General features: G+C 40.0%; 3 protein-coding genes across 11 annotated transcripts in view; 1 reads left to right on the top strand and 2 right to left on the bottom strand.

The window, feature by feature from the left end:
- The window catches only part of KANK1 (KN motif and ankyrin repeat domains 1), a 130,939-nt gene extending 114,319 nt beyond the window's left edge, over window positions 1-16,620 (bottom strand). The window contains exon 1 of one of the 3 annotated variants that reach the window (XM_064642193.1): window positions 16,470-16,620. The gene's annotated coding sequence lies outside the window, so the exon portion shown is untranslated. Of the gene's footprint in view, window positions 1-16,285; window positions 16,305-16,469 lie in introns of those variants that run through there. The other 2 variants (XM_064642190.1, XM_064642192.1) reach the window with 2 other exon arrangements.
- Window positions 16,621-27,416: 10,796 nt separating this feature from the next.
- Window positions 27,417-115,774, bottom strand: DOCK8 (dedicator of cytokinesis 8). 3 transcript variants are annotated; one of them, XM_064641078.1, is made up of 48 exons: window positions 115,440-115,774; window positions 96,774-96,876; window positions 93,106-93,281; window positions 90,663-90,734; window positions 87,327-87,450; window positions 86,906-87,118; window positions 86,277-86,362; window positions 85,016-85,082; window positions 84,618-84,767; window positions 83,922-84,002; window positions 82,965-83,124; window positions 82,224-82,363; window positions 81,903-81,996; window positions 80,579-80,741; window positions 75,729-75,846; window positions 74,137-74,207; window positions 73,435-73,573; window positions 71,835-71,936; window positions 71,018-71,113; window positions 68,797-69,031; window positions 67,689-67,853; window positions 65,749-65,924; window positions 63,803-63,898; window positions 62,839-62,934; window positions 61,904-62,053; window positions 59,350-59,463; window positions 58,191-58,346; window positions 54,368-54,507; window positions 53,617-53,786; window positions 52,154-52,299; window positions 51,269-51,451; window positions 50,503-50,638; window positions 49,886-49,973; window positions 48,105-48,201; window positions 46,675-46,809; window positions 44,570-44,722; window positions 43,304-43,462; window positions 42,426-42,526; window positions 41,781-41,973; window positions 37,009-37,152; window positions 36,021-36,152; window positions 34,842-34,976; window positions 34,572-34,661; window positions 33,890-34,126; window positions 33,116-33,259; window positions 31,983-32,089; window positions 30,338-30,505; window positions 27,417-29,726 (listed from the first exon to the last, which is right to left on the bottom strand). In XM_064641078.1, exons 1-48 carry the CDS (start codon window positions 115,490-115,492, stop codon window positions 29,663-29,665), a joined length of 6,318 nt encoding a protein of 2,105 aa, XP_064497148.1. In that variant the 5' UTR covers window positions 115,493-115,774; the 3' UTR covers window positions 27,417-29,662. The 3 variants fall into 3 exon arrangements, with proteins under 3 accessions (XP_064497148.1, XP_064497149.1, XP_064497150.1); XM_064641079.1 differs by lacking the exon at window positions 115,440-115,774 and adding an exon at window positions 102,166-102,255; XM_064641080.1 differs by lacking the exons at window positions 96,774-96,876; window positions 115,440-115,774 and adding an exon at window positions 95,198-96,724.
- Window positions 115,775-123,543: 7,769 nt separating this feature from the next.
- LOC135407574 (zinc-regulated GTPase metalloprotein activator 1A-like) lies at window positions 123,544-143,813 on the top strand. Of its 5 annotated transcripts, none has more exons than XR_010426933.1 (15): window positions 123,544-123,718; window positions 124,700-124,786; window positions 125,675-125,771; window positions 126,975-127,066; window positions 128,736-128,795; window positions 129,822-129,859; window positions 132,727-132,773; window positions 133,543-133,629; window positions 134,415-134,459; window positions 136,973-137,029; window positions 138,970-139,021; window positions 140,464-140,532; window positions 140,623-140,688; window positions 142,479-142,589; window positions 143,281-143,813. XR_010426933.1 is itself a non-coding variant. In XM_064642716.1 (15 exons), exons 1-15 carry the CDS (start codon window positions 123,613-123,615, stop codon window positions 143,352-143,354), a joined length of 1,107 nt encoding a protein of 368 aa, XP_064498786.1. In that variant the 5' UTR covers window positions 123,546-123,612; the 3' UTR covers window positions 143,355-143,813. The 5 variants fall into 5 exon arrangements, 4 of the variants coding, with proteins under 4 accessions (XP_064498790.1, XP_064498786.1, XP_064498787.1 ...); XM_064642716.1 differs by having other exon boundaries at window positions 123,546-123,718; window positions 142,460-142,589; XM_064642719.1 differs by having other exon boundaries at window positions 123,617-123,718; window positions 124,680-124,786; window positions 142,460-142,589.
- The last annotated feature ends 366 nt before the right edge of the window (window positions 143,814-144,179 follow it).

Genomic DNA, 144,179 nt, shown 5'->3' with positions numbered 1-144,179 from the left:
TCACCCAAATTCAATTTCTATAGAAAAAAAAAATCAACCTGTTCCTAAATATTGAAGAGAAGGTGTCTATCTTTCATAATGGGACTGCTCTCTTGAACAGTCATCCAAAGCTATGTGCTGGTACAGACAAAAGGCATCACCCCCCCAAGAAGTTTTCCAGTAACAGCTGCTGAAAAGTCTGAAAAGTGGTGTTACCCAGGCAGTACCTCACTGCCTTTCAACCTGACCTCCCCACTCCCACCTTTTCCCCAGGCACCAACACAACCTTATTCAGCTTCATTTCCTCTCAGCACACAGCCTTGAGCTGAAGACCACCTCCATCTGTGCTTGCAGCTCATGCTTCTCCCACCAGCACTGACACCTCCACTGGCATGCACACAACCTGTCCCAAGAGAAGCACCCTACCTGTGTCCTGGGGAACAAGGGAATCCCAGGCACAGGATCTCACCCCTTCTCTCATTCTAGTTCCACAGTGTGGCATTTCCAATAAAATACTGCTGTGTTCACAGATTCTGTGTTTGCAAAGTCCTGCTCAAGGGGTCTTCTTTTACTGCATTTTTGCACAAGAAACACTCATAAACCCTGCAATTCGCAGAGGAGCAGGAGTGATGTCACACCTCCATAGCTTCACAAAGTCTCCAAAGCCCAGAGCAGTGCCAAGTGACATGTGACTGTCTTTCAGAAACAGAAGCAGAAGAGAAGGCAAAGAGACGAGTCACAGTTGACAATGGAAGCTCCTTTGCTGCTTTCAGAGTTGTATCATGAGACAAGCTAGGAGACCTTCACCTGTCTATCTGCATGCAACTTACTGGCACACCTGATCTTATTTCCAGATGTGATCTCTAACAGTCCATGCAGGCTACTCTGTGAAATTAGCAGTGTAAACCCCAGTATTATTTGGGTGATAGCCAAAAATCACTCCTGTGCCAGGAGTACTGGTACTTCCTATAAATATTAGACAATATTTACATGTGTCAAACAACAGTTTGGCAAAGAAAAAGTTAATTCACCCAAGAGCATTTTGATCCTCTGATAAAACATTTCCTAGTTAAAGATGGAACAATACAAAGGACTTTGGACACCAACCAGCTGTCACACTTGTGTTGTGAGCTGGCACTAAATCCCATAGAGCCAAGAGGAAAGATTTAGATGGTAGGAGGAGACCAAATGGTCCCTTTGCATTCACAGCATGTGAGAAATTCCTTCTGGAGAGGTGATTCCTGCTCTTGCTACCTATCTGAAGCAAGCTGAAAGAACGGGGATCCATCAAAACTCACCAACAGAAAGCAAGTAGCTGCACTACTTTGACAGTACTGAAGTATTGCAAAACTTGCTGGATGTACTACAGCTGGGGATGTCGTGAGCTAGAGATGGGGGTTTTTTTGCTTTGATCTCTAAAGGATACTTAGAAATTTAATAGAAAGATTTCAAAACGCAATAACCCATTTGCAACCTCTGAGCCTGAGCTGAGTGAGGAAAACAAGAAGTGAGCTTAACAGAGATCTCAGACAGTAGTTGGGAAAAGTGAAAGCAGACCTCCTTTCCTCCTGCTTAAAATGAAGCATTCACACACTCATACCTTAAAAAAAATCCTGATGCTAGCAGACTTCAACATTATTCTTCAAATATTCTCAGTACAGGTATATTAATATTTCCCTGTACTTCTACTGGCAAACAGAGCACTTGGCAATTAAAAAGAAATGCAGCTTGGGGGGAAGCAGATTAGAAACATATTTTGCTACATAGTTCTAGTATGATGAACTCTTAATTAAAGAAAATATTAATTCAAAGTGTTGAAAGAAACAGTCCACAGAACTATGAGGTTCCTTCCAAGCTTCAATCTCACTCTCTTTTTAACTGATGTGTTTTATCACCAGCCTTTGAGAAATTGATTCTACAATCCCATTAAATCGATAGGCCATAATACACAAAATGAAAAAGAGGGGACTGACTAACCCTTGAGATGCTCTTGATCTCTTGATGTTTATTAGCTTATTTTTACTAGAGATGTCGTAAAATAGAACTCCTGAAAGTTCTCCTTATGACAAACCTATTACTTTTCAGGCAACTCTCAGATGTGCTGCTTGACCTGCCACCTGCCTACTTCCAACGAGATCAGTGCCTTTACACTTAGCAGCACAAAGGGACCAACTTGACAAAACTCATGCTCGGCACTTTGAACTGCCTAACACCAGATCCAGAGCTGACATTACTCCAAGCCTTTCATGGGGCTCTGTTGTGATGCAAATAATGTACAATCCCCAGACACAAAAAAGTCATTAAACTGGAATTAGGAGTTATAAGTAACTGGCAAGCTGAAGGAAAAATCCGGGTTAAAAAGAACATCAAAGAAAGATCTACAAAGAAAATAGGAAACAGCTGTTTACAATTACACTTCAGCAAACGTAAGGAAACACAGGTATGACGACCGCAGGCTCAGCCGGCTTTGCTTCCCCAGTATGAGGTGTGCACTCACGTCACCCTTTCCCCCTGTCACCCAGCCCTGCGCCTGGGCTGAGAGCATTGACAGCATTTTAACTTTGCAGCCTTCTGCTCAGCCCGCCAGTCACACCGGCCGGCAGACAGGCTAATACCAGCAACAAGCAACAAGCCAGCTCTGTGTGTGACCTGGAGCCAAGACCAGCCCATCTCCAGCCAAGCTCCCAGCAGCTCCCCAGCTGCTGACCAAACAGGGAATTGAGCAAACTGGGCAAGAGCAGAGAAAACACTCACATGGTATTAGGTCAGGAGTTAAAATATCTCAATGACCTGCAACTTCTTTCAGGAACAGAACTGATGAATGCCAGAGCCACAAGGAAACAAACTCATCTACAAAAAAACCCCATCCAGGCTCTGATGCAATTTCTGTCACTTCCGATAGACAGCAAGACAAAAGTAAGCAAGGTTTTCTCCCTTATGGAAAACAATCAAACAAACAAAAAACCACAAACAGCCATGATTTAAAATTAAACTTTCAAGAAACTATTGAGGAAATGGATGAGCTTTCTAGATCAGAGAGAAGCTCAGCATCTCAGTCTAGCAAATGAAGACTATCCCTTTTTTCATGTTAAGAAAGATAACTTGGAGCCTCTTTGCCTGTAACTCCATCTTCAACATAGCACCAGCCACCATTCACTTCATCCAACTTCAGTCCTGATTGGGCCATCCAAGAGGAATTATAAACCAGTCATGCAGCACAACAGCCTTCTTTCCACAGTAACAAAACATAATACAGGAATGTACAACACAATTTGGGGCTATTTTTCACCCAAAACATATGCCCTGTAACAACAAGCTCTCAATTAGCACGTTAATAGTGAAAGGAAATCAAAAGGTCAGTTCAAAAAATCATGCATAACTCAGGCTGGAGGAGTGTTCACAGCTAAGAAAACACCAGATTCCTGCAGAAAGTAGGAAGAGCTTAGGAGAGCAGCTGGCAGAGCAAGCACATGTTTTGTGCCACAGGCACAGCTGGTCATAGCCCATGGCCAGAGGAGAGGGCAGCAAGGGGGTAGTCCACAGCCCCCACTACCCAGCTGCAAACAATTGAGGCTAGGGAGTACTCACTAAAGCAACTGTGGTACCTCTGAGTATTTGTGTTATGATCCCTGGCCCTTATGTGGTTTATCCCACCTTGGATTCTGTTCTCTTGCTGAGAAGATGACAAAAATGCAAGTTCTCAAGACACCCACGGACAAGACAAGGTCAGGCCAACATTATTTGCCAGGAAAAATTTCCTCTCTGCGCACTGCCACGAAGTAGTATGTGTATCTTTTATTAGCCACGCATAAATTTTCTTTGCAATGCTGAGCCTTGAACTTTGTACCAAGAATAGTCCAGTATGTATTCTTTTTCCATTTCCAAACTAGAACATCTTGTAAGACTGCAGCAGTCTGAAAAGTCATGGTAGTCACACACTACTGCTGTTACAGTGAGAGGCAGCTGTGTGTTTACACACACACACACTTGCAGTGAGGAGAAAAGGAATTGCACTACTGGCTCATTACTTCTGCTCCTGCAGTTTAAAACTGGCAGAAATTTGATGACAGGCTGAAAATGTAAAGCAAAGGACAGTTTCTCAAGAAAAAGTTTTACTTGTCAGATTAGACAGAGGAGCCTGAATTCTGCCAGAGACAGCTCTTTCACTTCTCCCTTTTATTTCTTCCATTTTCTTCTTGTTGCCCTCCCTTTTCTGTATTGTCTTAGAGACTTTGAATAAACAGAGCAAGCATTCAGGGGCAGGGTGAAAGAAGAGGAACAGGCACAACTTGATGGACAGTGAACAAAGTGTGCACTAGATAGAAAAGTTACAGGAAATAAAAGGAGTCCAGAGAACCGAGACGGAGGAATAGCAAAAGCATGAGAACAGCCAAGATGCTTCACAGACTTGTCTGGGCAAATGTTCAAGGCCGCGAGGTAAAACTACCAGAAGCCTGGAGTTACATTGTGCTTCTTCATACTGCAGTAAAACCTACCCTGAATATCTCCCAGGAGGGATCCACGGACAACCCTGCAACTTCCAATCCAGCAGCTTATTCAGAGATGGAGAAACCAGCTGTGTTAGACATCCAGGCCTCCTCTAATCCCTCTTAATCAATAGGCAGCTGGTCATCACCCTGGCTTAAGTAGTCAAGATGAGGCTATGGGCACAGATGGGACAATGAACTCATAAGCCTAGTCATGAGGGTGGCTGGCCAGCATGGACCAGTTAGAGCTGTGTGCACTGAGCATGTTTAACCTCCAGTATCAAAACCAGTCTTTCTAGAAGCGATATTTTAAGCCTCCTCCTATCTCTCCAGTGCAGTCAGAAACTTCCTGGTAACTCTCAAAATTATTCAACTAACTCTCCAAAACCAGCAGGAAGTTGATTTCAATTTTTCTCAGACTATGCTGAAACCCACATCTCCATGAGCTGCTCAACCATCCTTCTGTGGGCAGATGATGCTCTACATGGGGCAGGCTAAGCAGGTGGGAAGAAGTACCATTTCAGGTATGTGACTTCAATTTACCTCTGCATGCAAGTCAAACCCACCTCAGCTAAGGTCAATCTCCTTCTAGCAAAAGCCAGGATAACATACTGCAGTTAAATCCGCACCTGAAAGCCACCATTGCTTTAATTAGATTCAGTCAAATCCAGGTCTTTGCAGTCTAGACATGGTTTAGCAAGTGCTTTTATGTGAGTAATTCACTGAGAGAGAACACAGTTCTTAAAGGAATTAGATAACTCATTACATGTGAAGTTTTATCTGGAGCTTACCTAATTTTTGGCAAAGAAAAACAGTTGGATTTTGAGAGGGCAAAGACAGCCGAACGTAGGCATTCAAGCATCAGTACAGGAGAACATTTTACCTGGGGAAGGAAGGAAAATGTTCCTCCTTGAACCTACTGCTTTTCCAAAGTTTAGCCAGCCACAAGAGGCTTTCCGTTCAGAGTAAGAGCATTAAACATGACAATTTTGCAACACAGCACAGAAACATGAATCTTGAGGCAATGCAGAACACAGACTCCATCCCTTAGCTCTGGTCCCTTTTGTAGTCTCTGTACTATTCTGGGTTTTAGGTAAAGGTCCAGAGATTTATACAAAGGAGAGAGAAAAGGCACATAACAGAGTAACTACTGCCTCTGACCTACGGTATATATACACTGGTCACACACCTATTTACAGAAACTCCAGGCAGGAATATCAGAACAGCTTTGTGGCTTGACAACTTCTGCACTGAAATCAAAGTGATGAGATGCTCCAGCTCCACCAAAGTCACTTTGACTAAGCTTTAATATAGATACAAAATGGCTGTTAGATGACAGAAAATTGTTAGTAGCAGCAGTACTGTACTCCTAGCTGTGTATAAATACATTACTGCTATTTTTTATTTGCTCAAAGAATCTCTGGCAGAGCTTTAGTAAGAAATGGAGAGTATCAGCCCACTGTTTCTAAAGACTGGATGTGCCTTACATACCCAGCTGGTTCTTCTACACAGCAACAACAGTATCACAGGCCAGCCAGGTCTCCTCCTTGCAATGAGACTCTCTCAGCACTGATGCAAGAATGGCCAGAACTGGACATTATGGTAAAACAATATTTATAGTTGCACTTGAATGCAGCAGTATGCATAAAGCAACCCATAAATTGTCTCATTGTCCCCCAAAGAGCTGAAGAGATGATATTTTCTGCTACATAGTAAGGAGACAACCCCAGCTCACTTTTGTGATGCAAATTAGCAAGTTGCTTGGAGGAAGAGGTGAGGGGGGAAAAGTCTTTTAAGCAAAATTACAATGAAACTTCCTCCCTACACAACAGTCACAGACACCAGCTCCTATGGAGCCTCCTCCAGGACTCCACTGCTTTCCTTCAGTCCGTGCACAGTCAAACCTCTGGCCCCTGACTGCACTCTCCTCACTGCTGCATGCATCTGCCATCTCGCTCACCTGCAGTCACTGAACAGACCTTGAACCACCCAGAACGGGCACCAAATGTGTTAAACCAGGCCATATAAATCACTGCCCTTCCATGAAGATGTAGCTACAAGGAAATCTCTTTACCAACCAGTAACAGCCTCCAAAGCAAAACACCACCCCAAATAAAACACGGCTCAGGAATGTGAGGTATGTGGGCAGCGGGGGCTCTGATGGGTATGAAGGGAGGACAGGAGCAGGCAGGCTGCTTCACAACAGCGGTTTCCTAGCCAGAGCAGAGGACCAGCTTAGCTGCCCCATGGGTGTGCATGAAGAGCTTGGGAATGTGAGCAATGTGGACTGAGGGCCAGGGGGCTTTGCTGTCTGGGAGAGAGGGATGGGAGTGGGTACTAGGGAAACAACACAAAAAGACCAAGAGGCAGCTGGGGTTGCTGCAGAATTATAGGACTCCCTGTGGAGGGGTCACAAGGCTCAACTACAAGCTGCAAACCAGCAAGGGTCCCTTTTTGTCCCACTCACCCTATGCTTGTGGAAACAAAATTTCACATGTAGCTTTGCAATAAATCTGTGTGTCATTAATTTCTATCAGCTGAAAAAAACTGCATAAATCTCTCCAGTTTTTGGCTAGTTGCTGACATGAAAAACATACCAGCATTAAGAGTAATAAATACATACACTTAACACTTTCTGAGCCAGAGATTTAATATTCAGCTGCACAAGAACAAACCTTTTCCTCCCCCAGGCTAACAAAAAATGGAGTTGCTACAAATAAGAGACCTAAAACCCTCTCGACTCTGCTTTAGCCAAAACCAGCAATCCCTTACAACATGCAAAACATTCAGTCACCTGCTTATTTTTAAGGTTCTTGAAGAACTCCATTTTATTTCTACCACATTTTCTTGATCCCTCGGTCCTTGTCCAACCACTGAGCACTGCCTATCTGGCTGGAGAAGCAGCTACCCAGAAGGGGCTCATGCCAGCAGCCGGTGGGCACCTCCCACCGTTGGATCTGGCCGGAGTGAGCACGGACTGCATCTCCTTAGCACGCCTACCGCATAACTCGTGACAGTCATGATGTGTGCACCGACACAAAGAAGGGATTGTTTTCCTTAAATTTCCCCAGTGAGAAGGCTCCCGGCAGCCACTAGTATTTTTGTTGATGTGATCTCGCAACATTTCCTAAAAACATGACAGCGGGCACAAGCACCAACAGTGATAGGGTGAGAAACTGCAAGAAAAACACAAAGGAGACAAAGACAGTGATAAATCACAGATGAGATCAGGATCAAGACTTAGGCAACTCTCACTCCACTCACGAGCACGCAAGCAGAGCCCTTGTCTACTGGTAAAAAAAATCATGAGTAAAGCAGCACCACAAGAAAAAAGTGTTAAGTATGCATCAAGTTTCTCAGCCCGGTTAAACGATGCTGACGATACATAAACTGCAGCTAATCATGCCTACATCGTTTCCAGCATCTCCAGGTTTCAGAGAGATTCGATCTTGGCTTTCCCGAAGGTGATTTTATATCATCTGTGAATGTTACCGACTTGCCATGCACAGAAAGCAGTCTGAGCAAACTGCTGGTAGAACACACATTGAGAAAATGGCCAGGATGCCAGAGTAAGACTGACATTCATCCGAGGAAAGAAAACCCTTCAGGAGTTTATCATGAGGGGAAAATAAAAAACCAACCAGAAAGTTAAAAGTTTAAGAACAAGTTCAGCCCCACATGTCAGGAAGGAATGCACCTTTATGGAATCTTAAGACCTGGAAAAAGCAATACAAGAAGAGATTTTTAGCTTAAATCTTAAGATTAGTCTGAGATAAAGGCTATTGTTTTAAAAGTGAAGTTATTTATTGAAAAATGTTAAGTGTGGTTTTAAAAAAAATACCATAAAGCAGCTTAATTCTAATCACACTCATGTAACTCCAGACTCCCAAATCTTCATTCGCGAAGCCTAGCCATGAAATCCAGACTGAACACCTGAAAAGAGCCATATGACTCTCAATGCCCTTAAAAAAAAAAAAAAAAGGAAACAAAAAAACTTGACTCCCCTGCCCAAGACGCTAACAATTTACAGTTTGGGCTGGATTTTTCCCCCCCCTTTGGTCATGGAAAACTAGAGATTATGAAAACTAGAGATTATGAACAGAGTTTAAGAACAACTTCAAAACTTACAGTTCTTTAACTTTCACAGTTAAGCAGTTTCAGTGACAACTGCTTTTCATTCAGCAAATTCATTTTTGCTTGCTAGACTCTACAAAACACGGTGCTACTGCCAGACAGCAAGCTGAAAAACAGAGCAGCAAGAGAAGCATGGGAGCTACAGAAATTGTGCTTTAATATAGCTGTAAAATCCCACCTTGGTATAGCTGCATGATATTCCACAATATCCACATGAAGTTTACACAACTGTCTTCCACTTTGTTAGGGTTTCTCCAGCCATTCTGCACCCATCTTTTACTTCTGCTCTCTTGTGCACCTACACCACCCAGAAAAAAAGGCTAAGCCTTGCCTGCCAAATTACTTCTGCTTCCTGTCCCTGTTTGCCCCAGAAACCCAATTACAAAGTTAACTCATGCTAATGGAGCCTGAAGGGATGTGCACTCACACTCAGCTACATGACATGTCCCAATGAATGAACAGCCTGATTTTCACCCTGGTTTGGTATCTGAATGTAAACAATGCACACTGAAGGTATCTATTGCAGAACGGCAGATGCATCTTGGTGTATCTGTGGCTAATTGGAGTGAAAAGTCAAATTCCAATATATGAGTCATCATCCATTGAAGCACTCTGCTAAAACAAACAAACAAACCAACCAAGCAAAAAAACCCACCACAGTAGGGTTGACCCCAGCATCAGTTTCTACTCTGAAGAAAGATTCAGCTAAATTAAGCATCTTCTCTCAGCAGGTATTTTGCTGTGTCTATTGAGGTAAATACACGCTGAAAAAAAAAAAAAGGAAAAAAACAAGAAAAAAGCAAGGCTGTGCTCTAATGCAGCCCTGCAAAAGCTGGATTGAAGTGGAGAAGATTATGTCTTAATGTATCAATCTATTAACATTGCAAGGATCCTGAAGAGGAGGAGTTTAAACAATACCTGTCTACTAGCAGTAGGGTTAATAACAAAGCACTGGTGAGAAAACACCCAAAGGCTTAAATTGCATTTGGCAAGCTGCAAAGCAGACTCTTTCATTCCAATTTCTCTTCTGTTGGAAGTCAGGAAATTGGGAGAAAAATTCTGCAATATTGTTTCATTTAATAACTATGCATGGGTCAAGTGCCCTTACTTTTGTCTCACAATCAACATCTTGACTGTCCTTTGCTGCTTTTTATCATCATCATGGCTAGGCTTTGTGAACAAAGATTTGGGAAGGACTCTACCCACATTTGCTACAAGTGCGCTGGTGGCTAAAGAAGCCAACACGAGACAGACAAGTCTGGTTGCAAAAGGCACAGCAGAAAGACTCCTTGGATGGTATCAGCAATTTTAAAACACTCAAAAGCCACAAACAGAAAGGCTCTCTAGTCTGAATCCAAATAGTATGTTCCCCAATCAGTGCACTACTTGGCAAATTCTCTCTGGAGAAGAAGAGCCACATAAAACACTCATGTATCTTTCTGTCACTGTCCAAAATAGGTTAGTTTGGCATAACTCTTAGAGATCCTCTGCATCACCATCCGCTGAGACAGGAATGAAAAGAGCATCATTTGCAGAGAGTTCACTATTGTCTGAGGTCCTTGGAGCTTTTTGACACAGCTGTTCCAAAACAGCTCAGGAATGAGCACCATCCTTTTCTCATTTAACAGCTCACAAAGTGAATGAAAACACTGATGGAAGCCCCACCATGCACAGCCATGTTTATGCACCTAAACAAACACATTCAACCTCTGACATTCTCAAGTCAGGGAAGACTTCCAGCTGTTAACTGAGAAAAGATTTGCAGTTAAAAAAAAAAAGAATCGGAATAACTCGGGGGAAATAATTGTTTAAAACTAAACTCTTCTACCTTTGAGAATAACAAGTTGCAGGCTGGTGGCACGCTGAGTAGGAAATGCAAAGCAAGGAGCTTTCCCAGTCCCACCCATGGAGCAGGGTGCTTCTGATCAGGGTCTGCCAAGAAGATTCCAATGGACTAAACTTTAGAACACATCACATGGGTTTCCAACAGCTTGCAGGCTCGGGAGGCAATCATAGCACCATGATTTCATGCCTATTAATTTCTGACACAACCCTGTACTACTGCTGAGGCTTCTCACCCTCTCATGCTATGCTGGCACAGCACATGGGACAGCTAAGAGCCGGGGTGGGGGGTGCATATTTTAGCATGTTTGTTTCCAGCCAGATCAGTGCTCCAATCTGTTTTGTCAGGGAGCCACATAAATATTAGCAACAACACAAAGAAGCTGGCAGCAGAAGTGCAAGAGGAGAGCTCGCTGCTTTCAGCCAGGCACAGGTTTGCTGCCTACCTGTAGTCCCTGTATGGCCCCTGTGGCATAGGTAGCTGCAGTCAATGGGAAAGAGCTAGGAGATGTGGAGATCTGTATGGATACCAAATAAAACAAACAGTTCTGGCGCCACTTAGGAATTCGTGCTGCAAAATTATCTGAGTCAATCTGGGCAACATCCTCCCCCTTAATGACATTGCAGAATTGGGAAGGGATCAGAAATACATATAAATCATGAAAGAGGCTTCAAAAAACACTTCAGTTTTTCACAGAACAAACAGACAATTTGGAAGTGGGTGGTGGATTATGCAAAATAACGAATGGTGCATAAAAGCTAAATCAGTGTTTGTCCTTATGTCAAGAAGGGATGATCAAGCTATGCAATTGGGAGGTTGAAATGTGTGCATGCACACATTACAGAAGTCATTATCAGTGCATAGCAGCCATGAAGGCTACCAGCTCAGTGAGACCATGAGAAGGACTGGTCACTTGTGTGGGTAACAGCCCTGTCTGGAGCTAAACTTAGGAACACTACCTGAAGTATTCAGGGAAAAAAAAAAAAAAAAGAAGAGTCCAGGGACTTAGGGTTTAAAAGTCAATGTTTACTAATCACAAACACGTACAAGACATAAGGAATAGATTATGCCTCATTAGTCTTACATGTATGGCTACCTCAAATTTGTTAAAGGCCTCTGGTAAAAAACCTCTCAACACAAAGCAACTTTACTAGAGGTAGCACCTTGTCCAGTAACCAACATTTTGACTGCTTGCATCTCCTTGGAAAACTCAGCAGCACAGCACAGTCCACTCCTGCCAGGGCAATACTACTTCATGTTAATATATCAGACCCTTTGGGCATAGAAGATGGTAGACCAGTAAGAAAACCTCAGGTCCTTGGGATGAGGAGTGGGTACATTTGTGCAGTGAAGAACTCAACAGTAAATCCTTTTGGGTTTCCGCAACCAACAGCAGGGCATCTACAGCCAGGAAGGACATCCTCTACTTCAGAGCACTAGCACAGGATAAAGCAGGTTCAAGGTAGCACTAACCCAGAGCAGACTAGCGATCCATCCCAGAAAGTGTAGTGCTATAAACATTTGCCCAAGAAACCCAACAAGGTGTCCCCACTGCCCTCCTGTACACCAACCACCTCCAAACACCACCAAAGATGCCTGTAGCTCATGGCATGCACAGCTGTAGAGGAGATGGAGAAACAGTCCATGTTTTGCATGTAGGAGACTTCTCTCACTGACATTTCTTCCTCCTGAGCTCTGTGTGTCATGCAGCAACACCTCAGTGCTCCAGGATAGCACAGGCATCTCCATATGTGTATGGAATGGAACAGAGGCACCATCCCTGAGTCCTAAAATACAGGCTGGGACACTCCCACTGGCCAATATCCTCCCTCCTACCATCACCCTCACCAGAACATTTTGTGGAGATGCCTTTTTCAGGGGAAGACCAACCAAACCCGTCAGGGCAGATATCCAGGTCTAGTTTTGGCTCCTGGGTGCAATAGGGAGCCCATACACCAGAAAAGTATGTGAACAGCAGTTTGTCTTATAAAAAAAAAGAATTAAAGGGACATTGAAAACATGCTTTCATGACTCATGTTTAATTATCAGCTATCCTTCCTTAGTACAGCTCTAATTAGAAATCAGAAACAAATTTTTGAGCTCAGAAAGACACCAAAAAAATGGCATTTACTGACAAGGGAAGCCTGTGGGTGCATTTTAAGTCTAACAGGATGCCGCCTTCTAAGCTGTGCTTTAGCCAAAATAGTTATTGGGCTTAATACAAGGTTAAGAGCCCAGAGCCTGTGGCAGCCTGGAAGAAAGATCAGATGCCTTTGCCACCCCTTCTGAAATGACAAAATTTTTTCACTACTGGCAAAGCTCAGAAAACATTTCCAGTGCTCCCCACAGCACCTTGTATGTAATTTCCCCTTTTCCTTATTACAGATAAGTACATCTTTAATGGTGAAAAAGTGACTATCACCACATACATCTTTCTGCTATGCAGAATTTGACAGGGAACCTTTGGCAAAGTAAAAATGTAAAAATGGCCTAAATCAGTATTCAGATTTGACCATAAGCCTCAACACTATTGTCATGATTACAGACACAGTTTCCCAAGGTAAAATACACAGGTAGCATTCAGAGTTAGATAGACATTAGAGTATAATTCATAATATAACACTGCTGTATATGTAAGTAGTCTGCATAAAATATATAAGCTGGGGAAAAAAAAAATCAATTAGCTGACTGTTCATTCCTAACACATATTTATTTCTCTTCAGGTACTAGTCTTTTGACAGCTGGGAACAGTCACATAATTTGCATGTTATTTCCTCTCCATGTATAGCTTCCATAATGGGAGCAAGACACAGTTGTGACACATCAGAGTTGACAAGCCTAAGTTGTTTCCCCTATTTCTCCATGAGATGCCTAAATGCCTTTTACAGCACTGCCAATTATTCAATAGTATCATGCAAGCTGATACTATTAAGATACTTAAAAGATACTTAAAATTAATCATTTTCCACTAGATTCAAGCACATTATAAATCTCATCATAGACCTCAATCTGTAGTCAAGATAAACTTATTTCATAATGCTCATTAATTTTTTTATTTCATAAAGACTTATGAAATAAGATTATATGCATATGGTTCATAAAAAGATACTATGATTTTTAGACATATTTTTATATAGCTCAAACAGAAAACTTTTCAAGTAAATCCTGTAAAAAAATTACAGCTGTCATTTCAAGTCATTGGTAAACTACATGTATTGCAACTTTAGGAAGTTAGGTGGAATCAAAACTTTGCAAGTTGTTCACTGCTATTTTGTGTTCCAATTCCACCTGAACTTCTCCACATCATTATATGGACATGAAAATCTAGTTATTAGCTTAGTACTTGTCATCTTGCCACAACCCACAAAAATTTTAGATAAAATTCATACCCCTGCACCTACAGTCACACAGGCTTTCAAGCCACTTCCTTTTCTAAAGCATACAGGCTTTAGAATTGGACAGCATGAGCAGTGACGCCTCAAACACCTCCTCTGGCCCATTAGTCAATTCCATTAGCTAAATGACTAGGAAAAAAGCCCTCTTTCTCCCTGACCTATGGCTACAACAGGTGCTGACACCACAAGAAAATCTGCAACTGTCCTCAATTAACAACTAATGTTTTAGCAACTAAAAGCATGATCAGATGCCCATTCCTGACAGCTCTTCACAGTGGCTCTGCATCATTTGCAAAACAGACTCTTCATTTAGACGTTTTCATTTCACTTTCAGCATCTATTATTTAGACATGCAGGGCACTGCAGAAATTGAGACCACAAGCTGTACCAGAAGCTTACAAACCTAAGAAAACTTCCAGAGTGGAAAAAGGCAAACAGATACTGAAAGGGAGCAAATGAACCAACTCATCTCACACAGAAGTCATTTGTTGTACAAGAAATACCTTCACTGCTGCTTCTCCAAAGGAGGTGGGATTTTTAGAGACACATTAAACTGCCACATAAAACCAGTCCATATTCAGTTTTCAATCTAAGGACCCAGTTTTATTCACAGTTTAACCAATGCATTTCAAAGTAAAGCCTAATCTTAAATGAAAGCAGATGCATACAAATTTAAAAACTAAGACACTAGGGACTCCCATATGGGCTGGAATGCTACAGAAGTTGTCACTAAATTACACAGAGTGGTCACCAATAATCTATTTAATGGCAGTATCCTGTTTGACACTAGAAGGAACATCCACCTTAGTATGAAATTCCATCTAGTTAGATATCTAGCAATAAAAAGGGATGATAAATTGTGCTGTGATGTCAGATAAATGAAACAGAGTTCAACATAGTATCAAATCCCACCAAGCAAACTGTCATCGAAGTCACAGATTTTGAGGTGCACAAGAGCCTATATCCACCCACACTTCAGCCCAAGCTGCACTCCAGCAGCTGGGGTTGTGCTGCTGCTCCGGGCTGCTGCCCCCAGCGCTGGTATGACCTACACCCAGCACTCTGTGGAATGCTCACACAACAAGTTTCCACACCTAATCTCCCCCACACCTTCATGCACCATAACTGCAACCTCTCTCACGCAAAACCAGTGGAGGAAGGACCCAGGCTTCCCTGCCATACACCACCACCCCATCTCCTGCTGAGGATGCAGTTTTTGGGTAGGATCCCATTTCACTTAATCACTAATGTCTAGCAGATGTTCCCAGCCAGGAGAGAGACAAGACTTCAAAGATGCTGCTTGCAGCATGGATTGGGTGCAGCCTGACTCCAACCAAACAGCCCACTGTGCCCTGCTGGCACCCACTCGCTTTGAAAAACTAACTCCAGACCTGAAGACCCAAGCAGTATTTCTAAGGGCTTGAAACCCCACCCCAACAAAAATGTCACGTCCTTCTTTGCACACCTTGATTTAAATTAGTTTGACACACATTTATTAAATTAGTTTGACCTTTCTAAAACTCACATTAACCCAATCAGCCTCCTCTCACTTTTCTCATATTCTCCTTTCTTCACAACCCACACCTGCACAACCTTTAGTTAGACCCCGTCATCTTGCCAGAAACAGTGAAATAAAAGGGTAAGATACACCCGATATTTTTAATCAGCAACTTGTCATGGTACCTTTTATGGCTTGCCAAGATGCAATGTTGTCAATTATGCTACAGAACTGCCAGATGGACTCTGCCGTTATTTAAATGTTTGAGAGTTTCGATTTAACAAAAAGCACACTACACCTGACTTTAACAGCAGTACAAGAAAAATTGGTCTTATGTGTAACTCAGGGACAAAGCAGTCACAAGAAAGCCACTGTCATTACTGAAGCTTGTAATTGCCTGAATTAGATTTTACACATAAGTGTGTATCAAGCTATAGGGTCTCACAATGTTGTTTCAAAAAGAATAAAGCAGTTTTCAAACACTTCAGGATGTCTGTAACAGTTTGTGGGGGGGTTGGCGTTTTTTTGAGATCTGTGAAGAGAAGCCAAAGTTAAGCCTTGCCCTTGTCCCATCCCCCTCCCCCCCCAAAAAAAAAACCACAAAAAAGTCTACTCTTTCTGAAGTGCCAGCTCACAAGTTAGCGACGGTCCATTTGAACAAAGCACCGGTGAACACAGCTCCCACACGTGATCCATTCCGCCCACCGCGGTACCCGGTCTCCCTCCTCTCCCCCGCCCAGGTGCTTCCATGGCAGCACTTCCATGGGCAGCCAGCGCTAGGGGCCGGCGGGGGCCCGCGCGGGGCCGGGACGCGCCTCCGCTGCTCCGAGCGCCGCCAGGATGCAGCGATGCACCGAACACGCGCGGCCGTGCCCCGCTCGGCAAAATCAAGCGTTTTTACTCAAAACAGGGATGGATATCAACAGTTCTCCGCGACACGCTCACATACCGGTCCGCCGGGACCGCCGCCTCCCTGGCAGCGGGGCAGCGCCGCAGCAGACCGTCCGCTCCCCGCGACGATGCTGCTCCGTCCGACGAGAGGGGCGGCAGCAGCGCCCTTGCCGCTGCCCCCCCGCCTCGACCGAGTGCCTCTCTCCCCCCGCATCCCACCCCAAACCCCGCCCGCCGCTCACCTCCGGGCTCCTCGCCCCAGAGAGGAGGTGGTAGCGGGATGGTAGTGGTGGGGGCGCTCGGGACCTCCGCAAAACTTCAGCCCCTACCTCCCGGCAGCCCGCACCGCTGGGACTCCGCAAACTCCTCCGGCCGCCGCTTTGTACCCGCCGGCGGCCGCACTGCGACTGCGCGCTGCCCAAAATCAACACGGCGCCTCCAGGGACCCGCGACCCGCCCGCCCCGGCAGGGACGTGTGTTCGCCTGGGGCCACCCCCGACCGCGCAAACCCTCCCACATCCTAGCAGTGCAACCCCCAGTGCTCGGATAGTGCGGTCTCTCCACGCCTTCGTCCATTCCCCCATCCCTTCTGCCCCGCCGCGGGTGTGGGGAGGGTTTTGGATAGGTTAGGTGGGCGCACGGCACGGCGTGGGTGGCCGCGGCGTGTACCCCCCTGAAGCCCCGGAGATGTGGTGGAGTGCGGGGGCCGCCGGCGGCGTCAGAGAGAAGCGTTCTTCCCTCCTGTCTGAGAGCCTGGGCCAGCGGCTCGCCGGGATGCAGGAGCTCCCTGCCAGGGAAAGCAGGGTTGCCGTCGGGGCTGCGCCTGGAAACGCAGCATCCTTGGGAAAACCTGCCTGGAGCTAACGCAGCTGAAGTCTGCTCTGTTGGAGGGAGTCGTTCGAAGCCCACGAAGGGAGCGTTGGCCTCAGCAGGATTGGGGTCGAATTCACTACCTGGCCAAGGCTGGTATGGCCCAGTGCCAAGGGACTGGGATTCCCCATTTCAGGCTGTCATGTGAAGTGCTTTTATCGGTGTCAGAGCCTCGGCAGAATGTGCCCTCCGGGTGCCAGCTATTCTGTGCAGGGCTGGACGGGGTCCTCACCAAGGCTTTCAAAAAGAGCACCACTTACCATCAGCTCCCTCTGCACTGCTTTGTGAACCTCAGCTTAGAAGCAAAGTTTTTAAACTTGTACCTTGATCTTTACTGGCCAAAAGAGACCATTTCTAAAGCCTTTTTGGCTGCGAAATGATAGAAGTCCCTGGTTTTGTGTGCCTTGAATTTTTTTGCTTAAGGGCTTGAATATTCAGAATGGTTTGTTTCACCCCTCCCTCTCTTATCTCAGGTGCTATCTTCATTGCTCCAGGGCTCCAAGGTCTCCAGGAGCAAATGACTCAGAAGCTTTGTGGTGATGCCAGGAAGGGTTTCATAGCACAGAGTAGGACAGTCTGTCCCAAACACAGGTCAGAAAGTGAATCCACAGGTTAGGAGTAAGCAAGATGCAGGAGACTCATCAAAGTCAGGAATGTGACAACATCTGGTCTTGTTTTCCAGCTCTGGATATGAGACCCTGCAAGGTGATTATTGTTACTTTGCAGTGCAAAAGGACAGAGCTGTCGTGTCTCTTTCCTCACTTCTGATTTTCCCTGTAGTGTGCTCTGAAATGCTGGCACCTCCTGATCCTCCCTTCTCATCTCCTTTCTGTTATTCCTCTGCTTTTCTTCTTCCTTTCCCTGGTTAATTTTCCAGAAGCTATGCATATTTCCAGATTTATTTTTTTTCAGACGTGATACCTGAAGCTCATGAATGGAGACCAGCAAAGTTTCTCTTAAAGAATATTGATTCTAGAATAGAGTAAGGAGTATATTAAGGAAATTTGAAAATCTTTCTGTTTTTTCCAGTGGACCTCATGTGACTAATGGTTCTATAAAAAGCTAATAGGCTCAGTGACATTTCCATCTAAATAGTTTCCAGTATTTCTTCTGAAATCTCTGAAGCCGCTAGAACATTTTAGAGATTAAATCACATCAAGTATTTTTGTAAGTAAAGCTCCTGTGACATTGATATAAACCATATCTCAAACCTGAGAGATGAGCTTTTATTAAAAACTGAGCTTTTATTAAAAACATAAGCTTTTATACATTTTAATTCAAACCCATATATTTTTAGAAATATTTGCAGTCTAAATCTGCAAACAGACCCTGCCCTGCAGCTCCTTAAGATGCTAATAATTATTAATCCCGACTGCTAACTTTCCATCCAGAGACTATTTTTTATGGCTGAGTTACCAGCTCTAGAAAAAATGTGATACTGATGAAAGAAGTAGTTGAAACAACAGTGAGCACCACTTACCATTATTTATATTAACAACTCGGACCAGCAAACAACTCCTTACCATCAGCTTATTGATCCAAACAGTCGGGTCAGGACCATGTCATACCAGAAACTGTACAAACACAGAATGAAAGCACTCCAAACTATGGCAATGATCAGAGCAAGCTGATAGAACTCTTTCCACTTCTCCCACTTAATCCTTTCTTTCAGGAGCTGCCAGCTCTTGACAGTTAAAACAACTGAAATTAAATGAAGAAGTCAATTGTTGCGTTACCTATGTAACAGTGACAGGGAAAGACTTTCAGTGTGGTCATGCAGTGGATGGGACTTTTTCCTTTGATGGTGCAATTAAAACCAGCAGGTCTTTGTTCACCCTTCAGCTACTTGGGGCTCATCTGGCATTGCAGAGATCTTGCAGAGTGCAGAACTGGGAGCCTGGGGATCTGCCACATGGGGCAGAGCACAAGGTGAGGAGGGCCAGTAAGCACCTGCCAATCTGCTCCATCTGCCGTGGTCTCCCAAGCACATGCACATAGGGAAAGTTGGGAGAGGAGACATAGACCCCACCCTGTAGAGCACCAAAAAAGAAACTGGCTTCAGTCTAAATTAACCCAGGCAAAGCCTCAAGAAGAGCGGAGGAGGATGATGTCAGTGTGTTGCTACTCTTTCACAGGTGTGAGCCGTGAGGAGCAGGGTGCTCCTTCGCAGCTGGGCTTGCCCTGGCTGGGACACTGGCACTGGCCTTGTGACCCTCAGAGATGCCCCCACCATCTACCTGGGGCTGTGGGAGTGAGTGAGTTTGCTTTGCTCAGCCTAGGCACCAGCAAGAGACACTGAGCAGGAATGGGTGCTTTTGCAGGGTTTTTCTAGCTCCCTGGAGTGTTTTTTATTTGGGACCTTCTCTGGCAGGTAGGAAGTCTGGACTATTAACCATTCAGAAAAACCAGCTCTTACCACCCCCAAAAAACCCAAACCCATGTATTTCCTTCAAAAAGCCAGATGCCCTGTCTCTGTGAGTAGGAAATGATAAGTGGCATGTCTAGAAGTAAGTAAAGGTAATACTTTGAAGAGAGAGAACATGTTGCATTTTTCTATGATCTGGATCTGGTCCAGATAAATATCGTGTATGCTTTGGCAGAGTTTTCAGTGAGATTTCAGGTTGCCACAATACAGATAAACCCTCTGCACATATAGCACATATATTAAATACAAGACTTAAGAGAAGTCATCCCACCCTTCTGCTGTGCATTGAGCAGAGGCTTAGGCAGAATGGAGTTCCCATGGACTCTCAGGCCCCATCCCTCTGGGTTTTAACACTTACCATGCCTGAAACCTGTTTTGTGCTGGACATCCCACACAGCTTACTCAGGAGCCACTGGGCTGCTGGAACATGAAGGTCAATCACATCAGCATTCTGGAAGTGCACCTGAGTGCATGTGACCTGGGGGATAAATTTAGAGGCAGGTTGCACCAACCCTGCTCCCAGCTGTGGCCCATGGCCTTTTTGGAAGAGTGGGAAGGAGAGGGACTAGATATTCCCTCTGCTGCTGTATTTGACAGCAATTTTTTGCATTGCTGCCACCATACAGGAGCATGAGTGGCCACAGTTATCTTAGATGAGTTGCCTTAGGTCTTCCATGAACTGGGATGTATGTCTATGGCTCCACACCAAGCAGCTACTCAGCAGGCTAACTCACATGTTGTATAATGTTCCCTTCTCCCACCCGTCCACAACATTCAGAAAATCTGAGATGCTGTCAGTCCTACAAGGCCCACAGTTCCAGGGAAGCCCTTGAAGCTGCAGCAAACTTCACTTGATTTGTTGAGGTAGTGGAAACAGCCCTGCCTGTAACCAAATCAATCCTATTAAAATTTTATAAAAAGAACCATTCTGGTTTTGCCAAACAAAACAAAATTTGAAATGTTCATTCCATAGGAAATGATAATGCTTTCCTGTGCCTTATTTTGTCCATTCTAGAAAAAAAACCACATACCTGAAAAAAATCAGTATTTTTTTACACAGAAAGAAGCTTTGGCATGTAGGAAGTGGTGTTCACAGCACCTGCCTAAGCCTGACAAGACTTTAATAAAGTCCTTGTGACCCTTGTCCTTGCCCCCACAAATCCTCCCTGCCTTGTCAGCCCCTCTCTGTGTGAGCAGGGCAAGGCTGTGCTGCTGGGAGTGTTCCCTATCAGGGGCTTTGCACCTCAGCCTCTGAAGGACATTTTGAAGTGCTGTTCTTTGCCAAGCAGCTGCCAATGCCAAAGCTGAGTAGGAACCTTAGGAATTAAGTAAAACTCAATTTTAAAAGTACTGGACCTGAATATTCTGCACGCCATAGTGAAAAGCAGGAGTAATACATTGCACTGGTGTGAATGACCCCACACAGTGGGCATGGCAGCTGTGAAAGCACAGTAATCTTCTCCTCTGGCAAGTCCGTAAAAGCCCAGCTTTTTCTTTCTCCCTACACCTGCTGTTCTGACTTGCTTTTAGGGATGGAGCAGTTTCAGTAGGTGTACACTCTGACTCTCCTGTCTCAGCACAGCACACTAGTGGCAATTCACACTGCATGGCTGGTTTCTGAGCCCCATCTGCAAAGGAGGGATGTTACACAAACACAAAAGAAGGCAAGGCATTTTTTCTGCCCTGGTTCAGGGCTCACATCGGTGGCAGCAGGGAAACAGTACCATATGCTTGCCTGACAGTCCACAGTGAAATGAAAGAATACAGCAGTGCTCCTGAATTTCCATCATTGGAGTTTTCAGTGCTAGAGGGTATGCGTTGCTGTTTGCCACACATTGTCTTGGATTTCCCCATTAGGCCTATGGATATTTGAGGCACAACAGTGTTCTTGATTTGTGCATGAATGCACAGGAATGTAACTCCAGAAATTATTTACTAGGTGCAATGTAGCACTTGCCTTTCCCCTTATCTTCAAAGGAGCAGTGTCAAAATACATTCCTCAAGGTATGACCACCTCTAATAAGATAGAGGAAAAGTTGCCACAACTTTGCTTTCTAGATTTTATCAACCTTTTATCCCTGAAATATTTTAAAGTATGGTTGATTCTCCAGAGCTTCCAGACCTTTATTTTTGAGCAGGGTGAAGAGGCCACTGCAGTTTAATGTAGTTGTATCAGCCTGTGATGAAGTTGTATTACCAAGCTTAGTCTCTGCAAAAAGCTTTACTGGGACTTAATGTCTATCATGAGTTGTCTGAGAGATTAATTTCCTTAATGGGTATGTGCATACAGCAACTGGGGTCTTGAAGTACATTGGGAAATCATGCTGAAGTTCTCATTAAAAGTCTATTTGGATGCCTGTGCTAGGAGAGTTGAGCAGGTCCACATGCCAGCTCATGAGAGGCAGAGTTGGCTTGACTGAATTCACAGGACACCTGTCTTACATGCCAGGGCAAGCAGAAAATACTTCACAGCACCCTGACAGCAAACTTGAGACCCATAGTAAAAGGCAAAAGCAACAACTACAGGAAGAAAGTAGGAAAGAAAAAGCCTTGGCAATTTCTTGTTGGAGCAAGGAATTTGTATAATTAACTCCCAAAGTTAGAATGAATTAGCATGATCATAAATTTGTGCATGTTCACACCAAGGAATGGCAGAATTGGGAAACTAATGACCCCAGCATTTTCTTCTCTGATGCATGGGTCGTTTGAGGAGTTCCTCCCTCATGCTGGCTCCACATCAGGAGATAGGCAGGCCCTGAAGGACATTTTGGAGGACCCTTGCATTTTACATATGAGATATTTGGAGTTTTCTATCTTCGTACACTGCAAATTCTCAAATTAAAATGTGCTCTGTGCCAGAACTGGGTGAGCAAGGACTGCTCTTATGCACAGACAGATTTATTTACTTTGTACAAATGATGACTTGATTCCTGTAATGGTATTTTGATTTCATCAAATTCATTAGCCAATTCTGGTCTTCGAATGGGGTTTCTCAACCTTCATTCTAGTTCCAAATTCACTAGAGGATTTAAACTTAAAGGCATGGTATCAGTTTTAAAAAAATGTGATTGGGATATCGAGGGCCTGTAAAAGTGAAAAAACCTTGATGTATTTGGGCATTTTTTTAGAAGGGTGGTGGAGATATCTTCTGTTTTTCTTACCTGATGACTGACTTAACAACTAAGGGTCCATCTGGTGGTCCTTTGGGGACAACTCTGAACACTAAAGGTCTTGCCTTGACTAGAGATCAAGCTGAAGAAGAGAACAGGTCCTTTGTTCGTGTTTTGCAGACATCAGTGCGAAGCTGCTTTGCAGAGACTGGTGACAGTTTGAGATGTTCTTAAAATATATGCCATACTCATTAATCTGTGATTTATAGCGCTGGATGTGAATTTAGATCTGCTCTCATAACTCACAGAGATTCTTCATCCTGAAGCATCCAATACTGGCTCTGCACCAGTAGGGGTACAACATGCCTGGTCTAGTAACAATACATTTGTGTTTCAGCAAACTCATGACTATCAGTGTAAGCCTTCAGTCTTCAAATGTACCTTCTGACAATGTGCAGATTCCTCCATTAAGCTAACTCATCACTTTATTTTTGGTAGCCAGATGGCTTATCTGGGACCTGGCAGTTGTATGGATACAGGTTTTCTCACTGTTTCAGGCATTCCCTCACTGTTTCAGACCACCCTGGAACACATGAAGAGTCCCCGTTTCAAACACAGTGGTGTGCAATTCTCCTCTCTGGATGCAGGAAGCGCACTTTGGTACTTTACTAATGCAGAGCGCTGCTGAGGATTCAAAAAAATGAGTTAATCCCCAAAGCGTTTTTTGAGTTTGGGAAGTTCTCCACCCTCCTTCCAGCAGTGGCATGGAGCAGCCCCCTCAGTAGCATGTAGTGGCATGTCCTGGCTCTTCTGCGCAGTCCCCACAGTGCTCTCCTGCAGACTTGTGAGCCACAGACTTGTGAGCCACACCACCATTCCCATGGATGCTCCCTCCTACACTGGACTGTCCTACCCAACCACACGTATGCTCACAGAAGTTCAGTAAAGGGATCTTGGGCAGGGGGTGAGTTACAGCAGTGTCATGGGGAGCAGGGATGGGAACTGTTTGAAAGTGAACTGCTGAAGTTAAACAGAGGATTAAACAAGCTCCAGTTTTGCAGCCATGAGTACCTGATGTTAAATGCTTTTCCTTATGTTAAATGCTTTTCCTTACCAGGCTGCGGGAATGATCAGCATTGTAGGAAGGCTCAGATGGCCTTTCTAGGAAGATGAATCTGGATCTATCAGTGAAACACAGCTGGTGCTGCAGGGCCAGTGCCCCAGTGATTGTACCTGGCTTGTGAGCAGGATCTCAGTAACTGCAAAACCACTGGTGGGTACATTTGGGTGCATCCACCACTAATTAGTAATACATAAAATTATCAGTGAACCAAAACTAGTGGGAATAACAGGACATGCTGCCTTTGCCCTCTGTTTCCTCAAACTATGCTTGTCTATGACTGTATTTCCATCCATAGCATCCCTTTTGCACATAGGACATGGAACAAGTAGTCACTCTTGGCATCTGTTACTGCAGGAGACTTGCAGGGCCATGCCACTGCTCCTAGACAGCCTGGATCTTGCACTGGAAGCAACAATCCCAATGCTTAGTCTGCTTCCTTCAAAGGAGCAAAGGGAAGGCACAGTGTGCCTTTTGTTTGTTGCTTTTGCACTTTGCCAGTTCTTGGTAGAAACTCGCAAAATCCAGGCAGTCAGCATTAAAAACATAAGACCAGAAAAACCCCCAAACCCACCAAATCCACAAAAGCTAAAAATATTTTTATTAGGAAAACATAGAGTTTTCTCTATTGTATTTATTTCTTTATTTAGCTCTTTTGTGATTACTTTTTGCCTGATAGCTTTCATTAAAGCACAACAGTCCTTGGCTTGGTGCTAAGTGCCCCACATGGTCTAGAAAGTAAGATGCATTCAGCACTTATCCTGCCTTTAATTCCATTTCCATAGAATTAAAGTACTACTTCTTTTGTTCCCATCAGTGCGTTGGGTTTTTGATATTTTGCTCTCTAATTGCTTATTAATTTCTTTATGGATGGATTTCTTTCACTCAGCTGCAGCCTTTGCCCTAGGCTGCAGCAGGCCTTGGAGACAACTGGGTTTCCCTACAACCTGAGCTGAGCAATCCTTTCTACATGGTCATGGAGGACTGACTTTATTAGTGTTTAACCTGCCACAGATTACAAGAGTTTTGTTCTTCCTAATTTAAGTTGTTGAAGCCTCTTACCTAAACCAACCTCTTTGAAATCTTTTAGACACTATTGATTTAATGTTATTCCCACAACGTTAAAAGCTGGCAGGATGAAGTACAGTGAAAATGCTATCTTTCTAGGCTGCCAAGAAATCTCCAGCCTCTGAGTTAAGCACTGTGGACTTAATTTTTGTAAAGCTGTTCTTGCTGGCAGCCTCTTCCCTTTCCCTTTCCCTTCCCCTTCCCCTTCCTCCACTGGGAAAAATGCCATCCCAAGGATTTAGGTTTAAGTCCAGGATTTTATGCCTTAACTCAAGAAGGAACACACTCCTTTGGGAGCATTTCCAACCTTACTTTGATACCTGAGAAGGGGTTCTTCTCCCTAAAAGTTGAGCTGCAAACAAAGGAAAGGATATGGTTTTGTGCCTACTTCCTTTCATCATTAAGTCCAGAAGAACTTGTTTGCTTGAGGTTTTAAGATAGCTTTGTGTCACTTTCAAATTCTAGATTTATCAGCAATGCTAAGCTTGCTTTTTCTTTTTTTTTTCCTTTTTTTTTTTTTCCCCACTGAGCTCTCATAGGCAAACAGAAATTTCCACAGATGTTCACATTTGGGAAAGCTGGAAATGTGTGATAGAAAATCTTCCAGTTGTTTTGCAAGTGTCTGTTAAATACACAAGACATAGTCCTCCTTTCATCCAGCTGAAATGCCTTGTCCCTCTGATTATTAGGGCTTAACTTTCTTTGTAATTTCCATTTCATGAGTAGTAGGTATCCAGTGCATGTTTAGAAATATTCCATTAATAGAAGTTGATATGGAAAAACCTTATTCCTGTAAAAAGACATAGTTCTAAAAGAAGTATTAGATCCAGAGATAGACAGAAATATTAAATCAATTTTATAGCATAAAAAAATGCTGTATAATGATTTAGGTATCTTCTAAGTTCATAAAGGGAAACTTAAAAATAAAGGTAGAATTCAACTTTCCATTTTTTTTTTCTAAAGGGATGATTTTGTTTTGAAGGGTGCAAAGCAGCAGATTGCTTAGAACAGAGAAGCAGAACAAAATGTTACAACTTTCAAAGCTTTCCTAGAAAAATTACTATTGGGGATCTTTGGAGGTTTAGTTTGCTTGTTTTGATCAGCTAAACACTTAGTTTGAGGTTTTCAGGATTTTTTACTGAGCATTACTGAGTGATGACTTTGTAAAAAACTTCTTCAAGGTTACTTTTTTGATTCTTGAACACTTGGAAAACAGTCTGGTTTTGAATGAAAAATGAGTCATTTAAACCTCACTAAGAACATGAAGAGTCACAGAAACATATTCAATTCACTATGTCAAGTGCTCAATAAATGCCAGAATTCACTGTAACCTTCCCAAACACTAACTGGGTTCTACTGTGAGAGTGTATTACCTTTATTCATGTAATCAAATGTAATCATAAACAACTTTTTTCACAGTGGCCCTTCTCCTTTCAGTGCACTGATTAGACTGGAGCATTACCCAACCTGAGATGACTTATTCAAGACCTGTTGATTATTTTTTAATCACTCTGTTTAACCAGTTTAAAAGACAGTTAAAACATAGTCAGCCAAGCTACTCCCTGAGTTGCCCCACTCCCAAATTCAGTCCTAGGGGCAACACCCCTATGAACACTCTTTGTATGTGTATCTCTCTACCAGAAGGCATCAGCACTGTAGTGCAGTAAACTCCAGTAAAACACTATTATTGTGTGCTTCCTTTTCATAACAAGCATTGCTTTGAGAGATTGTAGCACCTAAAAAATCCCTAGCTGGCTCTGTGGCAGGCTCTCTGCTAAGCTTTAATTCCCTTACATGAAATATTTGAGACGATACTTCAAACAGACAAAAAGGAAAACAAAAAATAGTTTAAATGTCTGCTTTCACTTTTCCAAACCTTCACAGCTGGTGAGAAACCAAATAAGAAAGCATTCAGCTTCCAGGAAGCGGACATGTAACCCAGACCTACCAGTTTTGAGTGATAATAACACTGGTTTTCACTGCTGGTCACTGCTTGCCCCTGTGCACTGCAGGAGGATGAGGCATGGCTGGCGTGGTCAACAGAGAGGCACCCATGGTAAGCCAGAGGATTCCTGCCCCATAACCAGCACCATGCTCCCTAAAACTGGTGCTTGCTGATGCTAAATGCAAGGAGTAAGAGCTGTGGCGAGCTCTGGGCATGTCTAGGCCAGGATGGTGTAATTCTGTGCCTCACCTGCTGGTTCCCTAAGACAGCCTCAGCAGTTTAGCCCTGGACCTAGTGTGGACAAAACTCTACCTAGTCTTGAATCACCCAGACACTGAATTCAGGAATCAGGAATGTTTCTGCTCTACAGCTACAGACCAGAAGAAGAAAGGAGGGCTCTCCTATCACTGAGTGTCCCACTGACATTTTTCATGAACACTGAATGAAAAAACAGTTAGGAAGCAACTTGTTACCTGTCATTGCTGCAATAGACACAATTTATCCTAAAGACTGACCAACACGTTCTCTGCCCAGATTTTTGTATTTTTTGCAAAATGGTGCTTCTACAAGAAAAGATTGTTCCTACTGAAATTTTCTTTCTAGCTGTGTTCTGTTGAGGTATAAGGTGCAACAAAAAGGAACTTCTGAATATCCTGTGTAACAGTCACTTTATTGCAAAATGAGTATCATAAGGTAGAAAATTTATATTTGGCATAATTCAGCTTTTGAAAGAAATGTACAAGCCATATTCCATTTGTAGAAGGGACAACACGAAATACAAACTGAGAGCGAGACTGGCCAACTGACTGAGGGGTGCTCAGCTTGTAAAATGTGAGTGAAGAGTGCTTCAGTATTCATACTATCTTGAGTGTTATTTCACTTTGTGGAAACACTTCATTACTTTTACCTAGTATATTGTACACCAGCAAGGGATTTTGTTTACTTGAGGTTTCTGTTTATTAGGCTGTAAAGTATAAGCATCTTGTAAACAATGAGGTTGCACTATGGGGTTGATAGATTACAGTATTCTGACCTTTCTCCTCAACTGGCTGTTAAAAGTGATAGATAAAGGGCTAGGTTCTGATAGGCAGACATCTCATAGCTTCAAAACTTTGGGAAATTAGTAAACTTTTTTAATTTAAGGCTGTTTCAAACCAACTTGAATATAGAGAAGCCACTCTGCTATGGAGGCATCTTTTGCTCTGAGCTTTTTATACCATTTGCTTATGTACTTTGGATGTGTTCACTTCAAAATCAGAAAGTACTTATTCCTGATAAGTGCATTTAACAATACTATTGTTAATAAGGAGGGAAATTCTTTTCTTACACTCCAAGTGCCATGTAAGTATGGTTTATTTTGCCTATTTCCATGTCTCATCTTTTTTGATCATCCTTGTGAATCTTCTACATAGCACATTCAAAATCTGACACAAATGTCAATGAAGTGCTTGGAATATTCCTATTACCAAATGCCAAGGCTGCAGGTGACTGTAAAAAGTCAAAATGTTTCCCCTAAAATCAACAGCCTCAATCTCCCTTACAGAGCAATATTTGCTTTCAGAGCAAATAGGCCTTGCCTTTAGAAACACATGACATCAGCTCACAGAAAATTCACTGTCATTTTCTAAAATGAAATATAAAGGAAAAAATTCCACCATTAAATTTAACATTAAATTCTGTGTTTGGGCAAATGGAATTGGTTTCTCTAATCAGCATTAAATTATAATTTCCAAAACACTGAAAACATGGATGGGAGGAACTAATATTGAGGGATGCTTTTATGGAACTTGGTTTCAAAATACAAATATTATGTGGTAAGCATAGTCACAATACAAATTGTGGCTCTGTCATGGCCTCACTAAATGAGTTCTAATCTCTCTCAGCATCCTCATCTGCAAAATTGTAACAACATTTTCATACTTCAGAGAAGCGCTCTAAAGGTTATTTAGCAAAATGTTTGCTTATGGCTCAGAAAATACTAACTAGTAGGTATTATAAATTATGTGCTAATTTCTCTTAGGCTGCAGTAAAGCCTGAGCTAAGCGCTTTGCAGGAAATCCCCATTGTGAGCTCCTGTAGTTAATTTTGGATAAGGCTATCTACATAAAAGCACTGTATAATAAAACAATCACTCATAGCTTAGCATCTTCTTTTTAAACTATTATATGTTAGCTTCTCTGCTAAATCTGCAGCTTCTCTGCACAGATTATTAGGAAACCCAACTGTATAGTCTGTATACTTAGAAAAAAATTTAGAAGATCTATAAGAATTATTTATTACTATTTCTTGCTTTTTAAGCTTTGGTTGAGAAAACTTGTGCAGAACTCCCTGCAGTTAAGGATCATGATAGAAACTGGTGACAGAAACTGACTGAGGAAATTATTCTTTTCTGAAGTGTCAACTCAGCAAACACAGAGCAGGGGACCATGTTTATCCTCATTAAGACAACATTTAGGCATGTGATTAACTTGCAGCATGTGCAGCATTGCCAAAAGCACATAGATAAATGCTGCCTTGGAAAAGGACCACAAACACATACAACTTGTCATTCTTTAGACATGTTATTTGGATTCACCTGAACCAAACCATGCCAAGTTCTACATCTGTTAGTTAGTGATGACTTGTCCACCCCTTCTGCAGTAAGTGATTATTTTACAATATATACAAAAGTATCTAAAAAGCATCCCCTTCGTTGCAAGCCCTCATGCTTTGTGCTTGATTAGGAATTATCCCCTAGTTTTCATTCAGTGATCTTGTGTAAATGCTTTTCTGCATGTTGCCCAGAAAGTGCACATGCTGTCCTGTGAGAGTTTTCTGATTTCATAGATGTGGAATAAAATACTCCATCACTTCTGGCTTGCAGCATGAAGCTCTTCCTTGGCCAAAGCAGCTGGTTCTTAGGTGCTTTGTGAAGAATTCTGGGCATCGTATTTCCTAAAACTGTGGTTACGAAAAGATTCCCTGCAATGAAATAAAGTTAGCAGATGAAAAACAGTCCAAGAAATACCTGCCTTGTGAAAAGGAGCAGCTGACAAATCTTCAGCTGAAACATGTTATGTGCTGGCAGGTCAGAGTTGTCATTCCTTCTTCTCCTCTCACCCCACACTGGGCACAATGGCTTTGTGAAGAAGCATATATGCATAAGAACATAAGACTATTCTGTCTCAGTCATGTGACTAAAAAGATCTATGTTTTCTTGGAATGAAAGGATCATTCTTAGTTCACGCTAACTAATACCACATGGTGCCATACCTGTTCTATCTACTTCTAGCTTCAAATGTAGAAGAAATCACAAAATGTTTCCAATATCTTTTCGTTAGGGTAAGGAGGAAGTCTTATCTAATGATGCATTAAAATTACATAAATCCTCTACACCAGGAATAAGCAGCTTGAGAAACACAGTTAACACTACAATCAGCTCCAATGGAAGTCAGCAGATTTCTTTAATCAGGAATGGAGTTGGCAGTGTATATTATGGCCTGGTTTCAGCAGATAGTGAAACTCCCTTTCTTTCTTGCAAAAAATAGCATATTTTTGTATACCCACAACAGATAACCCTGCCCTAATTGTACCTTGTGCTATGGACTTTCACTACAGGTTTGTACAGCTCTGGAATCTTCCTCTCAATCATGGGCCTAAGATTCTCCTTCAGCTTCATGTAGTTCCTTTTGAGCTCTTGATGATATTCCCGCTGGTCAGCAGTAATAAGTTGCTTATTTTTCTCCACTGCTTCACCACATCTAGGCAAAAGAAAAATCAAAAAGGAATGTCATGTATCATCTCTACTTCTGTTAAACTCATTCACTTTGTATTAGGTATTTTGAACGGACGAGGATACAGGTCTTTTCATAGAATCATAGAATCGATTGGGTTGGAAAAGACCTCCGAGATCATCGAGTCCAACCCTTGGTCCAAATCCAGTCCATTTACTAGATCATGGCACTCAGTGCCACGTCCAATCTGCGTTTAAAAATCTCCAGGGATGGTGAATCCACCACCTCTCTGGGCAGCCCATTCCAATGCCTGATCACTCTCTCTGTAAAGAATTTTCTCCTGATATCCAACTTAAATTTCCCCTGGTGCAGCTTAAGCCCGTGCCCCCTTGTCCTATTGCTGAGTGCCTGAGAGAAGAGACCAACCTCCACCTGGCTAGAACTTCCCTTCAGGTAGTTATAGACGGTGATGAGGTCACCTCTGAGCCTCCTCTTCTCCAGGCTAAACAACCCCAGCTCCCTCAGCCTCTCCCCATAGGACTTATGCTCCAGTCCCTTCACCAGCCTTGTTGCTCTTCTCTGGACCCGCTCCAGCACCTCAATATCCTTTCTGAACTGAGGGGCCCAGAACTGAACACAATACTCAAGGTGTGGCCTCACCAACGCAGAGTACAGGGGAAGGATCACTTCCCTGGTCCTGCTGGCCACACTATTTTTGATACAGGACAAGATCCCATTGGCCTTCTAGGCACTCCTCTGGTAACTTGTCAAGACCAAAGTGATAATGAATTAATAAGAAACCTGTGTCTTTTCCAAGTACACAAATTGAGATTATATTTTTTAAACATCAGAAAAGCATGACAGACCTAGTAAAAACAAATATAATGACTGCAGAATACTGAGCTAGCTGCCTACTTAGCATAAACAGATGCAGTGACAACAGCAGAAAGCAGAAGCTGTATCTGTTGCATAAGACTCATTATTTAACTCAAGCTTATGCTTCAGCAATTATGCTTTGTTTGGACTAAGGAGAGGAGTACTTTGGTATAAGAGTATGCTTGTTAAGATTTACCAGCATATCTGAAGTAAAGGACATATATGTCTGCCACTACCACTGTGTAGGTTTGACAGATAGGGTCAAATGTTTTCTTATGAACACCTTTCTTTATATCTTCTAAATGTCACTTCATTGAAAGTAAAATCAAGGGTGTAGTCTGAAATGCTTGATTTCTGTAAAAATGTCAAAAGATAAAACAAATGGAACATCTTAATTTATACATTGTTTGTTCGGAGTGTTAAAATTTTCTCCCATTTGGGATGCAATGCCTACCTAAGCATTTGACACGAAGCAGAGATAACAAGTCTGGCCCAAGTGTCTAAAGTGTGAGATGCCAGGATTCATGATGCTAACTTGTATAATTAATAACTAGTTATATTATCGTTGAATTATTGCTATTATTGACTTTATTGATGCAATTCAGCATTTCAATTTTGTTTTACTGACCTCATTATAAACTCTTTGAAACACAACCTCAGCTTGTTGTGATGTCGATAAAGTTTGGGGTCTGCTGGAATTTCGGCCAGGAACACTTGTGCTACCTCTAGCGGTCCCTTATAGGAATAACACAGGAAAATGTTAAAAACGCTTAGACTGAAAACAGACCACACGTTGTTCAAGCTGTTTGCTATTTCATGAGTGGGATTATGAAAGAAAAAAAAAACATCCATAGTTACCATAACAGGTTTTTGCTCCCTTACCCCCGATATTTCCTTTTGCAAGCAGAGTTTTTGCCCATCACATCTTATCCTCTCCTGTTTTTATTTCTCCTCCAGCCCCACAACAAAGGGAACAGACAAATCCTACTCAACAGAGAAGAGCTGGGATACTGACAAACCCGGTTAGGTTAGAGAAACACAGCTCCTATGTGTGGTATTACAAGATCTCAAGGGAGTTAAATAAGCCCAGCACAGAAAAGGACCACTCTTTCCAAAGCTTATAGGAACGTGTTATTTCAGATTAGACACTTTGGTTGATGAAGAATCTGGAGAAATTGAGAGTATTTAGGATTTTAGCAAAGAAACCAAGCTTTGTGAAATTGTGCATAATACCAAGTTTTTGTTCAGTTATGTCTCCATGCTTTCATTAAACAAATTTTAATTGCCTGGGGTTTTTTGTTAGCATGTATATTTATGTTATAGTTATTGCATCTCAGCTTTCTTTTTGGGCATTCAGGTCTTGACTTCATTTATTGACTTAACTTCTGTAAAACTGAGTTTGCAGTGGTCCCACAGCAGAATTGTTACTATTATTCCCATTGCCCAAGGATATATCTGGAGTGAACAAAATGGCTGAGATGGCTAGCGTGTTAGAAATGGAAAATACTTGGTTGCATTCACAAGGCTTCTGTGAGCGTCTGCACCTACAATCAAGGCGGCGTTTCCACGAGCACTTTCACCAAAAGCATACCTAATGAACAATATACAACAACTAAATATCAAGGGCTGAAGTTTAAATGCACATTGTGACTAAACGTATCTGACTAGATGTACTTCTTCCAGTGCAAGAGATAACAGCAAAAAAGAAACAATGAGAGAAGTACGCAGAAGCTCTTCATCTGGCTGATTTGGATCCCTTACCTGGTTTACAGTGGCTCCAACTGAGCCCTGCAAAACCATCTGGAGCATTTTGGCATCTGGTGGTTCTTGGTTGGTGGCTGCAGTTAGTTCCTGTGTTTTTTTACGCATATCTTCAATGGCAACTTCAATTGGGGTTAAAACAAACTAATGGAAATGGAAGAAAAGATGCTTCATTACCTTAATCATGCATGCAGTTGACTTGTTCTAAATCTGACAATATCACTATCATTCTTCCATGTCAAAAGCAATAGTTGCAAAACCCAGGAAGACTGTTCGATCTAAATGTCTTCTTGGAAGATATCTGCATCTGATCCAAAGCTCTTTCCCATCTTATCATTTGCAATAATAGGGTGTGAATCAGACTCCCTGTTTGCATAAATTCATTATTATTCTGCTGACTTCATGTCTGAAATTGCCCTTTCTACATCATAAAGCTTCCCATCTCTAAACCAGCTCTGATCCCAATCTAGTTCTCTGACTCTACTTCTAGCTAATTCTACTTTATCAGCTATAAACAGAACTCCACTTGTCCTCCTACGTAGCATTACAACTAGGAGGCCAGAAGAAGAACGTACAATTACTATCCTTTCTTCTCCATAGTAAGTATCTATTTTGCATTTTTCTACCTTTCTGTAACACTCCTGTTTATGAGAGCAACATCTGAGAAATTCAGCATTCTTTTTTTTTCTGCCAAGCATAGAATTTGGAAGTCTTCCTACCCAGAGACTCATTCAGCCCCTGAGAAATTAGATCTTGTCTTCAAAACCCAATTACCTCTTCTCTTTCAAGGACATTGATTCTAGTTTTGATGTAGGGGAAAGCATGCATTGTGGTTAGGATGGTGTTCCTCTTGTATTGCTCACTAAGCTCTCCTCGGGGACGCCCATCCTTGGTGAAAGGCGTAGTGTACATGAACCGACAGATGTTGAAGTTCTTCTCAAAATAGGTAACTCTGTCCTTCATCTCGTACTCATCAAAATATGGCTCCACAAAAGTAATTTGTATGTATGCCTATGAAAAGAGGGAAGAACCATTACACTACTTTACAGCTCAAGGAGTGTAAAAGGAATGGCACGTGAAATATCCTGTAGTTCACATTGGCTAAGGATGGTCTGGAAGACCACAGAGCTGCAAATCCTTCAGGGATCCTTCTCTTATTCAGAGTTGATGAAACTTGCATCTAGGAGGGTACAGCTTAACCTGGATCAGGACCAGAGCAGAGACCAGAGATCAGATCTTCTAATTTTCATACTCGGGGATAAGCTACCAAACAAAGCCTGTCACAGAGGCTTTAACACTCCTGGGCACAGAGATATAGTCAGGTGTTTTTTTTGTTTTATTTTGTTTTGGTTTTTGGTGCCTTAATGTTTAAGCGTAAAAGTTGCAAGGGGGGCCCCCTCTCTTCCTTTCTCTTCTGTGACAAAGCACTCAACACTCCTGGTAGTACTTTCCCTACCTTATTGGGATCCAGCTTTCTTCTGTCAACAGGAGCAGAGTCCTTAATCACTTCCACAGCATCCTCCCCAAAACACTGGCCATAAAATCCCTGGAAAGGGAACAGAATTATCCCAAAATGTTTTTATTTAGAATGTTTTTATTGTATCTTATGATACAAATCAGTTAGTTACTGATTTTTTATATAGCAATAATACTAGGAGTATGTGGGTTCATTGGAAAGTATAACATAACATTTGAGACCATCTTAACATAATGTTTTTATCTTTACCTCTAATCTGTGAGAAATCTCAGGAAGCTTGGTAATTGCAGGCTCCTTATAAACAAATTCCTGTTCATCCAAGTCCCCAAATTTGGATCCATAGAAACCAACACGGAAGTAAGTTCCAAACATTCGTTTTTGACCCTAATTATTAAAAAGAAAGAGGAAATTTACAACTGATTTTTTTTTATGCGAACGTCGTAGTATTTGGATGCCATTTTTTTCCCAATTGATGTATAAAAAAACCCACTTGTCCTACATTTTCCCCATTTCAAAGCCACTTCTATATATCAACAGTGCAGATGGATTAGAAGCACAGAGATCACAAACCATTACATCACAGCACTGTGCTGTCTCTCCCATGGGAGACAGTTCTCCACAAACTTCCCCAGCGCTAGTCCTTCCAATGGGCTACATGACTTCCCATGGTTCTCTACATGACTGCTCCAACATGGGTCCCTTTCCAGGGGGTGCAGTCCTTCAGGCACAGCCAGCTCCTGAGTGAGTCCTCGACCTTGTAGGTCACAAGTCCTACAAGGAAACTTGCTCCAGCATGGGCTCCTCTCTCCATGGGCCTGCAGGTCCCTGCCAGGAGCCTGCTCCAGTGTGGGTTTCCCACAGCATCACATCCTCTTTCAGGCATCCACCTGCTCCCACGTGGGGTCCTGCATGGGCAGCAGGTGGATCTCTGCTCTCCCACTGACCTTCATGGACTGAAGGGGGACAGCTGCCTCACCATGGTCTTCACCATGGGCTGCAGCAGAATCTCAGCTCCAGTGCCTGGAGCATCTCCTCCCTTTTCCATCTCTTCTGACCTTGGTGTCTGCACAGTTGCTCCTCTCACATATTTTCACTGCTTTCTCCTCTGAATGCAATTACATCTCTTCAATAACTTGTTTTCCCTTCTTAATTATATTGTCACAGAGGTGCTACTACCTTCTCTGATGGGCTCGGCCTTGGCCAGCAGCAGGTTCATCATGGAGCCGGCTGGCATTGGCTTTGCTGGACACGGGGAAAGCTTCTAGCAGCTTCTAATAAAAGCCATCCCTGTAACCCTCCCCCTCCACTACCAAAGGCTGGCCACACAAACCCAATACACATGGGTTCACAGTTTTATTAAAACCAGTCTGAAACAAACAGCGTGACCCAGCAATGTGTCTTGCTAGCAGTGCTTTGCCTCACAGGTACCTTATTAATTATGCTGTCAAAGGCCTTCTGTAGCTTGCTGTGAGTCAAGGTAAGCTTCCTGAAGTCTCGATGTGCCTCCAGTATGGGAATGACGATTTTGTACACCTCATTCACAGTTTCATACAATCCTCCCTTGGGAGAAAATAAAAAAGGAAAAAAAGAAAAGAAGAAAAGAAATTAGTCCCCATGCACTCTGAAAAGAAATTACATCTCCATTAATGCCTTGTCTGAAAAGAGAATTTATGGGACTCATCTGTTAATCTGCTACGTTGCTTGTTTTAGCTTTCTAAAAACTAGTAATAGTAAATGGGTAGTTTTGAATAGCAAACAACAATATGGATGTATTTGGGATTTCTGATCTGTTGGGCTCTCAAGCCTAAACTCCTGTGTAAGGCACATGGTTTCTACTTCAGGATTAGAAGAGTTAGAAACGCAGGACAACCAGAGCTGTGTCTGGACAAAAGGAGCCCAACTGATATCGTTAGAGGGTGCTAAATCACACATCTTCTTTAGCACAATGTTAAAATGATGAGCTACTTCAGTATTAATATCATGACTCTTTACATGGTAAGTGGAAACTATGAGACTGGTGGTTGTATGCTGTGCAAAAACATAGGAGTAACTCTCACATGCTTTGTAAAAATTATAGTTTAAGCAAGATTTTTTTCTTAAATATACTATCCCATGAAAATATTAACCAAAAAGCTTCGTTCATGCCTGAGACAATCACTTTCTCTTGATGCTGCCTGTAGTATGCACAGCAGAGGTAGATATATGGCTAAACTAGGCTACCTGAAAAGCCTAGCTTCACTGATCTGACTGAAGCAGGACTGGGATGGCTATAAGATGTGGCCTCTTGTTATTTGGAGTGCAGCAGATCTGTAGCACTTGGTTTAGCAGTAAGACTTTGTTTCCTCATGCACAAGAAAATATGGATGTGGCCCAAGTAGTCCACTATCCCCTCCTGGTGATTTTGGCCCTCACTCACCGTGCTGAAGAGCTCTGCAGCTTGTTCCAGCAGCCCTACCAGTCCGCTTTCTGAGAAATACCTTCCAGAACATATGCCATCTTCATCTGGAGACAAAACATCATCTGAAACAGCAGATTCCTCCAGCACATTGGTTGAAATGTTCTAAAATACAACAAGCACAGAAATCAGAAACCTAGATCAACAGTATATTATAAAGATCGAGGCAGAAACAGTTTCAACATATTTACATGATAGGAAGAAGAACGAGGTTATACAAGTGCAGTCAGGGAACACACAGTTAAATTCCTTTTAGAAGCGAATATAACATCATAAATCTCCATAAATGGCAGATCATGAGTTTTGCTACAAGAATCATGAATTTTCTTTCTTGTCTAAGGTTTAAAAGGCAGGCTCCTGTGGGTCTCAATCTGGCTCTCCTCTGGTGGCTGGATTTCCATGGAGCTACAGTGAGCTCAATCTCCAATGCCTCTGCGGTCCCAACCAATGTGCCCTTCCTGCTGCTGGCACCTGGGGGTGGGAAATTCCAAGCTGCACTCTGGACCTCCTGCCACCTGCTTGAACTTAACTTTACTGCTTGACTTGAGCTTTCAAGTTTTGATTAGACTTTTGCAAGCAGAGGAGAAGTAGGACACAGACAATATTGCTCTAAAATCTCCGATAACTGAATGCTGCTTCTTTTTTTCATCCTCTGCCATATTACACTTTGATCCTGCAGAATTTACTTGGTTTCTTGTTAAAGTTATCATGCATTTAAATAGAACTAAATGAAGTACACAGTGTCAGTCACTGTTTCAGGATTCTAAACCATGAAATAACACGTCTATTGTTCTTCAGGATTCCTTTGAATAAATGACACTGGGTAGCATCCACATTAAAAATTTTATAATACATAGAAGTACATGTACATTAACACCAAAATATGTGTGCATAAAGTATGGGACTGGCATATGTAACTTTCAACAGCAGCAGAAATGCTAAGCTTCGATTTGCTATTAATTAAAAGGAGTTATATTAGTGTCATAGTGTCTCACTTCAGCAGAAACTGGCAATGACGATCTGTCTGAGTGCAAGATGGATGCCAGCTGGCTAGCTAGCTAAGTCCTTAAAGACATCTTTATAAAATGGCAGAGACACTGAGGGCTGTTACTATTGATCAGATTCAGATAAAGAATTGGCACCACACATCACTAGCAACATTGGACTTCCCCCTTGGGTTTTGTGGATGTATTTATTTCTCCATGGGTGAAATTTACTCCAACCATGCTGCCATCACAGTGCCTAATCTGCACATCCTGTCAGTTCCACTGGAAGGGTGAGCATAAACCTCAGGACAATATTCATGGGAGTTAAGAATATGTCTGAATTTTGGCCAGAGGGAAAACTGCAGCACATGTAGCACACCCATGCCACTTTTTAGCTACCAATCTTATTGAAGATAGTGGCTTCAACCAGACTTAGCCTCACATACCTATGGCAACTCGCAACCCATGTTGCAGATCAATTTCTGGTTTTCCTTTCTTTAACAGTGGCCATTAAGGACTATTTTCATGTGATCTCTGGTGGCCTTTCCCTGCCCCCCCCCCCCCCCCCCCCCTTTTGCAGCAAATGGAAAAGAGTCCAGAGAAATGATTTATTCATGAAAGTAACAAGAAAGTCACAGACACCAATTATCCCTTATTCACTTTAACTAATGTCAGGCATTTTACAGTCCGGGCACTCTAGCAGGAGAGAGCCTTCATGATGTACTCCTAGTGCTTGTGTGATCTTTTGCAAAGTGGGCATGCCTCACCAACTTTAGCCTTGATCTACCTTTCATATTGAAGAATTTTATATGTCCCTTATATAATAAAGGCAATATATAAATTGCCGTGTACTTCATCAGCAATTATTTTGGACTTCACAAGGCCTAGTTTTCTTTAAGAAAAAGAACCACTTATGTAAACTCAAAAAAACCCCGTGATCCCCAGCCCATATCACCATGTTAAATGTGGCCATGGTAACCTGCAACCTAGACCCCAAAACAGCAAAGTCCAATTAAGCTACTGCTGAGCCATGACTAATTAGCTCTGCCTCAGTAGGTAGACACACACACACTAAGTACTTATCTGTGGTAATATAAAATGACTTTAAAATCATTCCATACGCAATTCATATTCTCACTAATTTTGCTTTATCACTTGCAAAGGGGATTTAGTGTAAACGTGAATTAAGCTCAAAGGGAATTTCACTGAAAGTGACTCCATTCTGATTTTGAGGGATAGTTTTGTCTGGCACAAAAGGAAAAGTGTTAGTCTAGTGATAATCAGTTTTCTGAATGCTAACAGACTCACTGCAGAAGACCTAGGTCAACTGATTTGATCCTTTGCTGCCTTATTTTACTCATCTGTAAAAAGGAGATAACACTTCTGCTTATCCAGAATAATATTTTTGTACACATTATTATCATCCTCAATTCCACAACTAAATATATGTCACTGATATTAATTAATTTCATATCTGAGCCAAATGAAGAAATGATCACAGAAAGAGTCTAGGGCAGAGATCTGTAACTCTGGGTAAAGCCAAGGCAATCTGCGTAGTCTTTCTCTCTTTTAACAAGGTCAACTGAGTAAGAACTTCACAGGTGCTACAAAACACAAACCTGTTTGTAAAGAATGGGAGCTCTTTTATTGAAAGCCTATGTAGAAATGCAAAGTGTTATTATAGTTAATTATTGTTATTGAGCAAACTGAAATTCAAAATTATGCTGTCAGATGAAGACTTGTGCAATCAGGTTCTGGTCATTAAGGCATTTTACTACCTCTCTCCTATGAGGCAACTGTTCCATTGGCAAACACATATTTACACAAGGATTTTGATGAGAGAGATTGATTTACTGCTTTTAAACTCCTACATTTTTGCTTTCCTAGTGCCTTGTAGAATAGACTTCAGATTGATAAAATAAATGAAAACATATCCATTCATGGCAATCTGCATAGTTTAGGAGCAATGGAGGGAGGAATTGCATTCTGGTCAAATGTGTTGAGTTTACAAGTACTCAAGGCAGCCTGGGAGCAGAATGACATTGGGAAGGGAATGCAGAGTTTACTTATATCTACATAATGATAGTATGTAACAAGCAGAGAGAAAAGAAGTAAATAGAAGTAATGAATGGAAGTTAGAAGATATACAAAACTGATAAGGGATGCAAAACGGCAGAAGTATAAATCTATGGCCGGAAGTTTAGCCAATAAAAAGAGTACAAACAGATATTCTGATATTGAAGAAAATCAAGAATAACACTAGTCCATCACCCGATTGCTAAGGAGAAATTGCAAATACTAATGCCCAACAAACTAAATTAAATGCAAAATGCAAAGTGGTTCAATCATGTTCACATTTACTATTTTGAAGGGAAAAAACCCCAGGTGGTATAGTTATATCAAGGGATAATGAATGCACCAACCTTAGAATTAGCCATTTCAAAATCACCTTGACAATAAAATGTGCTCTTTAACTGTTTAAAAGAGCTCAGCAAAAGGGTAATCAAGCAATGAATACAGACTTGCCATGTTTTAGAAAATTGGAGAAGTTCCAGAAGAGGAAATACCCTTTGGGGTCACATTTTGTTAAAAGTGTACAAGATGCAGCAGATAGTGGTAGGTTTACCAGACTACACCAGGACAAAATGGTGGAAATACTGATACAAAATTACTAAAGAAAACATCAAAGGGATTGTAGTTAGTCTGAATCAACGCTAGACTACAGAAACCTGATACTTTCTAAAAAAAGAGATTACAATCTTATAAAGGTAATAATAGATATCCATACAACATCTAAGCTGATTCTGCAATATATTTCCAATAATTAGTTGAAATGATTTATAATCATTGCAGCCAACACTCTGTAAATTAACAATGGTCTCCACTGGTCTTAGTAAATAATGATAAAGGAGGAATTATTAACACATGGGAATGTATTAAGGGTTTGACTATTTCTATTTTTAATAGTATGTGAAAAAAAAAGTAGTAAAATCATTGAATTTGCATATGAAGACAGTTCAGTTAAGAGTAACAAAAAATGCATAACTTGATAAAAAAGTATATATATCTGCATTTCAGAATGTCTAACTTTAACAATCAAGAGTTATGCTTTCATCTATGTGATGTAGAAGAGTAAGGTGAAAAACAAAACACAAGAAAACTGTCTGGAAAAGATCAATGTATTACTTAATAAAGAGCTCAACAACCCCGAAAGAACCAGTGGAGTCTTTGGAGAGATAATCTGAGAGCTACTTCTCGCACTGAAAGAATTCATGGGACATTTTTATTGGACTTGGATGTACTGTGTATAGACTACAGTGATTGTGTTATTCATCAATCAAAAAGGGCTGGTTAGTAATTCAAGGACCATCAAAGGATTGGAGAATATGCCTAAAAGAACTGAGTAGCTCCAATTACCCAGAATATAAGAAAGGAGTTTGAAAGATGCATCTGTCACAGTTGACAAGTAACAGCCCTAAGAAAAGGCATGTGAAAACAGAGGGGCTCTACTTAGCAAGTCAGAGATTACAGTACTGAAATGCTGGAAATAGAAGTTAGAAGCAGCTGGATACTAAAGGACTAGGCTTTATCAGCATAAGTCATTGGAATAACCTACCAAGAGTAGTGTTGCTACACTGCCATTGTAACTTTTCCCCCTCATACATGCATTTCCACTTTACTTAACACAAGAAAGAATACACACATCAGAACACATCATCCCAGCCTTATGTGGTCAAAGCTTTTTACCTGAAAGCTGACACTGCCCACTGGGAGATAGTTTCGATCCTCAAGCATGCCCAGGTACTCTGCCACCAGTGCTGCAGCATGGACCAAACACATGGCTGCTTCTGTGTAGCACTTCCTCTTGGTGTGCTTCTCTGCCATGTTCTGCAGCCAAGTCAGCCTCAAGTCTGGTGATGTCTGGTATCCTTTTGCAATTCTAACAACAGAGGGCAGAAAGGAGCTGTGAACAATCACTCCTCAAATAACAGAAATACCTTCATAATTCTTCACCTGGGTGAAATGGAGGAAGCCATCTCTGTCTTTATTCTTATAATTCACTAAACACAATGCAAAAGAAATGGTTAGGCAGTGGTAGGCAGGATACCCAGGGCCCATGAGGATAGTAAAACTGCTGCACCTAATACTCTTCAGTGTTTACCAGTCCCTGACTCCATCCTTGCTCAAATATATGCTGACCTCCCAGTGGTTCCACTGCAGTGTTCTCACTGCTGCAGCCTGGGCTCCCTGTGACAGATCAGCTGTGCCCAAGAGGGAATGTACAAATCCAGAACAGCTAGAGGGTTTGTCCACAGCATGTCCCTAAAATGCACAGGTCTTGTGCTCACCTCACTGCAGAATTCCCTCAGTTGCAATTCTAAACAGATTCACCTGTACATGAGGTCCATCAGCATCTCTGGGTCTTCCTGAAATTCCCTCATTTTCACCGTATCTGATAGGATGCTGTTCAGATTACACAGTAGCTCCTCTACCTGCAGTAATAAAGATCAATGTGCATTTCTCAGGGGTTCATTTTTTCCTTCTGGAAAAATAACAGCATATGCACCAGCTGATGTTACTCTCTTTAAGTCTCTTTTACCCAAGGGAATGTCAGGATGCTGAATTGCTGCAAGATATGTTTTATTTTCAGCTATATTCAATGCAGCAAAGACTGCTGACATAGCAAATCTTACACACATATTTTTATTAATCAAAATGAGTTGAAATCCTTTGATCTATTTATTTCTGAATGAAAAAAAATCAAACCTATGTGCTAATGGAGTTCAGCTTTAGTTGATCTTTGATCAGATAATAAACCAGATGTTTTTGTAAGTCTTCAGCACAAGCTGAGTTACTGTAAGAATTTTAGCAAATCATCTGACAATTGCTTGAAATGTTTTTCATTACTGCTGCTGACACCTTGTGAGTTGGCAAAGAGAGAGAAGTTTCCATGGTACTTCTCTGAAAACATAATGAATCAAATTCCACCTTGGGATATTCTTACAGTTCCTACTGGGGTCCAGAAGAAAGCTGTACTCAAAACTAAGAGATGATTCTCCTGTAATGTGATTTCAGAGGACATTCTCAAGAGTTTATACTAAGGAATTAAGTCATCCACTTCTTCCCTGCTTATTGTTGTGTAAACTCATGCAATAACCAGTGCATCCTTATTTTTGTTGCTTTGAAAGACCAAAATCTAGAACTCGCTTCAAGCACACTCCTATGTGAAAGCTCCTGATAGAATACATACGTGTTAAAGAAGATTTTACCTGGATGGGAAATGGAGTTGCCTGCATATCCATATCTTCCTCTGCATAGGCTAAGATGGTTCGTAAGGACCGTCGAAGGAATTCCTCATTAAACTCAGGTGATTTTCCAACCAGAGAAGCTAGTGACATGGTCACCTGCATCTTCACTCTTGCAAAATTCTTTCAGAAGACAAAACAACAACATGAAAGAATGATGGCTGCACTGCATCATGCATATCTCTGTCTCCTCTTTAAAACAAACCCACTTTCTCCTGCCCACATTGAGTGCATTAAACTTGCCACTCATACAAGTGGCCTGTGGTACTTCAAATCCAGTCCTGCTTTACCCATTTAAGCCAAAGTTCCCTAATTCTGACATGTCTGTACTTTGGGACTAGAGTGTTCTTTCGAATACACATGCTTGCTTGAGACAAAGGGAAGTCAGAAGCACCCCTTCCCCTCTCTGCACAGGCCAGTGGGTGTGACGATCAGATCACCCACAGAGGAGAAGAAGAGGAAGCATGACTGGGAAAACATTCTGGAAACAGGTCTGGGAAGCAAAAGGCCTCTGAGGGCTTCAATCGGTGATGCATTACACCTTGCTAATCACAGTGTCTCCACAGTACATTTTTCTTCTGCAAAGAAGAAATATCCAAGGCCTACATATCCAAGGCCTTTAAAGTAACAACTAGTAGAGTTGTTACTTAAACAATTGTTAAAGATTGTTAACAGTTTAGATTGTGTGAGATCAGATGCTGTCCAAAATGCTAATGCATGTACTTTCATGCTAGAACACTATGAACCTACATGCATAATGTACACATTTTTATTTCATGTGTGTGGCAAAAATCAGAGTCCCGTCCAAAGACCAAGGACTTGGCGAAGAATTCCCATTAATACAAGTATGCAGTACTACTGAGATTGTAATTGCATTAGAATAGAACTAGACTGAGTAGTTGTGACACAGAAGTGAAAAAAAAGTGAAAGAATGAAGAGTATTGCTTAGGCATTGTATAGGCTTTGCTGTCAGAGGCCTAATTCCATTCCGTTTGAAGTTGCATTTACAGATGTTGCAGGAACACGTCACATTTTCCTAAACAAGGCAATGAAAAATAATTAAAATTACTTTTCCCCTACACTTCCAGCACTTCTCCTGGCTCAAATGTATGAAACAGCAGACCATGTGATTGTCTGCAGATGCATTCTATTTGCTATGGCAACTGCAGTCTCTGTTTCAATTGATCACAAAAAGGTGTCACAAAACGTACTGCTTTCTAAAAATCTTACACTGGTAGAGCTGAAACTGTATCTCATGAGGAGATAGAGAGTGGCACAGGCTTGAGTGCGCGTAATATCTATGCTGCTGCTGCAGTGATGGAGAACTCTTTGACACAGGTCAGCACACTGTTCAACCTCCTCTTCAAACAGCAAATCTCCAAACTAAGGGAGACAGAGAAGAAAACATTCGTTACTCTCATTTCAGCATTAAAACATCATTAGCTTAGTGCACAAAAATCACAGGATTCAGTAAAAGACTAAATTTTTCAAAATCAACATTTTATATTTTTTTTTTAAATTTGGACTTCTGATTCCTGTGATGCTATAGGTTTGATTTTTAAGCTTTTCTACAGAAAAGAAGGGTTTGTAAATAGCCTTTGTGTTTTGAAAAAGAGAGAAACAGACAGAATGACAACATTTCTCAGAGTGGGATGGCCCCAGGCACTTTCAAAACCATCAAATATTGTAAAATTCTTAGAAGCGTGTAGAGTTGCTATTCTCAGAATACATAGTGGTTGATGAAACATGCAAATACTTCCTTAAGCATATGGAGCAATTACTAGCTTTTTACACCAACGCCCTACCCTTCCCCAGGCCTCCAGCATGTTCTTCCACCTACAGTGTGCCACAAAACTTCCACTGCCCAGCTTTCACACAAGACCCTCCTTTACAGCGTCTTCACAATGCACACAGCAGACAATAAGCTCAGGGGGCAAGATGTCTGTCCTAAGAAACTCTCACCATAGAAGCACAGATGCACCAGTACCATAACACACACACATAGGACTGATAAAGGTGGGTGAGTGAACACAAGATATTATTATATGGGTCTAATTTGCAGACCCATTTTCCAGTTCTCAACTTTTTTCAGTCCATTATCTCACTGTTTTATGTCTAATTTATATTACAAGCCCGGTGGCACAGGGTTTTACCATTTTTATTTGTAAAATAACATCTACATGCCTACAGTGTAATAGAAGTAATAGAAATAATTACAATGATTGCTTCAGAAAATACAGAACTGAGTCAGCTTAACTGGAAGATCTATTTCAATGAGAATAATGATTGCTTCACAAAATTCATTATTGTAATTGGAAGTTAGCTTTTAAAGATAAAGTACAATGAAAACATAATTATTAGTTTCATAACTACTCAGATATCTACCCAATCTACCAATTAGACTTTGTCACCCAATCTGCACTTGAGAGCAGACAGGCATTAATTGGACAGGAGTATCCTGTTTCTTATTTGCATTTCAGAATAGTTTAGAGGAAAATCAACGTTTCATGGATTCTTCCTTTGTGGAATTGCTTTTCTTTGTTGGAGAAAGAATCTTAAAAAGATTTTAGAATCTTCATGAAGCACCCAACCCATTTTGACCTACATTATGAAACATTGGGTCAATTTCTATCCCCATATACATTTTGAAGTTCATGTGGGTTTTTTGTTTTGTTTTGTTTTGTTTTTGTTTTGTTCTTTTTTTCTCTTTTGATCTTTTGGTTTTGGTGGTTGTTGTGTTTTGGAGGTTTTGTAAATTGGTGATAGAGAAATAAAAGGGAGACTAGGATTTGGCCTAGTTTTCAGGTAGAACAAAGATGAAATCTGTCAACATCTTAGAATCTGCTTAGAATTTTGGAACATATCTTAGAAGTAGAAACCTAGCATGATGCCCCAGATCTCTCATGATCTTTGATTTCTCTGCTGCTCAACTGGTTGGAAACAAGTCCTGATGATATAATAACTTAAATTTGACTTTATGGAAATTGTGCAAACCCTGGCATTAAGATTCCTAATTAAAATCAGAATGCATTTGAAATAAAATGTGTGGAGTCTTTTATCTTTCTATTAGTAAATCTTCTATATTTGAGAGCAGACTGCTAAACTCACAAGATTATTCCGACTCAGTTATTCCATCATGTGTGCTCAGTGAAATAACCTTACAATAGCTGTAGAAATCCTGTAACAACCCTATAGACAGTAATTTGTATTTACATATGAAAAATATATGTAATGAATGCCAAAAAAAAGTAGTAAGTGCACACAGCTCTGCTCTAGAAATGCTGCTTTAATAATTTGATTGGAAGCAAGAAAACAAAAATATGTCAGGAGCATACCTTGGCAATGAGTGCTCTGAGTGTAGCAAAGCAATGAGTCAGGTAAGTGGTGCTCTGATCGAAGCCAAGAGAATTTACCAGGACCTTCAAAACTCCTCCCAAAAGATTATCTCTGCACTCTACCGCAAAGCTTGCCTACATATGGAGGAGAAAAACAATAACTGTATGAGACAGTTCAGCAAGGAACTAGAACATAGGAGCTGAAGTTCTGCTTTCCAGTCCATGAGACATCCAGGAGTTTAGAATTTGCAGTTTTTTCACTTGTTAACATCTGCTTCAGAGGAATTTCAAAACAATTCTGTAGTGATCAGGAAGACAGAGCAGAAAATGTCCCAAACATTTCCCAATTTCTGCACCCCCTCCAATGTATTTTTAAGCTCAGCCAGTTTCTGCAGTGATTCTTGAAGCTCTGTTCACATTTTGTCCAATCCTTCATGTACCTTGTATTAGGAACTGATCCTGTGATAGGCAAGCATCATCCTTTCCCTTGCCTCCTCATGCTCTGATTTCCTGGGCATCTAGGCTAATAGGCATACTATGTTCTGATCCAACCCACAACCCAAATACTGGGTAGACTAGGTGCTGTGAGTGGTGTCATGTGAAAACAATGCCCAGTACAACAACAGTCTAGTAGCTAAATGCTCCTCTACTAATATGTTTTCAAGCACCGAGTTTTCTCCTCACTATCTATGTGTAGTCCCAGAGTAGTATTCCCATATCCATGAATTTGGATTGTCTCTCCTAAACTGGGAGGTTATGCCTAAGCAGAGTCAACTATCACTTTTCACGGTGGTCAAAGGACCTGTGAAATTTTACTGCATCTGACTCCTAGCTGTTAAATACGTTCTGCACATTACATTGCTTTAGGAGGGCACATCTCTTTTCAGGACTCCAGGCAGGTGGGAGATACTTTCCTGCACAGAGCATTCAAGGTTAAATCTTTTTGTCTCTTAAATCCTTATGTCTAGGATCATACATGTGAGTATGATGTATGATGTATGATGCATGATGTGTGATGGCCCAAAGGCCATCCAGCACTGCAGTTCTAGATTTCTAATATCTTCAGCTACATTCCTGGCATAAATGAAGGTTTTTCTTCTCTCATCCTCTCCAAACTCCAGGATCATCGTAAGACAGTGGAAAAGGCTTTCAAAAACATCTACTGAAGACAAGGTGGTAGATTTCCCTTTTATTCACAGTAGTGCAATACCTATAGCAGAAAGGCCTTGTAGCGACAGCATAAGACGGGCAGCAATTTAATCTTTGGATTCATCTTCTTTTTTTTTCTCTTCAAGACTATACAAGTTTACAGAAGATCTTGAATTAAAATATTTTGCATTATCTAAGAAACAAAAGAAGAAATGAATCTTGCTTCCACTGCCTTCTGAGGGAGCAGGGACTGGTACCAAGCCAGCTCTGCCGTTTCTCACCTGGATGATGTTCTCTTGCATATCGAGAATGATCAGGTTAGCTTCAGTTGCCAAGTTTCCACTGATCAAGGCTTCTTGATCTAGCTCAGCTTTGGTCCTGCAAAAAGATGTCCTAATTTAAGCATGCAGACAGTACCCTGCAGACAGACAGCTGTTTAAACAAAGCCAAAATAGAAATGATACCATTCTGAATGATCCTGTAAGAGCAAACAATGACAATAGTGTTCAACAGTGTTTCTTCAAAACTATAGAGTCAGTTGAGGAAAGCTGATATTGTAGAAGGGAAGTCTCAAAGGGGACATCCAAAACTAGGCCTCTAGATAGCTCAAATAGATCCTTTTGCTTCCTTAATTGTCCTCTGGGTAATGGCTACTCAATATCATGTTCAATTGTTCAATACACTGCGCTGTAATTTCTGAATACATTGCCTGTAGCAGGACACAAAAACCTGAAATGGAATAAGGGTAACTGTTCTGACAATTTCAGAAGAAAAAAAGTAAAAACGGCAGACTAGGACAAAGTGGAAATTGCTTCAGTGCCACAGAAGCAGTGTTTAATGTAGGCAATTTAAAATGTTGATTCTTGAGACAGCAGGTCCACTGGGGTCAATACAGCAGTACCTCAGGCCATTTAAAAGAGAACTGAAATATGTATAAAAGATATAGAAAATGGTGGTTAAGGCAATGCATAATACCTTCTTCATTGAGACTTAAGGACAATGTCTGCAACATAGCCCCTCTGCAGCTGAATATTCTAAGCATAGGTGAAGCTCCTAACAAAAGTGCATTTTCAGACATCTCTTTTATGCCAGAAACACAAAGAGGAGGCTTTGTACTTTTCCCTAAACTGCTCAAAAAATGTTGCCTAGCCAGAGGATGCCTAGAGCTTGAGAATAGAGAATAGACTTGGGACAAATTTCCTAAGGTGCATTTCTGTGGTTGGAGCAACACTCTTACAATCACACTTCTGAGTGACTTCAAAATCTGTAGCAGCTCTGCTACATTCATTTACCCAAAAATAAAACCAGAAAAGTAGAGCCATCCTTTAGGGCACAAACAGATAATTCTGCTGACGGCTAGGAAAGGAAATCAGGGTAGTAATATGGTTACTATTTACAATGACTGACTCAAAGCAACAAAGAACAGAAGGATCTGCCAAAAGGATGGTGCTCTAATCAAGCCAGAGATCACTAAACATGAGCAAGAACTGAACAAATTGAGTGAACAGTATAGCTGTTTGAACCACTTCCAGCAACCACGGAGCCTTGCATATTGACCATCCTGACTAGATCTGACATGACACATAGTTTACAGCCGCTACTACAATCCCAAAACATTATCCTCCCTGACTCCTGCTAACAGTGCTTCTTGATATTAACACAGCATGTCAAACCCAGCTTAGCTGATTTCATGTGGCAAAGCATATACTACAGTACTGTATATAATGAAGAACCCACAGCAACACCAAAATAAATGTCATACCAAGCCTCTGTGGAGTACTTGATACAACCTGTATCACTAACTAGTGTTTTCCACACTGTTAAGAAGAAGAAAAAAAATGCATAGATAGCTATTTAAACTTCTCATTCACGTATTTGTGATCTCTGTTGTGTCATAGCAACAGCTACATTAACATTTTCTATTTTGTTCTCTTTGACAGAAGAGGGAAAGGATTGAAACTGCTGATTTTGTAATAAAATATCCTAAGAGAAAGAATAAAACATAAAATCCCCAAACAGTTTGGCTCTAATAAAAGCAATATGTCTTTATTAAATTACTTACTTATCTTGCCTCTCATTTGCCTGCCGCCACTGAGTCTGCTCCTTTCTCCAGCGCAGGTTTTCATTTAGCCCCGCTGATCTGTCATTCCCTAAGAGTGCAACATATGTCAGTGAGATTAAAGCAAAAAGCAACACCTAAAGTCTGATAACTCAGCAAGAGAAGGAGATATATTTCTGTAGCACTCTGTCAGAATTAAAACCATTCAACTTTACAGCTTCAAGGCTCTAGTAAAAAGACAGGACCCCATCACTTACTTCATTGAGGATTTTTAGAACAACCTTTTTTGCTATGAACAATTTGTTCTTACTGATAATTTTGACACCATTTCTTGGCTCTTGATTAGACACCACCACAATTTTTCAGAACATCTTAAAACTTCTTTCTTGGATCATATTCTTCACGTGAAAAGAGTTCAGTCCTAGCTACACCTTGGATAGTTGAAAGTTAAAGATATTTTTATCCACACAAAACCAACAAAGGTTTGCAAGAGAAAGGACTGTGGGTAAAAAATATAAGGATGAAAATGGGTAGTGTGCATAAAAACCAACAAACTCATTTATGTCTACAACCATTTGGGTTCCTCTCAAAAGACATGGGGAAAGAGAGGTATGAAGTACCAGCTGGTATTCTGCAGCGCTTCATCATTTCTCCTCTGGCTCCTTCACCTCTCAGTAAAGCCTCTTCTAGTCGGGCTTTAACATCTCGGGACTTCTGGAGTGCTTGGGTGCTAACTTTATCTGAGGTTTGCTTGCCCTGAAAGTAAAGTCAAACCAGTTGCTACCAATGCCTCCATCTTTGGACCTGAGTCCAAACTACATCTCCAGAATGAGACACAAGAGGAGAGATCTGTAGAAAGGGCAGAAAGCAATGAATATGACTGACTAACATACAAAGGCTAATAAATGTTGCAAATAAGGAAAGAGGTAGCATATGTACTGCTAAGAGACACAAAGATGTAGCTCAGTACTACAGAGAGAGAAATCAGAGTGAAGGTTATTTGCTCAGTTTCAGACAGACCCTCTCAGAGAGTCCTGAAATCAAGTCCCAGCTCTTAATTAAAGAGTCATCCTTAGTGTCCTGTCCACTACTTACAGGAGCTGTCAATATACTTCCCACCAAAAATAGCCCTCAAATACCCAGGTAAAGGAAAATAATAAAACAGCTTAAGCCAAAGTCATAGGACTTCCTTGAAGGTTTTGGCTGTATTTTGCTTGAAGGCTAGTGTCAGTTATTTTATCTCAATTAATTTGTCCATTTGCAGTATAGATTAGAAAAGTGCTAATCTAACCACTGCTGATAACAAATTTACCCCAGACAGCTGGAATTTATGGAAAAAAACCTGAACCAAAGCAGGACGACAAAACCACGCCATGTTTCACTTACCTTGTACTCAAAGCATGAGACACAAATGAAGAGAAGGTCTAAAATTCTGTTCAACTGCATGGGTGGAAGGTCTGCAATCCATTTCTGTATTAGATTCTGATCAGCATTCTTCATGATCCAGAGGAAACAGATCAAAAGATTACGAGTAGTTTCAGGACCTAATGTGGCACTCTGTCTGTAGGGCTAGAAGCAGATAAATGTCAGTTGAAAGAAGAAAAAGGAGAAGAAGGTCATTCAGGTGAAATAATGTTATTTAAATGATAGTCAAATCAAATCTCAGAACTGGACTTCAGTAAGTTTGACCTCTTCCAGGTTATAATTATTGTATTTTTTGAATGTATGTATCATTAGTGAAAGGTGCAGTTGAATGCATTTGAAAGACTGAGAGAGGCACAAGAGCATTGTTTGCTAGACATTTGTATTTTAATTTCCCTGGAATAATGTAGAAGAAGATTCTTTAACTGTTTGGTTTCCTCCTGCCATCTAGTTGTGTCAAACGGCACAGTAGATTAAAAAAAAAATGAGGAAAGAGATAGAGAGAGAAAAAGAAGGATCTGAGTCCTAGATCCATGTATTCAGCTGAGGCTGGAACTGGGAAGCAGTGTGGCACTCATTTGCTGATCTGGAAGTGAGTCTAGGCTGGGTGTGAAAATCGAAACAAATGTGGGAGAAAAAGAGAACTTTGTGTGGTAAAGCAGCAATTAAATGACTAGAAGAGAAGAGGAGAAGATGACAGGCGGAATATGAGGGATTCTTTGGGGCTGGAGGAAACAAAAATGCAGTTTCTCATGACTGTAGTTATTAGTGACAAGAAAGGATAAAAGGAGGAAAAAAGAAAGAGGAAAACAGATACAAGAAAGGAGACTGGTAGAGAAGTGGACATACCAGGGACACCAGAGGTATTCCAGAGTTCCTGATGTTGAACTGATTCCCTGCAATGGCAAGGGCCACATTTTGGTTGATTGCACCTGCAGACTCTTGTTCCTCTTCTGGGCTTCCTGTGCGTCCCTTTCCACTGCGGATATCTGAAACTAGATTTCAAATATCCCATTGGAACTTCAGGAGCAATCCAGTTGTTGCTGCTCACAGTTTTCCATTGGTCTGTAACCTAACAAAACAATTAGTACCTCCATCCCTGAGAGTGTTTGGCTGATGTACCAAGCCGTAAAAGAGGCACAGCATTAGCAAGACAGATTGCAGCTATCTGCAAAGACTGCCAAATTATTCAAATAAATAAAAGGTGGTAGCAAATGTGAGGTTGTCTCCGAAATTCAAAGCTAAACCAGTGCTTCATAAGACTTGGAACCACCCAGTTCCAAGAAAAGAATAAACATAGAAGCCATACATGGATTTGGTGATACTCAACAAAGTACGTAAGTCAGTACTAACAGGTGACAGGTGACATTGCCTGATGACTAAAGAAAAAGTTTAATTTCAAGTGTCTAGCTGCTTCTATTCCCTACTAGTCTTGACATCACTATCAGCAAATAAAGTTACTTATACCTAAGTTTTGTAAAAATATCCTCTGATTCTAAGCATCCATTTTGTGTTTTGCAAGTCCTGTGTTTCAGTGAAACTGAGTGACCAGCTGGACCCTGCGTGTTCAGAATGAGATCAGCAGCCTCTTGTAACAGATACTTAAAAAGAAGGACACTCTAAAACTTAGCCATATGGGTACACCTGGGCTTCCTCATAATATCTCTTTTCGTCTATGGTATGAGGATAATATTTAGATTAGATGAACGATGTGAGATCTGATTAGATAGTGTAGACTAAATACTTCGACCTTGTCAAACTGAAAGAGCTAAATAATACTTTCACATTACTAAGTTTTTTGTTCAGAAGTCTAAACACAAAATATTTTCAGGACAGTGACAAAAATATATTCTTCAGAGTTTATACCTTTAATTAATTAATTTTTGTATCATGTTAATAGCACTAAGGAACAATAGAAAAAGACGGAAAGAATACAATCCAATTTCTTTAATTGTGATATAACAGGATGTCAGTATCACTCTTGTTTTCTTCCCTACTGTCTGCTAAGCCTACCTAGATCTCAATATTTTATGCAGACCCTGTAGGCTTTATTTGCAAGATCATAAAATTTACACTAAGAGATATGTAGGAGTACTTACAGATTCATCTCTGGTCTATCATTTACTCATGAAGTGAGGACACCAAAGCTTTTCCTGTCTGTAAAAATCCAGTTTACTTCTAAGTAAATAAATATTCAGCTTTACTAGACCATAGGGAATCTCTGCACTTAGCGTGATCTCTTTTGTGTTTGATAAACTGCTTAAACAAGTCGCACTAAAAAGCTAAAAAATCCAAAGGGAAAAAGGTCTTACTTGTAAAATCATGGAGTTGTGGTAGTGAATCCAAAATTATACCAACCAAAGGGAGGTAAAGAGCTGCAATTTTAATCTTCACCTCTTTTTTGGAGCAACGTGGATCTAGGTCATGGGAACTCAGCAGGCTAAGGATAGCACTGACAGCTTTTCTTTGCACCTTGTTAATCCTGTTAACATAGAAACCATCCATGAGCTCCATTTATGGATTATGCACAAATCACTTATAAATCAAAGATGTAATAAACAGAGTGGAGATTAAAGAAACAAATTAATACACCAATATTAATTGGATAATCCCTTCCATTCTGATCAGAGATTCATGTTTCCTTCAAAAGACAGGTATCTTAAATCTCCAAGCTCCTTTACCACAATCAAGGAGTACCTAAGTCTTTCAAACTTCCCATAAAAATTCAGTATGGTGAAGAGAGGTGCTCAAAGAAAACCATCAAACTCTGGTGAAGGTTTGGTTAAACTCTTAAGCTCAGACAAAGGCATAAGTGTCTCAGAGAGAAGAGCAATCGAAATTTTGTGTTCTCAATTCACGTACTTAGCCAATACTATCACAATAAATAGCATATTTTTATTCACTGCGAGCAGATAAAACAATGACTGGGTCATTGCTGCGTTACAGAGTGACTCATTGAAAAGAGTGGGGGAAACAGGACTGCACTGGAATCAAAGTATGACCTTGCCAAGAGTAACAATGTGACTCAATTCCATTCTAAAATCTGCAAATTGAGATACACACCCCTCGCTGTCTGCGTCCAGCGCTGCTGCCAATTCAGTGAAAAGTAAGCCAGTCAGAAAGTGTTGCTGGCGATATTCGGCTGAGAGGTCAAACATACCAGTGATTTTCTGGTCCTGGAAACTAGAGCAGGAGCTGGAGTTCTGCAGAAGTATATTAGAAGTGTTAAAGTATGATCACCGAAATCAAGGCTTCTTAAAGAGGTTACAGTCACAGTCCATGTAGCTAACAGAAAATCTCTACCAGAGGAAAACCACAGACTTGAAGAAAGGTTGGACATTTTGGAGCAAAACAACTGGATGTGAAATAAAAACTATCTAATTTCAAATGAGTCTCTTGCTAGGATGCAATCTCATCCTTTTCATTCTGTACCAGCAACTCAAGTACTTGACATTTTTTGAGATGTAAAATTCCTACCCTGTATTCACTCATTTCGAAAGGATGTGAAGTGAAAAATTTCTCCATGTTTACAATTCTTAATATTGCTCTTACTATTGCAGAGCAGCCATTGTGTATCATACAGCAAGAGGCTGCCTATACATTAAGTGGGACTTTGGTGTCTTCAGCATCCATGATGCCTAGCACGGAAGTAAGGCCAGGAAAGATGTGAACAGTGTTTCCTTTCAGCCTAGAAATCCTTGGCTGAGCTTGCTGGCAGCTGGCACAATTTAGAACAGCCTTCAAACTGCTGTAACTTAGAGCTTTGACTGATATACAGCCAGCCCAGGAACGGAAAGTTGCTGCTATATATGTATTGTGAACTTCTTAGCTTCTCCAATCACCGGTGTGTGCCACAGGTCACCTGGAATGTTTTTGTCACCCTGATCAGGTGAGTAGAAGTCTTAAACTCTATTTCCCACTGCAACTTCTTGGTTGTAAGAGTCCAGATTTAGCTTTTAATTTATACTCTTCAATATTCTTCCCCAATATTTCTGCCAGTCACCTAAGAATAGTCCCAAAACACAAACACATAAAGTATCAGTATACCGCACAGCGGCAGCTGCCTTCCAGCATATGGGGTCAAATAAGACGCATGTCTCTGAGCAGCCCCGTATTTGTGCTTCAACCCACTCAAATTCAACCTCAAGCAGACTGTACTATGGCTGCACTATGTTTGTGTGGAATAACACTAAAGTGTAGAGCACCCATTAAGTGCATTTGGCTTTTCTCCAAGAATTTAAAGAGATTTATTCACAAGGCCATATTTCTCCCTAAAATCTCACTCTAGGTAGGCAGCACTCCTGCTGACAGATCAAAATTACTGCAAGGGTGGTCAGCTAACCTATTAAATCATCCAAGGGCCAAAAAAATAGGTTACTCCTAAAGGAGAGAAAAAGTTGAGGATGTTGCTTGAAGGAAAGATTAATTAAACTGGTGTCTTCCCAGCTCTGACTTGCTAGAACTAGTTATAAAAGCTATGCTGACCTTTTTTTGCCTCATAAGCAGAAGAGTCACATTTCTCGTTCTTTGGCATCTGGGATTAGCATTAACCAAATATACTGGGAAACCTCAACTCTAAGACCTTCAAGCTTTACTTTTAAGACCAGGAAAAACTTCAAGAAAATACTGTATACTATTATTGACCTGTGAGAACCCTTAAGGTATGAGATGTAGCATTCAACCAATTCTTTGGCAATGATACTTGAAAAAGAAACCATGAATTTTAACTGCTCCATTACTCTGAGTGTTTTTGTACTTCCCATTGTTTTTAGTTTCAATTCTATTCCCCTGTCTCCAAGGGTTATGGCAGTTATGGAGCATTGCACTGAATTGCTTCGTTCCAGTCCTGACCCCTGCAAAACTGCTGACATGGAAAACAGACAGGCTAGCACCCTTCGATAGAGGGTTTGCCCCATAGTAAAAAAGCAAGATACCATCTAAGTAAAATGTAGAGAAGAGCGCAAGACTGGCAAAATAGTGTGTGGCATGCCAGTCAACATTTCTCTTTTGAATGTGTTCATGAACTCCATGGTCAGGAAGGTCCTGATATTCAGGAAATCTAGAGTTGTGTCAGTATCAGGCCAAGTCTGGAAAAATCTGCATGTACTGGGGATGACATCCTGGGAGAAATGAGAAATGATGGATACTGCTTGGAGAGATCTACTCAGGATACCTGAGTGTTTCCACACAGAAAATCATAAAGTTAAAAACAAAAAGGAAAACACTGTCCAAACACAGAGAAATCATGGACAAAGTCATAGCAACATGTGTACTACTGCAGGGGGGAGGAACCCAGAACAAAGAATGCTGCTACTGGAAAAAGAAAATATGATAATCCTGCTCTAAGCAACAGGAAGGTGCAACAGAAATTCACTATTCCAGGATATTGAAAAATGCAGTGTATTACTCACTAACTTCATAGTGGTAACATCCACATCCACTTGGAGAATTAGAAGATCAGTTAGAAGGCAAACACACAGAAAGTTTTCTGTGCACTGCTGCATGCCATAATTCTCCAAAACAGATAATGAAATTCACAGAATTCAGAGAATATTCAAAGTTGGAAGGGACCAACAAGGATCATCAAGTCCAATTCTCAACTAAATGGCCCATACAGAGATCAAACCCCCAATCTTGGTGTTATTAGCACCACACTGTAACCAAACTTGTGGTTGTGTATGGATGGGATAAAGGTGTGCCTGTAAATTAGCCTTCAGAGCTATGTTCCTTTTCGACCTGCTATGTCTACCTTAACAGTCATTTTCTGTGTGCATGTTTCTAGAAAAGCACATATCTGGGTCATGTTAAGTTTTAACTTGTGTAGATGCAGTTTTGCAGTAGTACTCCTGTTCCTCCTTCTTTTTTCAAGAGGTAAGTTTTTCTCCCTGATCCAACAGTGCCTAATTTGAAACTAAATATTTGAATGCAGAGCAACAGAAGGCTTTCTCTACATGTGTGCTTCATGTGACATTCATACAATATAGAATCATAGAATCGATTGGGTTGGAAAAGACCTCCGAGATCATCGAGTCCAACCCTTGGTCCAAATCCAGTCCATTTACTAGATCATGGCACTCAGTGCCACGTCCAATCTGCGTTTAAAAATCTCCAGGGATGGTGAATCCACCACCTCTCTGGGCAGCCCATTCCAATGCCTGATTACTCTCTCTGTAAAGAATTTTCTCCTGATATCCAGCTTAAATTTCCCCTGGCGCAGCTTAAGCCCGTGCCCCCTTGTCCTATTGCTGAGTGCCTGAGAGAAGAGACCAACCCCCACCTGGCTAGAACTTCCCTTCAGGTAGTTATAGACGGTGATGAGGTCACCTCTGAGCCTCCTCATCTCCAGGCTAAACAACCCCAGCTCCCTCAGCCTCTCCCCGTAGGACTTATGCTCCAGTCCCTTCACCAGCCTTGTTGCTCTTCTCTGGACCCGCTCCAGCACCTCAATATCCTTTCTGAACTGAGGGGCCCAGAACTGAACACAATACTCAAGGTGTGGCCTCACCAACACAGAGTACAGGGGAAGGATCACTTCCCTGCTCCTGCTGGCCACACTATTTTTGATACAGGACAAGATCCCATTGGCCTTCTTGGCCACCTGGGCACACTGTTGGCTCATGTTGAGCTTCCTGTCAATTAGTACCCCCAGGTCCCTTTCTGCCTGGCTGCTTTCCAGCCACTCTGTGCCCAGCCTGTAGCACTGCAGGGGGTTGTTGTGGCCAAAGTGCAGGACCCGGCACTTGGCTTTATTGAACTTCATCCCATTGGAATCAGCCCATCTCTCAAGTCTATCCAGATCCCTCTGCAGAGCCCTCCTGCCTTCCAGCAGGTTGACACTCCCTCCCAATTTGGTGTCATCAGCAAATTTGATTAAATGGATGACTACCTGGGAGGATAAGGAGGGAGAAGGAGATGCTGGAGCAGATGCAGATGTCATGAAGAAGAAGTTCAGATTGAGGTAATGCTCATGGCTGCAGAGAATTCTCAGGAACTCAAGTCTCATGGAAATCAGGGTGGAGAGTGAATTCAGCTTGTTTGAAAGCTAGAAAAACAAACAAAATAGTGTAAAGCGATGGGCATTTACGTGCAATTACCATGCAGTGAAATATCCTGCTCCCTGAAAAGGAAATAGACATATAGCCCAACATACATTAAAACATTCACTGTACCTAACTAGCTTCCATACGTTATCTGCTCTTCGTTTCACAGTGATGGTGTCTCTCCCCCCGCTCCCAAGCTGACTTCCCAAGTTCCCAAGAGATAATAAATTGTTTCTTTCCTTTTTCGTCCCAAAAGAAAAACAGACAATATTTTTCTCTTTTGCCTAACACAAAAATGAAAAACAAACTAAACTTTTCTGAGTCTGTGTCAAACTCATAAAAAGTCCTGCTAAGCAACACAGGGCATCAGTGCTCTTGTCATATCTCTTCATATCAGCAGTGACATCAGTGAAGTATTGTACATACTACAGGAAATGGGATGGTAGCCACCTTGCATTCTCCTACCATCAGCTGACAGACGGCCTTCCATTGGCAGAAAACTACAGCATGTGTAAGGGTTCACAAAATAGAAGGAAACGTTCCCCTTCAAATACAACAAATAATCTTGTCACAACATCCTGCATCATCATCTATTTCTAATTTTTTGGAGAAGACAGAGGTGTATCATTTTGGTTGACTACCCCAAATCTAAATACTGTCCTCACTGCAATAGAGGACTCAAAGACTAAAAGTTGATCTGTATGGCCTGCAGACCCTACTGCTAAGGGATGTAAAAAAGTAAGGGAAGAAAAGTGGTTCCATGGATGCTCTGCAGCAGTGCAAAGTATGACATTTCTAAAAGAGTCTTCACCTCCACTCAATTGTTTTTCCTGCAGACTACAAATCAAAAGAGGTTTAAACTCACTGCATATGCAATAGGAAATAGGAAATTTACCTGGACCTTTAACACAACTCAAAGGATCTTGATGGATAAACTAATCAAACAGAACAGAATACAGGACTGGTCATAAGCCAAATGCAATCCCAATCATGCATGGTGCCTACCTGATTGCAGTAATGTTTGATGAGATTGAACACAAATCCTCGGTCCATTAAAGAAAGAAGATCATACAAGAAAAATGCCAGGCTGATATTAATTTTTTCTGCTTGTTCACTTTCCTTGAAAAAAAAAAAAGAAAAAAATCAGTTTTGATGTATAAAACTTACATAAAGGTGGAAGACTTTATTTAGACTCATGAAAAAGTAGCATAGGGGCCAGCTCCCCTCATCTCATGGGACATAAAGAACAAGATTGTTTCGGCTCTCCAGTTCACATAATCTTATTAAAATTGCACAAAATCACTTCTGTAAATTATTTCAAGTCTTGTAGCTTTCATAGAGCAATATCATGGGATGAATGAACAAGTTCATCTATGCAAACCTTTGGGGTGACAACAATGAAATAGAATGTGAGACTGTTCTGAATTCCCTATTGGCTGCAATCCTGCATATGACTTTTTTTTTTTTTTTTTTTTGCCTATTGAGTGTCAGAGAATGCCGGTTCAGGTACTTAAAACATAAAATATTGCTCTAAAATATTAATAAAAACCTGTGCTGTCTTTGCTGATGGAATGCCAAGTATTTTGTTTAGAAATTCTAAGTATAAAACTTACAGTAACAAAACACTGCTAAGATAAATCTTGAGAGGTTTATTATTCAGCAGCTAAGCTGTTGCATGCTTAGAATTGGCCTGATTACCAGAGATACACAGCCTCAAGTAACAATCACACAGAACTTAATGTGGTCTCTAAAATGAGGCTACAGTTACTTCAAACATATCAATTTAAATCATAAAATCTCAGTAGCATATGTAGTTTCCCAAGAGGAATTAATGGAGATGCCTGAGGGATCTGCACTCATTTAATGTTCAGAGCCTTCAGGTGAGCTCACTCAAAACTGACAGAGGAGATGACTGAGAAAAATATTGCCCCTACTGGCACCTCTGACTAGTGAGAACAGGTGTGCCTCACCTCAGGGTGGCCACAATTTAATTCTTCATTTTTCAACCTTTTTGTTGCTCTTCAGGAATACACAGTACAGAATTTACACAGCAAAATATTTCTCTGTGTGAAGAAAAAACTAGGTTCCACGACCTTATTGGATAGGCTAGCATATGCCAGACATATAACTGTAGAAATCCAGGGCAATCTGACATGCTCAACCACGTATCATAACATTGATTATTACTGCTTGGATTTAAAAATCAAACGCCCATTACCTACTGCTTGTACAACTAACCAATGGCCCTAATTCTGAAGACACTGCAGTGGGATTTTCACACATAAGCAGGTTCTATCAAACTCACTCTATCAAAATCGAATTGAACTAACAGGCCACAAAAACTTGTGTATTTCTTGTAAGGAAGCAATAAATACTAGTGTGTTAGCAGAGACTACAGTTCTGTTAAAATATTTTTAATGTAACAAATTTTTATTTCATAACGTATTTAAAAAAAAAAGTCACTGGTGCCTTAAGTAAACATTTATGTGGAAATGATTTCTCTGCACGTGGCTATCAAGGAAGCACATCAAATGACTGAGCAAAGGCTAAAGCTTTAGGAACAACTTTCTGGTGGACAGTGACAACCCCTTCTGCCTTTCTCTGCTTCCATTTGTCTGGTCTTGCCTTTTCCCAGTTTCTGCTCCTCAACAGCACGGCAGCGCACACTTGGAGAAAGTGGATTAGGAAACTGAGCTGGCTGGTAAGTGATATGGCAGGCCAGCTCTCCAGCCTGCTCTGCTCTGTGGCAGAGCACTTTGCTGGGCTAGCACAGTGCATTTGGCAGCTCTGGGACATGAAAACAAGTTGGTTGCAACAACTAAGCAAACAGTGACTCAGTGCCTATCTGTAGCCTAAATTTTGTCTACAGGCCAGTGTGGAGTGGTATCAGTGCTATAAGCTGACAGTAGCAATGTTAAAATATAAATTGCAATTTGTGATCCCTTCCAATTTATAATCTGTTATATCAGTGCAACTCGTTAAAAAGAGAAAGAATTTCATGGGACTTAGGGCTTATTTTTTGTCTTTAATTTTCAAGTAGCCAGTGCCTCTTTACAGAGATCAGGGGTTAGATCACTTGCTTTTGCAACCCTCATGAGGAACTCTGCCTTAATATTGCAGAGTCCACTGCTACAGAGAACTCAAACGAGGAATAAAACACAATGCAGTAGGAATGAAAGTGACTGTAAAGGGGGATAAGAGCAAGAAGCCCTGCTTGGGCTGCAGTCTGATGCTCTGTCTAACCTGGCATAAAGCATCACTGCCACTGAAAATGGATGCTCAGCCTTTCCTGTCAATGGGAAAGGGAGTTCTCTCCCTGTATGTTGCAGCCACACTGAGAAGCAAGCTGGGGAACTGAGCTGAAGAAAAACGATCTGCCAAAGGAGTGCAAGGCTGACCTTTGCCTTGCCACAACTCTAACTTAAGATCCATGTGAAAATATTGCCTCAGTATTGGCCTAATTCTAGCAAGACTCCTGAAGTTTAAATGGGATTAAATATAGCTCAGGGTTACACAAGGTCAGTAGCAAGGATCCATGCTGATTATGCCATGCACTTACTTTTGGTGGTTTGACTAAAAGTGCAGCAATCTCTGAAGTAATCACAGTAACTATAGTGGTAATATCATCTTTGAAGCGATCAGAAAACCGAGTTCTTCGTGGGTTGTCTTGCTTCTCTATGTTATGAACATACTGAGCCATACTTTTTATCTGTAAAGCAGAAAAAAAACCTAAAAAAATGCCCAAACCAGTAAAATACTGCTTTAAGTTTGTTCATGGAAGTAAGATTTCCTACTTCTTTTTCCCTCAATGTAATCACTCGTCTTCTCAGAGCTGTTGTGATAAATCCTACTTATAGTGGCAATGACAACAGAGAGCTTAAGACTCAAACACAGACAGGCATTGATTTCTGTCCATATTCATGGAGCTGGCTACTCTCAGCACCTGAAATCAGAATCACCCTCCCCCAGCCCCTTACATCTGCAGTTCTGAAATGCTGCTGTTTGCATCTTTTTCCCTCCATGATGGACAGGGAGTGACATGTGTGGAATTCTTATTTTTTGACCTGATGTTGGGTTACATATATGCTGCCAGTGGAAATCAGTATGCAATTTCCACTGACATACATCACCTCAGGGCTCTGTAAAACTGTGCGTTTGTGGAGCTTTGTCACTGCTCCCATGTTATTAACAAAATGGAAAAGACAGGAACAGGTATTCACAGAAAAGGAAGGGCTTGGTTTGATGAGTGTCTCAGTCTTTTGGAAGCTGTGGACCACTGCTCATGTAGTTCATGCAGAACTTTGCCACCACAGCCTTCAGTGTGGAATGGGGGTGAATATGAAGAATTCTTTAGTTGTATTTCCATTATTTGAGACCTTCCTTTTGCAGTGGGGCTGAATAACTAAAGAGGTCACCACCCAACTAAATCTGTGCCTGAAGTACCTACTGCATTTCACCATTAACTAACTGTGAAATATCACTGTCAAATCTTACCAGGAGCTCAAAGAAGAACCAGGCATACTTGAAGACAGATTCTCTCACCATGCCTGTGCTGACCACCATCTGCAGTGCCAGCTCCTCGTGGAAATGCTAGATAATAAACACAGACTGTTGGAAAATGGCTTCTCAATGAGCTCGTCTTCCATTTTCAACATTTCCCCATCTTCCCTGTGGGAAACTCCTCCATACTGGGGAGTCTGCAGCTGGATGGGGATGTGCGGATGTAGGATAAGAAGGCAGATTTGACCAAAATGACATTTAAAGAATGTTAGTGACACACAGACTTTGGGACCCATTTTTCTGTTGATCCAGAACTCCGAACAACTGAACAGGGAAATGCCTTTGGTCTATCCTCAGGCCACTGGCTGTTTGTATGACAGAGAGCAGTCATGTTTCCCACTACCCACTAAGCGTTTTCATTTAGCACATCCATGTATTTTTGAGAGGAGGCAGAAGTAAGATTGAGTCTGTGGTGGGAGGGAAGGATACAGCAATAACCACAGCAGACCTTGTATAGAGGTCAGGATGGAATTTCTTGGTTCTAAAAGCTACAAAAAGGGACAAAGAAGAACACTCTACAGAAGAAAGAGGTGGCAAATACTTCTGAATGGAATTTACTGTAACATGTAAAGGCAAGTATCCAAGGGTAAACAGCAGTGGAAAAGCTCTAAGATCTTGAGAAAGAGAGCAAAGTAGGATCCAAACAGGCTGCTACTTGTCTAAATCTGTCCTGGAAAAACAGTCTAAAGACTCTGGAGCAGAAGCAGAAAAGTTTGAGTAATATTTACCCAATGATTCAATATTCCACCACAAATGCCTTGTTTGATAAAACTGGTTGTCATTCTGTTCTGTTTCTCCCCTCTCCTCATTTAGAAATGCCAATTGCCAGCGCTGCCACAGGATGCTCCATGTTCTGTTAATGAGTTCCCTCCCACACAGTGGTACCTTTTTAGCCTACCTTTTTATTGGATGGTCTTGGGTTTGCACAAATACTTGACATGTCATTTGTCCCTTCAACATAGTAAGACATCCGACTGGAGCTGTGATCCACAGGCTGGGGGACACAGTCAGAAGAAAAGCATAATAGTAAGTTAATAAATGACTTAACAGAGAAGAAATCAGCAGCAGCGGGTTGTTTGTTGGTTGGTTTTTTCTTTGTTTTTTTTTTGTTTGGTTGGTTGGTTTTTTTGGTGGTTGTTGTTGTTGTTTGTTTTGTTTTGTTTTGGGTTTTGGTTTTTGTTTTTTGAGGGTTTTTGTTTGGTTTTGGATTTTTGTTTGTAGTTTGTTGGATTTTTTTTTTAAGGTATGCACAGGTGTTCACCTAAATAGTTCTTTTCTTTCCTTCTCCCCATCCCTCTTCCCACTGGAGGCTGAAGACCCCCTGAAAGCACGAGCCACAGGAGGGTGCAAATGCCAGCACTGCCATCGCGTGCCCAATGGCAGCACTGCAGCTGTACTTACGAAGATACGATTCACCCTTGAAAAGGGTGTATATTTATCCTCTGGTGCTATATCTGAAATTAATTAGTCTTCCTTCCTTTAAAAGCAACGCAAATTAAAAAGGCAGTGAAACAGCAGTAGCCAATTGTAAATTGCCACATTTATCAACGGGATGGAGTTGTAATATGAAACATTTTAATTTTGTGTTAATTTGGAAGCATGCCTTGAGCTCTGGGGTTTGGGTTCACACCACCCTCCCCCCCCCCCCAGGACAGAGTACATTACAGTAAAAGTCATAAGGCTATTAAATTCAAGTCTATGTTATTAAAAGTTGCTATGGGTGAATACATGTGCCCATATGAACAAACCAAATAAACCGTCAAAGCCTGTGCATCATACTAGTTCTGGTTTCATTTGCCAAAGACAGGCACCCATTCACTTTAACCAGAAAGACACACGGTCATTCAATGGAGAAAAGACTTCAAAACGTTTCTGAAAATAACCTACTCGAGAAGCAGTATTTTACAAATGTAACACAAAGAAAAGCGAGGTGGGGTAGGGTTCAGAGCTCATCAGACCTGCTGCTGTAGAGCACTGCCAGGGCTGCAGCTAGCAGCAGGCTCCCTGCACAGGTCAAAAAAATCCTGCTTTTGCCAGAGGCACAGCTTCCCAGCTCCAGCTGAATGGGAACCTCTAGATTTTGGTTCCCCAGAGAGCTGAGCATAACTATCTTCATAAAGCTCTGAGATGAGCCTGGGATGCTGCAGACCAGGAAGCACCAGGTACCAAACAGGGAAGCAAAATCCTGTTTCTCAGAGTCATCAACCTTTCCATCCTGCAAGCTGTTGGTGGCATATGTAGTTGCGGATGAGAAAGCCAGAAGAAGCTTGTGTTTCATTCTGTGGTTGGGTGAAGCAGTTTGAAAACACCAGTTACAAACTATGTACATGGCACCTGTACTATAGCCAATATAAAATTATAGGGCCAGTGTCATATAATTGCCTACTTTTTTTTTAAACAGGAAACTATTTAACACCAAACATAAAAATAAATATGTAAATAAAAAAATAGAAGAAGGAAAAAAAGAAAAGAAAAAGAAAGAAGGTCTGTGGCTGCACTGACTCTGTGCAACTTGAAGCAGACCAGTCAGCAGATATGAACAGAACCTAAATATCTGGAATAACAGGAGAGTGAGGCATGTCAAAAAACCAAATCCCTCAGTGGGAGGTCTGAGCTACAAACAAGAGACAGAGTTCCTACCTCTTGCTCTTCACTGATAAGAAACATCAGAATTTAGCACTGGGATTTAACATGGGTCTATGACACATCAGATAAACAGCAAATGCTTCTGGTGATACATACCAGAAGCATCTACAAGATGCAAATCCAACCCTCAAAGACAAAATCTAGATTATTAAGTTTTGGACTGTACCACTCTCCTGATATTTGACTTTGTTCTCTTACCTTGGATGACATGATGTTTTTGACCTCCTCATCAGTAGCAGTTTGTGTAACAGTGATGTCAGGATTGCTGCAGCTGATCACTCGGCTCTGCAGGAGTTTACTTCCAACAGACATTGCGGAAGTGCGTCCAAATGTGTAATAACGAGACTCAGTCGAAATGGTACTGCTGCCTGCACCTGCCCATAGGGAGATGTTTGAATTAAGACTAAAGGACATATATATGAGACAAACATGAGATTCAAGCCAGTTTTGCTCAGTGCTGTTATAGCATTTTGAAAAGATGAAAGCTTCTGAAAATCCCACCACCAACTGCTTCAATAACAAATTACACAGGCATTGAATGACAAGGTGCAGATATTATCGCAGTTGACAGCTCACAGGGTGATTGCACAAGTAGTAACAAAAGATTAATATGGCTACCTGAGCAGCAGCACTATTACAATAGCTCTTTCTTCCCTTCAGATCCTTTTAATTTGCTGTAGATGAAGACAATATTCACAGGCCTAAACACAAAATACCACCTTCAATATATAACATTTAACACTATGTGCAAAGTGTCCAAGGAGGCAGGGAGCACTGCCATCAGGAATTTCACTAAATGATTATCTAGTTTTCAGTTTCACTATGGACCTTATTTTCCAAGGATAAAGAATTTCCAAGTGTATGCGAACTCAGAGATTTTAGCACATCATAACATCAGCCTAAATGTCCCTCAAGGGGGATTTAAATGAATACTTGCAAGAGAAAAAGGTGTACGTATCTTTAGCTCCCATGGCACAGCTGCTTGATGGTAAGTCATTTAATACATACCAATTGATTAAATTAATCCTGTAGGCTTTAGGACAATGACTGCAGCAGAATAACAGAGTGGTTGAGGTTGGAAGGGCCCTCTGAAGGCCATCTGGTCCAAACCCTCTGCTCTAGTAAGATCCCCTTCAGTCAGCTGCCCAGGACCATGTCTAAACTGCTTTCTGCTATCTCCAAGATGAGAGACTTGGGCAACCTCTCTGGGAAACCTGTGCCAGTGCTCAGACATCCTCACAGGAAAGAAGTGCTTCCTCATGTTCACTGTGTTTCAGTGCGTGCCCATTGCCTCTGATCTTGTCACTAGGTGTCACTGGAAACAGCCACGTTCTGTCTTTTTTGCACTCTCCCTTCAGCATCTTGTGTACGCTGAAGATCCTTCCTGACCATTCTCTTCTCCAGGCTGAACAGTCCCAGCTCTCTTAGCCTTTCTTCACTGAAGAGACACTCCAGTCCCTTTGTCACCTTTGTCGCCCTTGGCTGGTCTCTGTCCAACATGTTCATGTGTCTCTTGTACTGGGGAGTCCAAAACTGTACACAGCACCCTAGGTACGGCCTCAGCAGGGCTGAGAAGAGGAGAAGGATCATCTGTCTCAACCAGCTGGCCAGTATACAGCATTTTATCCTCTCATGACATCCTTAATATAATGGAGAAATTGGTTGAGCTTGGCCCTATACCACTTGGCAGTAAGTTAGTTTGCACAGAAAGTAATTTACCGATGTACAGGCCAGTAAGAAATTGGCATCTTAAGGTCATTTTAATTTATGAAGGAAATTCCCCTGGAGAAAGCTTCAGTTTAGGCAACATCTCTTGCTTTCATCTTCATTAAGCTACAACATTGCCTGAAGCTGTGGAGTTTTCTCACCTCAACCCTGCATCTTAAATGAACAACTGAGAGATGGAGATTATGAGTGGCAAGTCCATGTTGCTCTTTGCAGCGCTGATATTCCTGAGCTACCTCTGAGAAAAATGATACATCAGAACAGTACAGTGCTTAAACAGTATGCAGTTAGGGTCTGAGAAGTTGTTTGCTATCTTATAGATCAGTTCCTTAGGTCCTCCTCTTACAAGTATCATGCTGAATAGCATGTATCAAGAAAAAAGAATACTTTTGCAACCCTTGCACCAATAATACCTGGTTTGACCACTTCCCTTTGAGGTTCTGGCAGACGAAATATGTAGTACACATAAGATGCCAAGAGGCAATTCCTCCCATGCTGATCTTTGCTCAGCTCTTTGCTGTTGTGAAGACTGTTCACTATTGCAACCACAGATTCAAAAGCAAACTGTGAGAAGTTGGCTGTGAAACAAAGACAAGAATTAGTGTCAGGGTATAATACTGAAGGGTATAATGTAATTAGGTGAGGGCATTCTTTGCAGCAACAACTAATCCTATAAGCTTCAATTCAATCCTTTAAAAATTCAGAGCTCTAGACAGTAAGTGCTCTACCTGACCAGACCTAAAGTCTACATAGGCCAATAAATACTCTTCAGCAGATCCACTGACTTTCAACACAATCACTGCTATTCTGTCACTCTGTGCTACATAAAAGCAGATTCTAACTGTTAATTATAATTTCTAGCAGCCTTCACACATTTCCTAAAAACTGCCTACCTGAAGAACACTGACTCATTGTTCTCCAGCCGACAAATAAAAGCTTTTGCACAAATATTGTAGTAGATGACAAGCATTGATTACCAAAATAAGATAGGAAACGAACTGCACCACTGTCTCCAAGTATGCCTTCCCTCCAGAGTTAACATATGTGATAGGTAACTGGCACCTTCAGTAACAGAAAAATCAGTGTGCACTACTATAGCCTCTGTTTTTGTGCTCATTCAACACTCTCTAAAGATATTTGGACAGAAGATATGGTGCAGACAGCAAGTGTCAGCTGTACGATAATGATTTTGCTACTGTTTTACTTGCAAAACAACTGAATTCCATACAAAGTTGAACCGCAACCACTTTCTGATCTGTATTTTCAGTAAGTAAACTACTACAGTTTAATGTATCTCCCAATCAGAGTCTGAGAGTCTTATATGTAGGGGAAAAGGAGAGAAGGCAGGAACTCAGCTAAACCTGATTAAATTGTGCAGCGAAACTGTGTCTTGAGAAGCACGACTCTTTCTGCAGTGGACCACCCCAAATATTAAATCTGAGCCTGGATATTTAGCAATCATTTCCCCCACATTTCTAGGTTGCTTGCACTGCCACTTGAAGGCCATGAACCAGTAAATACCTGTCTGGCCAGCTATAACCATGGGCTGCACAGCCAGCTGGAAAAGTTTATCTAGTACCAAATGCAAAAACAAGACAAGAGGTTCAAGGCGTGAAGAATTCAAACAAATAATGCTGAGTTTCAACTCATGTTCCAGTGAAGCCTCTGTAATCTTCTGATCCATCAGTCGAATGGGGAACGTCACTTGACTTTCCAGAGAATGGCACAAAGTGAAGAACTTCTCCAGGTGGTTGTCCTGCAAATACAGTGCACTCACAGTTAACAAAGTTGATACAGTTCAGGCTACTGGTAGCTAAGCAAAGCCTTATTGTACCATCTGATGGGTGAGAGAAAAGATTTTCAACCTGGCTTTCAGTGGTGGCTGCTCTTTGTGATCAATTTGTAAAGCAACCGTCACAGCCTTTTGTTTGCTCCTTTTCATCTGGCTCAACTGCAGACTGTGGTTAGATCAACTTAAAGGCAGAAAAGTTAAAGCCCTTACTAAAGTGATTGCTTCATTTATCAAAAAGACTGTTCCTTCTATCAGATAAAACTCTGTCATCATACGTCTATAGTCCCCCTGCAACTCACATCTAAGTTCCAGCTGCATATAATTTATGTGCCCTATGAGTATGCCCTACTTGTATTTATTTTAAAAGCATGCTGCAAAGAGGTGATGGACCTGCATCAGACACAAGGCTCTAGCTGACAGGACTAGCTATCGGGATTAACTAGAATGTCATGATGGGTAAGAGACACTGAAAAGCAGCAGAAATAAAATAAGGCTGCTCTGCCTCAAACCAGTATTTCAATGAGATGGGCAAAGATCCAACGTCCTGAATGACCAGAATCATTGAGTTCTCATCCAGAACTAAGCTTGTGTTACCACATGACATGGCTTTCACAAGTGAGCTGCCTAATGCATGCTGGCAGTGTAGAACCTGTCCATGGAGGCAGGGAGGTGCTCTGTCTCTGGAGATATGGACACAGTATCTGAACTAGCCTTGCAGAATAGAAGACGCAGACGGAAGAAACTGGCACTGTGCCCTGCCAACGTCTTTCAAACACAGCTTAAGCAGACTCCTGCTGAGCTGAGAGGACACCAGGATCCCCTATTGTTTGATGTGACTTGCTGCTGAGAGTGCTCATTTGTTCACTTCTATCAATAGATTTCACAGAATCACAGAATATGCTCTGTTGGAAGGGACCCCTAAGGATTATCAAGTCCAACCTTTAGCCCTGCATCGGACCATCCCCCAAGAATCACACCATATGCCTGAGAGTATCATCCAAACACTCCTCAAACTCTGTCAGGCTTGGTGCTGTGACCATGTCTCTGAGGAGCCTGTTCCAGTGCCCAACCACCCTCTGGGTGAAGAACCTCTTCTTGATATCCAATCTATAGCTTCCCTGACACAACTTCAGGCCATTCCCTGGTGTCCTGTGTCTGGTCACCACAGAGAAGAGATCAGTGCCAGCCCCTCCTCTTCCCCTCATGAGGAAGTTGGAGACTGCAATGAGGTCTCCCCTCAGTCTCCTCCAGGCTGAACAGACCAAGTGACTTCAGCCTTCCCCTCAAGGCCCTTCACCATCTCTGTTGTCCTCCTCTGGACATTCTCTAATAGCTCAGTATCTTTCTTACATTATGGTGCCCAAAACTGCACACAATATCCAAGGTGAGGCCACCCCAGTGCAGAGCAGAGCAGGTCAATCCCCTCCTTTGACCAGCTGGCGACGCTTTGCCTGATGCCTCCCAGGACACAGTTGGCCCTCCTGGCTGCCAGGGCACTGCTGACTCATATTCAACTTGCCATCAACCAGGACTCTCAGGTCCCTTTCCATGGCACTGCTTTCCAGCATCTCATTCCCCAGTCGGTATGTATATCCAGGGTTGCCTCATCCCAGGTGCAGAATCCAGCACTTTCCCCTGTTTAACTTCATATGGTTGGTGATTACCCAGTCCTCTAATTTGTCTTGGTCTCTCTGCAGGGCCTCCCTGCCTTCGAGGGAGTCAACAGCTCCTCCCAGTTTTGTGTCATCTCTAAACTTGCTTAGTATCTCTTTCATTTCACCAGAGGATTTCATTCACCGAGGATATCCGGTTATTTCCAAAGCTCTTAAGTTTTTTTTAAACCTGTGTGAGCTTAAACATCTTCATTTCATAAACCTACAAAGTTGGCCTAGGATATTTGAATTTTCTGTGAAATGAAACTACAGCTATGTGTTGCTTCTGATGGATTACCTGAGTATGAACAGACGAAACAGCTTGCACCTCAACAATGAAAACACCTTTGTGTCCTTCAACCCACTTAACAGGTGGTGTCTGAGATGGCATTTTCTGTGATGGAAAAGAAATATGGGAGTCATCTTCCTTTTAATGAAACAGAAAGTCTGTTTACATGGGGTTCTATAGTCTATTCACACTATTCACTTCACTTTAGATGTCCAAATTCAGCACCACACAGAGGTCCACAGCTAGGCATCACCTTGTTCTGATACAGTAGTTGGAGAGAAGTTGATGCACTGATCGGGGAAATTTTGAGAATTTTAGTGGGATGCCTAGCACAGACTGTGTGAATATACATCTTCTGATAGGATATTTTTAAGGCTAAAATTTCCCAGTTAACGCACCGCCAAAGGCACTCCATGGTGCTGTGGTGCAGTTTAAACCCTCTGGACAGTTTCCTACTAGCTATGTTTACTCAGAGGGCACAGTTTTCTCCTCCAGTAGCAGCACCTGATTCCCTCTCCCACATAGCCACAAAGAAACCCGAGCAAATCATGCTTATATGGAAGAAATCAAATTATTGACTTGACACTCTCTAAACAAATGTATCCCTGATTAGACAATTTATGAGAATTTGCTTGAATAACTAACTTTAAAAAAAATATAACAACATAAAATAATAACACCAGTGACAATAATAACAACATTTTTCTCCAGACCTTCCTCCTTTTAAAGGACAAACAGCAGGCATTGCCTACAAGCAGACAGCAATGTTAGTTTGTAAAACACTTACATTAGGAAAATATTATCTTTTAATAATTTTGTTTGTTACCTCAGGAGAGTGAATTGAATAGTGTAAAGGCAGCTTATCCAATGCAACAGGAAGACTATAATGTCCAGTTTGAAGACGATCATTTAATAGAATCGGCAGCCACTGAAACAAATGAAGAGAAAACACAGCAATATTCAGCATGATATATGATAAGAGCTATTTATCTAATTTGTTAGGTACAGTCAACAAAACAACAAATGAGATATTGACCCAAGTTTCACTGCTCTAACACATTCCACAGTAATTTCTTTGTATTTTAAATTCACTGATAGCTACTGCGCAAAAATGTTAAAAGCTGCTTTACAAACCATCTCTTTTGAAGAAAACAAACACAGAGTTTCTCATGTGTGACATATATTTTTCTAATAAATCCTACCAGAAGGATTTAGCAGAGTTCCTCTTTTTATATAAAAAGTTGTGTATCTTGAATACAGTGATCCTTGGTTTTGAAGCAAAGAAACAGATTTGAAGTTTTGCTTATCATGAATTGAACATCTTCAGTGTGGTCACTATGAGGATTAAAGCCAGACTGACTTATCATTCATATTCATATGACTCTGCATTCATATTTGGATGCATTTAATGTTTGTCTTAGTCAGGTCTGAAAGAGACTGTGCATTTGAATATCACAGGGAAGAAACAATTTGTATTTAGGTTAACAGAAACTTGAAAATTAAGTCCTCGCCTATGTCAAGTTTTGCTCCTGAACGACGAACTAATTTATTTCTTAACAATTCCACTGACACTGGTGGGACTATAACTGTCCATAAAATAAAGCCAATTAGAAGGATTTTCAGTACTGGGATTAAAAAAAACCAAAAGCCAACAACAACCAAACAAAATCCACAAACACAAAAAACACCCAAACTTCATTGTGGGAACACATGGAAAGCGTTTCTCTGGCCCCACAGCTCAATTGCTGACCACAGCTCTAGGACATTTTCAAATCTGAAGTATTATCATCTTCTATGCTTTCCTTTTATATTCTCTCCAGTTCGAAATATTGATTGATAAAGAAAAAGGTCAAAGAGACTATGCTATAATATGTACTTCTAAACCTAAAACATGCTAGTCTCAACATGAAGATAAAGAATGCAAAGGAATTACATTTTAGGTTTTAGATTCTTTCTGGGTTTTTAATTTTTATGTGGATAAAAGACAATTTAGAACAGAAGTTATACACCGTATAAAACCTCATTATTCTATTAGCTATTGCCTCATGTATGAACATAACAGTAATAAATGTAATTGCATATGTTTTAAGGTATTTTTTTTTGCAGTAAATGGAATCTAACAGAATTAGATTATATGCTATAAAGCATTGTTGTCGCAAATGTTTCGGTACATGCTTCAGTTGAATCAGGTGAATTCATTAAGTTCAAAGACATTTAACATTGTAAAATTACAGGATGAGGATATAATCTAGCTCAGGTTGCATCTAGTTTCTATGAATTCACATTAAGACCTTCCATTTGCTTTGATGTATTGCCATAACCAGAAAGAGAATAAATGACAAAATTTCTCACAAGCAGAGTCTGTTTGCATGGGATGTAGATATGCACACACACATACAGACACTTATGCATCACATGGAACTTACTGAGTACCCTAGGAGGGTTTCCACAGATGCTCCTTGCTTTGGTTGGCAGCTGATGTGATAAAATGTGAACAATAGATGGTGTTTCTCTGTGAGTTTTGCTGGCAGCTTAATTTTCACTTCTTCGTAAAAGTCAGGGGACCTGTTTAAAAAATATGCCAAGCATGTTTCCTATGCAAGCATGAGACGGAACAAGAGGCAAATTTGCCAGCAGCTGTGAACTATGTACAGCTTTGAATCAGGAAGAGAATAGATAGTATCAGCTGGACTGTTTTAGCTTCACCCCCATCTCTATACTTTCAAAAACATTCAATCTTAATTTTGGATTCCAGAATTACTGCTGTGCAAATCCTAAATCCCAAGTTCACATTAATGAGAATGAGAACAACAATGTCCCATCAGCTCTTTTAGATCTGTGAATTCATTGAAGTGAATTATGTTAAAAGTTGTACTGCTTTCTGCTCCTGCTCATTAATCTTCTTATTAAGAATATTCTCAACTACTGAAAAGCTTCAAACAAAAAAAGCAATGGTTGCTTATGCAAATGCATGTAGCAAACCTAATTAGATATGATAAATCACATAAAATGTAACTGTTTAAAATGGATTAGTAACAGCATTCCTTGATGAACTATGTAGGCTAACAATTATGTAAAGAGATAATGATTAATACTTCTCAAGTCCTAGGAATAGTAACAACACTTACTTATTATGATATGTGATAGCCGTGTATATTTCTTGGACAAATTCTGGACCTGAAGATTTCCCAAAAATTACCTACATTATGAAGAAAAGAAAGTAACAGCAATCAGAACTAAAGCATTTAATCACCATCATCTTCTATAAATTTTAAGACGGTATCTGAAGACTTAAAATGACTCCTCAATTTTATCTTAGCTCACTAGCACAAATGTCTTATTACCAAGCACCTTCCCCACACACCATTCAGGGTAAAATGCCAGAAAAATGGAGCAGAGTTATCTTCAGAGTCATTGACTCCCTCACATCATTCTCCTGTCATGCACTAAAAAGTTAGAAATTGCAGGAAAAAAGTTATGGTAAGCCACTTATACATTGTCACACTGCCTTTAACTAAGTGCTAAAATTTAAAGTATTTTTAAAGTTTTGTTTTTCAGCTGTAGTCTGTTTATTTAGGGTGAGATACATGTCATCTTACCTTAGAGGTCTAAAGTTCCTTTGCAATCAGTGAGGAGAAATAGGCATTTCTGGTGCTAGATTTGCTTCCCTCATCTCAGACTCAGGCTCATGGTAAGGTCCTGGAATCCAGTAACTTTAAAGGGAGCCCTGAGACATGAGCTCATACAAGAATCTCTGTACAGTGTGAACCCATGTGTATTGAGATGCAGCTCACAGTGGAGGGGAAGCCAGATGAACTGTGTCTGTCCCAAGCATTTGTTAAAAACCTAATCATAGCATGGGCAGAGTCTAAGAAAACTAATAATGCAGTATTGTGTAAAAGGTGTGACACTCAAAAGGCACAGCTCCAGCTCTGGAAGAAGTGTGGCTTGGGAAAACACTGATTTCAGTTCCACAGGTCATGTGGAGTAAGGCTGTGAAGCAACATCAGGACGCTGATAAAGGCTGGTTGGGTGACAGTCCTTGGTCCAACAAATTGTTGGACTAAAGTCTCCTCTAAGTAATATTTCCACTCATTTTTTCCTTCTCTAACACATAAAATCACAGAAGACTTTTTTCTCAATGTCATTCTCAAATAGCCAACAACAGTGTCAGGAAACGTCCCCAAAAATTCAGGCTGAAGAGACATCTGGGTTTAAACACTTCAAACTGAAGATCTCCAGCTTGGTAAATTTGAATGGAGGATGTTACAATAAGAGATGTTGCATAACCTAAACACAGACAGTACTGCCTGCTCTGCTAGTAGTGTACACATACGCCTTCAAACACAGTGTGTTTCAAACATGGAAAACTCTACCTACACTGCATGATTGTGCACCTATTCTTAAAAGGTCTCTGAAGCTCTGTGAATTTTACCATTGGAGTTTCCAACAGAATATTGATGCAATATGATGTCAAAAGGTAAGAAGACTTATCTAAGAAAGAGAGGCCTCTGGTTCCACTAGAATGACAAGTTTTTCTTGTTGTGGGTAAGGAGTACAGCCCTGCTTTCTGATGAGAATGGAAAGCTTCACAAGCTCTCTGATGTTAGGTTTCCTAGGGTCCCACTAGAAACTGTGGTGAATGATGATTCCTCTCTTCAGAGGTTCCTCAGGAATGCATGTAAACAAAAGTCTGGTAAGAAATGTCAGCACTTATTACCGGCATTGCACAGGAAGGCTCTTCACCACACATAAACTGTATCTTGATGGTAATGTTTCTTGCAGAAGCCAGGCGGTTAGCAAAATTCAGCCTCTGAGGGTAAACATACAGGAGATTTCTGAAAGAAGATAAGAAAGAATAGAATGGGTAAATGGCAGGCATTTCTGTTTGAAAATTAAGTGCACAAACTAGCATCTTGCTGACTTCTCTCCCTGTCCTTCAGTTCCACCTACATAGTGAGAGATTTGCCAGAATTTCATTTCAAAAGTTCACAAGGAAGAGCTAAGTTCTTGCTGTGACACATAGAACATTCTATGTTTAAGATTTCTCATACAGTAAGCTATGTCTTTGAGAAGGCAGTCTTCCTCTCTGCCTCTTTTTTTAATTTTTTTAATATGTAATTCCCTGTTACAAATGAACTATTGTCTTTGCTTCGTGTAATGAAAAGTAGGAACCTCTCGAGAAAGCAGCTCCTTTCTGAGATGTGAATAATCAGATTTTGGAAGGGGGAAGGAATCACTCAGAGGTGATAAAAACAAGGGAAAAAACAACCGAAGTTCATACATTTGTAGCTTATAGCAAAAAAAAAGGCATATATTTCTAGATTATACAAATCAAAAAGCAGTATCAATGAACCTGAGTAAATACAAATAAGAAATTGTGAACTGTAACTCTATAAACTTCCTTTTTTAAGTAATGTATATGAATAATGCTTTGAAACACAGCATACTTTGCTGTTTACTAGCTTCTGTACGTGAATACATCACTACACTTCAAATTTCTGTGAGGAATTTGGCAGCGTAGATAGTCTTCCAAGTTCAAAACCCAACAATTCTAGTAGAAGAGTCAAAATGCTAATAGAAAGATTTTTCTCCAGTAAAGTTTTATGGCAAATATGGGATTTCAGGTAAGCCTGGATTACACATACATTCTGGAATCATGATTATGTCTATTTAGTGTCTTGTTTTCCCAGTCTGGTATAGGGTTTTCACTGTTCATCCTCCAAGTGTAAGGACTAAGACTAGTGTTGGTGGGAGCATGCTGGCTTTCAGTGAGAAACAATGAGGACTTCTCATGGGTTTTCATGCTTTCTCTTTGTTTGTGACAGTCAGAAGCTGCACACAGAATCGCTCTGTTCTTATCCCAGACATCTCCTCAGCACCATTGTCAGCTGACAAGGGTGAGCAGCTTTGGAGAATATTGCCCTTAAGTCAGACAGTCCATTTTCCATTATTCCAAGACGTGGAAAACTCTTGTTGATTCTCCTTATTGCAATGTGTCACAACAGATACTACACAGTCCAAGCTACTTCTTTTAACCAACATACCCTATATGGGCCATGGCATGCCTTAGCAAAAAAAAATAGCATGTAACGTGCCTTTCCCTTCCTTCAGAATGGTACTCCTGCCTGTCACACTAATGCACTTTCTTCCTTACCACCTCAAGTGCAATTTCTGCTTTGCCAAACTCTCTCCAATATGATGTTAAGGAAAGCTAAGTGAAAGAGAGAAATATATCGGTAACCTCCACTGAATTATACTCGGGGGAATGACATATTAAATGAAGGATATTGTCAATATTACATCTGCCAGAGGTGAAGAAATACATGTAGGGGAGGCTGAATAATCCAGGCATTGCTTCATTAATCTGCAGCCTGGGACAAGATGTCACAAATCCATATAATGTACCTGAGCACTGGATTTTACCTTTAGACGTGGCTTGAGATTAAAGATATGTAAAAACATAGAGAGCTCTTTGCTGACTACACAACCAAGGAAGCATTATTCCAGTAAGTACTCTACTGAAAAGCTAAAGCTGGTGCCATTTATGCTCAAGCAGTTTTAAAGATTTTGCTTACATGTGTATTAAACACATCAGCACTGAAGAAGAATAGAGATAAATGCTGACTGGATATCCTGAAGAGATGAAAGTGATGGCTGACTTCTAAAGCAGAAAGGTGAGGAGATGATCAAAAGAGGTTCCCTGACACAGGCATGAATTGTAGACCTACTGCTGACCACTGCCTAAGTCCTACTGCCTGCCAGCATCCATAAACTCCAAAAGCCTGAGAGGAAGCAAAGACGAGCATTTCACATGGCAGTTAGCAGGGGCATTGGGGCAGCAAATACTGCTGTCTTTTAAATAACAGGACAGCTAGGATACCCATAAGGATGTAGTGAGCTTCAGGAGGCATTGTGTTTCCCTTGAGGTTCTTCACTGAGCAGAAATATTCAAACAACATGCCACAGAAATTACTTTTGTTCAGCGTGATTAAATTTCTCCCCTCACTCCCCATACAGAAAGTGCAGAGTTCTACCTCCAGATATAGTTAGATGTGCTTAAAAGGCAAGAGAGCCATTCAGGGGTCAGCATGAGTCTAAAAAAGCCATGGCAGAGTACCCAACATCACTGAGAACAGAGTCCCAAAGGCCAGCAGAGTCCTGGGTGAGACACAGATCCAGACAGCTACTCTGGGTTGGAGACTGACCCAGCAGATGTATGATAGAGAAGAGGCTATTTCAGAATCAGTTACTTGCGGAGAAAGCTAAGGGCCCACCCAGCCTCGTACAGGACACCATGCAGCAATTCTCACTCAAATTTGCTGACCTTCCTACACTTTCATGGGACTTAGCAGTGATTTGATCACTTCCTATGGGCAAAGCAATGCAGACCTATCTTCTGCCAAAATAAAATCTATTCAGAGTTTCAAGTCTGTGACCCTTCTCATTGAATATTCCTACTTGTAAATATTGCTTGTTCATATGTGTGACATAACAAAATCCTTCCCCTTGCTAGATTACACCTTGTGTGAGGTATCAACAAGCGCATCTCAAACTTCCAATGAATAGTAGGCATGTTCATTGATGACTGTGACAAGATTCCATACATAACAAAATACAGCATATGTGCAAGTGTCTCCTATCGAAACAAACCAGAAATGTCCTGCAGGTGAACAATGATGGATGGGTTAACATTGACATGTAAAACTTATGGTACTAGAAACAAAAACTGATACATCCATTAGTTACAATTTTCATTATTCACTGATTCCTCTACACTTTTGGTGAGGAATCTTCAGGGAAAAAAAAAAATTGAAAGTTAAAATGCACATCATAAAGAGTTAACTAAATATGGAAACCTGCTCTAGTCAGCACAATGACAGAACTTCAACTTGTCACATTCAAGAGGGTGGGTATGTGTCATATATTCTGTATCTTACTATAGATAATTTGGATAAGCATCTGAATGATTTTTCTCACGCTGCTAAAATTTTGAATCACCTGAAGAGATGACCAATGGGCCTGCAGAAGACTCATAGGGCTACTATGCTATCTCTGGATTCCACGGGCAGAGAGGCAGAAAAGAGTAGATAATGTTGTGACAGCAGTAACAGGAATGAGAGACCATTATACACCAATAGTCTTTCCTCATCCCAAACTAGTCAAGAATGGGGTAGAATGACTACCACCAAAGTGGAAGGCCTTCAGCTCACATTGTAGACTACAGCAAGTCTGAGCGCAGCACTGAGTGGTTTGCAATTAAATGAAACAAAACAGCAAAGGAAAGGTTTTTTTCCCCCTTCCTCTAAAAATCCCCGAAGTGTTAGCCACTTCCCCATTAAAGAGAGGACTTCTGTGCTGGTTAAGCTGAGTTACTGCTGAAGTGGTGTGACAAATCCCTCTTCCTCAGCACCAACATTTCATAGTGGCAGTAAACAGCATAATTTTCATTTATACTTAATGAGAAAATAAAATGACAAACAACCTTTAAATTATATGATTTTTTCCTATTAAAAATAGAAGGGTATGAAAGAAATAAATCTTGGAATGTTTTGACATTTTCAGGGAAGTATTTTTATTAAAGAAATATAAGTACACAACAAAAAGAAGTGCTCAATTTCACAGGGCACAAAGACAGTGGGCTGGCTGGTCTCTCTGGCATAAATCAGAAATAGCATCATTTAAAATAATGGCATTACACCAGTAAAAAAAGCTAGCAAGAGCTGAGTTCAAAGACTATAACAGAAGACTCCACTTCTCCTATCACAAAGGAAAACGCTATTATTAGAAAAAAAGGAGACTTTTTTTCCTCTGAAATACCTTACTTTGGCAAAAAAAAAAAACAACAAAGAAGTAAACACAACCTTTGCATTTCTTCTAAAGATTCAGGAGAAAAACTGAAGATAGGTGTTTCACTAGTATTTGTCTGGACATTTGCACAGGTATAGTTATGCCAGTTTGTATTTTTATAGGTTTTCATTTATTTGGTATTCAAGTACATTTCTATATTCATGGTAATGTTGATAGAAAACAGGTAATTATTTTATTCATTTTTCATTCTTTTTAATGTCTGCATGCATAGCAATGGTTTGCAGAACTTACAATCAAAAAATTAGGAAACATTAAATCAGCTGTATCACACTACGAGGCCATGAGAATCAGTTATGACTAAATTGCTTAAATAAGAGAGGATGATTCTACTTTTCAGATTAGAGGAAAGGGAATAAAATAACAAAACCACTTCATATGTGGCTCTATTTAAATTCAGAGTTACTTTGCATAGTTTAGTTTAATCTCAGACTCCAAGAGAGAAAGAGAGAAAAAGAGAAAGAGAGAAAAACAGAAAGAGAAAAATTTTCAAGGGATAACACAATTAGATTAATAAATACATTATGGAATATTCTGCATGTATTTTATCTTCAAATAGCTAATACGATTAAATTGTCAGCCTAATGCACAGTCTTTCTTTTTTATATATATATTTAGTTTCTATTTCTGAAAAAAAACTAAGTCACAATTATTTTTTAAAATAGATCTTTAAAAATTTAAAAAATATACATTCTTTCTTACCTATAAATGGTATGGGGAACATACACTTCTCTAACTGGGAATTCCAAAATCTCTTTGTGGGGACGATTACGGTTTTCTGGAAATGGCTTCACTGGTAGAAGTTCTGGTGTCAGACAATAACTAAGGTTTTCTGGAGCTGGGGAAATCTCCAGTTTAAGTGTTCCTTTAAAATTAAATCACAAAATCTCAGTAAAAATATAAAAAATAATCAATGTATAATAAAAGAAAGATGAAAACAATATAAGACGTTATATAGCAACAGTGCAGGAATAAGAACTGGATCTTGGGCTGCATGAGAAGGAAAGCATAAGTGTAGAAAGAATACAGAGGAAGTAGCCTACACACATCCCTTTACATCAGGACAAAATATGGCCTTTTATGCCTACCCTGTACTATTTCAAGTAAATAGAAAAAAGGAAGGAATACTATATGCTGGGTTGATATTCTAGTATCTTTTACACACAAATAATACAACATTTGTCTGGGAGACAAATAAAGATAAAAGGGCTGCTGTCTAATACAGTTCTCTCTCACTCTACTCGCTACCCTCAGATTCTGCTCTGATTAATCTCTGCCAAATTAGACACCACCCACCAGGACAGCCAGGTTTGTAGTGGTCAGCAGTTAAACAGTTAATACTGATAACATTTACCCAAGTATCAACAGACTGTCTGTTTAAATTCTGTGCTGTGATAACTGAAAACTGTTTGTGGAGCTCAGACTTGCCATTTCTGGCAATCAGTTAGAAAGGAAAAGCAGCTTTGCCCTCAGTTCATATTTTTTAAGGCTCCTCTGTGACCAAGAAGTGCCTGAGCTGTAATTTATATAAAATGAAAAATTAAGCTCATCAGGGGTTTGACAGTAGCCAAACACTGTCTCTGCAGCTCTACTTTGCTAACTAACACTGACTCAAATACCAAACTAAGATGAACAGTGTATACATTTTAATCTCTCTCTACAAAATATAAGCCATTTCAAAGTATTGAAGGGAAATGACAAGGATCTTAGAAATTTGCTTTAAAGTACTGTCTTCAAACAGTTTGAACAATAAGAAAAGACATCCAGTAGATACACTGTAAATTAGCAAGGAAAGCAAATAATTTTAGAATATCAAGCTAAATATAACTCTGCATACTAATTCACGCAGAAAAAAAAATTCAAAATCATCTGTGTTCAGGTTGATACTGGGAACCCAGGAAGTTCCTAAATGGCACCCATTATAGGCTTTATACCCAAGTTAATTATATTTTGGGGTTGGAATTTACAGAACAATTTAGGGGAGAAAAATACACACAACCCTTTCCATCCACAATTAACTACATACCTGGTAAAGTCTTAATTCGTCTTTGCAAGGAAGATGATCTTTTGAAATCAGCTAAAAATTTGAACAGATCTTCATCACTGAGCCTGTCTCCCTCCTACCAGGAGAAAGACAAAAATCAGTACCTTTATAACAACACTCCATAACACTAAGAAAAGGTTTGTAAGTGAACTCTGTTCCTGAGGCATGCAAAGCAAGTGCATTACTGTGTACCTGACATGTTATCCTCTGTCCCCACACAAATACAACTGGTAATTTTTCCCAACACAATTCACATTACATAGATGAAAAATCTCTAAGGAAAACAGAAAGAGAATCCAGTACCTGTTTAAAGAAGGTGCCAAGGGTCAGAGAGATTGTTTTGAAATTGGATGCTGAATAGCTGTCCTCTGAGCTGAGACTTCTCTCAGAAGGCCTTCTTGCCTGCAGCAGCGTTGCCCTCTTGTCACTAGTGGACCCCTTCCCTTCAAATGGAAATTAAATGAAACGTCATCTTGCTTTTTGCTTTTGCTGCAGTACAAAGATTACAAGAATACCTAGAAAACCACAACTTCCCAGCAACATCAGAGGATAGAGTACCTAAAACATTGCACTTTTATTTCAGACTATGTGAAATAGTGGACACACCTACAGAAGTGACATTATTTCTGCTGCAGAGCACAAGTTTACTTAAATTTTTAGTTCATGGGTTATGAAGCACATTAGTCAATGGTGTCAAACAATGGTCCTGAATACCCTAGAAACTAAGATGATAGGTATTTTGATTGCACAGTATAGCTAACGAACTCCATGTGGTAAAGGGAGTTTTACTACTACAAAGCCAGTGTTCAGTGAAAATCAGGTCTAAACCAATAAAGAATATTTAGCAGACACAAAAATTAATATGCAGAGATGAAACAGTGAGGACATTGACTTGTAAGTGGTTGTAGCACTGACAAGGAAGATTGAGAAGATGTGACTTTGAATCTGTTATTCACTCTCGATGCTAGAGAGAATGACATTGTTTCCTATATTCAGTCCTACTGAAGAGTAATTTTGCATTACTTAGAAAAGTTGGACAATTACCGTTTAAACCTTCAGTGTCAGGTATTTCTCGTTCAAGCGTTGAAAGGTTGAAGAAATTAGTTAGGCTTATGGGAATCCAGGCGAATGGCATTCTGTATTTCCCCAACCGCTGACAAAAGGATTCAGCTTGCGCTTTCAGTTTTTCAATCTTTTCTTTTGTCTAAGACAAATAAAATAATGACTGTTAAAAAAAAAGCTATCAATTATTGTAATGCTACCATAGATAAAAATGTAAATTACATATTTGCAGTTCAGTAAATAATTTGCAGCTATCTCTCATGTTTTCTTGCTACATCACTGTCAGAATTGTAGCTGTTTTGATTTGTACATTCAATTAGATTTCTTTTCAATGAGTTCATTTGCATCTGATCTTTATGGAGTGACCCACAAGTCCAGTATGAACTATCACCATTAAACATTAGCAGGTTCTATGTCTTTCATCAGATATTGAAAAAATATTCTACTGCTATTGAAAGCAATATTCTAAAGGCGAGACATGTGGAAGTCCAACAAACAGTTTCAGCCTGTTCCATGGAGGTAAGTGACCATGAATTCCTTGAATAGAGCTCATATTATCTATGAATGACAGTACTGAACTAGCCACTGCACACCACAACAGATTGTCTGCCCAACCAAACCAGTAACATGTCTCTGAGGTACAAATATTTCTGTGAATTCTACATTCTAGTCATCTCCTTTGCTCACCCCTACCTGCTTCATAACTCAAGACTTTGTCAGCATTAATTTCCAAAGGGGTCAGTAATGAAAATGCACCTTCCCTTCTCCTGACTTCTGTTGGTCACAGACACCAAACCATGGATGCACTAACTGGCTTCCCCTCCAGTGTTTCTGATATTCTGTCCTATTCCAAAGGGTCTGATCTTTATCTGTTTGGGGTTTTTTTCACCTTGATCATGCATTTTTTCATCCAAACATTCTTTATAGTTATTTACTTACCTTGCCAGCCTCACTTTCTTTAAGAACCATATAGGGTTCTGCACAGTCTCCAATTTCTCCTTGCTGAAGCACTTTTTCTATCTACAAAAAACAGGAAAATAAGACACTCACAAACAAAAAACATCACCCAAATAGTAACATACTGTTTCTCTAGCAATATGAAATAGCCTGCCTAAATGTACAACACAAAATGTTTATGGAGTGACTGATACTAGACCTCTTAGTCTTCCATCTGTTGGAGGGCAGAAAAGATATATGTGACAACACTGTCAATCAGTTACTACGGCATTTTCACTGAAATCAGGAAAATTAACACATTCTAAATTAAGTGGTTCAGGTTAAATCAGTTTCAGAATTAAACACACAAAATGATGCAAAGAGAAATAAATCAGAGCCAAAAAACTTCCACAGAATGTAAATAAAATTTTTAAAAGTGTCTTATTTCACTATACTTTTAATTTCCTTTTGGCAAAGATAGGAAATTCTAAGTATTTTGTATAACTAGAAGACAGGGTATCGATATAACTTCTAAGCTTTAAAGTGAGATATACCAAGTGGACACCTGCACAGATACTATTAAAAACTACTAGAATTCATCTCATCTAGAGGAAACCCGTATTTGTTGGCTTCATGAACTCAGACAACAGGCACAGCTGAAAACTGGAAGGACAGTGTTGAAGCAGCGCTGTAACATACCTTTATTACCAGATATATATCTGATGAAGGATATGTGACAGAAAATACTGCTGATCTTGCCTGAGTAGACAAGTCAATGGAGGGTGTATGAGAACGCAAGAATCCTCTTAATGAGTCAGAGTTGAGGTCACAATGAAAATTTTCTGAGATCTTGAAAAGAAAAAGGATTAAAATACATTGCAGAGAAAAAGTGCTTCAAATTTTATTTTAAAACAAGTCAAAAGCAGTATCTAGAACTACAAACAACTGCAAGCATGTGACCTTGACTAAATAAAAGGAATCATGGATCAGACTACACGTGTGAAACAGTTGCAGATTTTTTTGTAAGGTTTCCTAAATTACTACTCCAGAGCTAAAAACCCAAGCCAACTCCACAAAAATATTGTATGCACACTTACCTTTTTTCTTTCCTTTATGTCATAGAGAGCTATGCATGCAAATAAAGGTTCGATCTCTATATCAAACCTGTTAGGGACAGACACACAAGACACTGATTGATACTGCACTCCTGCGGCTATGAATAATAAAAAAAAAATAAAAGGGCTTTATTTTGACTGGCACTTTTGTTAGAAAATAAGGAGAAATACTTAGTTCCAGACCTCAGCTCTCTCCAAGTGTGGAGGATTTTTTTATTAGTGCATTATATTATAAGATTTAAAGAGGAAAAGAATGGAAGTAAACTGCATTCTACGTATTTTCTAAATTTGACAGAAACTGATCTCAGATATCAATTAAAATTATTGTATCTTTCTTGCTCTTTTTTTTCTGTGTATGAAGTTGTGCTGGTTTTGGCTGGGGTAGAATTAATTTTCTTCACAGTGCTTGGTGTGGGGCTGTGTTTTGGATTTGTCCTGAATACAGCGTTGATAATATAGGGATGTTATATATATTATATTATATATATAATATATAATAACAAAACCAAAAAGTTTTTGTTATTGCTGAGCAGTGCTTGCACAGAGCCAAGGTTTTTTCAGCTTTTCATACTGCCATGATGGTGAGGAGACTAGGGTGCATGGGAGGCTGGGAGGAGACACAGCCTGGACGGATGACCCCAACCGATGAAAAGGATATTCCACACCATATTCCAGGTATGACATCATGCTCAGTATAAAAAGCGGGGAGGAGAAGGAGGAAAGGAGGGGATGTTTGGAGTGATGATGTTTGTCTTCCCACATAACTGTTACATGTGATGGGTCCCTGCTCTCCTGGATATGCCTGCCTGCACAGGAAGCAGTGAGTTAATTCCTTTCCTTTTGCTCTGCTTGCATATGCAGCTTTTGCTTTTCCCACTAAGCTGTCTGTGCCTTAACTGATGAGTTTTCTAGCTTTTTGATTCTCTCCCCAGTATCACTGGTGGGGGAGTGAGTGAGTGGCCACGTAGGGCTTGGTTGCCAGCAGGGGTGAAACCATGACAGAAGTCCAGTAGTGTGTAGGAACCAATCTGATTTGTTTGAAATATATAATTTGGGCTCACTCCCAACTCCTTTTCACCCTGACAAGTTAAAGAGTTCTGTAAAGAGGGACAGAAATAGTCCTCTGCTACCCTAAGGAAGAACACGTGAGCATGTGAATTGCTGTACAGGACACCTGCAGTGGTGTCGCAGTGGGCAGAGAATTTCTGAGAAATGGTGACTGAAGCTTGTGAAGGATACTTACTTCAGAGTCTGAAGCTTCACCAAAATCCTGTTGCCCAGATGTTCCTTCGGGCGATCCGGCACTGGCCGTATTTCCACTGCATCTTCCTATAATTACGCAGTAATTATAGTAATACTCAACCAAAACAACTGTAAATTTACATACTTGGATAAAACCTTTATGTAATGGTAGCAGGGCTGCTGCTACAGACTAGCACCTTCCCCCACTCAGTGGGCATTTAATCTCTCCAGAGATGAAAAATAATTGATTTACTATTTCTAAATATTTACATTCCTGACCCCCATCTGGCATTTACACCAAATATTTACACTTCTGGACCCCCAGTGAGAGTTACAGGGAAGGGTAACACCCTCACATAGCCCTATCACCAGCATGTGGCTTGACCCACACTGAGAGGGGTATAACGGGGCCTCAGGCAACACTGCGAGTCCAAGTTCAAACCCCCCCCATGAAAACTGAAGACAGCTGACAGGAGCCCATGACAACATGCCTTCACCCTGTTTTTATCCAAGGGAGACACCTATCCAGGCCATAAACCCTGTGTTTGAACTGTGGTGCAGCTTTAACCTGACTAAAGCCAGGACAGCCAGCTGGGGAAAACCAATAGGACAGCCAGGCTCCCAGCTCACCTCATCCACAGAGGGGTAGAGGGCGAGGAGCTCGGGGTGCCTGTTGGTGCGCCGTGCCTCCTCATTCTGCCTCTCAAACTCCTCAGCGCTGACGTGCCGCAGCAGATTCTCCAAGCGGGGGTCTGGCTGCAGGCTGCGGAGCTCGAAGTAAGAGGAGGCAAGGGTCGTCCTGGAGGCCTCCTCAGGGAGAGCATGGACGTGTTGGGGTCCCACCTGTTGGAAAGCAGCAAAATGGCAAGCTGTGGCTTGAGCACCAGGGTGCCAGGGAACGACTCTTGGTGGTCTGGCAGAGGGGATCTCAACGCCGCCTCTGCCATGAGGCCTAATGGCGAGCATGGTGCTCCGCTTGATGCCATTACAGAGATCCTGGGATGATTCTTTTGTGGGAAGCTGCAGTATTTGGTTACTTCTCCCAAAGTACCTGGAAACTTGCATCGCCAGAATCCAGTGTTTCTGATTCAAAGGTTTGTTTTTGAAGCGTCTTGTGAAAATCTTTTCGGGATCCCCTATTTTTCAGGCTACATGTATCTGAATTGCCTTGGTTCCTTTCTCAGACAAGCCCAAGAAAGTCAGGATATCATGAGGAGGAGTTAAGAGAAAATAAAACAGAAAAGACAAAGAAAAAATATTAAAGAACTGTAAACATTGTTCTGCAAAAGAGCAGCACGGCACAGCTTTTATGCAAAAATGTGACATTTCAAAACTTTAATTTCTTTTAACACACCACTGCAACTCTATCACGTATATTAAGAACAGTTTTAAAAGGAAGAAAATTCATTCAGATCACTTTTGCAAAGACCACGAACCTGAGACAGCACCAAAACCAGACCCAGGTACAAATTCAGCCCTGATCTCCTCATTAGACACAGTGATTATTTCAGTGACCTTAAGAACATGGATTTGGATCACTTATCTTTTGGCTGGATCTGCTTCTGCAATTATACATCCAAAAGCTTGGTGCTCTTATCCTGGACCTAGCTAGCATCCCAAGTTAAAAACAGGCAACAATCTACACCTTTCAAACAATGCCCGTTTTTGAAGAGGGCTATTGCTATGGCACAATGTAACACTCTCTGCTGGCAACTTTGCAAAATTTTGCAGCAAGGTACCAATATCAAGTTCCATTTTTGAGGCAGACGGAAAATCCTGAAAAAAAAGATACCAGATGCACCCAGAGCTCTGCTTCTTTCACTTTAGTATACAATTTGCTAAATCCTTTGATGGCCTTTTTACAATCAGCCACCTTAGTTACATGATCCTGCTTTGTTCATTTGCCCTCCCAAGGCGATGGCTAAACATTTGAGTACTTTCATAAAGAAGCCACAATAAGCAATTATTGATCATGGAGACACCTTTTTTTATTACATTTTGGGAGTAACTGAATTATATGCTCTGATGTGTTTTAGTTTTAATTGTTTGCATTTTAATCATTTACCAGTTCACTGCAATGAAAACTGAAGTCATAAAAGAGACAATCCCAGCTCTCCTTGGATGTGACCTTGTTTTGGAGCCACCATAATACTCCAGAATGGAAGACAGGAATTCTGCATGACTTTAAGGTATTTAAGCATCCAAAAGAGGTTGTGTAGATAATTTTCTCACTACCTCTAGTGGCAAACGATTAATCAAGAAATTTATGTACCTGAGTTCACACTTTGCCTCTGGTTTACAAGCTACAGTAGAGATGCCTTTCCCCTAAAGTACTCCTGGAAAATTTATTTATATTGTTTATTTATTTTGAAAAGCATGGTAGCAATTAAAACTCACCAAGTGGCAAAGCATGCTTTTACCACACATGTCAATTTAATTGCCACACACTGAATTAAGTAAATGGAATGAGGAAAAGGAACAAAGGACAACTGAAAGGAGAAACAGACAGGCACAGGAACAAGCCCCCCATGCAGCCTCTGGCAAAAACACATGGACTCCACCTGTGTCCAGCTTCTCTGCCACATATCTCTCTGCTCTCGGGCACAAGGACCACCTCTGCTCACGCCACTCACTGAAGATTCCTCAGTCTCCTGTTCTGAACCTTCTCATTCATGAATGCATGAAAATCACTTACGCACTCCTCTCATCCATAGCTCACCAATCAGCAACCTATCCTATGAATCTGCTTCCTATGTAGGTAACACCAGTTTTTCCAGCCTTTCTCAAGACAATGGAAAGCCTTCTATAATTACTTTTTTTCTCACTCCTCTCTTGATATCTTTTCTTCTCCTTCCTGTTCTGAGAATAGTGTCCAAGCACTAACATGAGATTACCAATAACAATCTATAATTTTTTTATGTGCCACTACAGCATATTTGACACTGTCTTGTTCTTCCCAATTTTTAATAACTTGCTTGCATTGTTAGCCACAGCCATCAAAGCTCAGCTCTCTGGCACAGTCCATCATCATGTTTACCACAGAGTCCACTGCAAAAAAAGTTTCTGAATGCAAATTTACCTTATCTGAATGAATGAAATACGCTACAAAACTTTCCACCTATGTGTATTTCTATGGTTCCATTCACATTTCTACCAGTACATCTAAATGCAGAAACAGCTATGTTCTATTTTTCACCTTACCTACTTTACTGTTCACTCAACAAAGTGCACAAACAAAGCTGCACACTCGCTCTTTACAGTGTGCTCAGAACAATGCTGTGTGAAAGAGCAGCACAGATGGAGAGCCCGCAAAACCCATGAGCCTATTTTTGGTGACTCACTGTGAAACAGTTCTGAGAATTCAATCAATTTCATCAGCGCCCCCGGAGGAAGTATCTTGATAACCCTCAGCAGCTGCTCCGCTGAGGAGCACAAGCTGCACAGTTAAACAATGCAATTCCTTTACAATAACCAGGAGTCAACCCATACAGCACTGACTGCTGATGTACATTACGTTAGAAAAGCAGAGAGCAGCAAGGGCGGGTGAAGGGGCACAACACAATGGCAGCAAATGTGGCAGCACTCCACTATCACCTGCTTCTACTGCTTCTTGAGAACAGGCTATGAGTGCATGAGGGGATGAATGGAAGTGTTACAGAAAAATAGAGCTCCAAAACCCTCTTTCTGAAGAACAAGATGGGGTGACAGGGAAGAAGGCAAGATATCCCCATTCCCCAGATTCCCCTAAGAGTCTGGGGACAGGCAACCTTGCATAGAAAACACTGACTGAGAGCGCCTTTCACATTTAAAATATGTAATGGAAAATATAATATAATATAATATAGTATGGTAAATGAAAGGAAATTAAGTCACTTAGAAAGCCTACAGATGCAGTTCTGTGTGTTGAATTACACTGACCTCAAATGCAGAAATAATTTTTTTTACTTACGTAAAATAGTAAAGTAGGCTATAACACTAATAATCCCATGAATACGCTCAGTCACTGCTGGGAAAGCCCATAGTCCTTGAGTTTTCAGACACCATTAGAAATCAGATTGTGTTGAATTTTCAGGGCATGGATAGGAGAAAAGCACGCAAATGTAATCTTTATCCCTGTTATCTTTCCTTTTAGTGGGATCACATTGTACTAGTATTCCTGATTTAGATAAATCAGCATTATATAAGTTGATGTGAATTTCTTCCTACTTAATTCCCAGAGTGCCTGATAATTAAGAAGCAGATGCAATAGCTCAATGAAAAGTCAGTTCTTGTCTTCAACCACTGATTAAAAACATCAGTCTTTAGGATTACTTATAACAGCAAGATCTCCTCTCTGATAAATAAGATGGAATGTATTTTTGATTTTATTTAATTATATGTAGCTTACTTTCGATTCACAATCAGCCACTCACGGATATATGTCTGAACACAGTCTTTGACATGTGAGTCCAGTTCAACCCTGTGGAAAAAGCAACATATTGTAAATATTTTAGCACCTAAGTCATACTTTCAGGACAAAGAAATTTATATAAACATGCTGTTCAGAAAAAGGACTCTCTATTAGTCCTCTTCTGTGTATTTATTTTACTGCTAAACTATCGTTTGACGTTCAAAAAATTCTGTGTACTGCATGAATTCCCTGATGCATGTTTTTGTTACTGCGTTTATAAATTTACAAACATACACTGAGGTAACCATGTGCCACACTATTTATTTCATAAATATAATATTGATGTTGCTGCAAAATACACTTTCCATACAGAACATGTAATAGATTTGCAACTGATTACCAAGATCGGGTAACAGCTGATGTGGGTTCATGTGTGCAGGACAGAGGCTTGGCTGATGCCAGGCTGCTCTGTGCCCCTGCCACCGTGGTTTCTGTATCTGGTTTGGGTGGGAGGTATGTTTGCAAGCAGGCAGCATGTTAACCCAGTTCGGTCAGTGATATCTGCTTCCTGCTCTCGGTGCGCAAAGACATCAAAGACTGCACTGCCTGCAGGCCAATCTTTGGTGCATGCTCCTTCTTTGTTCTCATCTTCCCTAACATATCCTTGCATCCTTGATCAGGATTTTCTGTGAAAACACTAATATCAGTGATAGCAATGTGAACAGCTAAATGGCAAGCTGCTGCATAAAAAAACCCCTTAATGTCTCTGTGGTGTAAATCAGGCTTAAAACTGATTGTACAGCATGACTCTACACGTTCTCTTATTGGAAAAACAAACAGATAATTTTCAAACATCAGGTTGTTTCAAACATCAGGCATGTTGGGAAGTAACCTTGGAAACAGGGAAAAATATTTCAGATCTAATTTCAAAAGCTGGATACTTTTTAAAATATTTTTGTTCATCATTTAAATAAATGGGAACTTCAAGCAGCAAAATATTCACTGTCTCCCACATCAATTCTCTCTCTCCAATGCACAGGAAAACAAGAATTCATTATAAAGATTGGAACTTTTTCTGTGAGTAAATTCAGGTGAAAATCACCTTTTCTGCAAAGGTTAGACAATCCCCTAGGAACTGTGTGATTTTCAGGTGACCTAGTGTGACACCTCATCTCTACTGCCTTTGCTCTCCTGAACTTCCTGAGAATTGCACTGGGCCAAGAAGAGACTTGCAGACCGAGACCTTGTTTAGAGAGGGATCCTCAGCTAGTTTACATACAGCTGGCAAAAATCATACAAACTTTGTTTCCTGCTTAGCCTCATTCCATTTAGTGTGTTGGGCAGAAAACACTGAACAAATACTGCTGTTGTATAGGTCTCTAATTTATACAGCTGGCTGGTGAATTAGAGCAGCCTGTAGCATTTGCAGGAACAGAGGGGAATGCAGGTCTGCCCTGTGAGCCAAGACACCATAAACTAAGTCTGTTTGTCCCTTCATTGTTCAGGCTCAACACAGTAGAGAATATAGACTGTGCTGTTCATTTCCTGAATAAACTGGTAGGAGTGCACCCCCCATCCCAAACACATTGCACACTTAGCCATCTTTATAGACATAACAGTTTGGGGCTAAACTGGTGCTGACTTCAAGTTTATTTCATGGTTACTGCTTGCAAAATTCAATAGGCCTTTGAGGTTCTACTTAAAGGTACCATTTACAGTGAAACAGTCCTTGAAGAGTATTTTGTATACAAATGATAGACTCACTTAAACCACATCAGAAAACTCTCATGGATTTTCTTATTCTGAAAAATTCTGTTGCTGATGATGTGCCTGTTTAAATATTTGCAGGACTGTTGAGCGCAACTGTCAGCACATGCTACCTATTTAATTGAAGCTGTTGAAAGCAGTGGAATTATTTTATCAGTGTCAGTCTGAAACCAAAAATTACTTCCACACTAGAAATTAACACTTTTTTTTCTCTCCAAACCTTGAGAAGTATGAACTATTTCGCCCCATTTAAGCAAGACAGTTACTGAGAAAGAGTCTTAGTGATCTGATCAATGTCATGTAACACAAAGCTGAAAAAAGAAAAAAAAAAAGTAAAACCCTTCAATCCTGTGCTTACTACATGATCAGAATCAACTTCCATCTCTGGCATCACAGCTGCAAAAATTAGTTTTCATACTATTCTCCTGCCCTTCTTTACTCTTATTTCTGGTTTACATCTATCTCATTTCTGCGCTACCAGCAAGCTTAGGAAGTTGTGTAAACACTTGCTTAATTTTAAGCGTGCAAAGAGGCCTAACAGAATCAATGGCAAAGTTCAAACATTCATCAACTGTGTAGTGGATGGATGGATGGTAGAGTGAGGTGTTTGGATCAACATTTCAAAACTATTTTTACACCTGCTGCATTTCAGAGGGAGAAAAACTCTCCTTACCCATCTTCTGGCACAGAAGGTTGCAAAGTCCTGCACTCTTTGGGTGTAAAGAGAACATCCAAGTCATCTTCAGGAAAATCCCCAAGTTCTTGTGCTAGTTCTGAGTCCAAGTTGTTCAGCTGTGTCATTAGGAAGCCTTCAAAATCTACTGGGTCTACTGCGTCATAAAAGGAAGGCTAATGAGAAATAAAGAGGCATTTATTTTAGCAACAGATGGCTTTTCCTGATAGTGTAATTTAGGCTTATTTATTTAATTATTGTGATTGTCCCATTATGTATTAAACATCAGAAACAAACTTCTAACCTTCTCACCTAGGAATAAAAAAGGATAAGAGAAGATGACCAAAATGACAGTGACAGACAGCACTAGCTGGCAGGGAGCTGCCGATGGACAGGAGAGAGGAGACAAAACACACTGTGAATAACAAGGAAGTTAACTCTTCAGAGTTAAGGACCAACTAAAGACTGTGTGCTTTCAACTGCCAACAAAGTTGAGGACTATACTCAAAATCAGAAAAAATTATTATTTCTATTGGTTTTTTCTAACTATTCCAGTAAGAATGTTACTGATTTTTATATTATTGGAGTTCTAATTTTATCATATTTGTCAAGGGTTTGTGGAGTACACGTGCAAAATATTACATGGAACTACTAAAGTTGTTACTGCAAACCTGAAATATTCACCATTTCTACACCACATGGCATTGTTGTATCTCATTACATTTAATTAGCCATTTTTACACAGAATGTCTGATCAGAACAAAGCTCAACAAGTACAAGCTCTACCACTCACACACGCTATTAAGCTGCCTGGTTCTTTTAATCTGTTTAATGTCAAAAACAGAGGCAGAAAATCTTGTTTGATTTGGTACCTAGAGTTGTTTCATATACACATAAATGTGACTTCATATAAGTGTATGTTATTCTGTGTTCAGATAAAACTGAAAATTATTTTACTTGCTGTATAGTCAATAAAAATACTGTGTATCTCTTTAGGAAATAAAACATCTGTCCAGTTGAGTACAGAGACTAAAATCTCTTATAGTTGATTTTCTTGACAAGTCAAAAACAGATCTAAAAACTACAGCTTTAGAAAACTTACAGTTAATGTTCTGTGAGTTCCAGAAAGGCTGATGAAACCTCAGCATAGTAAGAGCGCAGAAAATTAGTTACAGCATTTGAATAATAGCACTGGAATAACTTTTATACTAGGAGGAAGAATTCTAGCAAACACTAGCTATCAAATCATCCTCGCCTGTAAAGAGCAAGGGTTGCATTGCACTTGCACTTTGATTAGCCCAAATACCTTTCACAAGGCTGTCTTCTGAAGCTGGTAGCAAAAAATACCTCTGTGGTGCTGTTGATGTGGAGTGAGAAAAAGAAGTCCCTGATATCAAAATTGCCTTTATATTCAACGATACTGTGGCTACTGCTATTTTTTTATTAATTATCAGCATAATATCCCTGAAGCTCTCCTACTGTACTGCCAGTGGGTAAAACATTACATGTTAGTGTATATACATGTACAGATTAGAGATTTAGAGATTTATAGATCTAAATATATTAAAAATATATAAATAAAGTATATTAAAAATAAATATATCTTATATATTTAGATCTACTAAAAAAGTAAATCCCAAAAGGTTAAAGTAAAACTGCTTAAAATGTACATAATCTACATCTTTTCAGTTGCTGAAGATGTAATGTTTTATATGCAAAATATTTTTGCTTAATTCAATCTAATTTTCAATTAAGCATTGCACTCCCTTTCAGAAATCACACTTTTCCATTCTGAGGAGTCAAATCCATCGCATTTCATTGTCTTCTTTTTCTAGTTCAACTGTTAACAATAATCTTTAACCATTAGTAATATGTACTTTTGACTATTGTAAATTAGACACAAATGTAAAAAAGATAGCGTAAAAAGTAAATGCAGGTGGAGGGTAATGGTCTCCCTAACAATTGGTGCAAATTTTCAAAGGAAACAGAGATAATGGTTTAACTAAGAAGCCAACACTCCTGTTCATACATCATAGAAGTGTGCAAAACAATTTTATACAGAAAATGCCATAAATCATTACTGCAAACATACCTTTTTAAGGATGATGAATTAGAGGCATGTAGATTGTGACAGCACACAAAATGGCGGCTACGGTGTAATACTTGGTAAACGCAACGTTACCAAGTTTCTCAGGAGCAAAAGCAGTTGTCTGCATGCAGAAGAAGGAACCCAGCCTCTAACCGCAAGGAACAAGTTAGACACCACAGCATTTCAGATTAAGGAAGTGAGTAGTGGCGGGAGGCCCCAACACACAGGAAGCAACTGCTTACATCTAGTGTTCTACATCTTTCACATTCACTGGTGCACAAAGACTTTTCCTGCTTCTACTTACCAGGTCTCACAAAAAGAAATAAAAATTAAAAGGGTAGGGAGAGGAAGAGTACCAAAATTGTAGTTAGTTTCATTTACACCATAGTATTTTTGTAGAATACTTATACTACTGAAAGGCAATAAAAAGATCTGGGATTTTTCCCCTTTGTCATAAGGGCAGTGTCATAGGGCTGGAGATGATTTGGAGACATGTAACAGTTGACTCAATTATATCTATGCCAATCAGGGCATTTCTCACGTAACATGATTCCTCTACAGCACTGAAGAACAGTCAGCGTGCTGTCCCTGCTGCTAGCCCTGCAAACGGTGTATTAAGTCAAGATAATTGAGCCTCCACCTTTCTTTTTTCTCTCTGTGTGGGTTTTGGCAAGGGTACAGATAATTTTCTTCACAGTAAATATTATGGGGCTGTGTTTTGCATTTATGCTGAAAACAGTTTGATAACACAGTGATGTTTTCATTATTGCTGAGCAGTGCTTACAAAGAGCCAAGACTTCTGCTCCTCACACCACCCTATCAGTGCAGAGATGTACAAGAAGCTGGGAGGGGACACAGCCGGGACAGTTGACCCCAACTGACCACAGGGATATTTCAGACCATATGGAATCGTGCTCAGTATATAAAACCCGTGGAAGAAGGAGGAAGGGGGGAATGTTCAGAATGATAGCATTTGTCTTCCCAAGTCACCATTATGCATGCTGGAGCCCTGCTCTCCTGGAGATGGCTAAACACCTGCCTGCCTGTGGGAAGTGGTGACTGAATTCCTTGTTTTGTTTTGCTTGTGCACAAGGCTTTTGCTTTACCTATTAAACTATCTTTTCCTCAACCCATGAGTTTTCTCACTTTTACTCTTCCTATTCTCTCCCCGATCGCACCAGGAGGAGAGTGGTGGTGTGAGTGAGAGGCTGTATTGGAGCTTACCTGCTGCCTGGCAACACAACCTCCCTTTGCAAATGACCTGTGATCACCACACAAAGCATTTATTTGATGAACCTGAATGTTTCCAACAAGGAAAGAATGTAATATACTCCAACATTTACTAATTAACTTTGATTTATAGTAATATACAAAAAGACTATCTATTTCAGGCTCCAAGGAACATTCTCAGTTTTTTCAAATGCATAATTTCCTCAGCTCACCTGACAGTACTTTTTACCAGTTTCAGAGAGAAGATAGTGGAAAGCAAGACAGCTTCAGAAAATCACTTTATTTACCCTAAAACCATCAAGCAATGTAGATGCCAAATCAGTCTAAAGAAGATAAACGCAAAACTTACCAGATGAAGTGCAGAAAAGCCAGGGGTGCTTAAACTTCGTTGACAGAACTGTGTAAAGCCTGGTTGGAGAGTAAATTGCTTTCTTATTTCTGCAGAAGAGTGCCTTTAATTAAGCAGAGAAAAATTCTTGTAATTACAATTATTCCCATACAAATACCAAATGCCAGAGTTTAGTCAATTTGGTCTCCTGTCCCAGTGTTTAGAAGTCTATTTTGGTGATGGTCTAGACTCCTCTTGTCTTGTAGTTGATGCAAACTTTAAAAAACATATGCAGTTCTATATAATTAAGATTCTGTCACTGTTCCAACAGATTTCTATCACTATATTGCAACCCTCACAACTGGGAAAAGCTCTGCAAGAAAGAACAACCTTGCCCTTAAGTGAAGTGTGACTGCAACCCAGATAGCAATACTTGCAAGATTTCTGCAAAGCAGAAATACAGGATAATAAAGCAGAGGAAGGAAAATGAACATCACAGAGGCAAATATTTTAATTGATCAAGGGATAAAAACAAGACAAGACCACTCACTGAACAGTGTAAGCCCAGACTCACGCTAATAATGCAGCTTGCCGTGAAAAGCCCAAGACAAACCAAAGTATGAATTTAAAAATCAGCCTACACTGTATCAGCTGAACATTTGAGGGAAAGTCTTCTTAAGTGTTAATTAACCAATCTCATTGAAAGCAGAAAGAGGCCAGTACAGAATTCTTCAGTAATCCCAGGTTGATGATAATGTACCCAGTCTGAAAATTCAGTAATCAGAGTAGCTTGGTCATTTTTCATGAAAACTAATAAATTAATATTTATTTAGTTTAGAATAATCAGTTTAAGAATAATCAGATATGAAATGGTAAAACATCTACAATTTCACCATGAGTGTTCAGGATAAGACTTTTAACACAAAATGCAGTTAAGCAGATTTCAATTAAAAATAATAGCCTGCAGCCCACCAGGGCAGTCAAATGTGAGACAGGAACATACAGAGGTAAAAAGACATTCCCTGTCATATGAGACTCTTCCAACTCCAGGAAGCATTAACAGACATCTTAGAAGCACCAGATACCACTGGACAGTCTGCCTGCTTGGTCTGCACTTTCTCTCCTCTGTGGCCTCCTGATTCCTATGACTCATGTACCTATTCTGTGACACTTACTACTGCTTTTCTTAGCAAGCATGACAAAAATCTAAACTTGGTTCAATGCATTTCTGCTCATGTTAAGAGACAGGCACTTTACAGAAGGTATTGTATTAAAGGTATTAGAGGTATTAGGCCTGACTGAGAAAACAAAAGTTGCATAAATGAGAGTAGTTCCTTGTAGGCCAAAAGACCATGCCAGGTGTGAGTGGGACATCGCTCCAACCTGAAGGCAGAAGTAATTGCAGACAGAATAAAGCCAGAGTTACAAAGAGAAGAGGTCCATTTGGAAGAGAATTTTCTACTCATCACTGACATACCAAAAATAAAAATGGGATTTTTTTAAAGGATATTCAATAATTACATAAGCAAAAAGCCATGTAGGGAAAGTAACAAATTCTGTGCACTCCTTATATTATCTTTGACCTATTAAAAAAAAACCAAACCAAACCAAACCAACCTGCTTGTATATTAGGGGTACTGTTACTCATTTTTCCACTGCAAATAATCTCTGATAATGAATGTATGTACAAAACTCAAATTATTCAAAATTATTAATTTCCTGCAGAGTCAGTTTCTACCTTGTGTAGAAGTATCTGTTACTGATGAAAATAACAGATGTACTAGCAGATGTTGGCTTAATGTATGTAAAAAAGTCTATTGCAGAAGTTGCTGCTGTAAACAATTATATAAGTCATCCCTGAATTACACCAGATATGGGGTCATCAGACCCTTTGAAGAGAAAACTGTATGAATTTTCAACTACACAAGAGGAAGCACGAATAGGGATGAAGTGCCAAATTTGCTGTCTGGTAAAAGCTTGTGCAAGGGCAGCTAATTGAGAGCAATACATTTCTCAGGAGCACTGACATCAGTTCCACTGTCTCACCAGTAGAAATAACCTGCAAACTAAATCAGTCCAATGGACAACAAATTTTGTAATCTATAATGGTGACTTTCAGATAAGAATAGTTCAGTTGATTGATTTCATAGTTTTCCTGTGACTGAAGGAAGAAAGGGAGAAGAAATACAGTAAGAAAGGAAAGGAAAATTAACTGCCTAAAAAAATAGCATGCCATTTACTGGGAAGTATATGGGGATACTTACTAACAAAGTACCACAAGCATGAAAAAGTGATGTTATTTCTGTTAATTTAAGCCAATGAGACAGTGCTTAGGCTGATTTACACTCCTATAACACCGCAGAGTGAGGTACAATAAAATCTAAAAGGCTTCAAAAGACTGCAGTCAGAATGCTAAGACTTTTGGGAAGGATGACGCACGAGGAAAGACTGAAAAAACAGATGTGTCATAAAACAGATGATGGGAGATAGCAGTTGTCCTTGACTATGTGAAAGGTAGCAAGGTGTAAAGAAAACAGTGAGTAATTCATATCCATGGAGAGAAAAAGTAATGTGCTTAAACTGAAGCAAGAAAGTGCTAATAAGTTACTAGGAAAAAAAGTTCTTACTGCAACAGGAAGGAACTGGCTGATGTTGATGCCAAGCCATTTTCCATCATATTTGAAAAGTCATGGTGGTCAGGTGAAGTCCCAGCTATCTGGAAAAAGGGAAACATTGCTCTCTTTTTTTTTAAAAAGGGGAGAAAGGAAGATCTGGGGAACTGCACACTGGCAAGCCTCATCTCTGTGCCCAGGAAGATCATGGAGTAGATCCTCATGAAAGCAATGTTAAGGCACATACAAGACAAGGAGGTGATCCAGGGCTGCCAACACAGCTTTACTAAGGGCAAACTGTACCTAGCCAATCTGGCAGCCTTCTATGATGGAGTGTCTGCAATAGTCCACAACTAAAGAGCTATGGATGGCATATACCTTTGTTTGTGTAAGGCCTTCGATGTGGTCCCACATGACATCTTATCTCCAAATTGGAGAGACATGGCTATGATGGATAGACTATCCAGTGGATAAGAAATTGGTTGGAGGGACATCGCCAAAGAGTTGCAGTCGACGGCTGTTGTGGAGCCTCCAGGCAGAGGCGAGTGAGGAGTGGTGTCTTTTAGGGCTCAGTCTGGTTCTCTTCAATATATTCATCAAGACATCAACAGGAGGTTTGCAGATAACATGAAGCTGCGTGGTGAAGTTTACACAACAAAAGGAAGGGATGCCATCCAGATGGACCCAGACAAGCTTGAGAAGTGGGCCCACAAGAACCCCATGAAGTTCAACAAGTCCAAGTGCAAAGTGCTGCCCTTGGGTCAGGACAATTCCAGTCACAAGTACAAACTGATAGAAGAACTCACTGAGAGCAGTCCTATAGAGAAAGAATTGGGGATTCTCATGGATGAAAACCTGGACATGAGCTGGCAATGTGTGTTCACGGCCCAGAATGCCAACCACATCCTGGGCTGCATCAAAAGGTAAATGGTCAGCAAGTTGAGGGAGGAGATTTTGTCTCTACTATGCCCTTGTGAGACCTGCCTATACTACTGCATCCAGGTCTGGGGTCCTTAGTACAATAAAGACATGGATCTGTTGAAGCAGGTCCAAAGGAGGGCAATGGAGGTGATCAGAGGGCTGGAGCACCTCTCCAGCCAAAGACAGGTTGAGAGAGCTGGCATTGTTCAGCCTGGAGAAATCTCTGGGGAGACCTCATTGTGGCCTTTCAGTACCTAAAGGAAGCACGTTTAAAGAAGGGAGAGCAACTTTTCACACAGGCAAATCATGGCTAGGCTTCGTGAACGAAGATTTGGGAAGGCTCTATCCACATTTGTTACAGGCACGCTGGTGGCTTATGAGGCCAATACGAGATAGACATATCTGATTGCAACACAGGCAAATAGTGATAGGACAAAGGGGGAACAGTTTGAAACCGATAGAGATATAGATGTTAGGAAGAAATTCTTTACTGTGAAGATGGGGATGCACTGGACAGGCTGCCCAGAGAAGTTGTGGATGCCCCCATCCCTGGAAGTGTTCAAGGCCAGATTGGATGGGGCTCTGAGCAACCTGATCTAGTTGGTGGTATCCCTGCAATGAAGGGGAGGGTTGGATCTAGATGATCTTTATGGTACTTTCCAGCCCAAACAATTCTGTGATACTAAGTAGCCAAGTAAGTAGCTAAGTAAGAATGCACAGTGACAAGAGCACAGTGGTGTAAATCATGTCTCTGAACTACCTGGAGCAATAGCATCTGGGCAACTGCAACCCTTTCTAAGACCAGCAATGGGACTCAGCAGTGTCAATAGCTCTACAGACCACCTATATTGACAGCTGTCCCTTTTCACTAGCTGAAACTAAAAAGGTGTAGATTTGGTGAAGATTTTTTCACAAAGATCATTGCTGAATTCACAGTTCATCACCATTCACATGGCATGTTGAAAAATAGTGTAAGCCTGTAGAAAGATGGGAGATGATAGCAACCTATGGATCTTCTGGAGGTTTTAGGTCCTTGGCTGAACCATGGTGTTGGAGCAAAATAACATCAACTGGAATTCATTGTTCCACTCTATGATGTCATGACCCTACCTGAATGATGATGACATACTCCTCTGATGCAAATATTGAAAAAGCTGGAACTCACCAGACTTCCTGATCCACCCAAAAAAACTCAATCAGCCAAAACAAAACCCAAAACCAAAACTGGTGCTGCTTAATCCAAATTTCACCAGTGTCTGTCCCACAGGTAGACGTAAAACTTCAGTAACTGCTAACAAAAAGTTGAAACAGGGTATGTATTTCACAAATACTCTCCAATGCAAAGTGTAGAGTTTGCATAATATATTAAAACAACAGTATAACCAAAATAACAGACTACACCTGGAGGTACTTAAAATTAAATTCATCTTGTAGGTCAAATTCTGGGATGTTTCTCAGGGTAGAGCTCATTGAAGGATTGGGAATCTGGAGATTTGGGTTATTAGTTGGGCCTAGATGAGGTATCAGGAAAGGAAAATAAAACAGCCATTTATTTTCTCCCATTAACATATGTTAGATCTATGGCTGAATACTGCTGGTTCTATAATTAAAATTATATAAATGCTTATAATGCATAAACTGGTTCTGCAGTTTCATTGAAATTCTGCTCAATGATATAGGTCTTTGAAATATGTAGTTTAAAAGCAGGCACAATGGGTATTTTGTTAATATATATATAATATGAAAATTTAAACAGAGAGCAGCAATTTAGAAATAAAAGAGAAAGGGAACAGCTTTAAAGATCACCTATTAACTGCAAATCACAAACTTCATAAGAAAAAAACCATGCCTATTGGATGAAATTCTCCAAAGTTACTTACTATTAGAAGAGAGGCAGGAAGTGTAATCCTTAACAACCTTACAATCCCTTCCAGCAGACTGAGGAACAGTGAGTTGTCTTCTGCAAAAGCTGCATACACAATTAGACAGCAAGGAAAGAGGGAAAAAACCGAATAAAAAGAGAGTACAAGAACTATCCCCAAAGATGGAGAAACATTCACATTTAAATGTACACAGATGGCGGAATCATAAAGCAAAACAGTGAAAACTTTTACTTAACAGGTAAAATATTCAGTCTTGGCTACCCTGAGGAACAATCCCTTTCATCTGACACTGACACACAAAATTCACAACTAACTTTTGGTTTTTTTCTGACCCTAGGATGAAACTGCTCCAGTTACAGCTGAAAACAAGCAACTAAAAAAGCTCTGGAAGAGAAAAATACAACAATTACCTACTGCTCTCCTTCACTCCCACATGCAAACACACAGAAAGTTTTGGGCAATGATCCAGATCTTTAACTAGCAAATATGGGAATGTTGTTTAGAAGTCCTTTTCTTACCGCCAGTGGAACTGCCTGTTTTTCTTGTAAGTTTCTAATTAGTCCTTAAAGCACCAGAGCTCTGCTTTGTTAGTCACCGTTTACAGCAGTGGTCGATCTGAACTCGCTGCTGTTTCCTTGATGGCTCCAGCAGGCTGTACGACCTCAGGCACACACCTGCTTCGGAGTCTACCACATTAAGACTGTATCAGCTAAAGCAATAAAGATCCTGTTTGAGATGGTTGAAATTTAACAACAATCTTCCTACAAGAAATGGTGCGGGAACAAAGAAAGAAATCTTGAAGAGGAAATCGTTGAGTTCATCATGCTGTCAACAACTTGCTACAAAGTAAAATGGGCAAGAGGTCAATTTTTATTTTTGTCCCAGGTCATGTATGACATTTATTAAGTGCCTGGTTTTCTATGCCTTTCAGTTTTGCTGTTTCTCCCTCAGGAAGAGACATAAGCACACATAAAAATAATTTTTTAAATCCTAGCTATGCAGAGAAACTGAAGACTTATGATTTGGTACTGATGAACAATGCTTTTATGCACTTTTTATTCACTATATGGAAACTATGGAAAAACTATTTGAGAAGACACTGCGTATGCAGTGGTTGGCTGTTGCAATGAAAGTGGTTTTAGGTGTAATGTTTCATATGATAGTTTAGTGGTACCTCTGGAAATCAGAGAGTATAAATCAATCTCATCTGTCATCCTATTACAGACTTAAACTGATATGCAATACAAACTTTCTAATTAATATCTCACATGTGCTAATTAACCATCCTAAAAGAAGATAAATGTGTGAAAACATCAGAATTCTTTTGTTGTCCCAGCTGCCTTAATATCTATGAGCATACAGCAATATGTATGCAAATCTTTCATTCTGAAGGGATTAACCTCAGTTTATCTGAGGATCATTTTCTGTGGTTGGTCAGAACACTCTGCTTGAAGTACTAAAGCTCATATTAGTGCCTCATTATTTTCTTTCAACCAAGATGTCTGAAGAAAGGCTTTCTAACAAATGTGCCACTAAAGTCTCTAGATGATTCTCCACGTTTATATTCCATTGCAAAACTTCGCTTTCTTTCCCCCCTCCTTTTTTTTCCCCTTCCCCTTGTTCCTTGCTAAACTGTTTAAAAGTCTTCCAAAAGCTTAGATTCTCTGCAACAACGATAATGGCAATTTCAAAACCATCACTGAATACATGTGCCATCCTCCTTTTATACTGTGCTTTGAAAGTAATAGTTTAAAAAACAGTTTGCTCTTTTAGATTTTTGTTTTGTCTGCATTATGCCACCAATTCACAACATGGTGATTACTAAATAATGTAAGGACTTATCTTCCAGCTCACATGTATTATCTGAGCTTCAAAGGGCTTCACTAAGAAAATGCTACTGTAATGCTGATAATTTTGTAAAACCCATAAAAAGTTTAATAGTTCTTGTGCCTTATTTTCATAAGAAACAACTATTAATAAGTGAAAAAAGCCTTCATTAATAACAACAATAAAAAATACCAAAATAAAGACCATGTAACTGTTATTCTAAGGAAATTTTTCTTTTTGTTCCTATAAGACTGTTTTTATTTTTTTTATCAAGGTTAAGGTTGGTATTTTTATCAATCAAAAAAAAGTCTATTTTGTCTCTTTCATGGCTGTCAACTTCAAAGAAATTCACAATAAATTTACAAATGGGTCTTTAATACCGAGTACTTGAAGAGCCAGAGGAGGAGATAATGCAAATGGGACAGAAGTAGAAAACTAATTTCTGTTAATATTTGGCCCCTCATTTCCTAAGAACACAAATTTGCAGAGCTTCAGTGTGACCTTTCTGTGAAGGGAAATCCATGAGGGTTGTTTTCTTTTTTTTTTCCAGTTACTTCTTAGAATAACATTTTTTTTTTTATTAAGAGATGTAAGTTTAACTGACAAAAGTAGAATCATTTCCTAAGGCTTTATACCTGAAGAAAAATTAGCCCAATTGCTAGTATGTGAAGATATACTGCTATTTTCTAGTAACCACAGTCGTGTTGGGTCAAGGGTTGGATTTGATGATTTTGGAGGTCTTTTCCAACCCAGTTGATTCTATGATTTTATGATTCTAGAACAGGGAATTTTGATTCAACTTCAGTGAGAGCCTGAGCAATAACTAAGACACGTTTGAAAGCTGGATCTTTTGCTCACACTTTTAAAAATAAGAATGTCTAAAGAATCTGGCATATGCTAACAATTATGTTGTTAAAAAGAATGTATTTTTGTATCTGCTGGCTATCACTACAATGACAAATATTTCATAGAAATTATATTACATACCCTCAAAAACATATTTGGATGATGTAAAACATTTTACATCATAAGTTATAAACTGAATTTCACTTAATGATTTATCTGGAAAATTTGAAGTGTGGAGAAAAGCTACATTTTACTAAATCTTATAAACATGAGGTTTTGGTTCTATACTGATTGTAAAGCTCAAATCATGTGACAACTGCAATAATATGTGCTCTTACCTAATCCAGTTTGCTTGACTTTGGGGAAAAATTACTAATATTAAGTCCAGGTGTGCTTACTCCCTTATAAGAAGTCTCCAGGCCATTATTACTGAAGCTCAGAAAACTGTGATTCATCATATGCAAGTATTATTCTACAAAAGTCATGAGGAAAAGTATTGTGGACTTTTTGCATGAACTTGGCCCAAAAGCTGATCTAGGCCTGGATCAGTCCAGAAATTACAAAAATTATTTTTCTGTAACTGAATTCATGATGGCAAGCATTTAGTGTAATTATGTTATCAGTAAGCACTTTCACAGGCTATCCTTTTTTTTACTGCTACAGACCACTGTATAGTCTGGTGTTTTTCAAATCAAATTTTAAAAAAATCAAGTCAGAACAGAAAAAAAGGACAATTATACTGACCTATGCTCATGAACTGTAATTTTTAATGACCTTAAAACCTGAAAATGGTAGAAGGTATAAAATACAACATTAAATATTTCTTTCTTGCTAATTCTCCCTTCATAGTCAAAAATGGAAACTGTTTGGAACGACAAATAAGAAATGTCCATACACAGAACCTGGTGGACATAAAAATGGTTCTCATTTGCATCTACATTTTCCTTTGGTAAGCTTCAGGTTTCATATGCCAAAAAAAAAAAAAAGAACTTCACAATCTTAAATTGTGGCCTAACCTTTACCATGTACATAGATATCTGAAGTCTAGGAGGGACATAATGTCTTATAAAATGATTTTAGAATGCAGCTTTTCTGCTCAGAGCCTAAAGTCTATTTCCTGCTCACCAACCATCTTCCAGAGAAAAATTAAAAATCTTATTACTCTAATCATGTATCAGGTCTGATTCCAGTGATTGCACAGATATGCAAGTACTACAGAACACCAATCTTTAACAACTGTAATAGAAAATAGATGGTTATATTTTGAACACTATGTAAGTACTCAGTATGCAGTCAGAGAGCTTCCTAGCTGTCAGTGACATCTGTCTCACTTGTAACAGCAGTATTCTGCTTGCATGACCAACTGTTCTCTAAAGACTGTTTCTACAGTTGCCTACCAGCCGATAAAGTGTACACTTGTATTATGGAGCCTATCTTTCCTGCACTTGTAATTTTTCACAGATATGGCTGGGTGGGCCTCTGTTTGTCTTCAACTCGTTATTTAAAAATGTGACTACTATCACCTTGATTGTGTGGCAGGCAGACCACTCCAGAAAGGGTAATCATAAATTTGGGGTAAGCAATACAAACCAAAAGTAAGTCACTGTGAATAACCAAAGGCACTAGTATCCTCTGAAAAGTAATTAAGAGGGCATTTTCTTGCTGTTTCTTTTCTACTTCCTAAAAGTTAGTTGTATTTTAGGCAGGAAGTGTTACAATCTTTTGCAGAGTGTGCCAAAGGAAAGGTCCGTGCATTAAATCTTCATGATGGACACTACAATGTCAAATGTAGTAGAAGCATCTTGGATAACCTTATCTTTGAAAAATGAGGAGATACAGGAATCTCTAACAACAGTATGAAGTAATAATCTATGGCATAATCTTGATATATGATATTGCTTTCTTCTTCAGCTTACTCCTGTAACTGATTTACAATCCACTCTGCTAGAGAAGGAAGCAATGTTCACAGAGTTTCCAGTCAGAATTAGAAGTAAGGACAGTCCTGCACAGACTAACATGGCTTTGCACATTATCTGTTTTTCTTTTTATTATTTTTGCGCTTGCGTAAAACATGACAGCTTGCAACCCGAGCCTAGGCCGCAAGAAATATTGCAGCAGTGTTCCTCCTTTCATGTAATTGTCTCTCTTGAGGCTTCTAGACACATTCAAGCTCATATGGCCTACAGCACAGCTTGCTCTCAGGTACCATTCAACAGGCTGTGAGGATGCAGACAGGCTTTGATATAGCTGATCTGAACTGCAATAATTACCAATGCCAGAATGTGAGATGCAAATCAGCTGATACTGGTTTCAATTATACACAGTGACCAGCGAATGTATATTGCATAAATTTGTCGTTTGCTCAAAACATGTAAAACATATTTAGAAGTGTTGCACTGACATAGATTTAATCTAATTTGACTGCTCACTGGAAACACTCTAGCAAAGGCAAATGAACTATCTCTAGGGCTAACAAAAAGATAATCTCAGAGGCATTAAGAAGTCTCCTCTATTAACATTAGAGCTATTTAGAATAGATTGGATCCATCCCTAGCGTGCTTTAATATTCTTGACTTTGTGGTAGATTTAGAAAGTTGTTATTTTTGCAGTTTACATCCCTCCCTTGAAGTGGAGGAGTACCTGTAAAAATGTCCAAAAGGATGAGAGACAGGTTAATAAGAGCCATTTGAGACTTCTAATGGCTATTTAGTCATTCACATGTACTGAGCACTTGTAAACTGACACAGCAGGGATGAAAACATGGTATGAAGTCCTCCTTATATCTTCTGCTCACTCAAATTGCCTTGATTCCAAACAGAGGTGGGAGGGACAGTAAAGCATCCATTTGCAGAGGCATCAGTGGGGATTGACCTTTATAAGTAGCATATGAAGGAGCAGAGCTCCCTGTCTTCTCTCCCTTCTCTACACCTGCTTTAGAGCCAGGTACAATCTATTCCTTTGCTCGATACAAATCCAGAAGACACCAAAACAGTGATGCCGTAACAAGCTAAGACAAAACAGCTTGAAGTAAGCCAGGAAGACAGGAGTAACTTTTTCTGCGAAGGACATTGGGTCCTTCATTTGTCTAAAGGAATCATATTTAAAGCTGGTGAAGTATGAGCTGCATGAGCAGACAATGAGTTGGACTGAAAACTTCACAAAGAGCTGGTGATCATTAGTGATGATCAGTGGCATGAAGGCCATTAAATAGCAGTAAACCTCAGGGGTCAATAGTGGGTCCAATCGTGATTAACATCTTCATTAATGATCTGGATGATGGGGCAGAGTGTACCCTCAAAAAGTTTGCTGATGACACAGAAATGGGAGGAGAGGTTGATGCACCACGGGGTCATGCTGCCATTCAGAGGGACCTCAAAGGGCTAGAGAAATGGACTGATGGAAACTTTGCAAAGTTCAACAAGTGCAAAGCCCTGCACCAGGACCATCCCCATGCACCAATATATGATGGAGGGCACCCAGCTGGAAAGCCACTTTGCAGGAAAGGACCCAGAGGTCCTAGAGGACCATGACAACATTGGTCCTAGGAGACCACAACTTCATCGAAGTTGAGCATGAGCCAGCAATGTGCCATGGTGGCAAAGAAGCCAAATGTTATCCTGGGGTGCAGCAGGCAGAGTACTGACAGCAGGTTCAAGGAGATGATCCCCGCCCTCCGCTCAGTGCTGCTGAGACATGCCTAGGTTCTGTGTCCAAGTCTGGACTCCTTAGCACAAGAGAGACATGGATGTGCTGGACAGAGGCTGGTCAAGGGTGATGAAGGTGATGAAGGGACCACAGCACCTCTCCAGTGGGGAATGGCTGAGAGAGCTGGGACTGTTCAGCCTAGAGAAGGCTCAGCTCAGGGGAGATCTTATCAATGTATACAAATATCTGAGGGGGCAGAGTAAAGAAGACAGGCTCTTCTCAGTGGCTCCCAGTGACAGCACCAGAGGCAATGGGCACAACCTGAGACATGGGAGGTTCCACCTGAAACATTTTTTCCCATGAGGGTGACTGAGCCCTGGAAAAAGCTGTCCATAGAAACTGACTATGGAGTCTGACTCCTCGCAGGTCTTCAAAGCCAATTGGATGTGGTCATAGGCAGCCAGCTCTAAGTGACCCTGCTTGAGCAGAGGGTTGGACAAGAAGATAACCTCCAGAGATCCCTTCCAACCTCAACTATTATATGAATCTGTGCAAGAAATAAGCAGATACTTTGGTCAGTTTATAATCTATCCCTATAAACCAGAAATGGAAAATATGCACTCTGGCAATTGGAAAGAAACACATGCTGAACTCAGCTGAAAAACTGGATAAAATTGAATATAAAAGCTAATGAAAGGTGAAGAAAATTATAGTGATATTCCTGTATACTCCAATATTTCTATAGCCAAATTAAAAGATTCTCAAACAAATGGGACAAATAGTACTGGATTCCCCTAGTGACCTTCTACAATGGAGTGACATGGGAAGAGCAACTGATGTTACCCACCTGAATTTCTGTATGATCCCCCATAACTTTCTTATCTCTAAATTGGAGAGACATGTATTTGATCGATGGAGTCTTAGCAGTAGAAAGAACTTGCTTGACAGCTTCATCTGCAGTGAATGGTTCAATGTCCAAACGAAAACCAGTAATGAGTGGTGTTCCTCAAGGGTAAGTACAGGGAGCAATATTAATTAATATCTTCATTAATGACATAGATACTGGGACTGCACCATCGACTTGCCTGCAGATGTTCTGGTTACAGGGGCCTGGACCAGTTTATCACTATGTGGGTATAACCAAAACTGTGTATTCTACACCCTCTGTGTCATTTCTGATGGACTGTTAATAATGGATCATTTGCAGCAGCTGCCCAGGGCACACCTGACAGCTCAGGCTACAAGTTGGGTGTTAAAGAACTCTGCAAGGAGTGTTTCTTTGTCTTCACACTAATGACTCAACTGTGGTAACTCCCTCTGGAGAGGCGTTAGCACCTTCACACTCAGCCTGAGGGGTCATTCTGCTAATGGGCACTACTGGACTGGCATAATAGGCAGCTGTAACAACCTAGACCATCAGACTCCAAAAATATCCCATGACTCACAGAGTTAAATTACCCATTGTGAAACTCCCCTCTCTGGGGGAGGTACTGGGCATTCCCACCTGAACCTGAGCATATATAATCTTGGGGGTTTGGGACTTCTAGTACCACTCGTCAGATCCAGATGAGGATCAGAACTCCAACAGGACTGTGACTGCCACTCTCAACAAGATTGTGATCATTACTTCAACAGAACTGTGACCATCATCTGGACCAAGAGGTTTCTCTTCCTTTTACTTTACACCCAGGGAGGCCACGTGGTGCTGAGCACAGGGGTTGACAAACACCGTTCTGTTCTTATCCCACAGTGTGGGGTTATACATCTGTCTTTGTGAGTTAATACCAGTTTTATTCTGTATCACTGTATTTTTTGTAATCTTTTTAGTAAATTGTAACTCTGACTTGTAATCTCTCTTGAGTTGTGTTAATTACTCCTGCTGGTTTACTTTTCAACTGGCACATCAAGCTGAGTGCAGCAGCTGATTCACATGATGGAAGAGATACTGCCCAGAGAGAGGGACCCTGACAGACTTGAGAAGCGGGTTCTTGTGAACCTAATGAAGTTCAACAATGCCAAGTGCAAGGCACTGAACAGGTCAGGTCAACCCCCAAGACATGTACAGACAGGCAACGAATAGATTGAGAGCAGTTATCCAGAGAAGAAAGTGAGGGTATTGGTGAATGAAAAGCTGGACGTGACCTGGCCCTGTGCACTCACAGCCTGGAAAGCCAACAGCATCCTGGGTTGCATCAAAAGCAGTATGGGCAGCAGGCGGAGGGAGGGGATTCTGCCCCTCTACTTTGTTCTTGTAAGATCCCACCTGGAGTGCTGCATCCAGCTTTGGGGTCCCCAGAACAGCAAAGGAAATTGACCTGGTAAAGTGAGTCCAGAGGAGAGCTGGAGCACCCCTGTGAAGAGGGGCTGTGAGACCTGGGGTTGTTCAGCCTGGAAAGGTGAAGGCTCTGGGAAGACCCAATAGCAGCCTTCCAGAATCTAAAGGGGACCTACAGGAAATATGGGGAGGGGCTTTTTACTTGGGCCTGTAGTGATAGCACAAGGAGGAAAGGCTTTAAAGTGAAAGTGGGTAGGTTTAGATTAGATTCTAAGAAGAAATGCTTTACTGTGAGGGTGAGTAGGCACTTGAACAAGTGGCCCAGAGAAGTTGTGATGCCCTAGGCTTGTTGGGGCTTTGAACAATCTGATTAATGAAAGATGTCCATTACAATAGCAAAGGGTTTGGAACTACGTGATCATTGAAGGTCCCTTCCAACCCAAGCCTTTTTAGGGTTCTGAGATGTAAACCTGATCTCTATATCCCATGCACATGAACTTCATGTAATTCTCCAAAGGATTTAAAAAAATAATCTCATTTATTTTTGTGGAAGGCTAAGAAAAAGGCCCATTTATTATAAACTATTACTAACAGATTGCTATACCTAACATATGAAATATGTACGTCTTACTTTTTTCTCTTTAATCTGTTACATTTAATATTTGTACCAAATACAAACCCACTACTATTCCACACATGTATGTGTGTGTACTAGATTTTTATACTTACTACATAAATTTATTACACGTACAAAAGACTGAGGTTCTCTCTGCAGCTTATTTAATATATGTAAAGTTTGAAAAGAAAAAATAATTAACAGAAATAGCTTGGTGTATACAATGGAGTCTGGACAATGCTTATAAATAATTCACATTTTATTATATCCATATAACCAGGGTTTTACTGAAATTCAAGCAAAATATGCTGGCCTTAGCCCTGTAAGGGGGTTGCACTGAACAGAAATCTGCTATCAGAGTACATAGGAAATGGCCTGTTCTGACACCAAGACAATTCTTGCACTGTACTTAACTCCTTTGCAACAGCCTTTATCATTTAGGGTAATTTCTTGTGAATCTTCAGACCTGAAACTTCGTATAATATAATATTTAAGCTCACCTTTTCATTTCAGGTAGAAATAATTTAAATGTATGTTCATCATTAATAGAAATAAGGATTCATGGCACAATTTGAGAATTTGGTATGAGTTTGACTTTCAATGTAAGCTTTTTAAAATTTGAAATCTTTAGCTAAATGTTTTCTTTAATATTGGTAGTGTGGGATCATTGTTCTTTTTAATATAAATCTATGCATATAAACTCATCCTTAAGTACATGTCTTAAAACTAGAACAGGAAAAGAAAATTTTGCTTGGCAACTGGACAGTTTCAGGAACACGGAAATGAAATTATAGAAGTAAATGTTGAAAATTTGTTTCACAACACTTGTGAAATGCAGGCAATGGCTGTCCATAGAGACAGTCGAGGAGTATGTCTGTTGGGAGGGTTTTTAACTGCAGAAGTCACATGTTTGGAAGTTAAATATGTTAGGGAGCTGTACTGCTGTTCTTGATAATTTTCTGTTTTGGAATTTGCATGTTGAAATGTTTTGAATGTACAGCATTGGTGACCAGTGCCCAGGTAGGTGCCTAAAGCACAATTTTCTTCACTTGAAGTCAAACCAAATAAGTACTACTGCAAAATCTATGTAAAAAGCAACATAGTAAATTACACTAGCTAAAGTGTAATAATAAAAATAATAATAAATATAAAATCTCTTCCGTGAATATTGTGTTTATCCCACCACATAGCTGAGGCAAACTGATTAAAACTCATCTTTTCTGGTCTCTCAAACTGCTCAGCTGGTACATGTTGGAGCCCACACTTCTAGCAATGGCGGTTTGTTTTTTTTCTCAGCAGTTTATAAAATTATTTTTCAACTTTCCTGATTGCTGGGTACAAATACTGTGATTGGAAAGTAGATACATTTACATTACACAATGCAGATACCTAATTACTATCTCGGATTCAACTCAGCAAGGAAGATCTGTTTTTTCACGCCCCATGCTGACTTCCAGCTGCCTAACTTGAGGGACACTAAAGGTTTGTTCCGTCACTTCTACATATGAGATGAACATCATTATTCATAAAAGCTATGCTATTAAAACAGAAGGAACTACTCACATACGTGCATTAAAAACATACGTGCAAGTCTTTGCAGGATTAAAAAAGGCAGGAAGCAACAGGTTGGGGCAACAGACATCAGATGGGTGGAAGGAAGAATAAAGTGATAGGAAGACATGTTTACGTGGGCAGGCTGCATACACAAGTTTGAAGGCATTTGAAGGCCTGTTTTTAAAGTTTGACCTAGCTTTAGACAAACGTCTTGCTTGTCATGCAACAGCTGTTCTTGAAGCATCTGCAATGCTGGTGCTCATGATCGATAACACACACTAAATTTAAAGTATGATGAGACCATTAACACATTATGGATTACATCATTGCTAATTTTTTACAGAACAGTGTATAGTGCATAGTTCATAGGTTGGTCAGATATGTATCGCGGCTCACCAAGATACAGGGTACAACTTATGTAACTAGCAGGCTAATGATGTACTGAGGAACCAGAACAGAGCCTAAAATTCTGTTGTTCCTCATAAAAACAGTATATAGCTTAGTTAAGTCACTGGCAAGAGAAAAGGTGAGGAAAAAACCAGGAGAGTTTGCATGCGAATCTGTAAGGAATGCAGAGTAATTATACGGGCAATATACTAACTCCTGTAAATGATGCCTTGCCAGTAACATTCAATTTTCACTTAGAGTTGCATTTTGAAGAAGTAGATTCAGGAACTCTGAAGAGAAAGGAACAAAATTTTACAGCTGTAAAATAGCCTTTTGTGTATAGGAAGAAAGCTAACACATTGACCTATTATTCCCCTGATTCTGAAGATTACTTAAAAAAAAATCTAAACCACCACATTAAAAATGCGTCTTGCAAAGATCTATCACTCTACGGAACAAACTGCACTAGAGTCACGTAAAAATGTCCTGCTCCTTTTGAAGAAAGGGAAACATGTTCTGCTAGCAAATATATTTACCTTCTACTATACTGTGTCAAAGAGAATATTCATACTTGCAAAATAAACAGGCATATGGTTAAATCGGAATAATATTCAGAACACACTGATAATATATTTCAATATTTAACTTGCCATGAAAAATACTGAATATTTCACTATCAACTCAAAAGAAAAAGAAATTTAAAAAATTATAACAGTAGTTTAATTTCACAACAGTTCTTACTACCAAAACTTTTGTGAGCCTTTGTGAAACGAAGCTGGATTAATTGTTATGATTCCACTACTTTGTAAGGCTTTGTGACCCTCACCACAGCTCAGGAAAGCTGCCAGAAAGCTGACCCTAAAAATAGGAAGAAAGAAAATAACTCAAACCCTTTAAATATCAGCTAGTTATGCTTTTTGTTCAAGCAAGTCTCCAAATGATCAGGAATTGTGGCGGGATACTGTAGTGAACGGTTCATCTGACAGCTCCCAAATATGAGGTCTCACTCTTGTGAATATTCCACCATAAATTTAAAAATAACTCCCAAAGGATACAGAAAGGTACACTGATGCATATTCTGCCATGGGAAAGGCACATCACAGAGGAGCTAATTTTATCCTCTCTGACTGCAAACCTCATGTCTTCCAACAAATTGCTGAGGAGGTGGAGTTTCTCTGCATACTTTTTTCTCTGGCACAGTTCACAAATCTTCAGTTTATATTACCATTATGCTATTTGTTCTTTTATGTGTCAGCAAACTCAGATACCTGGTACTTACATCAACACCCTGGAAACACAGTTTTTGTCTCAAGATAACAAGACTCTTGAAAAGGAGGTCTGTTTTTTCCTTTAACCTATCAAAATAATGGTCTTGATTTCATAGTGCCACCACAGAGCACAGACCAACTGAGAGTCAACACTTCCCTGGGAAAAGACACCAAAGTCTATGAGACAGCAAGTTTAGTTTCAAGAGTATGGTGTTCCAACAGCTGAGCTCTAATTTATTTGATTTAGGGAGGGAAGGGAGGAGGTAGATATATTTTCAGTCATCGGGGAATTTTTTTCTTTTCACAGATGAAAGGATGAAAAGAAAAAAAGAAAAAAAAGAAAAAAAAAAAAAGAAAAAAAAAAGAAAAAGAAACAACCCGGGGATGTATGTCATTGCAGTATTGATGCCCTATGTAAAGTCCTCATTTTCTCAGGAGTGCTAATTTAGAGACCACATCATTTTGCCACTTCTTGCGGAGGGGGAACACCAACGCCCCACCTCATAGCCAGCGAGCAGCCCCTCCAGGGACTTGCTCAGACAGAACAGATGGGGAACAAACTCCTGGGTGAGACTGCAAGTCATGTCCCTGTCGGAGGACACGGACCCTCAACCGGCTTCGTCAGAGCAAACCTTGGTGCAGAAGCGCACCCCGAGGGTGCAACTCCCCGCAGGAGCAGCCCAGCAGCGGAGCGATGCCGCCCGAGGGCTGGCCAGCCCAGCTGTCTGGAGCTGGCAGGTGTCTTCCCGCCCCGGAGGTCTCCAGGGAAGGAGCCGTTCCGCCCCTACTCCCGCCACCTGATCACCTGCCTTGGTGGGGCTAAGAGTGGCGAGGAATCGTGAAAGCCCCTTACCTGTTGATTTTCAGGGCGAACGCCCTCCTGTCCGCGGCGGGTAACGTCGCCATACGGGCGAGTAGCCGCGCGTGTCGCCTGCCGACGAGGACCGAGACCAGCTGTACGCACGAAGGACGGCTTTATTTCATTTATTTATTTTTCTTAACTGCATGCTCCGGGCTAAAAACCGGACGATCTGCTGACAGTTATGGGTGTCAACTTCCGCATTTCACCTTCCTCACCGAAATCGGCTGGAGTGGGAGGGCTCTGCCCCGGCGCGTCTGCCCCGCCGCCGGCAGCGCCCACCCGGCATCCCGCGCACCCTGTGCCCCGGGGGCTCCTGCCGGCTGCCCACGGGCACTGGGAGGGAGCAGGAACGTCCCCTCCCTCTTTAACACAGGCGAACTTCGAACCGCCCGTGGGCATTTTGGAGGGAAGCAGCGAGGAAGGCAAGTGCTTAGGCACGGTCAGGAAGGGAAGGCGCCGTGTACTTCTGGACGCGCACAGCTGCGGGAATCCCTACGCATCCCACCAGCCCTTTTCCTTTTGGAAAACGCAGTGCGGGTGTCAGACACCTCGGCCTCCACCCCACCACACCCCACACACATACACACACACACCCTTCCGGAGGTCGAGCGCTGCTCTGCTGCGGCAGGTGGGGAAGCAGCGGACACCGCCGGGCTCCAGACCGGCCCCGCGCCGCCCCCGGGCGCCGCCGATCCAGCCCGTCCTGCCAGGCGGAGCAGGCGTGGCCGCCGGGCAGGGCCAAGCAGGATCAGGCAGGGTAGGCCTGAGTAGGGCTGCTCGGAGCAGGGCAGAACCGCGTCTACCGCCCTTCAGGCAGGAGAGATAGTTACGGTCCTTCCTTCGGCCGCGCTGGCCCAGGGATGGAGTTGTTCGAGCAGGTAGGGACAGCAAGGTGTAAGAAGTAAATATATGTCAGCTCTTTACCTGGGACGATATTTTGCCAATACACGGGTGCACCCAGACTGTATGTTTCTCTTACACATCAAATGAGTGTGTAAGAAGAACTCACAGTACTAACATCAGATACCAAGCTGGCCTCACTGCTGCTCCCTTCACTAGCACTTTCTGCTCAGATTTTTAAAAAGGCCATTTTTATTGAGTATCTTGAGGTTGGGTTACCAAGTGACATTTCCTAACTGGTATTTTTCTTTCTGCCACGGTGCAGATTTAACTGCTGCCGCAGATAAGCAGAACTCAGACTTAATTTGAAAGGGGAAACAGAAGCCAAACATGGTTTCTGCAGATGAATTCTGAGGTAGTGGAAGCAATTCAGTTCTAGGTTGTCATGTTTTACATCTGGGCTTTGGTAGCAACAGCATTAGGATTCACCTATTGGAAGGCAGACATCTCCATTGTAAACTGAAGAGTATCTAGAGGAAAACAGCGGTATATGAGGCAAGGAACAGAAGCTTATCAAAGAGTGAAGGCCTAAAATCGTGTGACTAACAATTACCTTTTACTGTGTAGGATTGACTATTCTTTAGAGCACTATTGAGTATGTGTGGTCTCAAATATGAATGTTGACCTCTAGAGTCTTGGAAGAGCAGTAGCTAACAGCCCTTAGAAAAGTGTAGAGAGGCATAAGAGGCAAAAGACTTAACAAAAACCCCAGAATTAAATAAAAAGAGTTGAAAATGGGTATCTTTTGTAGAAAACCCCCACAAGGATCTACAGCAGAACAAGACCTAAAATACTTCAGAGAAACTTCAGAAAGAAAATATTAAAACCCACTATTAATAGAATGTTGTTAACTAACAAATATTTGCTTTGGGAAGAATAAATTGGACACTTTATTTCATGGAGTTTATCTACCACACCCATCCTTTCTTTACGTCACCAAGATAAAGCTAAAGCCACTTACCTACTTGTAATTTGAATTTAAATATCACTTAGTTACAAATCACTGATTTGTAGCTAAATTAGTAGCTGTGATTTGACGTGTGTATTGGTGACAAGAAAACTTTTGAATGTCATAATTGTTGGCTGTGGCAAGATATTACCTCATTTTTTATTGAAGCTATAAAAAAGAGTTTGGGCTTCATTTCAGCAGCTCATGTGGCATGAAATAGGACTTTCCTTGATTGTTAAATCTTGCCTCAGAAATAGAGCTAGCAGCAATGCAGATAATATACCAATGTGCACAAATACATCCATTTAGGAGTGATCAAATTGTTATTTTGCAGTTTCGTGCATTCTTGGTAAGCATGGACAAAAAGATTGCTCAAAAATGTTTTGCCACATGCAAGAAAACATGCCTGAGGAGACACACAAAAGTAGTTTCCAAAACTTTATAGTTTTGGCTAGTATGTAGCCAGTGTACTGTTGTGGTTTAACCCCAGCCAGCAAATAAGTCTGACACAGCTTCCCGTGCACTCTGCCCTGGTGGGGTGGGGAGGAGAGAATTGGAAGTGAGAAAACCTGTGGGTTGAGATAAAGACAGTTTAATAGGAAAAGCAAAAGGTGCGCATGCAAGCAAAATAAAACAAGGACTTAATTCTCTGCTTCCCATGGGTAGGTGGGTGTTCAGCCATCCCCAGGAAAGCTGGGCTACATCACATGTAATGGTGACTTGAGAAGACAAATGCCATCATTCTGAACAACTGCCACCTTCCTTCTTCTTCCCCCAGCTTTGTATGCTGAGCATGATACCTTATGGTCTGGGATATCCCTGTGGTCAGTTGGGGTCAGCTATCCCTGCTGTGTCCCCTCCCAACCCCTTGTGCAGTCCCAGCCTCCTCACTGGTGGGGTGAGTTAAGAAGTAGAAAAGTGCTGCTCAGCAATAACAAAACATGACCTTGTTATCAACACTTTTTCCAGCATAAATCCAGTACACAGCCCCATACTAACTACTATGAAGAAAATTAATTCTACAAACAAACAAACAAAACCAAAACAACCCCCCCCCCCAATAGCCAAAACCAGCACATATATTCAGCAAAAACAGAACAAACACTTAGATTATTTTATGTTTTCATCTTTTTGGATGAACCGAATTATCAGAAGCCTATTTCAACATATGAGCAGCAAAACTCATCAAATACTCCTTTTCGGAGAGAAAAAAAAAAGAAGAAAAAGGAAAGAATTTTATCAAGAAAGTTTACATGGTTTAAACTTATTGGAATACTATCAGATGAGAAGTTGGTGAAATGATTTTTTTAAGCTATCTTATTCAATTAAATATCGTCAATACTAGTGCTCCAGTTTATTGTTCAACAAACACTATTGTTTGAATTTCTGCAACAAACCAACCTACTAAATACAAGGCAATGAAGTCTAAACACTCGTTTAGAACAAAAAGTAGAACAAGATCTTTCCAGTCAGGAGATTTAAAAATTATATCAAACCACGTTCCAGTGAGGGCAGCAAAAAATCAAAAGTAAAGAAAACAGTGCAATTCAGAACAGGCCATGGTTTTCCATATTAGCGTGCTTTGATGTCAATAGCTGTTGGTAGGTTTTGTATGCAATACAGTGGAAACCATGCTTACATTCCCCATTTCCTCATCCCCATCCTTCTATCACACACACGTGTCCCAAATGATGGTCCCAAACTCACTGCATCACTTCAGCCCTAGAATCGGTCATAAAGCTACACTTCTCTGTAATTCCTCTTGGGTTTCAATTGCTTTCACCATGCTTTGGTCTTCCTTCTGCCACCTGACCTGGACGTGGTGGTTCCATGGCCAGTTGGCTGCTGTACCTGGGCAGGCTGAGGAGTTGCAGGCCCAGTCACAGAGAGCAGCTGAGTGGTGGTAAGGACAGCACAGGTTGGGTATGAGTGCCTGGGCAGAAAGATTACTGCTGCGTATTGTTTTGAAGGACTTTGCAGGCTGGGGTAGAGGAAACACTGGAAGAGACAATAACTTGCATGTCTACATGCCACCTACCAGGGGATTTTTTTTTTTTTTTTCTGTTAAGGCATACATTTCCAAACATCTTTTTTCTTAAAAGAGAAAATTAGCAGTGGTATCCCTGCAAAGAATGCTACTGCATGGTAGATTATCATAGCACCATGCACATCATTAAACACAACATTCTGTCTCAGCATACTCATGGATTGTATCCCAACAAAGCCCTGCTTAAGTTTTAAAAGTCACCTGCTTATTTGCAGAGGATGTACCTTTGATGCTTGACCAGCAACTGAGTTAGGTCCATGGGAGTTTTCTCAATATTTTTTATAATGTAGCTAGTAAAATCTAAGTGATTTATTCAAGACTGTTTTAAATAAAAAATATCATAAGAAATTTAGTAGGCTAAATCTCAGAAAAATAAGTGTAATTTTCCATTATTCCTATTAATGTTTTAAATAGATTGACAATGAAATACAGGAATTCCCTTAAAAAAATAGACTTAAAACCTCCTAGGTTTAAGTTTCATTTTTGTGTTGGTGAAACAGAAGAAAAGGAACTTAGATCATTTTTCAGGCTTCTGGGATTTTTTTATGAAACACTTAACTCTAAAAGAGGAAAAACAGTCCATGTGACTGTCCATTTGTCTGTGCAAATTATTCTGGAGGAATAAAAAGGTTACTGGCCAGATTCACATTAGACAGTTTCTCAAACAGAAATGTTTCTTTGTTCACCTTCACAGTGAACAAAACTCAAGCAGAATAAAATTTTCCCTTACTGTCACCATCTTCTCAAATACAAGGCAACTTGCTAGATAATGTATGATATTTAAATCTTTACAGTAAGCCATACCCTTATTCTAATATTGTCAGTTTTACTAAGTTTCACATTGTAACAGCATATTGAGCACATAAGTCCTAAAAAGCAGCAGTGTTAAAAAGCAGGTGCACTGGCTGAAGTAAGATCTTTCTTCTCTTAAATGGCTTGTGAATTGTCTGCATTCTTCAAAGAAAAATAAAGTCTAGTTGTCACGAGAAACTGTCAATGCAAGTACAGATAAGAAAATAGAAATAGTTTAATAAAGGAATAGTTAATACAGATAACAGAAAAGGAGGAAGTAAATTTACTCTAAGGAGTATGCAAATCATACTGAAGTTATGCCTCTCTTTACCAGCTTATATTTTGAGATCACAAAACTTAACTTCATGTCTGTTTCCACATTGTTTTGCAGGTTAACTGGTATCATTGTATGAATTTGCAATTCCTTTCCCTGAGGAAAATTTCTCTGAATTTTGTACATTGTACTATATAGGAACCTCCTTCTCACGTAGCCATTATGCTTTAAAACTCATATTCCACGTAATATTGAAATGCCAATGATTTTCCTCTCCTGCTGTTTTGATGTGATTGTGCTCCCCTTGCTACCGTATCAGGAATAAGCAAGTTGCAGTGCTGTTCAATGCATCCTCTTCCTTATTTTCTCGTGAAAGCCATTTTCCCCAATTCTCCTCTAAAGTCTTAAATTCTTTTGTCAGTCATCCAAATTAGTCTGAAGCAAATGGTTTTGCTTGCACTGAGACCTCCAGTATTTGGGAAGAGACTAGATTATTTCAATTGCAGCCATCTAAGGTAATAATTAAATACAATTTCCTGGTACCCATCAACACTTTACTGTTTTTTGATATTGTATGTCTTGTCTTCAAATATCTTGGCATAAAACACTTCAACTGTACCATCCAGATTTTAGTTTGCTATGCTCATTTTAGCTGCCACCACAATAAAATATGCAGGTTTTATAGTTATATTTACAAAGTAGATTTCATTGCACAGTTCAGCAGAAATAAAATGACAGTTAATACTTATAGCAAAGTTCTAGTATTTGAATATAAACTTTAAAGAAACCAAATGAAGCCCAAAACCCCAGTATTTGTTTTAGGTAATTTTGTTCAAAAGAAAAAATACTGAACAGTGCTATGTGAGCTGATGAAAAGCAGAACTGCTGAAAGAACCATGACAAAGGTTTCATCACCTTTTTCTTTTCCAATACCCAACATCTCACTAACATGTAACTGAAATTTCAGTATTTCTTGTCTCAATTTTAAAACAACTTACACCCTTCTTTTTATATGCTCTGCAATGCCAAACTGCACATTCTCAATGCCTGAGTTTTTCCTCTTTTACCCCATAGCCTTCTTGCAGTGAAAATCTTCTGATTTTCCATAATCAATTCCTTAATAACAGAACTATGTAAAGCTGTGCAGTCCCAAGACAGGAAAAACTACCATCAGGCAGGGTTCTAACAGATACAGCTTTGAGAAGCTGATCAGATTTTTCCTTTAAAATAGGATGTATCATACAAGAGGATAACCTGAGTGGCTGAAACAAGAATGCAAAAAGAGAAATTTAACCATGTATTGGACCTAAAAGTCTAGAAATCAACAGACTGTATACTTAGACCCTATAATGAATGATTGAGATTTACTGTCTTCCAGTTAAGGGAACAGGAACTCCACAGCTGATTCTTGTCAGTCACCATTATTTACTAAAAGATACCTAAACTTGCTAGCTTGCTAAACTCAAAAGTTTCACCTTGGTGCCACTGCTGACATAGAGCTGGCAGAAGATTTTATAGTGCAGGACAACATGAGTTATTTCAACCACAACCCATGTAAAAAAAAAATCCCATTTCTCCCACAAATAGAGATTTTAATACTTTGCTTTTGAACTTATTATATGCACAGTCATGTAGCTATAGGTATTTCTGTTGGAATAAATGCAGTTGTATCTCCAAAGACAAGCTGAATCAATAGATTAAATAAGTTATTTTATAATTTTTAAAAGTTATTTTTACAGTTTTTTAAAGCAGACTTTCACATGCTTGTTATTAGAATGACTAAGGTAGAAGCCAACATTCCACTATTTAGAGTGGAATGTCATAAAATATTATCAGTATTAACTATTTTAACCTACACAAGTAGATGAAGAGTCAAGGATAAATACTAAGTATATTTACTGCCATACTAGCCAATAAACATACAAACATGATGAAGCCCAGCATACATTACCATAACAATACTCAAACTAGGGCTATTGGACCTTATTTTGAGAGCAGAGAACCCCACCTGGTTTTTGGGGCATATGCACGTATCAGCATGCATCAGGCCAATCTCTCCTCTGTGCCTCCCACAATGCTGTTAAATTTACACCTTCTGACACGGAGAAATGGAAGATGTGTGACCTATTTGCTAAACCTATGGCCCCCAAAAACCTGAGGAATGCACAACACTGTTAAAATTAGCAATAGCTATGTCTTATACATGGATGTGCCCCCTCATGGTCCCTAATGGAGAACAGAGAAAGCCAGCAAACTTGTTGGTTATCTTTATTTGATTACAGATAAAAGACAGCGCATGCACCTGCACCAGGATTGTTAATCAAACGGGGGCTGGTGCCTTCAGCGCTCCTGGTGTGTCTGAACCAAGCTTGGGGCTGATCTACCAGAAAGCAGCTCTGCAGAGAAGGACCTGGGTGTCCTGGGGGTCAACTAGCTGTCCATGAGCCAGCAGTGTGCCCCTGTGGCCTGGAAGGCCAATGGTATCTTGGGATGCATTAGGAAGAGCATTGCCATGAGGTCAAGGGAGCTGATTCTGCCCCTCTACTCAGCCCTGGTGAGGCCTCATCTGGAGTGCTGGGTCCAGTTCTAGGCTCCTCTGGACAGGAGAGACATAGAGTTCCTGGAGCAAGTCCAGTGGAGGCCTACTAAGATAATTAAGCAACTGGAGCACCTCAGTTATGTGGAAAGGCTGAGAGAGCTGGGTGTGTTCAGCCTGGAGAAAAAGTGACTCATAGAGATGACCATGGTAATGTATGCAAGAATCTGAAGGGATAGTGCCAAGAGGATGGAGCCCGGCTCTTCTCAGTGGTGCAAACAATAGGTGAGCAGTCACAGGGCAAAAACTGATGCACGGGAAGTTCCACCTAAACATGAGGAAGAACAACTTTGCTGTGCGGGTGACCGAGCACTGAACAGATTGCCCAGAGAGGTTGTGGACTCTCCTTCACTGGAGATCTCCAAGAACCGTCTGGATGCAATCCCATGCCGTGTGCTCGAGCAAGGAGGCAGGACTGCATGTCCCACTGGGGCCCGTCCCGGGGCTCTAAGCCGACATGTCTCTTCCTGGCACCGCCCCGCTCCCCTAACGCGCCTGCGCGGCAGAGCCCGGCGGGGGCGGGGCCGCCGCAGGGGGCGTGGCGTCACTGGGTGGCATCATTGGCGCGGCCGTGCTGGCCTGGCCTGGCCGGGCCGCTCCGCTCGCATGGAGGACGAGGAGTGCCCCGACCTGGTGCCGATCGGCGGCGCAGGGGAGACTGAGCCGGGCCCCGGCAGGAGGATCCCGGTGACGATCATCACGGGGTACCTGGGTGAGCAGCGTGAGGGGCGCATGGCAGGGACCGCGTGCGGGCAGGGGAGCCCCGAGCGGGGCGGGGGCTGCAGCGCGGCCGGCGCGGCGAGGGAGAGGGACCCGCGGCCGCCTCCGCCCCTCCGCGGGCTGGGGGAGCAGCGCGGGGCCCTCCCTCCGCCACAGGTGTGTTTGCAGGACGATTTTGAGCGCTGCTTTTAGCACTTTGTGTTCACGGTTCGCCTCGTTCGGGTCACGATTGACAAATGGCTTTTGACCACTTAACGTCAGGATGGTGTAACATGTCTGCCTCAGTTAAATGCAGACTGATTTGTAGTCTGAAGAAGTGAGGTTCGGCGTCCCTCCCTCAAACCGACACGGTTACTGTGTGCTACACAGTCACAGTTGTGGACGGTAAGGATCTGGTTCAATGTAGGATCGCCAGCACTTTTCTGATGCTGCATCGCGCTCCTTCAGGAAAACCCTAAGGGGAGGGAAAGAAGATTGCCTTACCAAGTTCCCCAACATGTGATGATCATCCAGTTTGAACTAGATGATCTAGACTAGGTCCCTTCCAGACGTAACAATTCTGTGATTTTGTGCATGGGATGGAACTGTTGGTAAGGTGGTATTGCAGAGGTTATGGGTTGTGTGTTTAACAGTGTTATGTTTAAAGGCAGCTAGTGGCACATCTGTGGTTGCTGACGACAGAAGAGTTGGTCAGAAAAGGCAATGGGAGGGAGAAGATAAAGCACTGACACTTAGTGAGTGAAAAACAATGCATGATTTAAGACAGATTTAATGGGGTTCATGAGGTCAAATATCTCTACGAATTAATTTCTACATCGTTACAATAGAATGTAGGATACTAGAATGAGAACTAATATTTCAGAAGAGATTTGCTCGAAGTGTGCATGTGCCTAACAGTATTTGTTTTTTATTTGAAAATTTAAGCCTTTTTTTTTTTTTTTACATTTTAATAGAAATATGGTCTGTGTTCTAGGAGCTGGGAAAACCACTCTTCTAAATTACATACTGACAGAACAGCATAATAAAAGAATAGCAGTTATCCTGAATGAATTTGGAGAAGGTATGTAAACATGCAGAAACTTTTTTTTTGCCACAAAATGACAAGTATATAAAATTGCTGTAATCAAGACCATTGTAATTTGAAATCCATTAATGAAATTACTGATATACCCCATAGTCTTCAGAAGTGCAGAAAATCCTTTTGCTGGTGTTCCTAAAACAGTACTATGCATTAATCTGTTTTGCACTTAAATTCAGGCTCTCAGAATAAAGTAAATTAATATATCACCCTGTTGGAAGTGCTATACCTCCATTTGTCCAACCCAGTTTCAAGCAAATGGAAATTAAAATAACATGGTGGTAGATAATATTTTCTTTTATTTACTTTCCCCTGAGCCATTTACAGATCACAAATTATCTTAGACCAAGAAATGGGGGGAAATGTGTGCTTGGTATCTATGGTTCTTTGAACTCTTTGCTTTCAGGATTTTTAATTGCTATGGCTGTAATTTCCTATCTGTGCCGTAGTCAGAGTTGCTTACAGTTTGCTCTGTGTTGGTGCTGGGCTCTTTGTTTCTTTGTTTTCATCAGCAACGATGCATGCTCTTTTTCTGGTCCTGGAGCCTAAAATAAAATGTAGAGACAGATCGTTTATTTGATACAGAGGCACTGGCTAAATTCCCTTTCTTTTAGCAAAGTTTGTGGCACTTATGATGTACCATCATCCTGTGAGTTTTGGTCTTTGTAGAACCAACTTTACCTTGGCTTTTAAATTTGTCATAAAATGGAAAATGCTAATTTCTGAAGCACATGTCAGAAACATGGTCTCAGAAGAAAAGAATATAATTCAAGAGTAGTAATGTGTACCAACTTGAATCTTTTTCTTTCTCTTACAGGCATTGGCATGCAAGATTGTAGATTAAAAATATAGTACTACTTGTATTTTCAGGAAGTGCCTTGGAGAAATCTCTGGCTATCAGTCAAGGGGGAGAACTCTATGAAGAATGGCTGGAGCTCAGAAATGGCTGCCTGTGCTGTTCAGTAAAGTAAGGAATGACTGTTGTACAAGTTCTTACAGTGAGTCTTGGGGGGAATTGAGGAAAGGAAAAGATATCCAGGATTTAGTTCCTAAAACTGATGGTAGTATTGATTGAGACTTTTGTCAGATGAAACAAGAATTGGAATTAGGGAGATAGAAAATTATTTCCTTTTGTTGCCTTACTGATGTGGAGTTATTGTCTTCTAGAAAACTAATCTAAATACTGATGCATACACTATTGGGGTATTGGAGAGTAGAGAGCTATCCCTCTTCTATTAGTATTATGTGCTTGCATATAGAGAGCTAAAGATTCAAGGAGGCTGGAATTAGGACTCAGGTTTTCCAGTTTTCATGTTAAATACTTACTCTGTGTTTCTTTCTCTGTATGGTGGTTAATACTTGCATATTGTATACATCAGAAGGGGTGAATGGAGAACCTTTTGCAACCTAATGAAACACAATATTCAAAATTGTAAGCTGATGGTCATGTTAAAAAGCAGGAGAGTATTTGTTTCTTTGGCTTGTTTTTTACCCTATTTGTTTGAATGCTAGATTGTTTGTGCTAACCTTATAATAAAAGTCATGGCATGTTTGTCCTAAAAATTTGGAAGAATTGGTCCTGTGCCTAAACTAATAGTAGGTAATAAATGGAAAACAGAAGACCCTATTGCATTGTGTTCTGCTGGAGTGTAAGGAAGGATACCATTGCTACTATGTTCTATATACATTGTTTCTTATGCTATACATTTCTGCTTCAGGCTGACTTCATCAGCTGCGATTTAAGTAAATGGCACATCTTAATTTTGCTATAGGTGAGATGGAAAGGTGGGAAGAGGAATATGGTTCAGTTCCACCCCATCCCTTTTTTCTGTAATCTCAGCTGCCAACCCAAATATATTACATATCTACACAGGTCCCTACTGTCCTTTACAGAGTATTCAGTGTTTGAAAATAAATCTTCATTTGAGTCACCTTTATTATGCCTGGTGAGAGTAGGCAAATACTATTTTCAGACTAAAATAAAATAGAAGACTAAAATTTGCCTAATATTAGAGCAGCAGTATGATGACTAAATTTTCATCGTAGACTGTAAGTCCTGACTCAGGACTTTGGCTTTGATGATACTAACACTGTGTTCTGCATCAGAAGATACATGTTAATGCACGTTTTAGCTTGTTTTCTCTGTTCTGAGGTTTGTTTCTTCTTACAGGGACAATGGTGTGAAGGCTATTGAGAACTTGATGCAAAGGAGAGGAAAATTTGACTATATATTGTTAGAAACAACTGGTTTGGCAGATCCAGGTAGTTCACATTCTGACTTTAATAACCATGATAATTATTCTGTTTTTATGGAATGTTTATTTGCTCACCAGTCAGTTCACTTTGCAAAATGTAATATAAAATGGTGAGTTGTCAGGCATATATGCTTTGATTGCTGTGTAGACTCCAATGAATTGGATAAGGGCAGATGTGGGATTGTGTGTGGGTTGTTTAGTTGTGTTTTGTTTTGTTGAGGTTGCTCCTAATTGACTCTAAAGGTTAACAGAAATCCAGTTAAAATATATTTCTATCAAGAAAAGACACTGGTCTTAGAGAAGAGGAGCACTCTCTGAAACTAGTAGTTTTCAGTAGACTTTTAATGTTCTACATTGCTCCTTTTAAAATGTAAATTGTTATCATCTACTGTATTGTTACACTGATTGTGATAGGCCTTATATTTTGTGAAGTCCTAAAATACAGTGTGAAACAGACCAATACATTCTTCTTACTCTTTAGTGATATTTATTATAAAAAGGTGTTTAAACTTAAGCTCATGTTAATAATAACTATCTAAAACAATTTTATCCAAACCATCCCAATTAAAAATGTGTTGTTGATGGAGAGTGAAGGAAATTCTTATCAGAAATCCAATTGTTTCCCCTTTAGGAGACTGATGCCTTTCAGCTCAAAGCTAAATAGTTGTCATGGTAAAGTAATTTTCTTCAAAAGACAGGATATTGATTTGGCCTCTGTTACACACAAATTCTGTTTGAATCAAATTGGAAAACTATTAAGCATTTTGGAAAAAAATCAATAGATATCAGAAAACCATTACATGTTGTCGCCCTTGCTATATCTTGCATGAGTAAGCACTGTGAACAACTGACAGGTATTTGGTGTTGATACAGAGTGATGTTTGAAGGACTGCATCTTATCACTTCAGGTGGGCAATTTTAGGTGTTGGAATGACTTTAGTTACTGATTTTATTTTTTTTTCTTCTGACATGTTCAAAAGTCTTAGCCTGATAGGACATTGAGCAACCTGGTCTAGTGGAAGGTGTCCCTGCCCATGGCAGAGGAGTTGGAACTAGAATCTGCTTTACAGGGCTATTTTAGCAGAAAAAAGGAGTAGCCTACTCGTAGGCCATGTGTAGTACAGGTGTCAGGTCACAGATTCCAGGTCTTTGATAGGATGTGGTCCCATTTGTCCAAATACTTGCTAATTCTTTTTCTCTCCTGACTTGTCAATTTAACATTTGCCATTTTACATTTTACTGTACAAAAAAAGACAGAGTACTGTGTGTTTCATTATTCAGAAGCACCTCATCTTCATGGAAATTCAGTGGATATCTCCTTTTTGGCTGGTGGGGTGGGAGTGGACGTGTGTATCTCTGTGCTATGACCTGTAAACAGTGGCTGAAAGATGAAGAGGGGAAGTACAGGCTATTTAGAAATGAGGAAGATTTTAAAGATTTTTAAAGCTTTTTGTAGTCATAGCTGTGGACGTGCACACCAGTGCAATGCTTTGGTAGCTTTTGTTAGGTCAAATGTGTGGCTTGACACAGGGTACTTGACATCTGTGATTTCTGAGTTTGAAGAGAGCAATTTCAAGTACAGCACTACAAATGCAGTTTTTCTATGAAATGTCTGCATGGTGGTAGTTTACTGGAAAATCTCAATTTTGCAACTGTATGTATACTACACTTCTTAGGAGCTGTGGCCTCCATGTTCTGGGTTGATTCTGAACTGGGAAGTGACATCTACCTTGATGGTAAGAAGTGCAAGCTTGTTTTCCTATGTATTTGCATTCCATATCTGCATTTGGTGTAATATAGTCTTAGCATTTAAGGCAGGGTTTCAGACAATGTTTGAAATGCATGAACTTGGTTCTCACATCTATTCTGGCCACAGAGATACCCTTGCTTATTCTGATGCTTGTTTGTCTCCTTGACAAAATGTTTCAGTTTGCTAAATCCAACAGAAGTTTTGTAGTGCTTTGCCAGGGGATCAGATATGGAGAGATCTTGATTGTCTCTTGATCCTCATTAGCTAGATGTTATAAAACATTATTTATGAGTAATATTAGAGCACGCTTTTTTCCTTTTTCTTTCTCCCCCCCCCCATGCAATGTTTCCTAAGTGGTTTCCTTTTTTTGAACTCGTGACTTGTCAACATCTGGATGATTCTGCCTTTTGTTTTTCGCCTTCTCTGCCTACTGGACTCTTGTTAGCTCTAGTATTTGGTGTGTTCCAATAAAAATCTGCATTTACTGAAATATAAATCATCACTATATGTAGCTAAAGGGCGTTTTTTTAATGTAGGAAAAAATATTTAATTTTTGGCTTAAACAAATGTCCTACCAATGCTTTGGTCAGTCTGTGAAATACCCATTTGCCCAAGGAAGGAAACACTGAGTTGAATAAGAAAGAGCTTCCTAAAATTCTGCCAGAGACTTGCAAATTCCTGGTCACTTAGAATCAGAATATCTGCATACCTCAGACAGTTCTCTTAATTTGTTTCAATATCCTGTAAAAGCATACCTTTGCCAATTTGCTTTTGTGGAAAAAGAGGCATCCACTTTGTGAGAATTTATCTCACCTGGTTTTGTAGACATTTTGTTACCACAGATATGAGTAACAAATAAAAAAATGTTTGGGTGACAAATCTAATGTTCAGATACTTTCAGTGCTTCCATTTTATTATAACCAATTGTAAATGTGCTGGTATTGTTTACAAGTTGTTAAAACTGTCACCTGCTTTCAGCAAATTTCTATTCCATTTTAATGTTTTCTTTTAGGAATTTTGTGTGTTGTTGACGCAAAGCATGGATTGCAGGTAAGTTACGGGATTTATTACATGTTTTAAAACTGCAGCATTAGAACACCTATTGCGATAATGTTTCTGTGGATGAATTAATTTTTACAGTAGCTGTAATTCTTACTGTGAATGAGGATGTTTCATTAGTACTGTGTTTTGAATGGGAACAAGGGGTTACTGATATTCATAGGACTTTAGATTCTTAGTGGCACAACTAATGTTTGCTAAGAGTTGTCAGGTTGCTAAGTACTTGGTTCCTTCTAGTTCTATCACTTCACTCAGGAATCTTGCTTTTATTCCAAACAGGCGTTTGGCTTACTGTAAAAACAGTGAAGAAATTGGTCTTGCAGAGTCTTTGGTCCATGTTAGTTGAAAGGAGAGGACTGAGAACAGGCATACCAATGTGATAACAATTGAGTTAGGGCTTAGACTGGGAAGGGTGCTGATGTAATGGCAGTTGTGGTGATGAGAGCGCCAGTGTCCTGGTACTGCATTGTATGAAATTATTATTTCATTTTATGGAAGCAGACAAAAAGGGCAGGCATTAGAGTAATTTATATAAAGTATAGTGTAAAAACAGACATACAGAACAGTGAACTTGATTAACAACAAAAATTATGATTAAATCAAATAGTTCAACTTTTTTTTTATAATAGGTACATGTTAATATAGTTATCAGCAACACAATAAGTTTGGAAATTACTACCTCGATTGGGTATTAATTTTGCAGGATTCAAAATAAAAGTAACCACAAGAAAAGATGCCTCCATGGTTTGAAAAGTTCATCATGCTATGGAAGTGTTTTTAATATTTCTGCATTTTACATGGGGGAAAGGGTTGGCCCTTTTAAGCAAGAACCATCTTCTAAATCAGCTCAACCATCACAAGAAATCATATCGTGTCTTAGGTCAGCCCCTTTTCAGCTGAGTGCCCGCATACTAATTCGGATGTGTTTTATTACTTGCAGAAATGTTGTTCTGTTTGTCTTTCTTTTCATGCAATGCTGACTTCTTGTCTTGAATCAAATGTAATTGTGTTGCACGTAGCAGCACTACGTTGTTACTGTTTGAAAAATAATTTTAAAAATATTTAAACTTTCAAGTAATATATCAGAAACAACACAAAAGTGTTTAGAAACATTCAGTTTTTCAATGTACTGTTATCTTTGACAGCTCACTGAAAGCTCTTACATTATCTAGTCAGGAAGCCTGTAAAACACTGACATTTACTCAGAATAGTAGGAATTCCAGATTTTCTCAGTTATATACCAAGTAAACAACTTTTGCCTTGTATAAAGGATGTGCTAACTTGAGCAATTCCTCTGATTGCAAAGCTTGACCTCAACAGCTGCTTGTGATTCAAAGAATTTTGAAAGCTGTACAGGTAATGATATTGAGATAATAGGCTGCAATTTAAGTTGTCATGCTTTGAAGAACTAACCCATCAAAAGAAAAGCTGACAAATAGCCCTGTGACCAGTCAGCTAAATTGAAACTGAAGTGGTAATTGATAACATGGGTTATCACTGTAATGAATTTGTCACCCAGCAATCTGAAATACTCAGTTTTTTAATCAAGGGCGAACAGCTGGACAACTTGAAGTCACATTTGTCTACTTCCCCGACTTGACATCTCGACTATGGACATTGTTCTTTTTTTAGGACAACAAATCTGACAACATTTAATTCAATAGAATCAATACACAGAGGAATACAAAGAAAAGGTCAGAGGATAGGTTTCCTGACAGACATCTTGTAGTTACGCTCTGCTTAGGCTATGCACAATCAGAAAACACTTTAATTTGTTTTAAGGTGACAGACTCACTTAGTAATCTATTTTTGTTTTTCAAGTCAAATATTGTTAGATGCCTGATAATTCCACTCGAAGAAAAAAACAATTTTCTGGGTTTCTTCTTTTAATGTATATATCTTCCATGACAATTAATTCCACTTTAATTTGGTATTTCTGTATCTTGAAAGTCAAATTTTAAAGTAATATGGTGTATTTATAGCTGATGAAGGAACACAAGGAGTCTCGTCTTCCCAGAGGTGTAAGTGGCGAGTTACTTCCTCCAGATGTCTGTAACATTTCTCTCCTGTAGATTGCTGCCTCCATGTTAAGGGGCAGAGAATAACTTGAAGCTAAACCTTTGCTGCTTCAGCATAGTCTGTTGCTGTGGCTAAATTAAATAAGGCTTTATATTGCTAAACTTCAGGCTACTGCTTGAGATGCAGGAATTTTTCTCCCTTTCACTGATTCTTCTGTGAGGACATTAGCTTGGGCAGACAAGTGGAGCACAAAACTGCAGATGATACTTAACTCGTGCGGCATGACCAGAAGCTTCTGATATTAGGCAGACTTGCCAAGGAGTAGTGGTTTATTCATACAAACCTGGAAAAAGAGTTACCAGTTTTTGTTGTCAAAGTAAAGTTTGTCAGCTCTTTCAGAGAAAAAGAGTGTGATTCAAGTTATGCATATGAAATACTGTACTGCAAGCCTAACCCATTTTTAACAGATAATTGAGGTCACACTAATTTGTGAAACTACTGAACTTTCATTTTTTTCATGGTTACTGTATGTTATGGTGACTTTTTTACTGCATTATAAAGCTGTAAAGTGATTAAAATATAATACAGTTTTTCAACTCTTTTGCATTATAATAATAAAATTAATTAGAATAGTTTTCATAAAAGTAATTATAAGCTTCTGTATAGGTGAATGTATAAATATACTTTTTCACCATAATTTTCAGAAAAATTATAGGTGCCATCTTCCTCAATACCTTGTCGAAAAACCTCAGCTGAATTGGGTTTGATCTCCCTTAGTTTCAAATTAATTTAAATGTAATTAGAATATGATTAATCCAATTGTTTTACTTTTTATCTAGCACTTGACAGAGGAGAAGCCAGAAGGCCTTGTCAATGAAGCATCTCGGTATGGATGTAGAAATTAATTATATATATCACAGTTAGGAATTGCACTGTATAGAAGTTCATCGGAACTGGTTTCTTTTTCTTTTATAAGGTTTTTTTCTCCTCCTTTGCTTTAAACCAAAGTTGGTTTATGGTGTAATGAGGCAGAATATAGAAAAGTGCCTTCATGCTCCATTTGATCTTTCTGCCAAGATCTGACTCTTCTACTTTAAAAGTGATGGGATTTTGCGTAAGTGAGGGGAAAACACCTGTGTGTGGGGGGGGGAAGAAAAAATTTCATGTTAGGATCTATCTGGTGCTCAAAGTAGAACTGGAGGTAGAGGAATTTTTTTGATAGACGTGGAGCCACAATAATTAAGTATAATTGTAACAACTGAAGTTTTCATAAAGCAAAGAGACTTAAAGTATCACTTTACAAAGACTGCATGCAAGAGAGATAGGAACTTCTAAAGTTGTTAGATCAGTAAGCACTTTGGATTAGATGATGCAAAAAACCCCTCTAAGCAAACAAACAAAAAAAAACCTTGAAAAAAACACCCTGAAACAAAAAATCGAGCAAGCTTTGATTTGGTCTCTTAGGACATAGAATAACACCTCAAGGAGAAGCCAGTAGTACTTTAATCATGCTCCGTGACGTTCTAGTTCGATTAATGCTTGCCCTTCTGTACTAACAAAGTTCATATTATTTTTTGGGGCCATGGGAGAGATGATGTTTCTGCCTTACAGATATAGTGTTTGTTCACATTGTCTTTTTTTTTCTTAATACACAGGCAGGTTGCATTAGCTGATCTTATAATTATCAATAAAACAGATTTGGTTTCAGAGGAAGAATTGAATAAAGTCAGAACATCTGTGAGGTACGAAGCTTTTGGTATAACCATAACATTATTTTAATTTAAACATAGTTAGTTACTTCTTGCTGTTGGTACAGAAATTAGATCTCATGATTACATTGACACAAATTGTTAGCTTGTAAGGGAAAAGAGACTGCGTCTTTCTAATGGAATTTCAATACTTCTGTGTGCTTATACAGCCTTAGCAGTTTGCCTCTTTAGGTAAGATTTGATGTTATTTACTAAGTACAGGCCTTTGTCTTAAGTGTCCATACTTTTACATTTCTGGGCATGTGCTGCCATTTTTCAGAATTAGCATCAGGGAAAAAAAACCTGATGGTAAATGAGAATTCACTAGCAAGTGCAAAGATATATCAAGGAAGTCACAAACAATTGTCATGGGAGCAGAGGAACCAATCTGAACCAGTCTGAATCAAATTAGTTATCAAAGACATGACCCTTTTCTATCAACCATGACAACCCAAATAAAATATTTAAATTTTTAAATACTTTACAGCTGTATAGTTGTTTGAAATCTGAAAATAAAAATGCTTAGACCCAGTACAGCGTATCCTGAGGAGCCTTGGATAAGAAAATGCTGTTCTCACTGGTAGTATCTTGTCAGAACTTGTAGTTTCCCAACTCTGAGGGGAAACCAGTTATCTCAAACCAATTGTCTTGGTTTGACCTACAAGTTAATAACAGAGTTGGGGTGCTATTTTGCATGGTGCTGTCCATGGTTAACATATTCAAGCAATATGTCACAGTTGTATTTTCATCTAACTAATGATTTTTCTGTTTTATTTTAGGTCAATAAATGGACTTGTTAAAATTCTAGAGACACAAAGATCAAGGTATTAAATGGCCAGTATTACTAGGTACTAGATCCTGCTTCTTTTGTGACAGTTTTAAGTGTTCTATTAGATCAGCTTGCTTAAAGAAAAACTATTGAATTAGAAATATTTAATTCAATATTCATTTTATGAATAAACATCCAGATAAAAGAATTCTTTTAAATAAGTAAAAATGTATTTTTCTTTTATTTTTTTTTGTTAGTTTTCATATTGCAGACTCATGGAATGGGTCAGGTTGGAAGGGACCACAGTGGGTCATCTGGACCCACTTTGCTGATCAAACAGGGTCATTGTAGAGCACATGGCACAGGATTGTATCCAGAGGGTTCTTGAGCCTCTCTGGGCAACCTATTCCAGTGCTTGGTAAAGAATCAGTAATGAAGTTCTTCCTCATGTTCGGGTGAACTTCCTGTGCATCAGTTTTTCTGCCCGTTGCCTCTTGTCCTATTGTTTGCACCACCAAGAAGAGCCCGGCTCCATCCTCTTGGTACCCCCCCTTCAGATACTCTTATACATTGATGAGGCTCCTCTCAGCCATCTGTTTTGAGGGGAGCCGGGCCAGCTCCCTCAGCCTTTCCTTGTAAGAGAGATGCTCCAATCTCCTCATCATCTTTGTAGCCTCTGTTGGACCTGCTGTGGGAACTCCATGTCTCTCTTGTCCTGAGCAGCCCAGAACTGGACACAGCATTCCAGATGTGACCTCGCTAGGGCTGGAGTCACTTCCTTCAGCCTGCTGGCAACACTCTTCCTGATGCACCCCAGGATGCCTTTGGCCTTCTTGGCCACAAGGGCACCCTGTTAACCAGGTCTTATAACTGAAGAGCAGCTTGCAAGGCCACAGTGTCTATGAGCTAATAATGGGTCATACACAATATAGTGTTTTCTTTCTGTTGTGTCAGCTTAAATATTTTTCTCATGATTGCTGCTGCAAATAAGTTGTTACTGCAAAATTACTTTGAAAACAATGGAAGGAAGTTTATAAGAATGAGGAAAGTCATTGCACCAGTTTTGTTTTTTTTTAAATTGAGATTCTGACTCAGATTTCTTCTTTAATAAGGAGTTAAATTGATATTATACTCTCAGGAATGTTACGAGAGCAGTGTATCTTCCAGACTGCTAGGACTGATTTGTGTACTTTTACATCAGTAATTTGACTACATTGTGATAAATGTTTCCATAATACAGGTTCTTGATTCCAGCAATTTTTAAAGGGAAAATCGTAGGCATAATAAAATATACTTCAATTTTTAAAGTTATTGTCAAATGTAGTTGGAAAATGTAGACAAAAGAACTTGCAGTTGTTGAGTGATCAGGAATGACCAATTTTGAAGAAGGTATTAAATATCATGCTTTGTGTCTTAAATGTCCGTTTGGAAGACATCCAGTATGAGATGTCTTAACATGGTATCTGATGCCAGCCAGCACTAAATTTTGGATATGAGATTAAGTGGGCCTCAGATTCAGTCCTCATTGATGACTCTTTGCTACTTGTAAATATTCTTTTGTAAATGACACATAATGTCTCTTCCACGATTAAACATTCCAAAAGTGAAATAAGCACAAAATTAACTTATTGGAATGTTATTTGAGAACATATCTTTTTTAATTAGGAGAGTTTGTCCCTCAAAAGCCCACATTTAAAAGGGACTAACATAGCACTTCCTTGAGAGTTTTGCTATGATTTTTCAGAAAGCTACTGAGAACAAACAACTGGCACTGAGCTGGTCATGAATTTTACACAGGAATTGTTTATGTGTATTACATTATAAATCTTTTATCTTAGAAACTGCTTTGTAAAACTGCTGTTGAATGTAAAAGTTTAATAATTCTGGCTATGCTCTGGAGGTGGCTTTTTTAAACCTCTCATCCTCTTTTTATTTAGCCACATGCCACTAATTGCATTTGATAAGCTATCAATTCCTTTTGGCAGTGAAATGTATAGTCTGTATTTCTTTATAAAAAAACCCATGTCTTATGCAAGTTTATACATAGCTGTTCTTACAAGCAAATATGATCAGAGTTGTCTGTTCTGTATTACATTTTTCATTTGTCTGCTTCAGATTTTAGAGAAATTCCACTTAGTAGCACTTGCCTCATATAGTTATTTCAGTTTTCTTTGCTAACAGCATGTCATTATAAGCTACATATATTCCAGGGGTTTGTGTCTGTCTTGAGAGAGTCAGGATTCCTTTTCGCATTTAGGGAAAATCAGGGTTTTTTTCAGGCATCCATTATAGGGGATTTTATCATATTTCTTTGAAATATTTTGTATTTTGCTATATTTTTAAAAATTTTGTTTCTGTACTTACTACGTAAATAAACACAGCATTTCCTTGTAGGAAACAGTACCAACCACCAACATCCAACAATAAGGCTAAGTATGTATGGCATTAGTCTGATCGACAGGAAAACAAATATAAGCTTCAGTGAACCCCTTTAAAAATTATTATTTAAGTATACATGATATTTAAATGCATCTAAAATACAAAGCTTTCATTTTTAATTCTGTTTAGAGTTGATCTCTCCAATGTCTTGGACCTACATGCTTTTGACAGTTTATCTGGAATAAGGTAGGGTGATAATTTTGCTGTCTTCTATTAGAAATAATAACCATTGTATAAATACATATATGAAATAGACACCCTCAAATCCTGGCTCAAATTCACATTTGAGTTTTTGTTAAAAATTCTAATTTGGTCACTTTTTAAAGTGACATCTTGATGACCTGGAGGCCTCTTTAGATTTCACAGAAAAGAATGAAGAACTGAGGTTCCACAGCAAACAAAGGCACTGCAAATTCTGGTTACTGTGTTCCATGGTCCTGGGTTTTTTTAATGCCAGCTGCATGCTTCAGCATGTTGGATGGATGCAAAAGTAAAACTGGAAGCAAGGGTAAAGGGCTTTCTGTTCATTTTGCGTAGTTAAGTTGTTCAGCAAAGAGAATGAGAAGTACTGGAGTAATCGTAAAGGAAAGGAAGGAATATGCAGCTGAGGGCAGTATCAGCTTCATTTTTCCTCCTAGATGCAGACTGTTCACTTCAGGAAAGGAAATGTAGCCACTTCCTTACTCACAGAAGGGAGAAACTGCAGGACATGCAAGTTAGTAACCTCTAGTAGATAAGGTGCTTATGAGATTTCCCTGTGAACTGGTGCAGTACTATCCCAAGTGCTACCCTTTTTGTTTTTTTTTTTTTTTACTGCTGTCAGCTTTTGTCTGATCAGTGAAAAGTAGTGTTTGTTTCTTTTGTGCTCCTTAAATGGCCCACTGAGATTGGTACCAATGGCAACATCAGGGAAGTTACAGACTAGGCATCCAAGAGAAAGGAAGGCCAATATATCCTTTAAGGGCAATAGATAGATATTAGTTCATAAGCCAGATCATAAACCCATGTCCTGAGTTCTTATAATGAGTCAGCTAACTAAATTGACTCGTCCTGGAACCACACGACAGGGATAAAGCAGTAAGAAGATGTGAACCAGAAAAGAATTGTTCTTGATAATGTCAGTTGATAGCTGGATCTGATTACATGTAATATTAGGTGGTGGTCTGCAAGGTTTACTAGGAAATGCTGCATTCTACAAATCTGAGAAAGTCCTTAAGTAGCTGACAAAAAAACCCCAAACCAAACCTTTCTTGCTTTCCTCAGTCTAGTCTTCTCTCATATCTCACTCATAGTTCCTTTAGAGGTTCTTGATATTTGATATTAAACCGAAGGAAACACTCTAAAATGTCAACATTTAAAGACACATTCTAAAAGCACCAAGAAGGTTGTAGACTGCTTAAATGAAGTTCAATTTACTTTATGGTTGAACTCTGTAGAGGAAAATTGCTTACCCTCGTATCAGTTCATAAATACAGAACCAGTACACTAATAAAATTGTTCTTTTAACTGCATACTGCAGTAAGGATTTCTGCCAGCATAGCAGAGAGGTATAACATCTGATCAGTGTATTTGTACTGGTAGAACCTTGCAGTCTGTACATCCCCTGAAGTCACAGAAATGGATCAAGAATTCTGGGTTTGGTGGAGGGGCAGTATGAGAAGAAGACAGCAAAGCAAGGAAGATGGGAGAAGTAGGAATGTGAAATGTTACTTCAATAGCCTAGAATGCCTCTTTTCCCCACCGTTAAAGGCTTCTTAAATTTTACAGTCATCAAATGAGGAGGAGGCATTTTTATGGGCAATATTCTTACACAAAGGAACATCCAGGGTCCTATGCTCATTGAAGTATACATATTTTTAATACCAAAGACACTGCACTAATCAGGACTCTGATTCTGTTTATATTTTAAAAGAACATAGTTTTCTAACACAAATAGTTAACTATATCAAACAAATACAATCAAACATTTCTATTTTGAGATTAAAATGGAATTAACAGTTGAAGCTTTTTCTGAGTATATTTTTGATACTTTAGTTTTGCTCTGCAATACTGGAGTTTTTAAAATTTTGAAATGACACTTTGCCCACCTTTACTCAAATGTGACATTTAACTTTACTTATTTTCAGTTTGCAGAAAAAGCTTGAGCATGTGAAGACAACACATGCACATCTGGATAAGGTAATTACCAAAAATACTCCTTCCATGTTTTTGTAACAACAGGGTTGTTCAAGGTAATTGCAAGCTTTGCATGCTGATTATGGTACCTTTTCAGAAGGCTTCAGTTAGGAAGTAATGTGTTCTAAGATATTTGGAAGATTACTTAGGATACATAAAAGAATGTGCTTTGTTTTAGACAAGATTCTAAATGGCTATATTGTCTTACTTTCAAAAATAGCTTAGAGGCTTCCACTTCTTCAGACAGTCACATCATTCACTGATTCACATAGAGGGTATTACTGAAATAAATAGCACTACTCTTTTTAATATTTGTAGAAACAAATCCTAAATTTGTAGCCAGTCTTTATCTTGTAGGTTTTCTGTCCAAAACAAAATCTTTGTGGTTCAACTGTGGGTCACAGTCCTCCCTGGGGTATCCCCAGGTGGGTGGGATTCACCCATAGGTAACAGTTCCTTCAAGGGCTGCAAAAAAATAAAAACTTTTATTTTTGTAAATTATCTTAGAAAAGTGTGCTTTCCTTCTAGAAACTTGCTATGATTAAATTTAATTTTAAGGTTAAAATGTGATGCATGCAATGCCTTCATTTTTCTTTTTGAACTGCAGATCTTGACTGTGAAGTTACTAGTCTTGAAAACAGGAAAAGGCAAATCTCCTTTTGGAACTAAAGATTAAATATAAAATCAGTTTCATGCTTAACTATAATTGCTATGAGAGTCTTAAGTTCATAGTTTTTGTTTCATTAAAAGTCTTAAACATGCTCAGTTATAGAGTCTTAATAAATCCCTAAAGTAGTTAAACAAGTTAGGTAGAAGCCTTCCTGAATGTTACAAGTTATAGCGTCCTTGTATTATTAAGGAGATTATTGTTAGTTTTGTAGTGTGGAGCCATTCAACCAGTAGGAAACAGTGAGAGTTTATTGTTACTATCTCTCTTTAGTTTAACACCCACATATTTAAGATGATTGTTGAGACAGATGAGGCATAAATGAGAGCAGAACAGCTCTCATGGTAGGCTGCAAGTCCTTGTTGGCTGATAGTGTGTGCTTATTATCTTTATGTGGAAGGTCAGCAGAAGCAAACTGCATTATGTGTGGAGCCAGTGAACTTCTGTTGCGTTTTAAAGCTGCTCTTGTGTTGGCTTTTGGTGGTTTAGATTACTTTACTTGGTCATTAGATAGACATTTGCTGCTTGAAGCTAATGGCATTAAACTGTTCAAAGTATTGCGTATATTAAGTGCACACCCAAACAAGTAACAAAAGATAGAGCATAATTTAGAAAATTAGAGCAGAACAGAGATAGAGATTTCTTTTTTTTATTTGACATGGGTATATAGTTGCTATTTTTCATGAGGCCAAGTTACAAAGAACACCTTTTGAAATGACTGTAATGAGATGTTTATTCAGTTTAATAGGTAATAATAAGTGGATCTTTCAATTTGCAGGCTATAACTACAGTAACATTTGAAGTTCCAGGAAATATAAAAGAAGAAAACTTAAATGTCTTTATTCAGGTAAGTAATACATCACTGTCAACTCAAAAATCATTTTGTAGATATCATCCAATGCTGTTTTGTTTATGAAAACAACATTTCTTTTCATAGAATCTTCTGTGGGAAAAGAATGTGAAAGATAAGACTGGACGCACCATGGATGTCATAAGACTGAAGGTTAGTTAGAAATTATCAGCTGCTTTTTCTCTTTACTAAAAAACTAAAGCTGCAGTGTTTTGTCAGTACCAGACCTTTCAAAGGTGTTACTGGATCACTGTAGCAGAGCGTATGAAGTAGGGAATAGCTAATTGTCATTGTTCCAGGGACAACTCAGAAGGAGATAGCTGGCATAAAAGCAAATATTGATCCTATGTGCTTTGGAGAGAGAGAGCAGATATACAGTCCCAAACATCAGTGGCAGAGTTAATAATCAAGACACGGTTATATTACTTTTCATTTTTCATCTCTGTTGCTTTGAAAGATTCCATCCATCTCATATATCTAGGGTTTGGATACCATAAATTGGTCCTATAGATTGCTAGGCGTAATTATGGTTGTTGCAATAACATGCAGAAGCTGAATTTGGCATAACGTAGGAGTGCAATACTAGTTGTGATCTACACTAAACAACTTCTTACAATATTGTCAGACTATAGTTTTAAAGATGCATCTTGTAAGGATTCATCTTTGTGGGCACTTCATAAGTTTCTCAGCTGCATGGTTTTGAGAGGAGTAGAGATGACAATTAAGGATTTATTATCATTTTCCTTATACCAAGCAGCCAAGTAAATAATTAAAAAATGAGAATCAAGTCAGTCATTTGGTAGGCTGTAAGAAATAAAAGAAAGTATGCTCTGATTTGTTTCCTGAGAAGACTTGTGCATTGTAGATAGCAACATAATTATTTTCATTTCATTGGAAGGCAGGTTGTTTTCTTGCTCTTTCAGCAACAAAATTAGAATATCCTTGCCTTCCCCTTCCTGATAAATAGAAGAAAATAGCCACTGATGCACCTTAAGCCATCTGAAAACAGTAATGCCATGTGCAAGTACGTTTTCGTTGTGCTGAGCATTGGAATCAAAGTAATTCTTTAGGAAATCTGAGACCTCTGATAAGCTGTGTGCTGGCTCTGTCACAGAGCCAGCTGTCCCATATGGCAAAGCAAATGACCCCCAAGTAATTCATTACAGAATGGGTTCCAAAGTTTGTTACTTTTATATTTATATTTTATCTGCAGTCATAATCCTTTTGGCAGTAATAGACATAGAATTCAAACTGATAGGTCAAATGCAGACCTTTATATATTAAATATTTTTAACCTTTTTTTTTTAGGGAAAGTATAAGACATGTTTTACAGAATGTGTTCCACTAGAATATTTCAGAAAGTTTTACTATGAAGTGATGAAAACTGCTTAAATAGAACAGTTGATATGGGGGTTAATGGACTCACTCTGACAGTAATCTCTTCTAATTCTTTTACTAGTTGTTTTACGTCACTTCTTTCTTCAGTATTCAAAGACTATTTCAGAAAAGTTGAGCATGAGAGCTTAATCAGAATAATCTGAAATCAAGTATTTTGCTCATTTTACGTCATTGCTGTCAGTCAGGCTTTCATGGGCTCCCATGTCATACACCATATATATACTCAAGGTGGCGTAGTAGCTGATGACATTTTATTTTTGCCCAAGCATGCTAGGTACTGACCAAACGAGGCATAGAAGGCACAGTATGGTTCAGTGTAGTTATTAATCTCTAACAAAATAAGGAGGTGTGAGAATGTATGTTATGAGTAGAAGTGATGATAATACATGGTTATTTTGACTAACAGGTGATATTGCTAGAAATATTATTCTCTCCTGGGACTAGTTTCAAAGGTTTTTTCCCAGCTCTTACACACTTTATTTTTGAAGGTTTGTTTATATATCCTAACAGTTATTTTTCTGATAAGGGACTGGTATCTATTCAAGGCAAATCTCATCAGGTGATTGTCCAAGGTGTCCATGAGCTCTATGATCTGGAAGAGACTAAAGTAGCCTGGAAAGAAGATGAAAAGAGAACAAATAGACTAGTTCTAATTGGTAAGAGGAAATTACACATCTCCTTGTTTGACTTTAAGAAGCTGTTTTTTCACAGGCAGTTCTGTGACTTGTCCAATGAAAAGCAACCAGATTAAACTCACCAGAATAATTGCAGTATGTTCAGCATAACCTCCAGTCAAAGGTTTATTCGTCAAAACTTCCTGCAGTTTTAATATTCCAGATGAGATGGATCTACATGATCTGTTTTAGTGACACTAAAATAAAATAAAATTCCATGTAGTTTTAAATTATTTTGGCATCTTTAATGTTATTTTTAAAATCCATAATTATAAATTAGGTGATTGGGATGGTTTGAATGAATCAAATATTCAGCAACTGTAAGGAAAGTGATTATAGCCATTAAAATGTGTAAAATCAGTTTTGTTTCTCAAAAGCTTCATAGCAATGTGCTGTGTTTCTATTTTCTACTTCCTAGTCTCTGCTTTGCAAAGTGTTTTATGATCAAAAATAACCCAGTTTTTCCTCCTTTCCCTTGTACAGCTTGAAGTCTGCTGTTGCCCATAAAATCTAAAGTTACCTTGTTATCTGCAGCTTAACTTTATTACTGCTGTTCTCATTCATTTGTATAATAAATATTTTGTTTGCTGAGAAGACTGGCAGGTTGCTACTTACATGCATTTTTTTCTAATGCACTTTAAAATACAGTTAGCTATTTTATTTCTCTTTACAGGCAGGAACTTGGACAAAGAGACCATTAAAGAAGTATTCATAGCCACTGTAAGAGAAAAACAACGGAACAGTTGACATCAAACTACAGAAAAGATTAAATGTCTATTCTTAATCCTACAATCTGTTTATGACAGAGAAAACTGAATGACATGAGATATAGCAGTTTCTCTGTCCTTTTTCAGTTTATACAACAGTTAAACCCTGAAGTCTTCCTAAGAATCAAGCTGACTGACTACTTAAACATTAGCTCCTATGGTCTAGAATCAAACACAGTTCTACCATTTTGGATTTGGCTTAAGTTATGTCAGTAACATCATGCACCTGTGCAGAAGTGCAGATAGGCAAAAGACTGTTGCTTATGCTATACATGAAATATTGTAATAGGGATATGGTAAATGTGTTTGAAGCCTAGTGCTTTCCCTAGCTAACTGTCTTCTACTACTTGAAATAAAGCAATAGTGATTATTGCCAGTGATGTAATCACAGTAAAAATTATTTAGTGTTTACTATTAAACTGTCTTCCATCTCTTTCCACTTGTATTGTGATTTTTGAATGAATATTCATCCCAGGTACCACTAAACCTGTTGTGTATATGAAACTAAAAATACATAGATAGCAGAGGCTCAAGACCACATGGAATATATGCTATCTGCATAAAAGCTGTGAATGCAGTGTTTGATCACATAGTCAATGCGCTGAAGGATGTAGCTGAACTCTTAGATCTTCTAGGCCACGACCCTCCCAGTCCAGGATTTGGGGGACCAGCAACAGCACATTTTCACTGTGTTGTCCAGGCTGCCCTGTGTGATTTGTTATGGGGTTCTGTGACACTGCTTTGAAAACTTAGTTTGATGTTTTTTATCTCTGTACTCATTACAATTTAGAATTGAACTTCCTGC

This window comes from Pseudopipra pipra, chromosome Z (assembly GCF_036250125.1).
Source record: "Pseudopipra pipra isolate bDixPip1 chromosome Z, bDixPip1.hap1, whole genome shotgun sequence".
NCBI classification, from domain to species: domain Eukaryota; kingdom Metazoa; phylum Chordata; class Aves; order Passeriformes; family Pipridae; genus Pseudopipra; species Pseudopipra pipra.
This window is presented reverse-complemented; position numbering and strand designations above follow the sequence as displayed.

Bases quoted from the DNA above. Each gene is read 5' to 3' on its own strand.
- LOC135407574 (XM_064642716.1), top strand. From the start codon at position 123,613: ATGGAGGACGAGGAGTGCCCCGACCTGGTGCCGATCGGCGGCGCAGGG. The intron at 123,719-124,699 runs GTGAGCAGCGTG...TCTGTGTTCTAG, and splicing joins GATCATCACGGGGTACCTGG to GAGCTGGGAAAACCACTCTT. The intron at 140,689-142,459 runs GTTAGTTAGAAA...TTTTCTGATAAG, and splicing joins TGGATGTCATAAGACTGAAG to GGACTGGTATCTATTCAAGG.
- DOCK8 (XM_064641078.1), bottom strand. From the start codon at position 115,492: ATGGCGACGTTACCCGCCGCGGACAGGAGGGCGTTCGCCCTGAAAATC. The intron at 59,464-61,903 runs GTAAGTGCATGG...TTTTTTTTCAAG, and splicing joins TTTTAGTCAAACCACCAAAA to GAAAGTGAACAAGCAGAAAA. The intron at 30,506-31,982 runs GTCAGTAAAACA...TCTTTTGCCTAG, and splicing joins TTCAAAGAGTTTATAATGAG to ATGTGGTGAAGCAGTGGAGA.